Source organism: Pseudophryne corroboree, chromosome 4 (assembly GCF_028390025.1).
Source record: "Pseudophryne corroboree isolate aPseCor3 chromosome 4, aPseCor3.hap2, whole genome shotgun sequence".
NCBI lineage: Eukaryota > Metazoa > Chordata > Amphibia > Anura > Myobatrachidae > Pseudophryne > Pseudophryne corroboree.
Window position 1 is genome coordinate 715635034 of NC_086447.1, and position 144179 is coordinate 715779212.

At 48.0% G+C, this 144179-nt stretch overlaps 1 protein-coding gene across 1 annotated transcript; it reads right to left on the minus strand.

The window, feature by feature from the left end:
• Positions 1–13856: 13856 nt before the first annotated feature.
• On the minus strand, positions 13857–60994 carry LOC134910216 (mitotic-spindle organizing protein 2B-like). Its single transcript, XM_063917997.1, has 3 exons — positions 60234–60994; positions 50760–50908; positions 13857–17572 (listed from the first exon to the last, which is right to left on the minus strand). The coding sequence occupies exons 1-3, from the start codon at positions 60395–60397 to the stop codon at positions 17415–17417; spliced, it is 471 nt and encodes a 156-aa protein (XP_063774067.1). The 5' UTR covers positions 60398–60994; the 3' UTR covers positions 13857–17414.
• Positions 60995–144179: the final 83185 nt, after the last annotated feature.

A 144179-nucleotide genomic window follows, 5' to 3' on the forward strand; every position in this document is an offset into this window, starting at 1 on the left:
TTCTGCTTGCTTCAATACCAAACATGATGGGCACATCTGGTTCTGTTCAAATGATACGTATTCATGACATCAATTCATCAGCCAATTCTAAATCTCCATGATGTCTGGTGCTTGACATTATTATAACCATGTACTGTATGAAACAAGCGCCGAATCCATCTCCGTGCCATGTCCGAGCAAATGCGTGTGTTTCCATATATTGCTGTGCTCGCTGCGCATATTTGCAAGTATAGCGACTTAAATGTGTGTGTGGTTTGAATGTTCTCTCTATGTAATATTTTTGACTTTGACAGTCCACCCTTTGGCAGTCACCAATAACTGCCACTTCCTAAAACATTTCAAAAAGAGAAAAATATATGTCATATGTAAATACATTTCTATGATTGGGTAAGGGAGGAGAGAAGAAGGTGGGAAAAAGGTATGACCTAGTGAGATAGCAGAAGTATGTATGTATGTATGAATCCATGTTTGGGGGGTCATGTATCATCGTGCCGTACGTGTTGTACATCAAGCTTCGAGGTATTGCGAAGTATACATTTGAATTCCTTCTTATCCCGTACTAAGGGTCTGTGGATGGGCTGTCAAACTTTACCGAGCTCATTTCGGCTGTGGTTGTAACAAAATGGGGGAGCACATTTTAGTTGATGATACATGAATGGGGGAGGTATGTGATTGCTGATATCTGTGCCTGTATTCCCTATCGACTATGTGTGTCATTACCTGAGGGTTGTAGAGATGAAGATAAAGAACACTTATGGTAAATGCAGTGGTATTCTATGTCAGGTTAATGTACATCTGTCGGTTGAAGTTTTGTTCGGTATCAGTTGAAAGTCGTCTTCTTTGCGCTGTTTTGCCCATTAGGTGCGAGCAAAAAGCTTTGTCAATGCTCATAGATTTACATAAAATGTTGGGCTAGCGTAAGTTTAAGAATTCTAGGGAAACTGGGGATCCATGGCAAAGTTCATCAAGTGTCCGTATCTAAGGTTGTCAAAACTTCTTCTTTGGTCTATTCGTTGTCTGTATAGCGTCTCGTCAACTTCCTCGTCCAAGGAGGTCTTTTTATCTTGGAGAAAACGGAAAAACAGGTGAAAGAAACGGACCGTATAATCGCATTTTCATTACATCATTGTTTCTACCGTTGGGTCATAAATCAAATCCATTGGGATTACAGTTTCCTCACTCCTTAGACTCATTACCTCAGGTAGTACTTTTCCAATATAACACAATCCTTCAGAGTTTGGGGCAAGCCGCTCATACGCCTTTCTCCCGCATATGAAATATGCATCATCGGGGAGAACATATGGGACGGAATATGTCATTACCATGTTACACATTTTCCATGTGAACTCTCCTAACCCTAATTCTCCCATCTGTTTAGTACACGTATCAGTTTGTACGATATGTGCACAGTATCCTGGTGATACTTCTCCAACTCTCGTAATCCTATTTCCTAAGGTATACCTATACCGGAAAGATTTTCCTCTACTGGCTATGTGGCGTACAAGCTCTGTATCTGTAGGCATTCTATCTGCTCTATGCGAAAAGGTCATGGTTTGGTTGCTCCATGACACTTCCCAATTTCCCGGCTTTCGGGGATTGGAGATGTTAAAACATAATAGGGACCTATCCACATGGTATTGGTGGAGCTTCAAACTAGGAGGGCTGGAGATATTAAACCTCCTGTCCACCGGTCTCCCACCCTTTAGCTCAAGTACCTCCCTTACCGTTAAAGGAAATGGTACTAGCCCTGATTTGCTATGACCTTGAGGTACTTGAGAGCATACCCAACAATCTGTTTTATTTAACACGCTACCCACTAAGGAGTGATAGTCACTCAATGGATGCCGGTCCATATGGATATTAAAACTGGATTGGCATTTCTTTATGCATCCATCCTCAACCATTGTCACAGAGCCTACAGATACAGTTTTCTTTTTGAACTAACAATCCTTCACAATTGTTTACAAATAACATGGTTGTTAGATCGTGCCCGGTACTCGCCTTTGCTTGGTGATTGGGTTGCTATTGGAAATTTACACCTCCGTCTCAGTCATCAGGACCTTTCTGGATCCTTTCTCGACCTCCCTGGTACTCTCACCGAAACAGACTGTTCTGGTCAACATCATGGTCAACAGGAAAATCCATATCACAGTCTCTTGGGGCAAGTCCATCTTACAGGAGGAGAAAAGAAGAAATTTGTAAAGGGGGTATAAGAAATCAGTTTGAGGGGGAGAGAACTTGTTACGATAATAAGTTCTCTCGTCTTGTTGTTCTTCTTGTTCTGCTGTCCTCTCAAAGGTGCTGTCTCTCAGTCTTCCAAACGAACATTCTGGTGATGCAATATTCCTTCCTAACCGGCGATCTTTCTGTAAGGAGCAAAAATCTGGCATTACCATTGGTCCAACTGAGGGGTGACATACCATCTTTAAACCATGAAAACATGAGTGAGAAGAGAGAGAAAACAAAAAAAAAAAAACAAAAGAGATAGAGAACAATTCATATGCATATATACATTACATAACTCGACATTAACCATCAATAGGAAAAGAGAATCAAAGCATTTTTTTTAAACATTGTTCAGCATTAGGAAAACATTGTCAGATTATCAGGCTGTCATATCTACGTGTCTAATGGTCTCCTTGAGCAGTCCCTCCCCACCAGCACCTGCATTACTCCACTGTCTGTATCTGGCCAGAAATACATTGTGGCGGAGGTCATGCTGGGGTTTGGTAGACTTCTGCAAGGACCAAGTGGATATGCAATGTGTGAATTCTTACCAATACTCGTCAGAGATGGGGATAGAGAGAGAGAGAAAAAAAATAAGAATTTACTTACCGATAATTCTATTTCTCGGAGTCCGTAGTGGATGCTGGGGTTCCTGAAAGGACCATGGGGGATAGCGGCTCCGCAGGAGACAGGGCACAAAAAGTAAAGCTTTAGGATCAGGTGGTGTGCACTGGCTCCTCCCCCTATGACCCTCCTCCAAGCCTCAGTTAGGTACTGTGCCCGGACGAGCGTACACAATAAGGAAGGATTTATGAATCCCGGGTAAGACTCATACCAGCCACACCAATCACACTGTACAACCTGTGATCTGAACCCAGTTAACAGTATGATAACAGCGGAGCCTCTGAAAGGATGGCTCACAACAATAATAACCCGATTTTTGTAATTATGTACAAGTAATGCAGATAATCCGCACTTGGGATGGGCGCCCAGCATCCACTACGGACTCCGAGAAATAGAATTATCGGTAAGTAAATTCTTATTTTCTCTATCGTCCTAGTGGATGCTGGGGTTCCTGAAAGGACCATGGGGATTATACCAAAGCTCCCAAACGGGCGGGAGAGTGCGGATGACTCTGCAGCACCGAATGAGAGAACTCCAGGTCCTCCTTAGCCGGGGTATCAAATTTGTAGGATTTTACAAACGTGTTTGCCCCTGACTAAATAGCCGCTCGGCAAAGTTGTAAAGCCGAGACCCCTCGGGCAGCCGCCCAAGATGAGCCCACCTTCCTTGTGGAATGGGCATTTACATATTTTGGCTGTGGCAGGCCTGCCACAGAATGTGCAAGCTGAATTGTATTACACATCCAACTAGCAAAAGTCTGCTTAAAAGCAAGAGCACCCAGTTTGTTGGGTGCATACAGGATAACAGCAAGTCAGTTTTCCTGACTCCAGCCGTCCTGGAACCTATATTTTCAGGGCCCTGACCACATCTAGCAACTTGGAGTCCTCCAAGTCCCTAGTAGGCGCAAGACACCACAATAAGCTGGTTCAGGTGAAACACTGACACCACCTTAGGGAGAGAACTGGGGACGAGTCCGCAGCTCTGCCCTGTCCGAATGGACAAACAGATATGGGCTTTTTTGAGAAAAAAACCACCAATTTGACACTCGCCTGGTCCAGGCCAGGTCCAAGAGCATGTTCACTTTTCATGTGAGATGCTTCAAATCCACAGATTTGACTGGTTTCAAACCAATGTGTTTTGAGGAATCCCAGAACTACGTTGAGATCCCACAGTGCCACTGGAGGCACAAAAGGGGGTTGTATATGCAATACTCCCTTGACAAACTTCTGGACTTCAGGAACTGAAGCCAATTCTTTCTGGAAGAAAAATCGACAGGGCCGAAATTTGAACCTTAATGGACCCCAATTTGAGGCCCATAGACACTCCTGTTTGCAAGAAATGCAGGAATCGACCGAGTTGAAATTTCTTCGTGGGGCCTTCCTGGCCTCACACCACGCAACATATTTTCGCCACATGTGGTGATAATGTTGTGCGGTCACCTCCTTTCTGGCTTTGACCAGGGTAGGAATGACCTCTTCCTGAATGCCTTTTCCCTTAGGATCCGGCGTTCCACCGCCATGCCGTCAAACGCAGCTGCGGTAAGTCTTGGAACAGACATGGTACTTGCTGAAACAAGTCCCTTCTTAGCGGCAGAGGCCGTAAGTCCTCTGTGAGCATCTCTTGAAGTTCCGGGTACCAAGTCCTTCTTGGCCAATCCGGAGCCATGAGTATAGTTCTTACTCCTCTACGTCTTATAATTCTCAGTACCTTAGGTATGAAAAGCAGAGGATGGAACACATACACCGACTGGTACACCCACGGTGTTACCAGAATGTCCACAGCTATTGCCTGAGGGTCTCTTAACCTGGCGCAATACCTGTCCCGTTTTTTTTTTTTAGACGGGACGCCAGCATGTCCACCTTTGGTAATTCCCAACGGTTTACAATTATGTGGAAAACTTCCCCATGAAGTTCCCACTCTGCCGGGTGGAGGTCGTGCCTACTGAGGAAGTCTGCTTCCCAGTTTCCATTCCCGGAATGAAACACTGCTGACAGTGCTATCACATGATTTTCCGCCCAGCGAAAAGTCCTTGCAGTTTTTGCCACTGCCCTCCTGCTTCTTGTGCCGCCCTGTCTATTTACGTGGGCGACTGCCGTGATGTTTTATCCCACTGGATCAATACCGGCTGACCTTGAAGCAGAGGTCTTGCTAAGCTTAGAGCATTATAAATTTACCTTTAGCTATATTTATGTGGAGAAAAATCTCCAGACTTGATCACACTCCCTGGAAATTTTTTCCTTGTGTGACTGCTCCCCAGCCTCTCGGGCTGGCCTCCGTGGTCACCAACATCCAAAACTGAATGCCGAATCTGCGGCCCTCTAGAAGATGAGCACTCTGTAACCACCACAGGAGAGACACCCTTGTCCTTGGATATAGGGTTATCCGCTGATGCATCTGAAGATGCGATCCGGACCATTTGTCCAGCAGATCCCACTGAAAAGTTCTTGCATGAAATCTGCCGACTGGAATTGCTTCGAAGGAAGTCACCATTTTTTTTACCATGGCCCTTGTGCAATGATGCACTGATTTTAGGAGGTTCCTGACTAGCTCGGATAACTCCCTGGCTTTCTCTTCCGGGAGAAACACCTTTTTCTGGGCTGTGTCCAGAATCATCCCTAAGCACAGGAGACTTGTTGTCGGGATCAGCTGCGATTTTGGAATATTTAGAATCCACCCCTGCTGTTGTAACAGTATCCGAGATAGTGCTACTCCGACCTCCAACTGTTCCCTGGACTTTGCCCTTATCAGGAGATCGTCCAAGTAAGGGATAATTAAGACGCCTTTTCTTCGAAGAAGAACCATCATTTCGGCCATTACCTTGGTAAAGACCCGGGGTGCCGTAGACAATCCAATCGGCAGCGTCTGAAACTGATAGTGACAGTTCTGTACCACAAACCTGAGGTACCCTTAGTGATAAGGGCAAATTTGGGACATGGCCCGGTTCGTTATCACTGCTCTGAGTGACTCCATCTTGATTTGAACCTTTGTAAGTGTTCAAATTTTTTTAGATTTAGAATAGGTCTCACCTAGCCTTCTGGCTTCAGTACCACAATATAGTGTGGAATAATACCCCTTTTCTTGTTGTAGGAGGGGTAATTTAATTATCACCTGCTGGGAATACAGCTCGTGAATTTTTTCCCATACTGCCTCCTTGTCGGAGGGAGACCTTGGTAAAGCAGACTTCAGGAGCCTGCGCAGGGGAAACGTCTCGACATTCCAAACTGTACCCCTGGGATACTACTTGTAGGATCCAGGGGTCCTGTACGGTCTCAGCGTCATGCTGAGAGCTTGTCAGAAGCGGTGGAACGCTTCTGTTCCTGGGAATGGGCTGCCTGCTGCAGTCTTCTTCCCTTTCCTCTATCCCTGGGCAGATATGACTCTTATAGGGACGAAAGGACTGAAGCTGAAAAGACGGTGTCTTTTTCTGCAGAGATGTGACTTAGGGTAAAAACAGTGGATTTTCCAGCAGTTGCCGTGGCCACCAGGTCCGATGGACCGACCCCAAATAACTCCTCTTCCTTTATACGGCAATACACCTTTGTGCCGTTTGGAATCTGCATCACCTGACCACTGTCGTGTCCATAAACATCTTCTGGCAGATATGGACATCGCACTTACTCTTGATGCCAGAGTGCAAATATCCCTCTGTGCATCTCGCATATATAGAAATACATCCTTTAAATGCTCTATAGTCAATAAAATACTGTCCCTGTCAAGGGTATCAATATTTTTAGTCAGGGAATCCGACCAAGCCACCCCAGCTCTGCACATCCAGGCTGAGGCGATCGCTGGTCGCAGTATAACACCAGTATGTGTGTATATACTTTTTATGATATTTTTCCAGCCTCCTGTCAGCTGGCTCCTTGAGGACGGCCCTATCTATAGACGGTACCGCCACTTGTTCTGATAAGCGTGTGAGCGCCTTATCCACCCTAAGGGGTGTTTCCCAACGCGCCCTAACTTCTGGCGGGAAAGGGTATACCGCCCATATTTTCTATCGGGGGGAACCCACGCATCATCACACACTTCATTTAATTTATCTGATTCAGGAAAAACTACGGTAGTTTTTTCACATCCCACATAATACCCTCTTTTGTGGTACTTGTAGTATCAGAAATATGTAACACCTCCTTCATTGCCCTTAACGTGTGGCCCTAATAAGGAATACGTTTGTTTATTCACCGTCGACACTGGATTCAGTGTCCCTGTCTGTGTCTGTGTCGACCGACTAAAGTAAACGGGCGTTTTAAAACCCCTGACGGTGGTTTTGAGACGTCTGGACCGGTACTAATTGTTTGTCGGCCGTCTCATGTCGTCAACCGACCTTGGCGCGTGTTGACATTATCACGTAATTCCCTAAATAAGCCATCCATTCCGGTGTCGACTCCCTAGAGAGTGACATCACCATTACAGGCAATTGCTCCGCCTCCTCACCAACATCGTCCTCATACATGTCGACACACACGTACCGACACACAGCACACACACAGGGAATGCTCTGATAGAGGACAGGACCTACTAGCCCTTTGGAGAGACAGAGGGAGAGTTTGCCAGCACACACCAAAAACGCTATAATTATATAGGGACAACCTTATATAAGTGTTTTCCCTTATAGCATCTTTTTTATATATTTCTAACGCCAAATTAGTGCCCCCCCTCTCTGTTTTAACCCTGTTTCTGTAGTGCAGTGCAGGGGAGAGCCTGGGAGCCTTCCCTCCAGCCTTTCTGTGAGGGAAAATGGCGCTGTGTGCTGAGGAGATAGGCCCCGCCCCTTTTTCGGCGGCCTCGTCTCCCGCTCTTAACGGATTCTGGCAGGGGTTAAATATCTCCATATAGCCCCCGGAGGCTATATGTGAGGTATTTTTAGCCAAACAAGGTTTTCATTTGCCTCCCAGGGCGCCCCCCTCCCAGCGCCCTGCACCCTCAGTGACTGCCGTGTGAAGTGTGCTGAGAGGAAAATGGCGCACAGCTGCAGTGCTGTGCGCTACCTTAAGAAGACTGAGGAGTCTTCTGCCGCCGATTCTGGACCTCTTCTCGTTTCAGCATCTGCAAGGGGGCCGGCGGCGAGGCTCCGGTGACCATCCAGGCTGTACCTGTGATCGTCCCTCTGGAGCTAATGTCCAGTAGCCAAGAAGCCAATCCATCCTGCACGCAGGTGAGTTCACTTCTTCTCCCCTAAGTCCCTCGTTGCAGTGATCCTGTTGCCAGCAGGACTCACTGTAAAATAAAAAACCTAAGCTAAACTTTTCTAAGCAGCTCTTTAGGAGAGCCACCTAGATTGCACCCTTCTCGGCCGGGCACAAAAATCTAACTGAGGCTTGGAGGAGGGTCATAGGGGGAGGAGCCAGTGCACACCACCTGATCCTAAAGCTTTACTTTTTGTGCCCTGTCTCCTGCGGAGCCACTATCCCCCATGGTCCTTTCAGGAACCCCAGCATCCACTAGGACGATAGAGAAAAACATTTCACAGATACATTTACAACGTTTCACCTGGTCATTCCTGTGTCTTTCAGTGAATGACCTCCCAATTTATTAACCGTTACCTCAGGCTTACCATCAGTCCTAATGATCACCTTTCCTGACTATATATTATGGGTGTGGCCCAAAATCCTTCCTATATGATCCCTGATTATAATTTGGTGTGTCATAACTTTTGCTCATTTTCATGTCTAGGGGGTCTGATTTTATGTGGGCTGTTGCAGTTACTGGCATAATGCCCTTCTCTTTTGCACAGATCACAAATCCTTAAGTTCCTCCATGTGCCAATGGCCTGGGGTTTTGGTTGATTTGATGCCTCCTCAAACGCTTGGATGCTCATCACCATCAACCGCTTTCCCTGTACCTACCTGATTCCTTGGATGCCATGATTATGTCGTTGTCTAGGGAGTTGATATACCTTCTGTGAATCTTTGATCATACAGTTAGATCTTTCCTAGGATCTGGGTAATCAGACATGATTGATCTCAATTCTGTCCGGGACCAGGGACGGCGCATTGCACTGTCCTTGACGGGAATGGTTCCCTGATCGTCAGTCTTCCCATTGGGGACTGTGATCACCCTGACAGGACTAAACTCAATTACATCACCTTGTTTTGGTCTTACAATATGGGGTACATTTGTTTGTGCGTGATATAAAACATTGTACGTACCTGTGGACACGACCTCACCTGACCCTCCGTTAGGGGGTTTGATTATTGCCTTTACCAATTTGGTCGCGTCCACCTGGATGTCTTGTAGGATGGCTGCTGGAAGAGATGCCGACATCGTTCTGGGCTCACTTTCTTGCTGATAATTCTGAGGGAAGTTTGACATGGGGTGCGACTTGCACAGGTTAACATTTGTGATTTTTACACTTTCATTTTTATAAACATTATTACATTTGTTACTTTCGTTCTTAATACAGTTACTAAGTGCATTTTTATCATACAACATTGTGCCATTTCTCTGCAACCATAATCCTCTTCATTGCCATGTCTCTCCTCTCAAGATGAAAGTTAGATATGTAAGTTACATTTCTTTGCATTTCACTTTCCTGTTGCCATAACTGCAAACAATCATCATGTTTAACTCGTTGTTTCCAGGATTTTATGAGACTGATCCTTTGCCTTAAATTATGCAACACCTCTGAGTCAAAACTACCTATCCCGGGAAATGGTGCCTTATCCCCCGCAGTCATTCGTGTCCATTCATCACAAAAGGTCTCAGTGTGGGGACCATATTTCCCCCACATTACTAACCGAGCAGACCCTCGGGGTCTGCAAGCCTCTGGAGTCTGAATCCTGACCTCCGACCGTCTCTGTGTTGTGCACTTGGCTGCCATTGTGGACCTTTTTAACACAGAAAAACTTCCTAAAATGCACCAAACACAGAACTTCGTTGGAAATCCTTAAAGCTCTTCCACTGAACTTCTTCTGCTCCGGGTATCTCCGGTCCGCCTTCTAGCAGACACGTGTAGCCGTTGCAGGCCCTATCTCTAGAGATTTTCCTGAGAAAATTCCCTTCCTTTTTCTTTACACAAATCACGCTTGCATGTGCTCCCTACAACACGTATGAGGGCAAGATTTACGCATGGATATACGACCTCATATCACGTTGCGTTATTGGTCACACATACAACCGTGCGGTCCAATCGTACCACTTATAGACACTTGTTGCCCATAAATGGTAGGATCATTGGAGTCTCCCTACTGTGCTCCAAAACAGCCAGAGCGTAATACAACGAAAACTTTATCACACTCTGTTGCACGTTTTCACTCAGACCGTGCTCATCACGTTCCACTAAAGATCACACAGATCACAAAGTCCACAAAGCGGAATTCAATACCGTTTTATCACATAGATCACAAAGTCCACAAAGCGGGATTCAATACACTCATACCGTTTTCAACCCACTATCATTCTTATAGTTTTCTGATCAGAAAAATCATTTCCCGTAGTCTGATAGCTCTCCCCAGAGGCGTTACAGTAAAGTAAGGTATTTAAACTAAATTTTTGGAAACTGAACAAATGTGTGCTATTGTCTTGTGGCTTCTGTATCGCCTTACTATAAATGTAAGCGATATTTCACTATATAAACGCTTACCAAACACCACACAGTATCTTCTATGCTGTGTGCTTGTTTTTTTTCAATTACTCCCTTACCTTTTTTTTTTTTTTTAACTAGCAGCAAATTTTCTCAGCACGTTATCAATGCAAATGGCAAACAGGAAGGTGAGATATGTGAAAGTACACAGATGAAAATGCAATTCTAAATTAATCTAATAACATACATTGATGTAAGCACAGACATATAGACATTACATATATGTACTAATCACTTATTACATATATGAGACCTTATTCAGTGCTTCCAATTTGCATTTCAATGGCCCATCTCACAACTAGCAGAGAATCCTAGAATCTTGGAGGTGAGAGGGGAAAAAGAAAAAAAACAACAAAAAACAAAACAACAACTTTCATTAAGCCCTATCTGAACTATTTATAATTGACTATGACACTGGTTAAATAAATGCATTGGTAACTCATAAATGGTGATTTTTTATTTTTTTATTTTTATTTATTTTTTTATTTTTTTGACAATGGATGGCTGATTATTTCCTGAGTCAACTGAAAAGCAGCCGTTAAAAAAAAGAAAAGAAGATTTGACCTTCCCAAAATGGCCGCTGCTCCTCCCCCTTCCACCTCCATGAGGGTCACACAAAATGGTGGACAGACCATGCGGCCTCTCCTGCCATAAAGAAAATCACCATGCTAGCTCCCAAAGTAACTTTTAAATGTACTTTTAAACCTACTTAAACAGATAAACAATCTAATCTTAATCAAACACGATATGATCCATTTGAACCTGGTTTTGCGACAATAAAAATACATTTTAGCATCTTAAATATTATGAGAAACGCCTTGTCCCTTAAAATTTCCTATCAGCGTCTTACTGATACCACAATACATTAACGTGGGTGTTTTTTTTTTGTGTTTTTTTTCAGCATTTTGCGAGATGTCCATCATTAGCCGGTCAATTACAGCCGCGTTTGTAATGTACAGTGCATCATTAAGATCGTGATATCGCGGACCAGAGCCCCCATCTAACAAAGCTAAATATTTATCTTATTAAAAACACGTTAAAGGTTAAAGAACACAGTACGCAATTGGCGCAAAAAGTACCGCAAGGGTACTCCCTTAACTATACCTTAAGGAATGTACTTATACTGTAAACCTCTGTGTAGTGGTAGAGTGTAAATGCAACACAGTATAACCTTATTACCTCAAAAGCTGTTCGAGCGTCACCGACGCTCTGAGATTACTTAATACTATAAGAAATACACAGATACCGTGCTCAGGGTCCAACGCCTAAATATATATTATGAATGATATACTTGCAAAAGAATTTAACACAATACAAGCCATACACTACAATATAACATAGACTACCTAACCAGATAACTACACGGGAAATACAATACAATACAATTACGTTTAAGGGAAAATAAGAGGGGGAGGGGAGAAGAGAGAGAGAGAAAGAAATGGCTCACAATAACAAGAAGACAAATATGATTGCAGAGAAAGCTTACACATGTGAGGAACAATCGCTGCGCAGTCAGTCAATGCTGAGAATCTTTGTTTAGAAAGTACTTGAGCTTACCCATGCTGCCTGTCCCTATATACACGACACCCAGCAACACAATTGTCCCTACAATGCCGCATGGGGCAGAAGCTAGACTCCATTTTGGGAAAACTCCACTTGATTCCAAAGACTACACCACATGGCTGAAAGGGGGAGGGGAAAATACCCGGCAGCAGCCATTTTAGATTTGCAGGTCCAAACACATGGCACTCTCTACTACACCACAATCACATAGCAGAAAACACAAGACTCCATTTTATTCCAAAATGTCCAAGCCTCAAAACAATGCATATGTTCTGATTTTACAATTCCAAACAATCTAAATCACCTTTCACAATGTAATCCAACTTCCTAGAACCATCTTATAATTTCACATTCCAAACAACTTCAGTATCTCAATAACCAGAGCATATTCATCACAAGACCAGATCACAATGTAATTAACACAAACGTAACTGCATGGTGGTATTTATGATTAACAAGATATATAGTATAACTAACCAGCACAATCTATTTTAAATCTCCATTAGGCAAACAAATACCACAAATACTATGCTACAGATTGTATACTGTTCCAATTCATCACAGACTTCACAGAGTATCCACAAACACCCAACAATCACACAACTGCCCAAACCTCGTTAACCTTAAGCCATTTGTATTTCCAAACTAACTAATCTATGCCAACCATTCTACAACTACATTGCTACAAACACATATTTAAAACTATTCTATGCCAATCAGCCATGAGATATTGAGATGATACTTAGTCTTTTCTAAGGAGCCCGGTGATGATCCAGCCATGCTTGCTGTGTGCTTTGTTCTGAGTGTAGCTACATTACATCTGTTCTCTGAGGCCACACCTGACCACTACCTTCCTGTTTGACCAGTACCTGGGGGAGGGGTCTTTCTTTCTTTGTATATGCTGATCAGGTTCAGCCCTGAAAACTTAGTAAAAGGTTGTCTTGAGCATCCATTGTTCTAACAATGTGATCTTAGCTTTTATACATATAATCATATCTGCTGCAATGTCCCACAACTTCACAACCAGCATCAAACTAACCCACACATCATTCTGCTTGCTTCAATACCAAACATGATGGGCACATCTGGTTCTGTTCAAATGATACGTATTCATGACATCAATTCATCAGCCAATTCTAAATCTCCATGATGTCTGGTGCTTGACATTATTATAACCATGTACTGTATGAAACAAGCGCCGAATCCATCTCCGTGCCATGTCCGAGCAAATGCGTGTGTTTCCATATATTGCTGTGCTCGCTGCGCATATTTGCAAGTATAGCGACTTAAATGTGTGTGTGGTTTGAATGTTCTCTCTATGTAATATTTTTGACTTTGACAGCGGCCTAGGTGACAAATAAGTGACCATAAACATGCACAACAACATGACTCCATAGCATGCCATGTATTGCCTGTGTATTGGGGGTAATTCCAAGTTGATCGCAGCAGGATTTTTGATAGCAATTGGGCAAAACCATGTGCACTGCAGGGGGGGCAGATATAACATGTGCAGAGAGAGTTAGATTTGGGAGGGTTATTTTATTTCTGTGCAGGGTAAATACTGGCTGCTTTATTTTTACACTGCAAATTAGATTGCAGATTGAACACACCCCACCCAAATCTAACTCTCTCTGCACATGTTATATCTGCCTCCCCTGCAGTGCACATGGTTTTGCCCAATTGCTATCAAAAATCCTGCTGCGATCAACTTGGAATTACTCCCATTGTGTGGTCGTTTCCTCACAGATGTCTGAGCAATGTTATTTACTGCAATGGATGTTTGGGAGCTTTCCACAGTTGACACACATTTTCTTACATACAAAAATTATACGAGACCCAATGATGTTAGGGACACAGGAAATCTTAAAAAAAAAAATGTTTTATTCATCACTGAAGCAGACATTTTAGTGCACATATATTTGAGGTTTGCAAGTTACAATTTTTTCAGAAAACAGGGATCAATTGGTTTCTGTAGTTACTTGTTTGTAATTTAAAATAAAAAAAAATCTTTAAAAAAAAAAAAACTACTTCAAATGTGTCTATTTCCATGTGTAAGTGAACCAAGTGATTAATGAATACTCACCTATGTTTTAGAAATAAGGCTACAAAAAAAACTGCAATGAGGTCCTCTGATAATGATCTACTCCAATGGCAATTAATAGGCTAGCTCACTGCCATCATTTAGAAATAATTAGCTAGAAATCTCTGTGATATACTGTTCAGGCAGGTTCTAATGAAAAAACCCAAACAAACATAATCCAACAGTATTTAGGCGAGTATCCAAAAATGGGTGGTTCCTGTAATTAGATAGCTTGTGACCTTGCCTAACATGTGACAATGGTAAACTGTGTGCCTAGGATGGATAGAAAACACAGCTTATTTTTTCCTTGCTCGTAGAACACAAGCTGATTTATATTGGGTAAGTTTGAGTATCACATTGTAACAAATATTGGGCAAAATACCTACAGGTGTATAGTAATTTGTTGGTGATCCACTTAGTACATATAACTGTAAAATAAAGGATACAAATAGATCATGGCTGGCAGGGCACTCTTAAAAAAAAATAAAAAAATGCTTGCAGCGAAACATCTCTCTCTCTATATAGAGTAAAAAATTCGAACCCCAAAACAATATGGAGACGGAATATACTAAAAAACAAATGCTCAAGTGTCCAGTTAATAGGCTTACTACACCACAGTACAAGGTCACTTGTCTTTACATCAGTTCTCAATTGTCATTATGTACAGGGAAATTACATTTTATTATTTCTTTGCTTATGCTTTTTTTGGTATGGTGTATTATTTATCGTAATCGATGCGTTACCACATAAATCACTGAAGCTCTTGTTTTGCCTGCATTTATCCCATCACTCGTGCACCTTCTTTCCATACTATAATGGGGGGTAGCTTAATTACTGCTGCCAATAGCTTTGCCGGGGGTGTCCTATTGGACCCAATGCCTCAATTATCCCCCGATGCCCGCTGACATACTACTCCCACTAGTCAGTGTCACCAGCCCTGCTGCCCACCTTCCCTCGCCACTCCGGTGACTGTCCCCAGTCCACAACCCCAACAGCAGACTGCTGTGGTTATACCTGTGGCCAGAGTCCCTCGTCAGCCTGATCGGGAAATATGCTTCACATAATCCCTGAGCAGCAGCCAACGGATCCACGATAACACATGGGTCCGGGAAGTTATCCCAGATCACGTGTTATCACACATGGGGGCAAAAAAGCTTCGGGACTAATGGGATATCCCCAAAATGTGTGTTATTATTTGTTTTGAGTTCTACCTTTTTATATATAGATGCTAATAAATGTAAGTTTATTACAATAATTTCTGCAAAGGATTGCCCCCAAACGCAGTACTATTTATATCCTTCTTTTTGCATTTAAGTACTACTATTAGTACCATTTGCACATACACGTCTCCTTATTATGGCAGATTAAATCTGAAATTACAGCAAGGGTGGTACCTTGAAGATTACAACATATAATCTAGTCCGTGCTTTTGTCCATCGTGAATGAATACTATGGTAGAGTGGTAAGCAGAGAGCAATGTATGCCTGGCATTGTATGTACATTTGCTGTGCTACTATTCTTTGGCGTTTAAGCAAAGACTAAAACGGACAATGACATTTAACAAGCAAACCTGAAAGGCAGAAAGACTGGGTCAGTTACCCAGCAGCTAATCGGCAATGTTTCCATTTCACCATCAATAAATAAGATTTGATTTGTAGAACCTATATACACACACACATCTATTACAGTTTTTACAAGATATACAGATATGATATGATGGAGTTTGATCATAAGGATTTGGCTAAAAGCAACTCACAATATGAACAGACACCAGAATCATCAGGCGTATAATGTAGTATATCATTCAGAGAAACACTGGTGGCAGATAACCTTCAAGGGACCAAGCTTATATTATCCATCATCTTATATTAGAATATGGGCCTATACCTACACTGTTTAGTTTCATAGCAGTGTGGCTTCCACACAATCCTTTTCACATCAGCACCATCAAGTATGTCTACCTTAAACAGTCTTCTGCAGTGCAGATCTGGTACATGTACAGGATGCGGGCGGGATACAGACAGTCAAAATCCCGCCAGTAAGGACGGGGAAGGGGGGGTGTTAGGCTGCAGGAGATGGTTAGGCTGCGCGAGTGGACAATTAGGGGTCAGTCTGGATTGGCTTGTTAAACCATTTTAATCACTGACACGGGATTATCAGTCAACATCATGAGATTGAAATGAGGGACATAAGTGCTTAATTGGTACCATCAGAAAGAAGGTAAAATTGTAATCTGCATTAAAAAAAAAGCTTCTTCTCTTGGACCTTGATAAGGTTATTTATGTCCTTGTATAAGATTACGAGGAGGATGATACAGGAAGTTAATCTGATTGCTTATTACTGGGTAAGGAAAATACTTTTTCCTTCACAGCAATGATACATTGACATCTGCCTTGCTGGGCTTTGTTCCTTCCCCTGGATCAGCTCAGCAAGCCTACAGGTTGAAAACATTTCATCTGAGGACTTCTCACAAGCTCTAGGCCTGTACTAAGAAGGCTTGTTGATCAACCCAAATGAAAATGCATTGAAGTATAACATGCTGGGAAAGTTGGGTGAGGCACAGTATATAACAAGGAGGCCGAGGAAATATTTTAGGCTCACAGATCAGTAACACATGCTACGGTGGGAGGCACTGCACGGGTCACTGCCTCTTATTATACCTAAAGGCCCGTACACACTGGTCGATGTATCGGCCGTTCTCTTGAACGGCCGATACATCGCGGGACCGTCGGCCAGTGTGTACGGGCGATACGTCTGTGAACTCCGTCGTTCACAGACGTATCGCGTCGGCCGCGCAGCACAGCCGACAGCCAATATATCTAACGATATATTGGCCCGTCGCTGTGTGTGTACGGGGCGGTCGTCCGACCGCATGTACACATGCTGCGGCGCCTGGCGGTGATTGACAGGTGAACTGGGCGGGCGCTCGCGCCCGCCCGGTTCATGACGTCAGTCCCCCGACGGATCGGGCTGTGTGTATGCACAGCACACTGCCCGATCCGTACATAGATATATCTGCAGATCAATCTGCAGATATATCTAATAGTGTGTACCCACCTTAAGTCTACCTGCCTGTGCAGCTACCTGGAAGATGTGCAGGAAACAATTTGGCTAATTGACCTGCTAAAATAATAGTTACAGATTAAATTTATATGTTCAAAATTAACGAGTCACACTGAGCTGGCCTATTGGAGTCAGGGAGCTCACTAATGGAAGGGCTGGCTCTGGATATCTACAGGCAATTAACTGCGATGACTGATACAGAGATGTTGCAGTATTAGGAGATACAGGACAGAGGCCGTGCTGTGACCGATTGCTATGTTACAGATCATACACAAGCTATGTGCTGCTCCCTCCGCTGCTCTTCCCTGAGCTGCTGCTCTTCTGCATGCGACTAGCACTGGGCTGGCGTGGCACTCTCTGACTGGAACCTTCGCGGTTACTCCGCTCAGCTGCCCCTTGACTGGAGCTTGTTGGAGGATTCAGTTTGTTTCTCCCTGTGGCAAGAGAATGAGGCATTAACAATGAAATAGAAGTAACACAGACATAGTAAGCATTGTTAATGTTCCTTAAACAAGAAAATAAATAAAAAATAGGTTGGATAGAGTCATCAGTCTGAAATTTTGACAATTTGTTTCATGTGCCTTTGTAATACTAGAAATGTAGTTGTATGAAAAGACAATTAGATGAAGTCTGGGGGATTGGATTTCTAGGACTGTGCAAATAAGACTTTTATCCATTTAATAGTTAATAATTTCCCCTCTATGAGCAATATTAAATGGCCAAGTCTGATAATGGATGCAGCAAATTCCTTCAGGAATACTGGCCTCTTGCTCTTACTGCAGGCTTTGCAGTACGTGGTTGTGCAGAGTAAGGCCACAATACTGGCCCTGCCTTCTACAAGGTGTGTACTAGCTCTCTCACTTTACCGGTACAGAGACAGAAGCAGTGTCCACATACGCGCTTTTAAAATGTACGCTTGCCCCGTCTGCAGCGGCAGTGCAGCCATGCCTTTCTTGTGACCTTTATAAGAGTATTGAGCTCATCAATAAATTTATAATATCGTTAGTTTACAGTATAGGGTGCATGATTTAATCACTATCACTTTATATTGTGCATATATAATTTACAAAATTTATGGTTGAGGCGTATTTGAATTAGGGAACCCACAAAATATTAGTCTTCAGTCCCAGAAGACTAACATCCCCGCATTGCCTTTGGGGGAGAATTAACGCAACTGGCCTCAAGTTTTCTGCTTTCCAATTAGCCATGGAAATTAAGCAGCATTATCTTCCCATAGTATTTACTGTGGCTTTTTCTTGCAGTCCCTGAGCGGGTGAAGGTTTGGAAAATTCATAATTTTAAAAAAGGTAAAAATTTTGGGACTTGATTCGGATCACCTGGGACACCCCCATAATGATTAATTAGGCACTTAAAGTTTTAAGTAGCTTCATTTGGCCAATAATAATATTCTGCAAAATGCAGAATAATAGATTGATTAATGTGGGAGAGGTATGGGGGGGGGGGGGGGGGGGTATTTATGCTACAGGTCTTTTCAGGTGGGAGTTACAGGTGTTTTAAACAAATGCTTGAAAAGTGGCTAAAATAGACAGCCATTTGACACCTTTCAAGAGTCCCAATTACTTTGATTTTTTTGGCCACTAATATACTTATTTACTGTTATCCAATGTTAATGTGTACTTTTTGGGGGTACAGGCTGATTACCCCATTATTCCCACACTTAACGCCCCTAACATCATAGAAAATAACAGAACTTTTTATAATTGGATTGAGTGTTAATTGGGAGTGTGCATAGCCACACTGCGATATTACTGCCCAATAGCCTGGTTTATTCAAGCCACAGTAAACACATTTTATAGTGGACAATTGAATATGCCCCTAAATCACATTTTTTTGTGAAAACCAAAATAATGTTTTCTTCATTGAGAACAATACAGAATATCTTCATGATTTTCTTTTTCGTCTAAGGAACCCAGTCTCCTACAGCTGCAAACTAGAGAAAAAGATTTCTTTGGCTACAAATGCACGTTTATTAAATGAAACATAATTCCACCAATAGCTTTATTTGTAAATGATCTAGCTCAGAGGTTCCCAAACCCTTCCATTACAGTCCAGGTTTCAAGGATATCCATGCTTGAGCCCAGATGGTTAAATCAAAATAGACTGAGCTACTAATACCGCTTTCACATCGCAATGCCGGGTCGCACTCGGGAATTGAAAACGGGTCCTTCCCGGGTGAGACCCGGCATTGGACACTTTCAAACTGGCATCCCGACCCGGCAATATGCCAGGTCGGTTTGTCATCGGGGTGGGGACGGTGCCAACAACGGGGGCGGCGCTGGGAGATGAGATCATCTCCACCGCCTCTGTTTATGCTGTGAACGGGTCCCGGGTCGTCCTGGCAACCCGTTCATACTGCACCTGACCCGATAATAACCCGGGAACAACCCTTCTTTATTCCTGTGTTGAGTTACCAGGGCACGCGACCCGGGAATTTATCAGTGACCCCTTTCACACCGCACAGCGACTCGGCAATATACCGGGTTTTTTGTGCGGTGTGAAAAGGGTATTATTAAGTAAATGGTGCTCAATCCTGGATATCCTTAAAACCTGGACTTTAATGGCAAAGTTTGTGAACGCAGAATGAACGCAAGTATTGAGTAAAGGAACATTAGCAACACTAATTCACAAGAGTTGTCTTATATGCAGTGACTAGTAAGCCAGCCAATTTAATGAAGAGCCACAAAGCAAGCATTAGCCACCTCTGTCTAGCTGTACCCATTACCAAGCTCTGGTACTACTGCTGAGGAAAGCACGCAGATGGGAGATGTATACAAGCATACATGACTGACACTAAATGTATTACTGCAAACGTTTACTGGTGTGTACATACATTTTCATATTAAATAGGACTATTTGTTTTGAGTACGATTTATATGAATATATATCTACATTTACACGATTTTCCTCACCAGCCGTTTTTCTTAATAACAGTTCACGGTATCCATCTTTAGCTGCTGTAGATACCTCCAATGTATATACTTTCATAGGCATTTGATGTATAAATGTGGTAAAAGGGAAATAAAGCAGGGGGGCTTTTGAGATGTGACACACAAATGTTAAAATATTATAACTAAACCCAGGAAGTATGAATAAACACGTTACTTTGAAAAACGAAAGTAATTTAGCCAATAAGTTTATTTTACAAGATAAAACCATAAAAATACTGCATATCTGTGGTAGAAGTGCTTAAATACACTAGGGAAGCTAAGCTTTATCATGACACTGCACCACCTCGTGTGCACCGTGGTGCAGTGTAATGAAGGACGGAACGAGATGTCATTCCGTCCATTACGCTGAACAGTGTATACGGGTAATCCCGGATGGTCTGGGACAAAGGGAATTTGTACCGACCATTGGGCAGATTGTCCCTCGTTCTTATGTGTGCCTGGCCTTAGACAGCAGTAGTTATAACAGCGGACAATATGCAATCTTAATAATACAGATGAGCTAGGCTCATCCACTAGAAAATTAACGTGGCTAAATTAAACAGGAAACATTGAATATAATTTGCAAGGTAGCCTCAACTGTAAATGTAGGAAAACCGTGGAGAATAATCAGATCAGAAAAACCTCTGTAAAAAGCAAGACCACCAGGCTAAATATTATTTATTAATATGCCACCACCATATTCCATTGTGTTTTACAATTATACAGCAGGTCTGGGTAAAAACAGATAAGAGGTAAGAGGACCCTACTTCCCAGCTTACACTCTATAGACAAAACGATGCACTGATCCTTACAGTTTGACAATTTCCTATATTCTACAGCATTAGTCTGGAACCGTCAAAGTAGCCTACATTTCCCGTGTTCACCACCAATTGCTTTAATATGTTTTGTCACTTTCATTTACTTTAATAAACTTTTAGGGGTCTATTCAGTTAATAAGCCTCATTTATCGCAATGTCTATTTCTCTGTATTGAATTAAAACCTCTCGTTGGGACAGACCATGCAAAAAGAATCTGTTCCAGTGATAAGAAATCTGTTCCGACACTGTTTTCACAAATGCACGTCAGCAACATATACTTTTGTTCACATGCACCAACGCGAGCATATACAGAATGGGTCAGAGGCACTAGTGAGAGCCCTGCACTTCAGCAGACAGCCAGTGGTCTCTTCCTACAGTTCTCCATAACATGTAGAGATGAAGTAATGATTGCTTCTTTCAGCTATAATGTCAATGGGGGCTGCGTTTGTGCACATCCCCACTGAAACCCATGGGGACTATAGGGGATGCAGTAACAATGTCAGTTGTCGTGATCTCGGCATTCAGGATAACGACGTTGAAATCCGGACGGCCGACATCCGCCAGACGGAATCCCAGCACACCGTGTCCACAATACCCATAGAGTGGGAACAGATCCTGTGGCGACCACAAGGGGATTCCACTGCAGGCATTCTGGCAGGTGGGAAGCCGCTGTCGGGATATGGACTTCCGGCATCCCGTCCCCCGGTATTACGTATGCAATCCAGCTATAGGAATGTACATAAATAAATGAAAAATTGGAGAAACCAATTTCTCCAAACTTTACTATACTAAATAAAGAGAAACTATAGTTTAGGCTTTCTCCAGCTAAAATGCTGGACAAAATCCTTTTTAAATTGACTAAACAGACTCCTTAATCTGGTTTCCATCCTGCACATCTGTGTGTCTTTTTACACCCCTCACATTTCTGATACCGTGCATCTCAATTCCATCTGCGACTCTGTTCGTACATGCATGCACAATGAGACTCGGACACATGGCACAGATGAAAAACATCTCTCCACTACCTCCAGCTCAGAATCACTATTAAAAGAAAGCGCAACCATATTGCCCCAATATTCCTTTATCCAATGTTGGTAATATTGCAGGCAAGACTGAGCAACTGGCCGGATTTTGCATTAATAGGCACCTTGATAAATGCAGTCGGAAGATTATGACCTTTGGCCTATATGTCTGGGTACATATCAACTGCACTAACAGGCCCATGTAACAATGGAAGGAATAGAACTGCTCAAACTAACCTATATATCACCACAGCGTCATATCAATATACGTATAATATGAGTCTACAAAGAGTTGTTATATTAAACCCAATAGGTTTGCAGTGAAGATGACCTACTCCCTGTTAACATCCTGCAATCAGAGGTACCTTCAGTGTGCCAGGCCTGCTCCCCACTGACCATCAGATAGTGATACTGAGATGGGAATTCTACACTGACATTGCTTATTATGGGACATCGTCTGTCTGGAAGTCAGACTAAAACTCTACTTTCATTCTATAAAGGACATAAAGACCATCAATCTGCTTCTACTGTACAAGCAGTAAGATTGTGAAATGTAACAATACAATGGATCTGCAGAAAGAAGCCATAAATAACAGGGATATAAATACATGTTTTACCATAGTGAATGCAGAAGTCCTTAACCCATAGAACTAAATAATATGAATGTACATACCAAAGTGAGGAAGCCTGTAATAACTTAGCCCTGGCTGCAGAAGTCAGATCACACCAGGAACCAGAATACTGACAGAACATTTGAACATTTGAATTATCTACTAAAAAGGTTAAAAAAGGTGTTCATATGTCCTTTAATGCAAAAAATAAGAATTTACTCACCGGTAATTCTATTTCTCGTAGTCCGTAGTGGATGCTGGGAACTCCGTAAGGACCATGGGGAATAGCGGGCTCCGAAGGAGGCTGGGCACTCTAGAAAGATTTATGACTACCTGGTGTGCACTGGCCCCTCCCACTATGACCCTCCTCCAAGCCTCAGTTAGGACACTGTGCCCGGACGAGCAGACATAATAAGGAAGGATTTAGAATCCCGGGTAAGACTCATACCAGCCACACCAATCACACCGTATAACTCGTGATACTATATCCAGTTTGACAGTATGAAAACAACGGAGCCTCTCAACAGATGGCTCAACAATAACCCTTTAGTTAACAATAACTATTTACAAGTATTGCAGACAATCCGCACTTGGGATGGGCGCCCAGCATCCACTACGGACTACGAGAAATAGAATTACCGGTGAGTAAATTCTTATTTTCTCTAACGTCCTAGTGGATGCTGGGAACTCCGTAAGGACCATGGGGATTATACCAAAGCTCCCAAACGGGCGGGAGAGTGCGGATGACTCTGTAGCACCGAATGAGAGAACTCCAGGTCCTTCTCAGCCAGGGTATCAAATTTGTAGAATTTTGCAAACGTGTTTGCCCCTGACCAAGTAGCTGCTCGGCAAAGTTGTAAAGCCGAGACCCCTCGGGCAGCCGCCCAATATGAGCCCACCTTCCTTGTGGAATGGGCATTTACAGATTTTGGCTGTGGTATGCCTGCCACAGAATGTGCAAGCTGAATTGTACTAAAATCCAGCGAGCAATAGACTGCTTAGAAGCAGGAGCACCCAGCTTGTTGGGTGCATACAGGATAAACAGCGAGTCAGAGTTTCTGACTCCAGCCGTCCTGGAAACATATATTTTCAGGGCCCTGACAACGTCTAGCAACTTGGAGTCCTCCAATTCACTAGTAGCCGCCGGCACCACAATAGGCTGGTTCAGGTGAAACGCTGACACCACCTTAGGAAGAAATTGGGGACGAGTCCTCAATTCTGCCCTATCCATATGGAAAATCAGATAAGGGCTTTTACATGATAAAGCCGCCAATTCTGACACTCGCCTGGCTGAAGCCAAGGCCAATAACATGACCACTTTCCACGTGAGATATTTTAGATCCACGGTTTTTAGTGGCTCAAACCAATGTGATTTTAAGAAAACTCAACACCACGTTGAGATCCCAAGGTGCCACAGGGGGCACAAACGGGGGCTGAATATGCAGCACTCCTTTCACAATGCCTGAACTTCAGGTACTGAAGCTAATTCTTTTTGAAAGAAAATCGACAGAGCCGAGATTTGTACTTTAATGGAGCCTAGACTTAGGCCCATATTCACTCCTGCTTGCAGGAAATGTAGAAATCGACCTAGTGGAAATTCCTCTGTTGGGGCCTTTTTGGCCTCGCACCATGCAACATATTTCCGCCACATGCGGTGATAATGCTTTGCCGTAACATCTTTCCTGGCTTTAGTAAGCGCAGGAATGACTTCTTCCGGAATACCCTTTTCCTTCAGGATCCGGCGCTCAATCGCCATGCCGTCAAATGCAGCCGCGGTAAGTCTTGGAACAGACAGGGCCCCTGCTGAAGCAGGTCCTGTCTGAGCGGCAGAGGCCATGGGTCCTCTGATATCATTTCCTGAAGTTCCGGGTACCAAGCCCTTCTTGGCCAATCCGGAACCACGAGTATCGTTCTTACTCCTCGCCATCCTATTATTCTCAGTACCTTTGGTATGAGAGGCAGAGTAGGGAACACATAAACCGACTGGTACACCCACGGTGTCACTAGAGCGTCCACAGCTATCGCCTGAGGGTCCCTTGACCTGGCGCAATATCTCTTTAGCTTTTTGTTGAGGCGGGACGCCATCATGTCCACCTGTGGCCTTTCCCAACGGTTTACCAACAGCAGGAAGACTTCTGGATGAAGTCCCCACTCTCCCGGGTGTAGGTCGTGTCTGCTGAGGAAGTCTGCTTCCCAGTTGTCCACTCCCGGAATGAACACTGCTGACAGTGCTAGTACGTGATTTTCCGCCCATCGGAGAATCCTTGTGGCTTCTGCCATTGCCATCCTGCTTTTTGTGCCGCCCTGTCGGGTCACATGGGCGACTGCCGTGATGTTGTCTGAAGGTATCAGTACCGGCTGGTTTTGAAGCAGGGGTCTTGCCTGACTTAGGGCATTGTAAATGGCCCTCAGTTCCAGAATTTTTTTTTTTTGTGTAAACTGTTTTTATTAGTCAAAGCAGTATTCAAAAACCTTACAGAGACATTTTCAAAAGACAAAAGGAGGGCATACAAGAAAATCGCATAGCATATATCCATCAGTACATCACACTAAAGCGCCCTTAACCGAAAAATATCTGTCTGCATTACTGTCATCATTAAAGCTTATAAGGGAAGAGCATAACATCAAAACAGCATCAGTGAATGGGAAAGAGAGAAAGAGAGAAGAGAAGTGAAAAAAAAAAAAAAAAAAAAAAAAAAGGAGGGGGGGAAAAGAGAAGAGAAGAGGAAAAGAGGATAAGTAAGGAAAGGTTAGGATGGGTAGGGTCAGGTGTGTCGGTCTGCGTGGTATGGGCAGACTAATTGGGGAGCGTATGGGTGATCTCCACCAATCCTGAGTCTGGGCCACAGTACTGAAACAGCATTATCGGAATATGGGTATGGGTATAGATAATGATACAGATATGAATATGAATATGGGCCTGTTTTCCAACATGAGGGGGGGGGGGGGTTATGTCGCAATATAGGACCTATACTGCGATGTGTCTTTAAAGTCGTACCAGGGAAACCAAATAGCTATGAAATTGACTGTTTTCCCAGATGAGAAGGAAACCAAATCTTCCATGTCCAAGAAGAGATCAATCTTTGTGAACCACATTTTAATTGAGGGTGGTGTGGAAGATCTCCAAAGAATTGGGATCACCGCTTTAGCAGCGTTGCAAAGGTGTCTTAACAAGGAATGTTTGTAGGAGTGTGTTCCTGCGGGGGTGTGATTAAGGAGCCAGAAACCCGGGTCTCTCGGGATTTTGTCTCCTACTATCTGTTCGGTGCATTCAAATACTTCTGCCCAAAATGGAGTTATAAGAGGGCAATCCCACCAAATATGTATAAAACTCCCTGGGGCAGTTTTGCATCTCCAACACATTCGAAAGAGAGGGAAACATTCTGTTAAGAACACGCGGAGTCCTATACCACCTATATATAAGTTTATAAAGGGTCTCTAGTGTCGAGATGCATAAAGAACTCGCCTGAGCGTTTTTAAACCAGTTCCAGAATTTATATGTAGGGAAGTCTCCTGACTTGACCATAGGCCCTGGAAGTTTCTTCCCTGTGTGACTGCTCCCCAGCCTTGAAGGCTGGCATCCGTGGTCACCAGGACCCAGTCCTGTATGCCGAAACTGCGGCCCTCTAGAAGATGAGCACCCTGCATCCACCACAGTAGAGACACCCTGGTCCTTGGAGACAGGGTTATCATTTGATGCATTTGAAGATGCGATCCCGACCACTTATCTAAGAGGTCTCACGGGAAGGTCCTCGCATGGAACCTGCCGAATGGAATTGCTTCGTATGAAGCCACCATTTTTCCCAGGACTCGTGTGCAACGATGCACCGATACCCTTTTTGGTTTTAGGAGGTCTCTGACTAGAGATGACAGCTCCTTGGCTTTCTCCTGCGGGAGAAACACTTTTTTCAGTTCTGTGTCCAAAATCATCCCCAGGAACAGTAAGCGAGTGGAAGGAACCAGCTGTGACTTTGGAATGTTCAGAATCCAGCCATGCTGTTGTAGCACCTCCTGAGATAGTGCTACTCCGACCAGTAACTGCTCCCTGGACCTTGCCTTTATAAGGAGATCATCCAAGTATGGGATAATAAGAATTTACTTACCGATAATTCTATTTCTCGGAGTCCGTAGTGGATGCTGGGGTTCCTGAAAGGACCATGGGGAATAGCGGCTCCGCAGGAGACAGGGCACAAAAAAGTAAAGCTTTACTAGGTCAGGTGGTGTGCACTGGCTCCTCCCCCTATGACCCTCCTCCAGACTCCAGTTAGGTACTGTGCCCGGACGAGCATACACAATAAGGGAGGCATTTTGAATCCCGGGTAAGACTCATACCAGCCACACCAATCACACCGTACAACTTGTGATCTAAACCCAGTTAACAGTATGACAACAGAAAGGGCCTCTTAAGATGGCTCCTTAACAATAACCCGAATTAGTTAACAATAACTATGTACAAGTATTGCAGATAATCCGCACTTGGGATGGGCGCCCAGCATCCACTACGGACTCCGAGAAATAGAATTATCGGTAAGTAAATTCTTATTTTCTCTATCGTCCTAAGTGGATGCTGGGGTTCCTGAAAGGACCATGGGGATTATACCAAAGCTCCCAAACGGGCGGGAGAGTGCGGATGACTCTGCAGCACCGAATGAGAGAACTCCAGGTCCTCCTTTGCCAGGGTATCAAATTTGTAAAATTTTACAAACGTGTTCTCCCCCGACCACGTAGCTGCTCGGCAGAGTTGTAATGCCGAGACCCCTCGGGCAGCCGCCCAAGATGAGCCCACCTTCCTTGTGGAGTGGGCTTTTACAGTTTTAGGCTGTGGCAGGCCTGCCAGAGAATGTGCAAGTTGAATTGTGTTACAAATCCAACGAGCAATCGACTGCTTAGAAGCAGGTGCGCCCAACTTGTTGGGTGCATACAATATAAACAGCGAGTCAGATTTTCTGACTCCAGCCGTCCTTGCAATGTATATTTTTAAGGCTCTGACAACGTCCAACAACTTGGAGTCCTCCAAGTCGCTAGTGGCCGCAGGCACCACAATAGGTTGGTTCAGATGAAATGCTGATACCACTTTAGGGAGAAAATGCGGACGAGTCCGCAGTTCTGCCCTATCCGAATGGAAGATTAGATAAGGACTTTTATAAGATAAAGCCGCCAATTCAGATACTCTCCTGGCAGAGGCCAGGGCTAGTAACATAGTCACTTTCAATGTGAGATATTTCAAATCCACCTTTTTCAATGGTTCAAACCAATGGGATTTGAGGAAATCTAAAACTACATTTAGATCCCACGGTGCCACCGGAGGCACCACAGGAGGCTGTATATGCAGTACTCCCTTGACAAAAGTCTGGACCTCAGGGACAGAGGCCAATTCTTTTTGGAAGAATATTGACAGGGCCGAAATTTGAACCTTAATGGATCCCAATTTGAGACCCATAGATAATCCTGATTGCAGGAAATGTAGGAAACGACCCAGTTGGAATTCCTCCGTCGGAACCCTCCGATCCTCGCACCACGCTACATATTTTCGCCAAATGCGGTGATAATGTTTCACGGTGACTTCCTTCCGTGCCTTAATCAAGGTAGGAATGACTTCTTCTGGAATGCCTTTCCCTTTTAGGATCTGGCGTTCAACCGCCATGCCGTCAAACGCAGCCGCGGTAAGTCTTGAAAAAGACAGGGACCCTGCTGTAGCAGGTCCCTTCTCAGAGGTAGAGGCCACGGTTCGTCCGTGAGCATCTCTTGAAGTTCCGGATACCAAGTCCTTCTCGGCCAATCCGGAACCACTAGTATTGTTCTTACTCTTCTTTGCCGTATGATCTTCAATACCTTTGGTATGAGCGGCAGAGGAGGAAACACATACACTGACTGGTACACCCAAGGAGTTACCAGTGCGTCCACAGCTATTGCCTGTGGATCTCTTGACCTGGCGCAATATTTGTCCAGTTTCTTGTTGAGGCGAGACGCCATCATGTCTACAATTGGTCTTTCCCAACGGTCTATTAACATGTTGAAGACTTCTGGATGTAGACCCCACTCTCCCGGATGAAGATCGTGTCTGCTGAGGAAGTCTGCTTCCCAGTTGTCCACGCCCGGGATGAACACTGCTGACAGTGCTATCACGTGATTCTCCGCCCAGCGAAGAATCTTGGCAGCTTCTGCCATTGCACTCCTGCTTCTTGTGCCGCCCTGCCTGTTTACATGGGCGACCGCCGTGATGTTGTCCGACTGAATCAACACCGGCTTTCCTTGCAGGAGAAGTTCCGCCTGGCTTAGAGCATTGTAGATTGCTCTTAGTTCCAGAATGTTTATGTGAAGAGACTTTTCCAGACTCGTCCATACTCCCTGGAAGTTTCTTCCTTGTGTGACTGCTCCCCAGCCTCTCAGGCTGGCGTCCGTGGTCACCAGGATCCAATCCTGAATGCCGAATCTGCGGCCTTCTAATAGGTGAGCCTTCTGCAACCACCACAGAAGTGACACCCTTGTCTTTGGTGACAGGGTTATTCGCAGGTGCATCTGCAGATGCGACCCTGACCATTTGTCCAACAGATCCCTTTGGAATATTCTTGCATGGAATCTGCCGAATGGAATTGCTTCGTAAGAAGCCACCATTTTTCCCAGGACTCTTGTGCATTGATGTACTGACACTTTTCCTGGTTTTAGGAGGTTCCTGACCAGATCGGATAACTCCTTGGCTTTTTCCTCTGGAAGGAAAACCTTTTTCTGAACCGTGTCCAGAATCATTCCTAGGAACAGCAGACGAGTTGTCGGGATTAAATGGGATTTTGGAATATTCAGAATCCACCCGTGTTGTCTTAGCACCTCACCTAAACTAAACTTTCTCTAAGCAGCTCTTTAGGAGAGCCACCTAGATTGCACCCTTCTCGTTCGGGCACAAAATCTAACTGGAGTCTGGAGGAGGGTCATAGGGGGAGGAGCCAGTGCACACCACCTGACCTAGTAAAGCTTTACTTTTTTGTGCCCTGTCTCCTGCGGAGCCGCTATTCCCCATGGTCCTTTCAGGAACCCCAGCATCCACTTAGGACGATAGAGAAAAATAAAAACTCCCTTTTTTTTTGAAGGAGTATCATCATTTCTGCCATTACCTTGGTAAACACCCTCGGTGCCGTGGACAGTCCAAACCGTAGTGTCTGGAATTGGTAATGGCAATCCTGTACCACAATCTGAGGTACTCCTGGTGAGGAAGGTAAATAGGGACATGCAGGTAAGCATCCTTGATGTCCAGGGATACCATGTAATCCCCCTCGTCCAGGCTTGCAATAACCGCCCTGAGCGATTCCATCTTGAACTTTGTTATGTAAGTGTTCAAGGATTTCCATTTTAAAATGGGTCTCACCGAACCGGCTGGTTTCGGTACCACAAACAGTGTGGAATAGTAACCCCGTCCTTGTTGAAGTAGGGGCACCTTGACTATCACCTGCTGGGAATACAGCTTGTGAATTGCCTCTAGCACAGCCTCCCTGCCTGAGGGAGTTGTCGGCAAGGCAGATTTGAGTAAACGGCGGGGGGGAGACGCCTCGACTTCCAGCTTGTACCCCTGAGATACTACTTGAAGGATCCAGGGATCCACCTGTGAGCGAGCCCACTGATCGCTGAAATTTTTGAGGCGGCCCCCCACCGTACCTGGCTACGCCTGTGGAGCCCCCGCGTCATGCGGTGGACTCAGAGGAAGCAGGGGAAGAATTTTGATTCTGGGGACTGGCTGCTGGTGCAGCTTTTTCCCTCTTCCCTCGTTTGACCCGCCTGCTTTTTTGAAGCCGAAAGGACTGTACCTGATAATACAGTGCGTTTCTTAGGCTGTGAGGAAACCTGAGGTAAAATATTTTCATCCCAGCTGTTGCTGTGGATACGAGGTCCCAGAGACCATCCCCAACCAATTCCTCACCCTTATAAGGCTCTATGTGCCTTTTAAAGTCAGCATCACCTGTCCAGTGTCGGGTCTCCAATACCCTCCTTACAGAATGGGCATTGCAATAATTCAGGATGCCAGCCGGCAAAATATTCCTCTGTGCATCCCTCATATATAAGACGACGTCTTATGTTCGCAAAATAGTATCCCTATTTGAAAGGGGTACAGACCACGCTGCAGCAGTCTGCAGGTCTCAGTCTAGTACCTGAGTGTGTAATTACAGACTTCAGGATAGCCTCCTGCTATTTATCAGCAGGTACCTTCAAAGTGACCGTATCCTAAGACGGCAGTGCCACCTTGACAAACGTGTGAGCGCCTTATCCACCCTAGGGGATATCTCCCAGCGTAACTTATCCTCTGGCGGGAAAGGGTACGCCATCAGTAACTTGTTAGAAATTACCAGTTTCTTATCGGGGAAACCCACGCTTTTTCACACTTCATTCACTCATTTGATGGGGGAACAAAACACTGCCTGCTTTTTCTCCCCACACATAAAACCCTTTGTTTTTAGTGGTACTTGGGTTAATGTCAGAAATGTGTAACACATTTTATATTGCCGGGATCATGTAACGGATGTTCCTAGTGGATTGTGTATATGTCTCAACCTCGTCGACACTGGAGTCAGACTCCGTGTCGACATCTGTGTCTGCCATCTGAGGGAGCGTTGATGGCCTTTGAGACGTCTGGACAGGCGCGGGCTGAGAAGCCGGCTGTCCCATAGCTGTTACGATATCCAGCCTTTTATGTAAGGAGTTGACACTGTCGGTTAATACCTTCCACCTATCCATCCACTCTGGTGTCGGCCCACAGGGGCGACATCTCATTTATCGGCATCTGCTCCGCCTCCACATAAGTCTCCTCATCAAACATGTCGACACAGCCGTACCGACACACCGCACACACACAAGGAATGCTCCAATGAGGACAGGACCCACAAAAGCCCTTTGGGGGGACAGAGTGAGAGTATGCCAGCACACACCAGAGCGCCACATAATGCAGGGACTAACTGAGTTATGTCCCCTATAGCTGCTTTTATATAATTTATACTGCGCCTAAATTTAGTGCCCCCCCTCTCTGTTTTAACCCTGTTCTGTAGTGTAGACTGCAGGGGAGAGCCAGGGAGCTTCCCTCCAACGGAGCTGTGAGGGAAAAATGGCGCCAGTGTGCTGAGGCGATAGGCTCCGCCCCTTTTTCGCAGACTTTTCTCCCGCATTTTTATGGAATCTGGCAGGGGTTAATATACATCCATATAGCCCTGGGGGTTATATGTGATGTATTTTTGCCAGCCAAGGTGTTTATATTGCAGCTCAGGGCGCCCCCCCCAGCGCCCTGCACCCATCAGTGACCGGAGTGTGTGGTGTGCATGAGGAGCAATGGCGCACAGCTGCAGTGCTGTGCGCTACCTTGGTGAAGACTGATGTCTTCTGCCGCCGTTTTTCCGGACCTCTTCTGGCTCTGTAAGGGGGACGGCGGCGTGGCTCCGGGACCGAACACCAAGGACTGGGCCTGCGGTCGATCCCTCTGGAGCTAATGGTGTCCAGTAGCCTAAGAAGCCCAATCCGGCTGCAAGCAGGCGAGTTCGCTTCTTCTCCCCTTAGTCCCTCGCTGCAGTGAGCCTGTTGCCAGCAGGTCTCACTGAAAATAAAAAACCTAAATCTATACTTTCTTTCTAAGGGCTCAGGAGAGCCCCTAGTGTGCATCCAACCTCGGCCGGGCACAAGATCTAACTGAGGCTTGGAGGAGGGTCATAGTGGGAGGGGCCAGTGCACACCAGGTAGTCATAAATCTTTCTAGAGTGCCCAGCCTCCTTCGGAGCCCGCTATTCCCCATGGTCCTTACGGAGTTCCCAGCATCCACTAGGACGTTAGAGAAATAGAGGTACAATGGTGCCATTGTATTACTATTATAACTGCCAATAATTGCTTAAATACTATAAAGTGCACCTGTCTATGTAAATTATTACTTTTTTATACAATGGTTTATGTAATAGAACACACATAACACGTCCTGTCAATAAATAAGTTGTATAGTATGATTAGTATAATACTTTCTAAATCTGTCTCTTAACTGTTCTTCTGGAATCTCTGGTTTATGCCAGTAACCACTCTATGGGTCTTATTCAGGTCTGTTAGTAAACAAAAACAAAAAAAAAAAAAGCAAACTAATGGGCAAAACCATGTGCAGTGCAGTTGGGGGAAGATGTAACATGTGCAGAGAGAGTTAGATTTTGGTAGGCTGTGTTTAAACTGAAATCTAAATTGCAGTTAAAATAGGATTTTGGTTACCTACCTTTAAATCCTTTTCTCGTAGTCTGTAGAGGATGCTGGGGTCCACTTTAGTACCATGGGGTATAGAGGGATCCACTGGCACTTTAAGTGTTTGAGAGTGGGCTGGCTCCTCCCTCTATGCCCCTCCTACCAGACTCTATCTAGAAACTGTGCCCGAGGAGACGGACATCTTCGAGAGAAGGATTCAACACAGATAGTGGCGCAATTCACACCAGCTCACACATACAAGGCACATCAAGCTAACTTAGCTTGCAAACTCAGCAACCGCTGAAACATTACTTACCAAGTAACAATGCAGTACTCAACTAAAGCGAAGTTATACTGAACCAAATAATGGTAGCAGGAAAACGAAGCACTGGGCGGGAGCCAGCATTCTTTACGGACTACGAGAAAAGGATTTACCGGTAGGTAACCAAAATCCTATTTTCTCTTACGTCTTAGAGGATACTGGGGTCCACAATAGTACCATGGGGATGTACCAGAGCTCCCAGAACGGGAGGGAGAGCGCGGAGGCACCTGCAGAACTGCTTGACTGAACTTCAGATCATCAGAGGCCAAAGTATCGAACTTGTAGAACTTTGCAAACGTGTTCGACCCAGACCAAGTTGCAGCTCGGCAAAGTTGTAAAGCCGAGACACCCCGGGCAGCCGCCCAGGAAGAACCCACCTTACGAGTAGACTGGGCCTTGACAGTCGTAAGACATGGCAATACTGCCGTAGAATACGCATGCTGGATAGTGAACCTGATCCAGCGAGATCGTCTGCTTAGAAGCAGGACACCCAATTTTCTTGGGATCATACAGGACAAACAGAGAGTCCGATTTTCTGTGACGAGCAGTCCTCTTCACATAGATTTTCAGAGCCCTTACAACATCCAAGGACTTTGATGAAATGGAGGAGTCAGTAGCCACTGGCACCACAATAGTTTGGTTGATATGAAATGCAGGTACAACCTTCGGAAGAAACTGCCGACGTGTCCGGAGCTCAGCTCTATCTTCTTGGAAGATCAAGTAGGGGATTTACAGGACAAAGCCCCCAACTCCGACACACGTCTAGCAGAAGCTAAAGCCAACAACGCGACAGCCTTCCATGTAAGAAATTTGACCTCAACCTCCTGTAGAGGCTCGAACCAGTCCGATTGGAGGAACTGCAACACCACGTTAAGGTCCCAAGGCGCTGTAGGCGGTACAAAGGGAGGTTGGACGTGCAGAACTCCCTTCAAAAAGGTCCGAACCTCAGGGAGGGCAGCCAATTGTTTCTGGAAGAAAATAGATAGGGCCGAAATCTGGACCTTCACAGATCCGAACCTCAGGCTCATATCCACACCGGCTTGTAGGAAGAGAAACCGTCCCAGTTGAAACTCTACCGCAGGAAATTTCTTGGACTCACACGAAGAAACACATTATTTCCAAATTCGATGGTAATGTTTAGACGTTACTCCTTTCCTAGCCTGTATCAGGGTAGGAATAACCTTGTTCAGAATGCCCTTTAGAGCTAGTATCAGGCGTTCAACCTCCATGCCGTCAAACGTAGCTGTGGTAAGTCTTGAAAGGCGAACGGCCCCTGCTGCAGCAGGTCCTCCCGAAGAGGAAGAGGCCTCGGCTCTTCTTGCAGTAGATCCACGTACCAAGCCCTTCTTGGCCAGTCTGGAGCAATGAGGATCGCTTGAACCTTGTTCTCCTTATGAGCTTTAGAACTCTTGGGATGAGTGGAAGTGGAGGAAACACGTACACCAACTGGAACACCCACGGAGTCACTAGGGCGACCACCGCCACTGCTTGCGGGTCCCTCGACCTGGAACAATACCTCCAAAGCTTCTTGTTGAGAAGAGAGGTCATCATGTCGATCTGGGGTACGCCCCAAAGATCTGTCATCTCCTTGAACACTTCCGGATGGGGATCCCACTCCCATGGATGGAGATAAAGTCTGCTGAGGAAGTCCACTTCCCAGTTGTCTACTCCCGGAATGAAGATTGCTGACAGCGCCAATGCGTGTTTTTCTGCCCAGAGGATGATTCTTGTTACCTTTGACATTGTAGCTCTGCTCTTCGTTCCACCCTGTCGGTTTATGTAAGCCACTGTTGTCACATAGGAGACAAGCTTGATGCGGCAGCCAAATCGGAATGTGGAAGTACGCATCCTTAATATCCAAGGATACCAGGAATTCCCCCTCCTCCAGACCTGATATCACTGCCTTTAGAGACTCCATTTTGAACTTGAACTCCCTCACAAAGGGGTTTAGTGATTTTAAGTTCAGACTGGGCCTGACCGAACCATCCAGTTTCGGTACCACGAAAAGGTTCGAATAGTAACCTTTGTTTTGCATGAGGTGGTACTGGCACAATAACCTGTGCCTCCAACAACTTCTGGACGGCTTCTTGCAGGACAGTCCTGTCCGCCAGCAGAGCTGGCAAGCCTGGTTTGTAAAATCGGTGAGGAGGGAGATTTTGAAATTCCAGTCTGTACCCCTGAGACACAATATCTTGCACCCAGGGGTCCAGGCCGGATGACACCCAGACATGACTGAAATGCCCGAGTCTCACTCCCACTGTCCCCACCTCCGGGGCGTGCAGTCCACAGTCATGCAGAGGACTTTGGTGTACCTGAAGCAGGTTTCTGTTCCTGGGAACCTGCAGCTGCAGGTTTCTTGGACTTGGGCCAACCTCCCCGAAAGAAAGGGTTGGACGGCTTGGCCTTTCTGGGCTTGGTAGACCGAAAGGGCTGCGATGTAGCCGAAAAAAATAAGGATTTTAAACCTACCGGTAAATCTATTTCTCCTAGTCCGTAGAGGATGCTGGGGACTATGTAAGGACCATGGGGGTATAGACGGGCTCCGCAGGAGATAGGGCACCTAAAAAGAACTTTTACTATGGTTGTGCACTGGCTCCACCCTCTATGCCCCTCCTCCAGACCTCAGTTAGAGAACTGTGCCCAGAGGAGATGGACAATACAAAGCAGGATTTAGCAATCCAAGGGCAAGATCCATACCAGCCCACACCAATCATACCATGTAACCTGGAACATACATAACCAGTTAACAGTATGAACAAACAACAGTAACGGTCCAAGACCTATTCCAACTGTAACATAACCCTTATGTAAGCAACAACTATATACAAGTCTTGCAGAGTTTCCGCACTGGGACGGGCGCCCAGCATCCTCTACGGACTAGGAGAAATAGATTTACCGGTAGGTTTAAAATCTTATTTTCTCTTACGTCCTAGAGGATGCTGGGGACTCCGTAAGGACCATGGGGTTTATACCAAAGCATCCAATCGGGCGGGAGAGTGCGTATGACTCTGCAGCACCGACTGAGCAAACGCTAGGTCCTCATCAGCCAGGGCATCAAACTTGTAGAATTTAACAAAAGTGTTTGACCCCGACCAAGTCGCCGCTCGGCAAAGCTGTAATGCCGAGACGCCTCGGGCAGCCGCCCAAGAAGAGCCCACCTTCCTAGTGGAATGGGCTTTAACCGAATTTGGTACCGGCAATCCAGCCGTAGAATGAGCCTGCTGAATCGTATTACAGATCCAGCGAGCAATAGTCTGCTTCGAAGCAGGTGCGCCAATCTTATTAGCAGCATACAGGACAAACAGAGCCTCTGTTTTCCTAATTTTAGCCGTTCTGGCTACATAAATCTTTAAGGCCCTGACTACATCCAGGGATCTGGAATCCTCCAGGTCACTTGTAGCCACAGGCACCACAATAGGTTGATTCATATGGAATGAAGAAACCACTTTAGGCAAAAATTGCGGACGTGTCCTCAATTCAGCTCGATCCACATGAAAAACCAAGTAGGGGCTTTTGTGTGACAAAGCCGCCAATTCAGACACTCGCCTTGCTGATGCCAAGGCCAACAGCATGACCACCTTCCAGGTAAGAAATTTCAACTGAACCTTGTTAAGCAGTTCAAACCAGTGTGATTTTAGGAACTGCAACACCACGTTCAGGTCCCATGGTGCCACTGGAGGCACAAAAGGGGGCTGGATATGCAGCACTCCCTTTACAAACGTCTGGACTTCTGGAAGAGAAGCCAATTCCTTCTGAAAGAAAATCGAGAGGGCCGAAATCTGTACCTTAACAGAGCCTAATTTCAGGCCCATATCCACTCCTGTCTGTAGGAAGTGGAGAAGACGACCCAGATGAAAATCTTCCGTAGGTGCATTCTTGGTCTCACACCGACACACATACTTTCGCCAGATACGGTGATAATGCTTAACCGTCACCTCCTTCCTAGCCTTTATTAAAGTAGGGATGACCTCCTCCGGAATCCCCTTTTTCGCTAGGATTCGGCGTTCAACCGCCATGCCGTCAAACGTAACCGCGGTAAGTCTTGAAATACACAGGGCCCCTGTTGCAACAGGTCTTCCCTTAGAGGAAGAGGCCAGGGATCTCCTGTGAGCATCTCTTGTAGATCTGAGTACCAGGCCCTTCGAGGCCAGTCTGGGACAACGAGTATTGTCTGTACGTTTCTTTGCCTTATGATCCTCAACACTTTTGTGACGAGAGGAAGAGGAGGAAACACGTAGACCGATTTGAACAGCCACGGTGTTATCAGAGCATCTACTGCCACTGCCTGAGGGTCCCGAGACCTGGCACAATACCTCCGAAGCTTTTTGTTGAGGTATTGAGGTGTTGAGGTGACGCCATCATGTCTATTTGAGGAGTTCCCCAAAGACGTGTTATGTCTGCAAAGACTTCTTGATGAAGACCCCACTCTCCTGGATGGAGATCGTGTCTGCTGAGGAAGTCTGCTTCCCAGTTGTCCACTCCCGGAATGAAGACAGCCGACAGAGCACTTACATGATTTTCCGCCCAGCGAAGAATCCTTGTGGCTTCCGCCATCGCGACTCTGCTTCTTGTCCCGCCTTGGCGGTTCACATGAGCCACTGCTGTGACATTGTCTGAATGAATCAGAACCGGTAGGTTTCGAAGAAGACTCTCCGCTTGTCGAAGGCCGTTGTAAATGGCCCTGAGTTCCAACACATTAATGTGTAGACAGGACTCCTGGTCTGACCAAAGACCCTGAAATGTTTTTTTCCCTGTGTGACCGCTCCCCATCCTCGGAGGCTCGCGTCCGTGGTAACCAGGATCCAATCCTGAATTCCGAACCTGCGACCCTCCAGCAGGTGAGCACTTTGCAACCACCACAGGAGAGACACTCTGGCCCCTGGGGACAGCGTTATTTTCCGATGTAAGTGCAGATGGGACCCGGACCACTTGTCCAGAAGGTCCCATTGAAAAGTCCTTGCATGGAACCTTCCGAAGGGAATGGCCTCGTAGGCCGCCACCATTTTTCCCAGAACTCGAGTGCATTGGTGAACTGACACCCTTTTCGGTTTTAGCAGGTCTCTGACCATGTTCTGGATGTCCTGGGCTTTCTCTATTGGGAGGAATTTGTTCCGTATCCAGTATCATACCTAGGAACGGTAGTCGAGTTGTCGGAATCAACTGTGACTTCGGTAGATTTAGAATCCAACCGTGTTGCTGGAGCACTCTCAGAGAGAGCGCCACACTGCTCAGCAATTTCTCCCTTAATCTCGCTTTTATCAGGAGATTGTCCAAGTATGGGATAATTGTGACTCCATGCTTGCGCAGGACCACCATCATTTCCGCCATTATCTTGGGTGAAAATCCTCGGGGCCGTGGAAAGTCCAAACGGCAACGTCTGAAATTGGTAATGACAATCCTGTACAGCGAATCTCAGGTATTCCAGATGGGGGGCATATATGGGGACATGAAGGTACGCATCCTTTATGTCCAGAGACACCATAAACTCCCCCTCCTCCATGTTGGCTATTATCGCTCTGAGTGATTCCATTTTGAATTTGAATCTTTTTATGTACAGGTTTAGGGATTTCAGATTCAAAATAGGTCTGACCGAACCGTCCGGTTTCGGGACCACAAATAGGGTTGAGTAGTAACCTCTTCCCTGCTGGTGCAGGGGAACCTTGATTATCACTTGCTGTATACACAGCGTTTGAATTGCCGCTAACACTATATCCCTTTCCGATGTGGAAGCTGGTAGGGCCGATTTGAAAAATCGGCGCGGGGGCACCTCCTCGAATTCCAATTTGTAACCCTGGGAAACTATTTCCAACACCCAGGGATTCAGGTCTGAACTGACCCAGGCCTGACTGAAAAGTCGAAGACGTGCCCCCACCGGTGCGGACTCCCTCAGGGGAGCCCCAGCGTCATGCTGTGGGTTTTGGAGCAGCCGGGGAGGACTTTTGTTCCTGGGCACCTGCCGAAGCAGGTGCTCTTTTGCCTCTGCCCTTACCTCTGGCGAGGAAAGAGGATCCCCGACCTCTTCTGGACTTGTGCGACCGAAAGGACTGCATCTGATAGGGTGTTACTTTCTTTTGCTGTTGGGGAATATATGGTAAAAAATTTGATTTACCTGCTGTAGCTGTGGAAACCAGGTCTGTCAGCCCATCCCCAAACAATACATCACCCTTATAGGGTAGTACTTCCATATGTTTTTTGGAATCCGCATCACCCGTCCATTGGCGAGTCCATAAGGATCTTCTCGCTGAGATAGACATGGCATTGGCCCTAGAAGCTAGCAATCCAATGTCCCTTTGAGCATCCCTCATAAATAAGACTGCGTCTTTTATATGGGCTAGAGTTAAGAATATAGTATCCTTATCTATATTATCAAATTGATCTGTCAAGCTCATCTGTCCAAGCTGCAATTGCGCTACACACCCATGCCGACGCAATTGTCGGTCTTAGCACAGCACCCGTATGAGAATAAATACACTTTAAGGTAGTTTCTTGCCTGCGATCTGCAGGGTCCTTAAGGGCCGCTGTGTCAGGAGACGGTAGCGCCACTTTCTTGGACAAGCGCGTCAGGGCCTTGTCCACAGTGGGGGATGATTCCCAAATCTCCCTGTCCTGCTTAGGGAAGGGGTATGCCATATAAATTCTTTTGGGGATCTGCGGTCTCTTTTCCGGAGTCTCCCAAGCTTTTCCAAAGAAATCATTTAATTCATGAGATGCGAGAAAGTTAATAATCTGTTTCTTTCCCTTAAACATGTGTACCCTTGTGTCGGGGACCGAGGGTTCATCCTCAATATGCAACACATCCCTTATTGCCACAATCATACACTGAATGGTTTTAGTCACCCTAGGGTGCAATTTTACTTCGTCGTAGTCGACACTGGAATCAGAATCCGTGTCAGTAGTAGTGTCTTGTGTTAAGGGACGCTTTTGAGACCCCGACGGGCCCCGTGAGTCGGTCCAATCCGAGGATTGACCCCCTGATGTCCCCCCTAATTCAGCCTTATCAAGCCTCTTATGTAAAGATGCCACACTTGCATTCAACATATGCCACATGTCCATCCAATCCGGAGTCTGCACAACCGACGGGGACACACCACTCATTTGCTCCACCTCCTCCTTGGAGAAGCCTTCCGCCTCAGACATGTCGACACACACGTACCGACACCCCACACACACAGGGATTAACCTATAAGGGGACAAAACCCCAACCAGGCCCTTAGGAGAGACAGAGAGAGAGTATGCCAGCACACACCAGCGCTTACAAACACTGGAAAAAATATGACCAGATAGCGCTTTTTTATATATAATATACCAATTCCCACTCACTGCGTCGCTAATGTGCCCCCCTCCTCTTTTTTCCAGCCTGTGAAGTTCAGCAGGGGAGAGACCAGGGAGCCAGCGTTCATGCATGCAGCTTCTGTGGAGAAAATGGCGCTGGTTAGTGCTGAGGATCAAGCCCCGCCCACCCGACGGCGGGCTTCGGTCCCAGTGACTTCTCTATTAAAATGGCGGGGGATCTTAGATTTACTGCCTCCGCAGCCTAATCTATCTGAATTTGCCCAAAAGTGAGGAATATTGCTGCCCAGGGCGCCACCCCCTGCGCCCTGCACCCTTCAGTGCTGCTCTGTGTGTGTGACTGGGAGCAATGGCGCGCAGCGGTGGATCTGATGTCTTCTGCTGCCTAAGATGTCTTCTGCCTTCTCATACTCACCCGGCTTCTATCATCGGCATCTGTGAGGAGGACGGCGGCGCGGCTCCGGGACGAACCCCAGGTGAGACCTGTGTTCCGACTCCCTCTGGAGCTAATGGTGTCCAGTAGCCTTAGAAGCAGTGCCCAACTTGACAAGCCAGCTCTGCTTCTCTCTCCTCAGTCCCACGATGCAGGGAGCCTGTTGCCAACAGGACTCCCTGAAAATAAAAAACCTAACAAAATTCTTTTTCAACAGAAAACTCTGGAGAGCTCTCTGCAGTGCACCCATTCTCCTCTGGGCACAAGATCTAACTGAGGTCTGGAGGAGGGGCATAGAGGGAGGAGCCAGTGCACACCCATAGTAAAAGTTCTTTTTAGGTGCCCTATCTCCTGCGGAGCCCGTCTATACCCCCATGGTCCTTACGGAGTCCCCAGCATCCTCTAGGACGTAAGAGAAAAAAGGATTCTTCGGAGCAGGTGGAGCTGAGGGAAGAAAAGGTGACTAACCAGCCATAAAGATCGACGCATATAACGCTTCTCCAAAGAGAGCCTGACCTGTGTAGGGTAGTGTCTCCACACTTCTCCTGGATTCCGCGTCGGCAGACCACTGGCGCAACCACAGTCCTCGACGAGCTGATACAGACATGGAAGAAATTGCCACAGCCATAGAACCCAGGTCTTTCATGGATTCTACCAGAAATCCTGCCAAATCCTGAATGTTACGTAAAAACAATTCAACATCACATTTCTCCATAGTATCCAAGTCTTCAAGTAACGTGCCTGACCACTTTACTATAGCTTTGGCAATCCAAGCACTGGCAACAGTGGGACGTAGTATTGCCCCAGAAGCCGTGTACATGAATTTGAGTGTATTATCAATTTTACGATCAGCCGGCTCTTTCAAGGCGGTAGATCCTGGAACAGGTAAAACCACCTTTTTTGAGAGTCTGGATACTGGCACGTCAACAATAGGCGGGTTTTCCCATTTTTTCCTTTCCTCTACCGGGAAAGGAAATGCCACCAGAACCCTTTTAGGTATCTGGAATATTTTATCCGGGATTTCCCAAGCCTTTTCAAAAAATAAGAATTTACTCACCGGTAATTCTATTTCTCGTAGTCCGTAGTGGATGCTGGGACTCCGTAAGGACCATGGAGAATAGCGGCTCCGCAGGAGACTGGGCACAACTATAAAGAAAGCTTTAGGTCTAACTGGTGTGCACTGGCTCCTCCCACTATGACCCTCCTCCAGACTTCAGTTAGGATACTGTGCCCGGAAGAGCTGACACAATAAGGAAGGACTTTGAATCCCGGGTAAGACTCATACCAGCCACACCAATCACACCGTATAACTCGTGATACAATACCCAGTTAACAGTATGACAACAACTGAGCCTCTCAACAGATGGCTCAACAATAACCCTTTAGTTAAACAATAACTATATACAAGTATTGCAGACAATCCGCACTTGGGATGGGCGCCCAGCATCCACTACGGACTACGAGAAATAGAATTACCGGTGAGTAAATTCTTATTTTCTCTGACGTCCTAAGTAGAGATGAGCGGATTCGGTTTTACTCGGTTCTCAAAACGGCATCTTATTGGCTCACGGATGTCACGTGTTTTGGATAGCCAATAAGATGCCGTTTTGAGAACCGAGTAAAACCGAATCCGCTCATCTCTAGTCCTAAGTGGATGCTGGGACTCCGTAAGGACCATGGGGATTATACCAAAGCTCCCAAACGGGCGGGAGAGTGCGGATGACTCTGCAGCACCGAATGGGCAAACTCTAGGTCCTCCTCAGCCAGGGTGTCAAACTTGTAGAATTTAGCAAATGTGCTCGGCAAAGTTGTAAAGCCGAGACCCCTCGGGCAGCCGCCCAAGAAGAGCCCACCTTCCTCGTGGAATGGGCTTTTACTGATTTAGGATGCGGCAGTCCAGCCGCAGAATGTGCAAGTTGAATCGTGCTACAGATCCAGCGAGCAATAGTCTGCTTAGAAGCAGGAGCACCCAGCTTGTTGGGTGCATGCAGGATAAACAGCGAGTCGGTTTTCCCGACTCTAGCCGTCCTGGAAACATAGATTTTCAGGGCCCGGACTACGTCCAGCAACTTGGAATCCTCCAAGTCCCGAGTAGCCGCAGGCACCACAATAGGTTGGTTCAAATGAAACGCTGATACCACCTTTTGGAGAAATTGGGGACGAGTCCTCAATTCTGCCCTGTCCATATGGAAAATCAGATATGGGCTTTTACAGGACAAAGCCGCCAATTCTGACACACGCCTAGCCGAAGCTAAGGCCAATAACATGACCACTTTCCACGTGAGATACTTTAGCTCCACGGTCTTAAGTGGCTCAAACCAGTGGGATTTCAGGAAATCCAACACAACGTTAAGATCCCAAGGTGCCACTGGAGGCACAAAAGGGGGCTGAATATGCAGCACTCCCTTAACAAACGTCAACTTCAGGCAGTGAAGCCAGTTCTTTTTGAAAGAAAATAGACAGGGCCGAAATCTGGACTTTAATGGATCCCAATTTTAGGCCCATAGTCACTCTTGACTGTAGGAAGTGCAGAAATCGACCCAGCTGAAATTCCTCTGTTGGGGCCTTCCTGGCCTCACACCAAGCAACATATTTTCGCCATATGCGGTGATAATGTTTTGCTGTCACATCCTTCCTAGCTTTAATCAGCGTAGGAATGACTTCATCTGGAATGCCCTTTTCCATTAGGATCCGGCGTTCAACCGCCATGCCGTCAAACGCAGCCGCGATAAGTCTTGGAACAGACAGGGCCCCTGCTGTAGCAGGTCCTGTCGGAGCGGCAGAGGCCAAGGGTCCTCCGAGATCATTTCTTGTAGTTCCGGGTACCAAGTTCTTCTTGGCCAATCCGGAACGATGAGTATAGTTCTTACTCCTCTCTTTCTTATAATCCTCAGTACCTTTGGTATGAGAGGAAGAGGAGGGAACACATAAACCGACTGGTACACCCACGGTGTCACTAGAGCGTCCACAGCTATCGCCTGAGGGTCCCTTGACCTGGCGCAATATCTTTTTAGCTTTTTGTTGAGGCGGGACGCCATCATGTCCACCTGTGGCCTTTCCCAACGATTTACAATCAGCTTGAAGACTTCTGGATGAAGTCCCCACTCTCCCGGGTGGAGGTCGTGCCTGCTGAGGAAGTCTGCTTCCCAGTTGTCCACTCCCGGAATGAACACCGCTGAGAGTGCTAGCACGTGATTCTCCGCCCATCGAAGAATCCTTGTGGCTTCTGCCATCGCCATCCTGCTTCTTGTGCCGCCCTGTCTGTTTACATGGGCGACCGCCGTGATGTCGTCTGACTGAATCAGCACCGGTTGGTTTTGAAGCAGGGGTTCTGCTTGACTCAGGGCATTGTAAATGGCCCTTAGTTCCAGAATATTTATGTGTAGGGAAGTCTCCTGACTCGACCACTGTCCTTGGAAGTTTCTTCCCTGAGTGACTGCCCCCCAACCTTGGAGGCTTGCATCCGTGGTCACCAGGACCCAGTCCTGAATGCCGAATCTGCGGCCCTCGAGAAGATGAGCACTCTGCAGCCACCACAGCAGAGACACCCTGGCCCTCGGGGACAGGGTGATAACCGATGCATCTGAAGATGCGATCCGGACCACTTGTCTAACAGATACCACTGAAAGATCCTTGCATGGAACCTGCCGAAGGGAATTGCTTCGTAAGAAGCTACCATCTTTCCCAGGACTCGCGTGCAGTGATGCACCGACACCTGTTTTGGTTTCAGGAGGTCCCTGACCAGAGATGACAATTCCTGGGCCTTCTCCTCCGGGAGAAACACCTTCTTCTGTTCTGTGTCCAGAATCATACCCAAGAACAGCAGACGCGTCGTAGGAATCAGCTGCGACTTTGGGATATTCAGAATCCAGCCGTGCTGTTGTAGCACTTCCCGAGATAGTGCTACTCCGACTAACAACTGCTCCTTGGACCTTGCCTTTATAAGGAGATCGTCCAAGTACGGGATAATTATAACTCCCTTCTTCCGAAGGAGTATCATCATTTCGGCCATTACCTTGGTAAATACCCTCGGTGCCGTGGACAGACCAAACGGCAACGTCTGGAATTGATAATGACAGTCCTGTACCACAAACCTGAGGTACTCCTGGTGAGGTGGGTAAATGGGGACATGTAGGTAAGCATCCTTGATGTCCAGTGACACCATAAAATCCCCCTCTTCCAGGCTTGCAATAACCGCCCTGAGCGATTCCATTTTGAACTTGAACTTCCTTATATAAGTGTTCAAGGATTTCAAATTTAGAATGGGTCTCACCAAACCGTCTGGTTTCGGTACCACAAACATTGTGGAATAGTAACCCCGTCCCTGTTGAAGGAGGGGAACTTTGATTATCACCTGCTGAAGGTACAGCTTGTGAATTGCCGCCAGTACTACCTCCCTTTCCTTGGGAGCAGCTGGCAAGGCTGATTTGAGGTAACGGCGAGGGGGAGACGCCTCAAACTCCAGCTTGTATTCCTGAGATACCACCTGTAGAACCCAGAGATCCACCTGTGAGCGAACCCACTGGTCGCTGAAGTTCCGGAGACGCGCCCCCACCACACCTGGCTCCACCTGTGGAGCCCCAGCGTCATGCGGTGGACTTAGTGGAAGCAGGGGATGATTTTTGTTCCTGGGAACTGGTTGTCTGGTGCAGCTTTTTCCCTCTACCCCTGCCTCTGGGCAGAAAGGACGCGCCTCTGACCCGCTTGCCTTTCTGAGGCCGAAAGGACTGTACTTGATAATACGGTGCTTTCTTAGGCTGTGAGGGAACCTGAGGAAAAAAAGTCGACTTCCCAGCTGTTGCTGTGGATACGAGGTCCGAGAGACCGTCCCCAAACAATTCCTCACCCTTATAAGGCAAAACCTCCATGTGCCTTTTAGAATCAGCATCACCTGTCCACTGCTGAGTCCATAATACTCTCCTGGCAGAAATGGACATTGCATTAATTCTAGATGCCAGCCGGCAAATGTCCCTCTGTGCATCCCTCATATATAAGACGACGTCTTTAATATGCTCTATGGTTAGCAAAATAGTAACCCTGTCAAGGGAATCAATGTTATCTGACAGGGTATCAGACCAAGCAGCTGCAGCATTACACATCCATGCTGAAGCAATTGCAGGTCTCAGTATAGTACCTGAGTGTGTATACACAGACTTCAGGATAGCCTCCTGCTTTCTATCTGCAGGCTCCTTTAAGGCGGCCGTGTCCTGAGACGGCAGTGCCACCTTTTTTGATAAGCGTGTGAGCGCCTTGTCCACCCTAGGGGATGTTTCCCAACGTAACCTGTCCGTTGGCGGGAAAGGGTACGCCATTAGTAACCTCTTAGAAATCACTAATTTCTTATCTGGGGAACACCACGCTTCTTCACACAATTCATTTAACTCATCAGATGGGGGAAAAGTCACTGGCTGCTTTTTCTCCCCAAACATAATACCCTTTTTAGTGGTAACCGGGTTAATGTCAGAAATGTGCAACACATTTTTCATTGCCGTAATCATGCATCGGATGGCCCTTGTGGACTGTACATTTGTCTCATCCTCGTCTACACTGGAGTCAGACTCCGTGTCGACATCTGTGTCTGCCATCTGAGGTAGCGGGCATTTTTGAGCCCCTGATGGTCTCTGAGATGCCTGGGCAGACGCGGGCTGAGATGCCGGCTGTCCCAAAGCTGCGTCATCGAACCTTTTATGCAAGGAGTTGACACTGTCGGTTAATACCTTCCACATATCCATCCACTCTGGTGTCGGCCCCGCAGGGGGCGACATCACACTTATCGGCACCTGCTCCGCCTCCACGTAAGCGTCCTCCTCAAACATGTCGACACAGCCGTACCGACACACCGCACACACACAGGGAATGCTCTGACTGAGGACAGGACCCCACAAAGTCCTTTGGGGAGACAGAGAGAGAGTATGCCAGCACACACCAGAGCGCTATATAACAAAGGGATTTACACTAACACAAAGTGAATTTTCCCCCAATAGCTGCTTAGATCACCTTTTGCGCCTAAATTTATGTGCCCCCCTCTTTTTTACCCTTCTTGTAGTGTATACTGCAGGGGAGAGCCTGGGGAGCGTCCTTCCAGCGGAGCTGTGAAGAAAAAATGGCGCCGGTGTGCTGAGGGAGATAGCCCCGCCCCTCCGCGGCGGGCTTCTCCCGCTTTTTTAATAATGTGTATGGCGGGGGATTAGGCACATATACAGTTTATAACTGTATTATGTGCACATTTGCCAAAAAGGTATACTTATTGCAGCCCAGGGCGCCCCCCCCCCAGCGCCCTGCACCCACCAGTGACCGGAGCGTGTGGTGTGCTGTGGGAGCAATGGCGCACAGCTGCAGTGCTGTGCGCTACCTTATTGAAGACCGGAGTCTTCAGCCGCCGATTTTCTCCTGGTTCTTCAGTCTTCTGGCTCTGCAAGGGGGACGGCGGCGCGGCTCCGGGAACGGACGATCGAGGTCGGGCCCTGTGTTCGATCCCTCTGGAGCTAATGGTGTCCAGTAGCCTTAGAAGCACAAGCTAGCTGCAAGCAGGTAGGTTTGCTTCTCTCCACTCAGTCCCTCGTAGCAGTGAGTCTGTTGCCAGCAGATCTCACTGAAAATAAAAAACCTAACAAATACTTTCTTTTCTAGTAAGCTCAGGAGAGCCCACTAGGAGCACCCAGCTCTGGCCGGGCACAGATTCTAACTGAGGTCTGGAGGAGGGGCATAGAAGGAGGAGCCAGTGCACACCAGATATAGTACCTAATCTTTCTTTTAAGAGTGCCCAGCCTCCTGCGGAGCCAGTCTATTCCCCATGGTCCTTACGGAGTACCCAGCATCCACTAGGACGTCAGAGAAAGATAAACAGCCTGTATGTACCATGCACAGAAACAATACAACCTACCAAAATCTAACTCTCTCTGCACGTTACATCAGCCCAACCTGCAGTGCACATGGTTTTGCCCAGCTGCTAACTTTTTTGGTTTGCCAACCTCGCCGGGTCGCACCCAGGAATTGGAAACGGGTCCTTTCCGGGTGTGACCCGGTATTGGACCCTTTTCAACTGGCTACCCGACCTGGCAATATGCCGGGTTGGGTTGCCATTGGGTGCAGGGACCGCGGCAGCATCGGAGGCAGGTGCGCAGGAAGATGAGATCATCTCCGCGCTGCCTCTGTCTTTGCTGTGAACGGGTCCCAGGTCGCATCGACCCGGCAACCTGTTCACACTGCACCTGACCCGGTAATAACACTTCTTTATTCCCGGGTTGAATTACAGTGTCAGGCGACCCGGGAGTGACCCTTTCACACCGCACAGCGACTCGCGTTGACCCGGCAATATACAGGGTCGATACCGGGTTATTTGTGCGGTGTGAAAAGGGTATAACAAACCTGAATAACCCCCTATGCCAGTCATCAGCTGCACTCAGTTACCTGGAACTGCTGTTTGTTCACCATTTTAATCTAGTGCCTAAAGGGGAGTGTGGCTGCACTGACCAATAGGAGGCTGCCAGTGCATGTAGTGTAGCCTCACATAATCCCTTCATGAACTGGGACTACCAGACAAAACAGAGAGAGCCAGAGGCACTAGCTGCATGGGTTTATTCATTCCCAGGAAGCAGCAGTCTAATACTGGGGCAGATGTATTAAGCCTGGAGAAGTGATACAGCAGTGATAAGTGCAAGGTGATAACGCACCAACCAATCAGCTCCTATACGTTTTCAAAACCGTAACGACTGGCTGGTGTGTTATCATCTTCCACTTATCCAGGCTTAATACATCTGTCCCACTGTAAGAGTTTTTACACCTCTGCAGTGCAGGTAGCACTGTAATTTGGATTAAACAAATGACTGTAAAAAAAATAAAAATAAAATAAAAATTATATATATATATTTATATATATATATATATATATATATATATATATCTATCTATCTATCTCTATCCAAACAAGTCATTACTTGATTTTTAAACATATTGGTATTTTAAGAAGGAATACAGACAGGTTCACTTTATCTATAAGAAATTATTTGCACATCTGTATGAGTGGGATAAGTATTTTGTTTCTTATACATATTAACACCACTGCGCTTCGACAAGATTCATGATTCCTGGTGTGATAGACTATGAAGGACATTTTATGCAAAAAAACATGATGCACAAAAATAGAAAGTAAAGAAAAATGTGGGTTAGAAAGTAATCAGTGTGTCACTAATTCTAGTGCAGTTTATAAAATTAAAGAAAAAATGTGTTGTTGTTTTTTGCTGTTTATTATTCCTGTGCACCAGGTTTTATAAACTGTCCCCCAATGCCACCCAAGTAATATACACTTATAAATGCAACCTGTGAATGGTGAGAAAAGGCAGCAAGAAAGCTGGAAGGAACCAGGGGGACCTTGAGAAAGAGATGAACAAGCATCGACAGGACTGAAGACCACAATCTTAGAGCCTTTAATTCTTGGCACTCGAATGGCAGAAGAGGAAAAGGAGAGTGGTGCAGGGATTATACTTGTCTTGCCTGAGATACATGGGCGATTTAAAAGAGATAAACATCAAAAAGAAGGACATGCCAAACAGGAACCACTTTACCTACAGGTCAGACATTTTATCCAAAGTTATACACTCCATGGAGGCAGTGGAGAGGCTGGCACACAATGTGCAAGAATAGAAATAATCTTGTATATAATATATATCATACATCAATCACGTATAACATTACAGTAAGATCACTTTTCCGGTCTATAGGGCTAGGTCATATGACTGTGCGTCAGCTCTTCCCTTCCCAGCCAGAGAAGTACAGCATGTATGAGTAATACATCACCGGCAGGAATGAAACCGATGCATGCAGCATCTTTCGAAGGTGTGTACACACGGTGAGATATTTTCTTACGATTTTGACTATATAGTCAAAATAGTAAGAAAAGTTAGTGCAGATCGCAAGGTGAAAGTCACCTTGCGATCCCGATTCGATGCCGATGCGCGGTCGGCATTGCACGACTAGACAGACTGTGCAGGCAAGTCAATTTTGACTATCTCTATAGAAGAGAGATAGTCAAAATTGACACTTAGCCAAAATCGCACATAGTATCGCAAGCACACGCATTATGTGCTTGCGATGCAGACCTAGCACGTCGCATAGTGAGAATCGGGCATAGCCTGAATCTCACCGTGTGTATGGGCCTTAAAGTCAATCGCTCACAGTTTAGTGAGAAGAGTGATCCAGCTATAATGTACTGCATGCTGTACTTTTCTAGCTGGAAAATCATAGCATTCAAAATGCGCTTTGTGCCATTACTTGTATTGTAACCAAACCCATACAAATGTTTTATTAATAACTCTTTACCCACACCAATTATTTTCCCATAATGCCAAGAAGGGAGAACTGCACTTCCTTTCCCATTAGAAAAGATCAAGTTTCTGCAATTACATGTTCGATCACCAACATGGATGAATAATTCACCACGCTAGCACAAATTACAATACTGTACAGTTTTGTAAATAGACAATTGTTTCTAGTAACACAAAATATTTTATTTTAAACACATACAGCAGAGAACCCCCAACATTCAGACACATTATTATGCAGCTCTCCATATACCTATTTCTCCCTCAGCTATGTTAGGCTCAGCTAGACTAGTTGCAGCCCTGCAACACCTTTATGCTGGCCATACGCTAGGTCGATATAGTGTACGAATACACAATATCGAGCTATCATTCGCCCCATTGCATGCACATTGTGCATGATAATGGGTGCAAATACGATGCAATGCGCGGGCCCGCAGGTCGCATCAGCTGATCATATGTGCTGTACATATGATCAGCCGATCCCAGCAATTGCGGAGGTACGACAGATTGTACAGTGCAAAAGCACCGTACATTCTATCGCATGCTCGGCGGCTGGCGGGGAGGATCATTAGTACGACTCGCATTAGCTAATGTATGGTCAGCATTAGATGACAGGAAGTATACACAGAAATAATAAGAACACCACACTGTGATAGATCTGTCCCATACCTCTCGTATCTGAATGACTAGCCAGTAAGGACGTAGAGTTTGCGTCAGCAGAAATAGGATCTATTAGTCTGTGTCCAGCACACATCGATTTCAGCATCTGGAACACTGCCAAAGGAGCCACGTTCATTTTTAATAGATCAACAAGAATTCTGTTAATAAAAGAGAATGATTACAAAAATGTGATGATAAAAAAAAAAAAAAAAAAAAAAAAAAATAATAATAATTAAAAAAAAGACAGGCTAATGTATAATTGGTTTGGGGCTAAAATACTGGCAGGCGGGATGCCAGCGGTCAGAATACTGACCGCTGCATCCCGCTGGTTAGAATCGGGAAGCATGCTACCCCCTCACACCCTTACTGCAGCCTAAACATAAACCCTGCCCCCAGTAGCTTAACTTTAACCCTGACCGGTGGTGTCTAACCCTAACACCCCACCCTGCAGCCTAAACCTAACCCCCCCCCCCCCCCCCCCCCCTCCCCCCCTCTCCCACAACCTAACCCTCCTCTGGGGTGCCTAAACCTAACATCCCCTCCACAGAGCCTAAAACTAACCCACTTTCCAACTGGGCATATAGCCGCATACACACGGTGCGATATAACTACCAATATGGACTACATAGTCATATAGCACTGTGTGTTTACAGCTTGCGATGCCAACGTGCGCTCCCGCGGGGTCGGTATCGCAAGAAAATAAGAATTTACTTACCGATAATTCTATTTCTCGGAGTCCGTAGTGGATGCTGGGGTTCCTGAAAGGACCATGGGGAATAGCGGCTCCGCAGGAGACAGGGCACAAAAAGTAAAGCTTTAGGATCAGGTGGTGTGCACTGGCTCCTCCCCCTATGACCCTCCTCCAAGCCTCAGTTAGGATACTGTGCCCGGACGAGCGTACACAATAAGGAAGGATTTTGAATCCCGGGTAAGACTCATACCAGCCACACCAATCACACTGTACAACCTGTGATCTGAACCCAGTTAACAGTATGATAACAGCTGAGCCTCTGAAAGATGGCTCACAACAATAATAACCCGATTTTTTGTAACTATGTACAAGTAATGCAGATAATCCGCACTTGGGATGGGCGCCCAGCATCCACTACGGACTCCGAGAAATAGAATTATCGGTAAGTAAATTCTTATTTTCTCTATCGTCCTAGTGGATGCTGGGGTTCCTGAAAGGACCATGGGGATTATACCAAAGCTCCCAAACGGGCGGGAGAGTGCGGATGACTCTGCAGCACCGAATGAGAGAACTCCAGGTCCTCCTCAGCCAGGGTATCAAATTTGTAGAATTTTGCAAACGTGTTTGCCCCTGACCAAGTAGCAGCTCGGCAAAGTTGTAATGCCGAGACCCCTCGGGCAGCCGCCCAAGATGAGCCCACCTTCCTTGTGGAATGGGCATTTACATATTTTGGCTGTGGCAGGCCTGCCACAGAATGTGCAAGCTGAATTGTATTACACATCCAACTAGCAATAGTCTGCTTAGAAGCAAGAGCACCCAGTTTGTTGGGTGCATACAGGATAACAGCAAGTCAGTTTTCCTGACTCCAGCCGTCCTGGAACCTATACTTTCAGGGCCCTGACAACATCCAGCAACTTGGAGTCCTCCAAGTCCCTAGTAGGCGCAAGGCACCACAATAAGCTGGTTCAGGTGAAACACTGACACCAACTTAGGGAGAGAACTGGGGACGAGTCCGCAGCTCTGCCCTGTCCGAATGGACAAACAGATATGGGCTTTTTTGAGAAAAAAACCCACCAATTTGACACTCGCCTGGCCCAGGCCAGGGCCAAGAGCATGGTCACTTTTCATGTGAGATGCTTCAAATCCACAGATTTGACTGGTTTTAAACCAATGTGATTTGAGGAATCCCAGAACTACGTTGAGATCCCACAGTGCCACTGGAGGCACAAAAGGGGGTTGTATATGCAATACTCCCTTGACAAACTTCTGGACTTCAGGAACTGAAGCCAATTCTTTCTGGAAGAAAATCGACAGGGCCGAAATTTGAACCTTAATGGGCCCCAATTTGAGGCCCATAGACACTCCTGTTTGCAGGAAATGCAGGAATCGACCGAGTTGAAATTTCTTCGTGGGGCCTTCCTGGCCTCACACCACGCAACATATTTTCGCCACATGTGGTGATAATGTTGTGCGGTCACCTCCTTCCTGGCTTTGACCAGGGTAGGAATGACCTCTTCCGGAATGCCTTTTTCCCTTAGGATCCGGCGTTCCACCGCCATGCCGTCAAACGCAGCTGCGGTAAGTCTTGGAACAGACATGGTACTTGCTGAAGCAAGTCCCTTCTTAGCGGCAGAGGCCATAAGTCCTCTGTGAGCATCTCTTGAAGTTCCGGGTACCAAGTCCTTCTTGGCCAATCCGGAGCCATGAGTATAGTTCTTACTCCTCTACGTCTTATAATTCTCAGTACCTTAGGTATGAGAAGCAGAGTAGGGAACACATACACCGACTGGTACACCCACGGTGTTACCAGAACGTCCACCGCTATTGCCTGAGGGTCTCTTGACCTGGCGCAATACCTGTCACGTTTTTTGTTCAGACGGGACGCCATCATGTCCACCTTGGTATTTCCCAGCGGTTCACAATCATGTGGAAAAACTTCCCGATGAATTTTCCACTCTCCCGGGTGGAGGTCGTGCCTGCTGAGGAAGTCTGCTTCCCAGTTTCCACTCCCGGAATGAAACACTGCTGACAGTGCTATCACATGATTTTCCGCCCAGCGAAAAGTCCTTGCAGTTTTTGCCATTGCCCTCCTGCTTCTTGTGCCGCCCTGTCTGTTTACGTGGGCGACTGCCGTGATGTTTTTCCCACTGGATCAATACCGGCTGACCTTGAAGCAGAGGTCTTGCTAAGCTTAGAGCATTATAAATTTACCCTTAGCTCCAGTATATTTATGTGAGAAAGGTCTCCAGACTTGATCACACTCCCTGGAAATTTTTTCCTTGTGTGACTGCTCCCCAGCCTCTCGGGCTGGCCTCCGTGGTCACCAGCATCCAATCCTGAATGCCGAATCTGCGGCCCTCTAGAAGATGAGCACTCTGTAACCACCACAGGAGAGACACCCTTGTCCTTGGATATAGGGTTATCCGCTGATGCATCTGAAGATGCGATCCGGACCATTTGTCCAGCAGATCCCACTGAAAAGTTCTTGCGTGAAATCTGCCGAATGGAATTGCTTCGTAGGAAGCCACCATTTTTACCAGGACCACTGACACTTTTCCTGGTTTTAGGAGGTTCTTGACTAGCTCGGATAACTCCCTGGCTTTCTCTTCCGGGAGAAACACCTTTTTCTGGACTGTGTCCAGAATCATCCCTAGGCACAGCAGACGTGTCGTCAGGATCAGCTGCGATTTTGGAATATTTAGAATCCACCCGTGCTGTTGTAGCAGTATCCGAGATAGTGCTACTCCGACCTCCAACTGTTCCCTGGACTTTGCCCTTATCAGGAGATCGTCCAAGTAAGGGGTAATTTAAGACGCCTTTTCTTCGAAGAAGAATCATCATTTCGGCCATTACCTTGGTAAAGACCCGGGGTGCCGTGGACAATCCAAACGGCAGCGTCTGAAACGGATAGTGACAGTTCTATACCACGAACCTGAGGTACCCTTAGTGAGAAGGGCAAATTTGGGACATGGAGGTAAGCATCCCTGATGTCCCGGGACACTATATAGTCCCCTTCTTCCTGGTTCGTTATCACTGCTCTGAGTGACTCCCTCTTGCTTTGAACCTTTGTAAGTGTTCAAATTTTTTTAGATTTAGAATAGGTCTCACCTAGCCTTCTGGCTTCAGTACCACAATATAGTGTGGAATAATACCCCTTTCCTTGTTGTAGGAGGGGTAATTTGATTATCACCTGCTGGGAATACAGCTTGTGAATTTTTTTTTTTTTTTTTTATACTGCCTCCTTGTCGGAGGGAGACCTTGGTAAAGCAGACTTCAGGAGCCTGCGAGGGGGAAACGTTTCGACATTCCAATCTGTACCCCTGGGATACTACTTGTAGGATCCAAGGGTCCTGTACGGTCCCAGCGTCATGCTGAGAGCTTGGCAGAAGCGGTGGAAGGCTTCTGTTCCTGGGAATGGGCTGCCTGCTGCAGTCTTCTTCCCTTTCCTCTATCCCTGGGCAAATATGACTCTTATAGGGACGAAAGGACTGAGGCTGAAAAGACGGTGTCTTTTTCTGCAGAGATGTGACTTAGGGTAAAAACGGTGGATTTTCCAGCAGTTGCCGTGGCCACCAGGTCCGATGGACCGACCCCAAATAACTCCTCTTCCTTTATACGGCAATACACCTTTGTGCCGTTTGGAATCTGCATCACCTGACCACTGTCGTGTCCATAAACATCTTCTGGCAGATATGGACATCGCACTTACTCTTGATGCCAGAGTGCAAATATCCCTCTGTGCATCTCGCATATATAGAAATGCATCCTTTAAATGCTCTATAGTCAATAAAATACTGTCCCTGTCAAGGGTATCAATATTTTTAGTCAGGGAATCCGACCAAGCCACCCCAGCTCTGCACATCCAGGCTGAGGCGATCGCTGGTCGCAGTATAACACCAGTATGTGTGTATATACTTTTATATGATATTTTCCAGCCTCCTGTCAGCTGGTTCCTTGAGGACGGCCCTATCTATAGACGGTACCGCCACTTGTTTTGATAAGCGTGTGAGCGCCTTATCCACCCTAAGGGGTGTTTCCCAACGCGCCCTAACTTCTGGCGGGGAAGGGTATACCGCCAATAATTTTCTATCGGGGGGAACCCACGCATCATCACACACTTCATTTAATTTATCTGATTCAGGAAAAACTACAGGTAGTTTTTTCACATCCCACATAATACCCTCTTTTGTGGTACTTGTAGTATCAGAAATATGTAACCCCTCCTTCATTTACTTAACGTGTGGCCCTAATAAGGAATACGTTTGTTTATTCACCGTCGACACTGGATTCAGTGTCCGTGTCTGTGTCGACCGACTAAGGTAAACGGGCGTTTTAAAACCCCTGACGGTGTTTTTGAGACGTCTGGACCGGTACTAATTGTTTGTCGGCCGTCTCATGTCGTCAACCGACCTTGCAGCGTGTTGACATTATCACGTAATTCCCTAAATAAGCCATCCATTCCGGTGTCGACTCCCTAGAGAGTGACATCACCATTACAGGCAATTGCTCCGCCTCCTCACCAACATCGTCCTCATACATGTCGACACACACGTACCGACACACAGCACACACACAGGGAATGCTCTGATAGAGGACAGGACCCACTAGCCCTTTGGAGAGACAGAGGGAGAGTTTGCCAGCACACACCAAAAAACGCTATAATTATATAGGGACAACCTTATATAAGTGTTTTCCCTTATAGCATCTTTTTATATATTTCTAACGCCAAATTAGTGCCCCCCCTCTCTGTTTTAACCCTGTTTCTGTAGTGCAGTGCAGGGGAGAGCCTGGGAGCCTTCCCTCCAGCCTTTCTGTGAGGGAAAATGGCGCTGTGTGCTGAGGAGATAGGCCCCGCCCCTTTTTCGGCGGGCTCGTCTCCCGCTCTTCAACGGATTCTGGCAGGGGTTAAATATCTCCATATAGCCCCCGGAGGCTATATGTGAGGTATTTTTTGCCAAAAAATAGGTTTACATTGCCTCCCAGGGCGCCCCCCTCCCAGCGCCCTGCACCCTCAGTGACTGCCGTGTGAAGTGTGCTGAGAGCAATGGCGCACAGCTGCAGTGCTGTGCGCTACCTTAAGAAGACTGAGGAGTCTTCTGCCGCCGATTCTGGACCTTCTTCTCTTTTCAGCATCTGCAAGGGGGCCGGCGGCGAGGCTCCGGTGACCATCCAGGCTGTACCTGTGATCGTCCCTCTGGAGCTAATGTCCAGTAGCCAAAGAAGCCAATCCATCCTGCACGCAGGTGAGTTCACTTCTTCTCCCCTAAGTCCCTCGTTGCAGTGATCCTGTTGCCAGCAGGACTCACTGTAAAATAAAAAACCTAAGCTAAACTTTTCTAAGCAGCTCTTTAGGAGAGCCACCTAGATTGCACCCTTCTCGGCCGGGCACAAAAATCTAACTGAGGCTTGGAGGAGGGTCATAGGGGGAGGAGCCAGTGCACACCACCTGATCCTAAAGCTTTACTTTTTGTGCCCTGTCTCCTGCGGAGCCGCTATTCCCCATGGTCCTTTCAGGAACCCCAGCATCCACTAGGACGATAGAGAAAAAAAAATAGACTGTGCAGGAAGGTCAATTTTGACTAGAAAGTGTACAATAGTACAGTCAAAAAATGTGCATAGCCAAAATCGTACCATGTGTTTAGTCAATATCAGTGTTTCTGGTCTCAGGGAGTTCAAGGAAAATCGCATAGTGCAAGTTGGCCACATAGGCAGAATCACACCATGTGTAGGCCCTTTAAGTCTTCGCCCTTTGTGTGCTGTAGTGCACAGCAGTGCGCACATTACATAAGCACAGTTTTATTTTGCAGCACATGATCTTCAAGCTGCCAGACCAACCATTATGTAAATTGCAACCCCTCCCCTCCCAACTCAAAACAGCAATTACAAATAGAAGAGTTCAGGAATTAATCTGGTTTACAGGCCAATCCCAAAAGAGGGAGAGAATGAGGAAAGAAAGGGAAAAACTGAGTTGTAGAGTATCATATTATAGAGACACAAAAGCAGTGGCGGAACTGTGGGAGGCAGTGGAGTCGGCTGCCGCCGGGCTCCTGACCTCAAGGGGGCACATCTCCTCCGCTGTCTCCCGCTGCCTTACTATCCGCTCGCTGCTGTTTTTTTAATCACGGAGGAGCTGTGTCAGTGACACGGAAGCTGCCTCCTGTATACACAGAGAGCTGGCACTGGCTGCAGCTAGGGGGAGCTCCAGAGCGCAGTTCCTTCCAGTTAAGCAAGTCAGCCGAGTGAAGAAGCTCTCTGATCTTCCGTCAGGCTGATGATAGCCAAAGGTAGGCACTGGCAGCACTTGCCTCAAGCTGGGGGAGGAAGGAATGGGGGGTGCATGTTTGTGTGTTCAAGTAAAAGAGGCATTTGTGTGAGAGGCGTGTGTGTGTGTGTGTGTGTGTGTGTGTAAGTGAGAGGTGTGTGTGTGTGTGTGTGTGTGTAAGTGAGAGGTGTGTGTGTGTGTGTGTGTAAGTGAGAGGTGTGTGTGTGTGTGTGTGTGTAAGTGAGAGGCGTGTGTGTGTGTGTGTGTAAGTGAGAGGCATGTGTGCGTGTGAGAGGCGTGTGTGCGTGTAAGTGAGAGGCGTGTGTGCGTGTAAGTGAGAGGCGTGTGTGTGCGTGTAAGCGAGAGGCGTGTGTGTGTAAGCGAGGTGTGTGTGTGTGTGTGTGTGTGTGTAAGTGAGAGGTGTGTGTGTGTGTGTGTGTGTGTGTGTAAGTGAGAGGTGTGTGTGTGTGTGTAAGTGAGAGGTGTGTGTGTGTGTGTAAGTGAGAGGTGTGTGTGTGTGTGTAAGTGAGAGGTGTGTGTGTGTGTGTGTAAGTGAGAGGTGTGTGTGTGTGTGTGTGTGTGTAAGTGAGAGGCGTGTGTGTGTGTGTAAGTGAGAGGCGTGTGTGTGTGTGTGTGTGTGTGTGTGTGTGTGTGTAAGTGAGAGGCGTGTGTGCGTGTGTGTAAGTGAGAGGCGTGTGTGCGTGTGTGTAAGTGAGAGGCGTGTGTGCGTGTGTGTAAGTGAGAGGCGTGTGTGCGTGTAAGTGAGGCGTGTGTGCGTGTAAGTGAGGCGTGTGTGCGTGTAAGTGAGGCGTGTGTGCGTGTAAGTGAGAGGCATGTGTGCGTGTAAGTGAGAGGCGTGTGTGCGTGTAAGTGAGAGGCGTGTGTGTAAGCGAGAGGCGTGTGTGTAAGCGAGAGGCGTGTGTGTGTGAGAGGCGTGTGTGTGTGTAAGTGAGAGGCGTGTGTGTGTGTGTAAGTGAGAGGTGCGTGTGTGTGTGTGTGTGTGTAAGTGAGATGCGTGTGTGTGTGTAAGTGAGAGGCGTGTGTGTGTGTGTAAGTGAGAGGCGTGTGTGTGCGTGTAAGTGAGAGGCGTGTGTGTGCGTAAGTGAGGCGTGTGTGTGCGTAAGTGAGGCGTATGTGTGCGTAAGTGAGAGGCGTGTGTGTGTGCGTAAGTGAGAGGCGTGTGTAAGTGAGAGGCGTGTTTGTGTGTAAGCGAGAGGCGTGTGTGTGTAAATGAGAGGCGTGTGCGTAAGTGAGAGGCGTGTGTGAGGCGTGTGCGTGTAAGTGAGAGGCATGTGTGTGTGCGTGTAAGTGAGAGGCGTGTGTGTGTGTTTCAGTGAAAGCGGCGTGTGTCTTTAAGTGAAGGAGGCATCTTTGTGAGTGAGTGAGTGAAAGAGACATGTGTAAGTGAGAGGCATGTGTGTGTTTAAGTGAATGGCGTTTGTGTGTTAAAGTAAAAGCGGTGTGTGTGTGTGTGTTTAAGTGAAAGCAGCGTGTGTGTTTAAGTGAAAGAGGCGTATGTGTATGTTTAAGTGAAAGAGGCGTGTGTGTGTTTTTAAGTGAAAGAGGCGTGTGTGTGTTTTTAAGTGAAAGAGGCGTGTGTGTGTTTTTAAGTGAAAGAGGCGTGTGTGTTTTTAAGTGAAAGAGGCGTGTGTGTTTTTAAGTGAAAGAGGCGTGTGTGTTTTTAAGTGAAAGAGGCGTGTGTGTTTTTAAGTGAAAGAGGCGTGTGTGTGATATAGATATATAGGCAGATCGCTGAGCCAAAGCATCTCCATGGAGACCTGCTGGCAGGTGAGGAAGCACTGTAGGTGTACTATAAAGGTATTCTGATGTCTGTTTTATTTTAATGACTGACTTGGAGTGCGTCCACTGTGTATGTGTATTTATATTACTAGTGGGAAAGGTACCTGAGCAAGCTGCTACTGTTCACCCTGAGTGCCGGATAGTTACATATGGTATGTGTGTGTGTATATGTAGGGGGGCACCAACATTTATCATGCCTCCGGGTGACTGGGACGAACTTACGCCACTGCACAGAAGTGACAATGTGTCCCGCTACAGTAACTGCAGGACAGAGGTAACACCATGGATTTATCCAGTACAAGTTTGATGGTGCTGTCCCAGGTCTCGGCAATGGGCACTGGAGTCATCTTTTCTTACCGACTGCAGTTGGATGGTAAATGGCTTGCATGACCATGGATAGCAGGGGTGGCACACATACAGAGGACAGCACACAGAGAGCTGGCCATGGGTAGTGGTGGCACACATACTGAGGACAGAGCTTACCATGGGACAGAGTTGACCATGGGTAGCGGTGGCACACACACTGAGAACAGCAGCCACATAACAAAGCATGGGTAGTAGAGGTGGCACACATACGGAGGACAGCACCTACGAAACTAGGCATGGGTAGTAGTGGTGGCATACATACTGGGGACAGCACCCGCAGAGCTGGCAGCGATCACTAGAAGTCACTACTAAGCCGAGACCCTCCCAGCCGCATACAGCCCCCACACACAGACCTGGCACTGACCTGAACACCTCCTGGTCCATGGCAATGCCCGCCGCCTGCGCCAGCTCGTACAGCTCCGTCTCCTCTGCGCTCAGCACCTTCTTCTTCTTGGTGACATATTTCTGTACAGAGCCGCTCACCGTCACCACAGCATCCAGGCCGAGGCCGGGCTGAGGGGCAGCCATGGCTGGAGACGACGTGCCTCCCCTCCCCCGGTAACCAGACGCTGCCAGAACTGAAGTTACCGCACACAAGACACCGAGATTCCGTGACCAAGGAAACCGGTACTAGACCCGGAAGAATATTTTCGACGTCAGTCACTGGGCGGTGCTGGGGGAGGGGCCAAAGGCAGCGGCGGGAGTTTTGGACCGGACCGATGTTGGGCTGTTGGCTGAAATGGAGCCGGTACTGGGCGGCGTCCGTGCTTTACGGGTGGCAGCGGGACTCCACTGCAGGCGAGGTGCGGCCGGTTGATGCATTGCTGACAGTAAAGGGAGCTTAGTGGCGCTAAGCAACAGGCTCTGTCTGACAGTAGTAAGAAGAGAGTAGGTGCCGTAAAAGATAGCGCCGGAGTGTCTTAAGGGGGAGGGTCGTCAGGCGAGCCGACAGCATGGTGAAAGGGTTGGTTCTAAATCGGAGTGGGAGAAGGGACCTTCTGACGTCACTAGGTGAGGAGACACGTCACCAGGTGGAGGAGTTACTGCCGAACGGGGTACCCGAAAAGTACGGTTGGTTCTATATCGGAGGGGCTGAAGGGACCTTGTGACGTATTGAGGGGAGGAGCTACGTCACCAGGGGGAGGAGCTACGGGCGAACAGGGTACCCGAAAAGTTCGCTCGCCACGCATCGGGCACGGTGGCTCGCTTCGCTCACCACCTAATTACTAAAGGTAATAGTTGGTGGCGTGGATAGTAGAGGAACTATCCCGCTGGCCTAGCTCCTCCCCCTTGCGTCGTAACTCCTCCCTCTTACGGAAAAGGTCCCTTAGCCCACTTGATTCTAGCATCTACCCGAAAAGTACCCTCGCCATGCTTTAGTTGGTGGCGTGGATAGCAGAGAAACTATCCCGCAGGCTTAGCCCCTCCCCCTTGTGTCGTGGCTCCTCCCCCTAACGTAAATGGTCCCTTAGGCCACTTGAATCTAGCATCAACTGTGGTCAGATCGGTGCAGCTGGTCGCTGCGCAAGATACACGTCACACCGAGGATAAGTCAGAATGCTCACTCGGTATGATAGGACTGAGAGTCCCAAAATAGTCATGGGCAAAGAGATACAGTGAAGTGAGTTTTGACACATGACTCAACTCAGTGGAGTGTCTCCAGTCGAGACAGTGGGGTAAATTTACTAAGGTGGGAGATTTTTAGAACTGGTGATGTTGCCCATAGCAACCAATCAGATTATATCTTTTATCTGCTAGAAGCAGCTAGATAAATGGTAAGTAGAATCTGATTGGTTGCCATGAGCAACATCACCAGTTCTAAAAATCTCCCACATTAGTAAATTTACCCCAGTGTCTCTACATGGCTCTTTTGTAATGCATTGCAGACCATATCAGACTGCACAGTGCAGAGACTGCTGGCAGTGCCGGGACTCGTGGAGAGAGTGACTCAGACGGTATCCGGTCATTAGGTTGACCACTGAAAGTTGACAGCAGGTTGACACATGCATAGGTCGACATGGTCATTAGATCGACACAGTTGTTTGGGGGGGGTCAGGACTTTTTCATACCTCTATCAAAGTGAGCATAGAGTTGGTGAGAAACCTTGTGGCGAGCGTAGGGAGACACTATGCCCGAAGCTAATACGTTTCAATTGTTGGGGGTCCCAGATGGAAATTCAGGTCAAACCCCCCCCCCCCCCAAAAAAAAACAACAACTGTTGTCTCTTTGTATGTTGACCTTGCCCATGCCGACCTTCCATACATGTCGACCTAGTCATGTGTCGGCTTTCAGTAAGTGTTGACCTACTCACTATCGACCTGGACAGGGTGGAACCATATGATCCACACCTGACTCAGACTTATGGGAGTGGGTCAGCTATTCAGCTGCACTGAATGAATCAATGAATCTGATCCATCTCCACTGAGTCCGCATCAGACTCACAGGCAGTCAGTGCTCAGTGACTCAGACCTCTGGTAGTCTGTCAGCTATTCAGCTGCACTGAATGAATCAGTAATGAATCTAATCCATCTCCACTGAGTGAGCACTGTCTCACAGTCAGTCAGTGACTCATACCTCTACTATTCAGCTGCACTGGATGAATCCGTAATTAATCCTATGGGCGGTATTCAAATGATCTATCATGCCCAATCTTTCTAAAGTGATCACCGTTATCATGCATATCGCGCCCGTAGTAATCAGGTTTAGCTGCATAAAGGGTTGAGCGCCCTCACTACCCCAGGTTTAGCAAGCTGAAATTATTATACCACGCCCGACAGCAGAAACAGAACAGGTGTGGAAGGGGGTGAAAAGAATTGAATACCGCCCTATGAGTCTCCACTGAGTTGTTCACTGTCTCAACTCAGTGTCACAAGAAGTCAGGCACAGCAGCAGCAGCCCTGACACTGAGCAGCATCACACTGCTCCCTCCCAGGGGGTGTTACCCAGGAGTGCTGCCACCCAATCACTGTGACTGACTGAGAGAGGCTATTGGGGGCACACCAAACTGTGAGTGACTTGAATCATTCCAACTTCTAAATGATTCGACTCACTGTGTTGAGACAGCAACTCAGTAGCCATCTCTATCCCAAAAGGGTTAAAGCTCTGAGAAGGAACATTAGAAAGTACTGCGTGCAGGGCCGGTGCTAGGGTGTTCGGCGCCTCCCTGCAAACTGTTAATTTGCGCCCTCCCTCCCATGTGTTTGATGTTGCAGCGGTGGCAGGTCCGTGAGGCTACTGCCAGTGGCTCTGTGCCCACAGTGCATATGCACTGTGCCAGGCACCACTGGCACAGTGTTAGTTACGGCCCTGTGCAGGGTATCTAGGGGAGGGCGGCACAGTGGCTGTGAGAGAACACGTGGGGGTCGACACAGCAACTGAGTGACACAGTGACTGGGACTGAACACAGAGGGGGGGATTGTGACACAATGACATAACACAAACTGGGGGAGGGGAGTGACAGAGTGACGTGACAGAGTGACGTGACAGGGCACAGAGGGGGGGTGTGACACAGTGACAGAACACGGGGGGGCACAGTGACAGAACGTTGGGGGTGACAGTGACAGAACACGGGGGGGGGGGTCGTGACACAGTGACAACACGGGGGATGGTGACACAGTGACAGAACACGGGGGAAGGGACGCAGTGACAGAACACGAGGGGGGGTGATGCAGTGACAGAACATGGGGGGAAAACAAAGTGACAGAACACGGGGGGGGGACTGACAGAACACGGGGGGGGGGGTAGCACAGTGACAGAACACGGAGGGGGGCGACACAGTGACGGAACACAGAGGAGGGGGGGTACAGCGTGACATTAGGGTGTCTGTAATATCACGAGATCCTGGAGTCTCAGTGGGTATGTTACCCTAGGAGCTTGCAGCCCGGGCCGTACCCTCCCCCTGCCGAATGACCTGACCTGCTGTGCATCGCTCAGAGCCGCCCACTCGGGTTACCAGATATCTGCCTCAGCGCTGCCTGTCTCTCTCTGCCCACAGCGGTCACCACACTGCTGGTCTACTTACTTGGGGCCAGGCGAGCGCGTTTCCCCTTGTGCGCCGATCACCGCAGCTGTAAAGACTCTGGGGGGGTGCTTGATGGCGGCAGAGGAGGAGCACAGCGTGGCTGATTGCAGCAGCAGCAATATGAGGTGCTTGAGGGGGCGGTGCTTGCTGCAATCACACTGGGTGAGCTGGAGGGGTGGGGTTTGCTGAATGCTGACCTGGCCCACTCTGGACTCCGTAGAGGACATGGTTTGTTGTTAAAGAAAAAAAAATACATATCACACATAGCTGCCGCTCCCCCCTCACACACCCCCCCCTCCCCCCACATACACAAGCACACCCTCCCCCCCACACACACACACACTTTTTCAATCACTCTCCCCCAACTTACCATTCTGTTTGTCCTCCTCTGCAGCCTGGTCCCATGTAGCCCCGCCCCCCAGCGTCATGTAGGTCCGCCCCTTCTCGGGCTGGGCCGTGGAGTGTGACATAACGCTGTCATAGGAAGGAGGAGGCTTCATCATGCTGCCGGCGCCGCTGCCTGTCAGTGTGACGGTCGCAGCAGCCGGCAGCAGCAGGGTCCCAGGCGCAGCACAGGGATGCAAAGCAGGTAGAGTGCCTCTCCTACCCGGCGCCTACCTGCTTTGCTTCCCTTTGCTAAACGGGTAGCGCCGGGCCTGACTGCGAGAAACCGTAGTGAATCGTTGCGGCAGAGAAGTTGGATAGCATAGGTATGGAGTGAGGCGACCAGAGCAGATGCAAGCAGGGGAGGCGAGGTAGATATTCACGGGTGGGAGCATAAGGAAAATCGCGGCCGCAGGAGGAATTCCTCCGGCTTCTCAGGGGCAGCAAATCTAGCCCAAAACAGCGTTGGTAATGCACTTTTCTCTAACGTCCTAAGTGGATGCTGGGGACTCCGTAAGGACCATGGGGAATAGCGGCTCCGCAGGAGACTGGGCACATCTAAAGAAAGCTTTAGGACTAACTGGTGTGCACTGGCTCCTCCCCCTATGACCCTCCTCCAAGCCCCAGTTAGATTTCTGTGCCCGACGAGAAGGGTGCACACTAGGGGCTCTCCTGAGCTTCTTAGTGAAAGTTTTAGTTTAGGTTTGTTATTTTCAGTGAGACCTGCTGGCAACAGGCTCACTGCATCGAGGGACTAAGGGGAGAAGAAGCGAACTCACCTGCGTGCAGAGTGGATTGGGCTTCTTGGCTACTGGACATTAGCTCCAGAGGGACGATCACAGGTCCAGCCTGGATGGGTCCCGGAGCCGCGCCGCCGGCCCCCTTACAGAGCCAGAAGAGCGAAGAGGTCCGGAAAAATCGGCGGCAGAAGACGTTCCTGTCTTCAATAAGGTAGCGCACAGCACTGCAGCTGTGCGCCATTGCTCTCAGCACACTTCATACTCCGGTCACTGAGGGTGCAGGGCGCTGGGGGGGGGCGCCCTGAGACGCAATAAAACATGACAGAAATACCTTACATGGCAAAAAATACATCACATATAGCTCCTGGGCTATATGGATGCATTTAACCCCTGCCAGAATATACAAAAAACCGGGAGATAAGGCCGCCGAAAAGGGGGCGGAGCCTATCTCCTCAGCACACTGGCGCCATTTTCCCTCACAGCTCAGTTGGAGGGAAGCTCCCTCGCTCTTCCCTGCAGTCACTACACTACAGAAAGGGTTAAAAAAAAGAGAGGGGGGCACTAATTAGGCGCAGTATTAAAACATACAGCAGCTATAAGGGGAAAAACACTTATATAAGGTTATCCCTGTGTATATATATATAGCGCTCTGGTGTGTGCTGGCATACTCTCCCTCTGTCTCCCCAAAGGGCTAGTGGGGTCCTGTCCTCTATCAGAGCATTCCCTGTGTGTGTGCTGTGTGTCGGTACGTTTGTGTCGACATGTATGAGGAGAAAAATGATGTGGAGACGGAGCAGAGTGTCTGTAACAGTGATGTCACCCCCTAGGGGGTCGACACCTGAGTGGATGTACTGTTGAAAATTACGTGACAGTGTCAGCTCTATATAAAAAAACAGTGGTTGACATGAGACAGCCGGCTACTCAGCTTGTGCCTGTCCAGACGTCTCATAGGCCGTCAGGGGCTCTAAAGCGGCCGTTACCTCAGATGGCAGATACAGACGCCGACACGGATACTGACTCCTGTGTCGACGGTGAAGAGACAACCGTGATTTCCAGTAGGGCCACACGTTACATGATTGAGACAATGGAAAATGTTTTTATACATTTCTGATAATACGAGTACCACCAAAAAGGGGTATTATGTTCGGTGAGGGAAAAACTACCTGTAGTTTTCCTGAATCTGAGAAATAAAATGAGGTGTGTGATGATGCGTGGGTTTCCCCCCGATAACAATTGATAATTTCTTAAAAAGTATTGGCTGCATACCCTTTCCCGCCAGAGGTTAGGGTGCGTTGGGAAACACCCCCTAGGGGGGATAAGGCGCTCACACGCTTGTAAGAACAAGGGCTCTACCCTCTCATGAGATGGCCGCCCTTAAGGATCCTGCTGATAGAAAGCAGGAGGGTATCCAAAAAGGTATTTACACACATACTGGTGTTATACTGCGACCAGCTATCGCCTCAGCCTGGAGGTGCAGTGCTGGGTTGGCATGGTCGGATTCCCTGACTGGAAATATTGATATCCTAGATAAGGATAGTATATTATTGCCTATAGAGCATTTAAAAGATGCATTTCTATATATGCATGATGCACAGCGGAATAATTGCCGACTGGCATCAAGTATAAGTGCGTTGTCCAATTCTACCAGTAAAATGGTCAGGTGATGCGGATTCCAAACGGCATTTGGAAGTATTGCCTTTGAAAGGGGACATTTGGGGTCGGTCTTTTAGACCTGGTGGCCACGGCAACAGCTGGGAAATCCACGTTTGTACCCCAGGTCGCCTCTCAAAATAAGACGCCGTGTTATCAGGCGCAGTCCTTTGTTGGCAAGCGGACAAAAGGTTCCTCTTTTCTGCTCGTGACAGAGGGAGAGGAAAAAGGCTGCAGAGATCAGCCAGTTCCCAGGAACAGAAACCCTTTCCCGCCTCTGCCAAGCCCTCAGTATGACGCTAGGGCTTTACAAGCTCAGGCACGGTGGGGGCCCGTTCTCAATGAATTTCAGTGCGCAGTGGGCTCACTCACAAGTAGACCCCTGGATCCTTCAGGTAATATCTCAGGGATACATATTGGAATTCGAGACGTCTCCCCCTCGCCGTTTCCAAAAGTCGGCTTTACCGACGTCTCCCTCTGACAGGGAGGCCGTTTTGGAAGCCATTCACAAGCTGTATTCCCAGCAGGTGATAATCAAGGTACCCCTCCTGCAACAGGGAACGGGGTATTATTCCACACTATTGTGGTACCGAAGCCAGACGGCTCGGTGAGACCGATTCTAAATCTAAAATCTTTGAACACTTACATACAGAGGTTCAAATTCAAGATTGAGTCACTCAGAGCAGTGATTGCGAACCTGGAAGAAGGGGACTAGATGATGTCTCGGGACATCAAGGATGCTTACCTTCATGTCAAAATTTACCCTTCTCACCAAGGGTACCTCAGGTTATGGTACAGAACTGTCACTATCAGTTCAGACGCTGCCGTAGGGATGGTCCACGGCACCCCGGGTCTTTACCAAGGTAATGGAAGTTATCCCTTACTTGGACGATTCCCTGATAAGGGTAAGATCCAGGGAACAGTTGGAGGTCGGTGTAGCACTATCTCAGGTAGTGTTGCGGCAGCACGATTGGATTCTCAATATTCCAAAATCGCAGCTGGTTCCGACGACTTGTCTTCTGTTTCCTAGGGATGATCCTGGACACAGTCCAGAAAAAAAGTGTTTCTTCCGGATGAGAAAGCCAGGGAGTTATCCGAGCTAATCAGGAACCTCCTAAAACCGAACCAAGTCTCAGTGCATCAATGCACAAGGGTTCTGGGTAAAAATGGTGGCTTCCTACGAAGCAATCCCATTCGTTAGATTCCACGCAAGAACTTTCCAGTGGAACCTACTGGACAAATGGTCCGGGTCGCATTTTCAGATGCATCAGCGGATAACCCTGTCACCAAGGACAAGGGTATCCATCCTGTGGTGGTTGCAGAGTGCTCATCTTCTAGAGGGCCGCAGATTCGGCATTCAGGACTGGGTCCTGGTGACCACGGATGCCAGCCTGCGAGGCTGGGGAGCAGTCACACAGGGAAGGAATATCCAGGGCTTAGGGTCAAGCCTGGATACATCACTTCACATAAATATCCTGAAGCTAAGGGCCATTTACAATGCTCTAAGCTTAGCGAGACCTCTGCTTCAAGGTCAGCCGGTGTTGATCCAGTCGGACAACATCATGGCAGTCACCCACGTAAACAGACAGGGTGGCACAAGAAGCAGGAGGGCAATGGCAGAAGCTGCAAGGATTCTTCGCTGGGCGGAAAATCATGTGATAGCACTGTCAACAGTATTCATTCCGGGAGTGGACAACTGGGAAGCAGACTTCCTCAGCACGACCTCCACCCGGGAGAGTGGGGACTTCACCCAGAAGTCGTCCACATGATTAAAAAACTCGACAGGTATTGCGCCAGGTCAAGAGACCCTCAGACAATAGTTGTAGACGCTCTGGTAACACCGTGGGTGTACCAGTCAGTGTATGTGTTCCCTCCTCTGCCTCTCATACCCAAGGTACTGAGATTGATAAGATGGAGAGGAGAAAGCACTATATTCGTGGCTCCGGATTGGCCAAGAAGAACTTGGTAACCGGAACTTCAAGAGAGGCTCACGGAGGATCCGTGGCCTCTACCTCCTAAGAAGGGACCTGCTCCAGCAAGGACCCTGTCTGTTCCTAGACTTACCGCGGCTGCGTTTGACGGCATGGCGGTTGAACACCGGATCCTGAAGGAAAAAAGGCATTCCGGATGAAGTCATCCCTATCCTGATCAAAAGCCAGGAAGGATGTAACCGCAAAAACATTATCACCACAATTGGCGAAAATATGTTGCGTAGTGCGAGGCCAGTAAGGCCCGACGGAGGAAATTCAACTGGGTCGATTCCTACATTTCCTGAAAACAGGAGTGTCTATGGGCCTGAAATTGGGGTCCATTAAGGTTCAGATTTCGGCCCTGTCAATTTTCTTCCAAAAAAGAACTAGCTTCAGTCCCTGAAGTTTAGACGTTTGTAAAAGGGGTACTGCATATACAGCCTCCTTTTGTGCCTCCAGTGGCAATTTGGGATCTCAATGTAGTTTGGGTTCCAAAAGTCACATTGGTTTGAACCACTTAAATCTGTGGAGTTAAAATATCTCACATGGAAAGTGGTCATGCTGTTGGCCCTGGCCTGGGCCAGGCGCGTGTCAGAATTGGCGGCTTTATCCTGTAAAAGCCCTTATCTGATTTTCCATTCGGACAGGGCGGAATTGAGGACTCGTCCTCAGTTTCTCCCTAAGGTGGTTCCAGCGTTTTCACCTGAACCAACCTATTGTGGGGCCTGCGGCTACTAGGGACTTGGAGGAATCCAAGTTGCTGGATGTTGTCAGGGCCCTGAAAATATGTTTCCAGGACGGCTGGAGTCAGGAAATCTGACTCGCTGTTTATCCTGTATGCACCCAACATGCTGGGTGCTCCTGCTTCTAAGCAGACTATTGCTCGTTGGATTTGTAGTACAATTCAGCTTGCACATTCTGTGGCAGGCCTGCCACAGCTAAAATCTGTAAAAGCCCGTTCCACAAGGAAAGTGGGCTCATCTTGGGCGGCTGCCCGAGGGGTCTCGGCTTTACAACTTTGCCGAGCAGCTACTTGGTCAGGGGCAAACACGTTTGCTAAATTCTACAAATTTGATACCCTGGCTGAGGAGGACCTGGAGTTCTCTCATTCGGTGCTGCAGAGTCATCCGCACTCTCCCGCCCGTTTGGGAGCTTTGGTATAATCCCCATGGTCCTTACGGAGTCCCCAGCATCCACTTAGGACGTTAGAGAAAATAAGAATTTACTTACCGATAATTCTATTTCTCATAGTCCGTAGTGGATGCTGGGCGCCCATCCCAAGTGCGGATTGTCTGCAATACTTGTACATAGTTATTGTTACAAAAATCGGGTTATTATTGTTGGGAGCCATCTTTTCAGAGGCTCCTCTGTTATCATACTGTTAACTGGGTTCAGATCACAAGTTATACGGTGTGATTGGTGTGGCTGGTATGAGTCTTACCCGGGATTCAAAATCCTTCCTTATTGTGTACGCTCGTCCGGGCACAGTATCCTAACTGAGGCTTGGAGGAGGGTCATAGGGGGAGGAGCCAGTGCACACCAGTTAGTCCTAAAGCTTTCTTTAGATGTGCCCAGTCTCCTGCGGAGCCGCTATTCCCCATGGTCCTTACGGAGTCCCCAGCATCCACTACGGACTATGAGAAATAGAATTATCGGTAAGTAAATTCTTATTTTTCACAGCGATTCGCTGATGCAACAGGTGGAGGGGTTCAGGAGCATGCTCGCAGGCTGGTTGGTGTGCCCAACAGTGGCCAAGCGAGATGGTGGTCAATGGCCTAACCAGAAGCCAGGTAACACTGCATTTGTCCCAAATGGTAGGGATTATGCGTAGATGGGGGCCCTCAGGATGGCCAACAGGAATATCCAATTCTGGGTACTTAAGGTGCAGGTGAGGCATGCAGGCTGTAAACAATCTGCGTGGTTCACCCCCAACAGTTGGCAAGCTACTTAGAAGACTCAATTATGCACGTGGGTACAGTTATAACGGGCAGGAGCTTGAGAGAGATCGGCAGCCGCGGGAGGAATCCCTCTGATTTTCAAGGGCATGCAAAGCTAGCCCAAAAGCAGTGATGCCAGAGAAACGCTTCACAGCTATCCACAGATGCAGCAGGGGCAAGGGAGCAGGCCGACAGGGCAAATGGTGCGCTCAGCGTGACCAAAGCAGACTGACAGTCAATGGGCCAAACAAGAGTTTGGCAAGGCTAACTGTGTTAAAACAGAAAACACACAGGAAATATTTAGCGCTAGAAGGAAAACCACATTCACCCTGTGCAATAGTGTACACCTCCACTTCACAAATTCTGTGAGTTGCGTTACCACTTAATTTATATAAGTTCAATCTCGTCCGTCTTTAAGATACCACCAATTCTCTAAAAAAATAGGGAACACATAATAGTGCAGATAGTCTAAATGTTAGGCGCCGGGGTCCGCTCGTCGGTGCGGCCCGGCGCCTAGCAACCAGGGACGCCGTGCGCGTTCAGCCGCCGGCTCCCTGGCAACGCTAGACGCCGGGCGCACAGAGCCGCTCTGACCTTAGCAACAGGGACGCCACGTTCAGCCGCGTTCCCCGTTGCTGGGTCTGTCCTAAATTACCTGATTATGTGCTGGCCGTGCAGCATGCAAGCTGCACGGCATTTCCATTGATTACCCTGTCTGGATCTTGATTGGAGGGTTCCTGAATAAAGGCACCCTCAGGACTTCTTACAGACGCCGGTGATAGCTTCCTGTTTGCCTGTGTCTGCTACAGAGAGTGTCCAGTCCTGCTCAATCCGGTTGTTCCTGTCCTCAGAGATCCTGTACTCGGAAGTTTGCCATCTATTCCTGGAGTCTGACCGAGCACCTTTAACATCCTGTGGTGTTCGTGAGTCGCGGCTCAGCCGTGTGTTGCGGCTTGTCCGCTTACTGTTTATTATTTAGTTAATTTGTGTTCTGGAGCTTTTGCGGAGGATTCCGCTCCCACAGATCCACTCTGGTATCCAGCGGTGCTGGATAGGAGTAACGGATCAGTGGTTCTTTGGTTGTCCTTTTCCCTGGCGGCTAGTCCGCACATACCTTTGGTTAAAGTTAGTTAGCTTGTAACCCCTGGCCTGGTTGCTTAGTCAGAGGGCCCCTTGTTATCACCCTGTCTCGGATTTCCCTTTGTCTCCCATTAAGACCTGCGGGGGCATCGGGGTTGGGCAGACATAATCCGCCCTTCGAACGCGGCTGCCATGGGCTCAAGCAACCATAGTCTCGCAAGGGATCTCTGATAACACGGGCGAGACAACGGAGTTAGGGCGCCAGGGGTTACTAGGCTCTCCTGCTCCCACAACCAGCATATCTTCCCAGTGCTCAGACCTCTGCCATAAGATCTCTTCTGGTCTGGAGTACGGGAATCCTAACATTATCACCGGCCAGACAAAAGAAAAAATTTAAATTAACAGGAGTTAATTTTTTCACTTATTCAGTTGGGAGATTTTGTCGGCCTCATGAATCCCGCCGGTATTGGGCCAAATCCTGGCCAGCTTCTAGTTAGTCAGATTCAAGAACTTACTCAGATGGTTCAGGATCTGTCCCTCCGGGTAAGGTCACAGGAAGATCTGTTACGGACTTCCCCGAGGGTCATCCCTGAACCAAAAATGCATCTGCCTGACCGTTTTTCTGGGGATAGAAAACAGTTTTTTAATTTTAAAGAGTCTTGTAAACTTTATTTTCGTTTAAGACCAGTCTCCTCAGGTACGGAGGCTCAGCGGGTTGGAATTATTATTTCTCTGCTTCAGGGGGATCCTCAGACCTGGGCTTTTGGTTTAAAGACAGACGATCCGGCCTTATCGTCTGTAGACGCCTTTTTAAAATCTTTAGGGCTATTGTATGACGACCCTGATAGAGAGGCGTCCGCTGAGAGTCAGTTGCGTGCTCTTAGACAGGGTAGGAATCCCGCAGAGAATTATTGTACGGAGTTTCGCCGTTGGTCGAACGACTGTGGATGGAATGACCCAGCCCTGCGCAGTCAGTTTCGCCTCGGCTTATCTGAATCTATAAAAGACAGTCTCCTTCAGTATCCCGCTCCTGAGACTCTCGATAAACTCATGGAGCTCTCTATTAAGATAGATCGTCGGCTCAGAGAGCGGAGGGCTGAAAAAGGGGCATCTGTCGGGTCTTCTCCTTGTGTGCTTTCCATTCCTGTAGACATGGAGGAGCCTATGCAGATAGGTCTCTCCAAATTGTCTCCTGAAGAAAGAACCAGGAGGCAAAATTCTGGTCTTTGTTTATACTGTGGAGGTAAGGGACATTTTGCCCGTAGTTGTCCGAACAAATCGGGAAACTTCCTGACCAAGTGAGTTGTGAGGGGGTTCACTTTGGTCTGCAGCTCATCTCCTCAAATAATTCACTGTTAGTTCCTGCTAAAGTTTCCTTTGGCAGCCTCTGTTCCTCGGTCTCTGCTTTTGTGGACAGTGGAGCTGCAGGGAACTTTATGGATTTAACATGGGCCAAGGCCTTAGGTATTCCTCAGTTAACCTTGGGTAGGTGTGTCACCATGCATGGTTTAGATGGGAGTCCCTTGTCCAATGGGGTTATTTCTCTAGGTACACCTCCTGTTTTACTCTCGGTGGGTGCCCTGCATTCTGAAAAGATTGAGTTTTTCCTTACTCATTGTCCAGCAGTTCCTGTGGTTCTGGGTCACCCTTGGCTGGCCTTTCATAATCCCATCATTGATTGGCAGTCGGGGAGATCTTACAATGGGGTACCATCTGTAGTAAAGAATGTATTACGCTTCCTATCCGAGTAGCTGCCGCCGTTCCTGCACCCATTCCTGAGGAATATCAGGATTTTGTCGACGTGTTTTCCAAGGGCAATGCGGATATTCTGCCTCCCCATAGGCCTTACGATTGTGCCATTGAGCTAATTCCTGGTGCCACGTTGCCTAAAGGAAGGTTATATGCATTGTCTGGTCCTGAAACTGTGGCCATGAATGAGTATGTGAAAGAAAGCCTTGGGAAAGGTTTTATCAGGCCATCTAAATCCCCATTAAGTGCAGGTTTCTTCTTCGTAGAGAAGAAGGATGGTTCACTCAGACCCTGCATTGACTTTAGAGCTTTGAATAAAATCTCAGTAAAGAATACTTACCCTCTGCCGCTGATCTCTGTCCTCTTTGATCAGCTACGTTCGGCTGTGATTTTTTCCAAAATTGACCTTAGAGGAGCATATAACCTCATCAGAATCAAGTCAGGGGATGAGTGGAAAACGGCATTCAGTACTCAATCAGGCCACTATGAGTATCTGGTTATGCCATTCGGCCTGTCAAACGCTCCGGCAGTTTTCCAGGATCTCATTAATGATGTGCTCCGTGAATTTCTTGGAAGATTCGTTGTAGTCTACTTAGACGATATTTTGATATATTCTGACTCTGAAGAACAACATGTTACCCAGGTGCGTCAGGTGCTAAAGAAATTACGTGAAAATCACCTATATGCCAAACTGGAGAAGTGTGAATTTCATGTCACGGAGGTATCCTTTTTAGGGTACATTATTTCCCCTCGGGGATTCTGTATGGAACCGAAGAAGCTCCAAGCCATCCTTAGTTGGGCGCAACCCACCAATTTAAAAGCAATTCAGCGCTTTTTAGGGTTTGCAAACTACTATAGAAGATTTATTCACTCTTTCTCTGACCTAGTTGCTCCCATTGTGGCACTTACTAAGAAGGGAGCAGATCCTACCAATTGGTCATGTGAAGCTGAGTTATCTTTTCAGGCCTTGAAACAAGCCTTTGTCTCAGCCCCTGTCCTTAGACATCCCAACCCAGAATTGCCTTTCATTGTTGAGGTTGATGCCTCGGAGGTTGGAGTAGGGGCTATCCTTTCTCAGAAGGATCCAGATTCCCTTGAATTACATCCTTGTGCCTTTATGTCCAGGAAATTCTCATCTGCAGAATCCAACTACGATGTTGGTAACCGGGAATTGCTGGCTATTAAATGGGCTTTCGAGGAGTGGAGGCATTGGCTTGAAGGAGCGACCCATACCATTTCAGTTTTGACTGATCACAAAAATCTTCAATACATTGAATCTGCCAAACGACTGAATGCCCGGCAGGCTCGTTGGGCTTTATTTTTTACTCGTTTCAAATTCATGATCACCTTCAGGCCAGGTTCCAAGAATACTAAGGCAGATGCCCTGTCACGCAATTTTCTTCCAGTTCAAGACAACAGTCCTGTTACTCCCATACTTCCGTCTTCAGTCATTCGGGCAGGCCTCACACAGGATGTATTTACCCAGTTAAAGCTGCTTCAACATCAAGCTCCTGGAAATACTCCTGCTGGTCGTCTTTTTGTCCCTGAGTTTTTGAGAGCTACTGTTTTGGCGGAGTTTCATGATAGCAAGGTTGCCGGGCATCCGGGAATCGCTAAGACTTTGGAATTAGTCTCCCGCTCAGTATGGTGGCCTGGTCTTTCCAAAGACATTAAAGAGTTTGTTTTTTCTTGTCAGGTCTGTGCACAGCATAAAGTTCCCCGTTCTTTGCCTATAGGTCAACTTATGCCCTTGAATGTTCCCCTTAGGCCATGGTCGCATATCTCCATGGATTTTGTGGTGGACCTCCCTCTGTCAGCCGGATGCCGAGTCATATGGGTGGTAGTGGACCGTTTTAGCAAGATGGCCCATTTCATTGCTCTTCCCCGATTGCCATCTGCCCAGGGATTGGCAGTCTTGTTCCTCCGCCATGTTTTCAGACTCCATGGCTTACCCACTGATATTGTCTCTGACAGGGGTCCACAATTCATTGCACAATTTTGGAAGTCCTTTTGTGCTTCGTTGAAGATGAAATTATCATTAACCTCCGGCTATCATCCCCAATCCAATGGACAGACTGAGCGAGTTAACCAATCTCTTAAACAATATTTGCGTTTGTACTCGGCCAAACTCCAAAATGACTGGTCTGAGTTTCTTCCATTGGCGGAGTTTGCTTATAATAATGCCTGTCATTCCTCCACCAATGTGTCTCCATTTTTTGCAGTTTTTGGTTTTCACCCCAGAGCTAATTCATTTTTTCAACATTCCTCTGTCTCCTCTCTGGCCCTGACCTCTCATCTTAAACTTATTTGGAAAAAAGTGCACCTGGCTCTCAGAAAAGCAGCATTCCGGGAAAAAAGATTTTCTGACAGACTCCGGCGGCCGTGCACTTTTAAAGTAGGAGACAGGGTGTGGTTGTCGACTCGCAACATTAAACTCCGACAAACCTCAGCTAGATTGGGTCCTAGATTTATTGGACCATTTCTCATTATCAAAAAAGTCAATCCAGTTGCTTTCCGGTTACGCTTACCAAAAACTTTACGGATCGGAAATACCTTCCATTGCTCATTGCTTAAACCTTATGTTTCGTCCAGTAGATTTCCTCGTAGAATATCTCAGGGGAGATCTCCAGTAAATGTACAGGGTCAGCAGGAGTTCTTGGTGGAGAAGGTTCTCGATTCCAAGTTGTCCCGGGGTCGGCTTTATTTTTTGGTACATTGGAGAGGTTATGGGCCAGAGGAAAGGTCTTGGGTCCTGGATGAGGACCTTCATGCCCCAAGGCTCAAAAGGGCATTTTTTCGAGAATTTCCTCAGAAACCTGGCTTTAGGGGTTCCTTGACCCCTCCTCAAGGGGGGGGTACTGTTAGGCGCCGGGGTCCGCTCGTCGGTGCGGCCCGGCGCCTAGCAACCAGGGACGCCGTGCGCGTTCAGCCGCCGGCTCCCTGGCAACGCTAGACGCCGGGCGCACAGAGCCGCTCTGACCTTAGCAACAGGGACGCCACGTTCAGCCGCGTTCCCCGTTGCTGGGTCTGTCCTAAATTACCTGATTATGTGCTGGCCGTGCAGCATGCAAGCTGCACGGCATTTCCATTGATTACCCTGTCTGGATCTTGATTGGAGGGTTCCTGAATAAAGGCACCCTCAGGACTTCTTACAGACGCCGGTGATAGCTTCCTGTTTGCCTGTGTCTGCTACAGAGAGTGTCCAGTCCTGCTCAATCCGGTTGTTCCTGTCCTCAGAGATCCTGTACTCGGAAGTTTGCCATCTATTCCTGGAGTCTGACCGAGCACCTTTAACATCCTGTGGTGTTCGTGAGTCGCGGCTCAGCCGTGTGTTGCGGCTTGTCCGCTTACTGTTTATTATTTAGTTAATTTGTGTTCTGGAGCTTTTGCGGAGGATTCCGCTCCCACAGATCCACTCTGGTATCCAGCGGTGCTGGATAGGAGTAACGGATCAGTGGTTCTTTGGTTGTCCTTTTCCCTGGCGGCTAGTCCGCACATACCTTTGGTTAAAGTTAGTTAGCTTGTAACCCCTGGCCTGGTTGCTTAGTCAGAGGGCCCCTTGTTATCACCCTGTCTCGGATTTCCCTTTGTCTCCCATTAAGACCTGCGGGGGCATCGGGGTTGGGCAGACATAATCCGCCCTTCGAACGCGGCTGCCATGGGCTCAAGCAACCATAGTCTCGCAAGGGATCTCTGATAACACGGGCGAGACAACGGAGTTAGGGCGCCAGGGGTTACTAGGCTCTCCTGCTCCCACAACCAGCATATCTTCCCAGTACTCAGACCTCTGCCATAAGATCTCTTCTGGTCTGGAGTACGGGAATCCTAACACTAAATAATTCAAAGAGATCTTTATTTGCACGATGTCCACTTACAAACGAATCCTTTTAAAAGCGTGCTAGATTATCCACACAGGCAATGCAGCAAAAATAAGATTTTACTCACCGGTAAATCTATTTCTCTAACGTCCTAGTGGATGCTGGGACTCCGTCAGGACCATGGGGAATAGCGGGCTCCGCAGGAGACAGGGCACATCTAAATAAAGCTTTTAGGATCACATGGTGCGTACTGGCTTCTCCCCCTATGACCCTCCTCCAAGCCTCAGTTAGGTTTTTGTGCCCGTCCGAGAAGGGTGCAATCTAGGTGGCTCTCCTAAAGAGCTGCTTAGACAAAGTTTTTTTAGGTTTAAATCTCAGTGAGTCCTGCTGGCAACAGGATCACTGCATCGAGGGACTTAGGGGAGAGATTTCCAACTCACCTGCGTGCAGGATGGATTGGAGTCTTAGGCTACTGGACACTTAGCTCCAGAGGGAGTCGGAACACAGGTCCTCCTGGGGTTCGTCCCGGAGCCGCGCCGCCGATCCCCCTTACAGACGCTGAAGACGGAGGTCCGGAAAGCAGGCGGCAGAAGACTCCTCAGTCTTCATGAAGGTAGCGCACAGCACTGCAGCTGTGCGCCATTGTTGCTACACGTCTCACTGATTCAGTCACGGAGGGTGCAGGGCGCTGCTGGGGGCGCCCTGGGCAGCAATATTAAATACCTTTAGTGGCAAAATAAATACATCACATATAGCCATTAAGGCTATATGTATGTATTTAACCCAGGCCAGTTTTCTTAAAACCCGGGAGAAAAGCCCGCCGAAAAAGGGGCGGAGCTTATTCTCCTCAGCACTCAGCGCCATTTTCCTGCTCAGCTCCGCTGGTGAGGAAGGCTCCCAGGACTCTCCCCTGCACTGCACTACAGAAACAGGGTAACAAAGAGAAGGGGGGCATAATTTGGCGATATTGATATATTAAAAGCGCTTATATCAAAAACAACACCTTCTAGGGTTGTTTATATACATTTATAGCGTTTTTGGTGTGTGCTGGCAAACTCTCCCTCTGTCTCCCCAAAGGGCTAAGAGGGTCCTGTCTTCGATTAGAGCATTCCCTGTGTGGCTGCTGTGTGTCGGTACGTGTGTGTCGACATGTATGAGGACGATGTTGGTGTGGAGGCAGAGCAATTGCCGGTAATGGTGATGTCACCCCCTAGGGAGTCGACACCGGAATGGATGGCTTTAGTTATGGAATTACGTGATAATGTTAGCACATTACAAAAGTCAGTTGACGAAATGAGACGGCCGGAAAACCAGTTAGTACCGGCTCAGGCGTCTCAGACACCGTCAGGGGCTGTAAAACGTCCCTTACCTCAGTCAGTCGACACGGGTACCGACACAGATGAATCTAGTGTCGACGGTGAAGAAACAAACGTATTTTCCAATAGGGCCACACGTTATATGATCACGGCAATGAAGGAGGCTTTGCAGATCTCTGATACTGCTGGTACCTCAAAAAGGGGTATTATGTGGGGGGTGAAAAAACTACCTGTAGCTTTTCCAGAATCAGAGGAATTGAATGACGTGTGTGACGAAGCCTGGGTTAACCCAGATAGAAAACTGCTAATTTCCAAGAAGTTATTGGCATTATACCCTTTCCCACCAGAGGTTAGGGCGCGCTGGGAAACACCCCCTAGGGTGGATAAGGCGCTCACACGTTTATCAAAGCAAGTGGCGTTGCCGTCTCCTGATACGGCCGCCCTCAAGGATCCAGCAGATAGGAGGCTGGAAACTACACTGAAGAGTATATACACACATACTGGTGTTATACTGCGACCGGCAATAGCCTCAGCCTGGATGTGCAGTGCTGGGGTAGTGTGGTTGGATTCTCTGACTGAAAATATTGATACCCTGGATAGGGACAGTATTTTATTGACTCTAGAGCAATTAAAGGATGCTTTTCTTTATATGCGAGATGCTCAGAGGGATATTTGTACTCTAGCATCAAGAGTAAGCGCGATGTCCATATCTGCCAGAAGAAGTTTATGGACGCGACAGTGGTCAGGTGATGCGGATTCCAAAAGGCATATGGAAGTATTGCCATATAAAGGAGAGGAATTATTTGGGGTCGGTCTTTCGGACCTGGTGGCCACGGCAACTGCCGGCAAATCCACTTTTTTACCTCAGACCCCCTCCCAACAGAAAAAGACACCGTCTTTTCAGCCGCAGTCCTTTCGCTCCTATAAAAACAAGCGACCAAAAGGACAGTCTTATCTGCCGCGAGGCAGAGGAAAGGGTAAGAGAGGGCAGCAAGCAGCCCCTGCCCAGGACCAGAAGCCCGCCCCGGGTTCTACAAAGCCATCAGCATGACGCTGGGGCTTTACAAGCGGACTCAGGAGCGGTGGGGGGTCGACTCAAGATTTTCAGCAATCAGTGGGCTCGCTCACAAGTGGACCCGTGGATCCTGCAGATAATATCTCAGGGTTACATGTTGGAGTTCGAAAGGTCTCCCCCTCGCCGGTTCCTAAAGTCTGCTTTACCAACGTCTCCCTCAGAAAGGACGTCGGTTTTGGAAGCCATTCACAAGCTGTATTCTCAGCAGGTGATAGTCAAGGTACCCCTCCTACAACAGGGAAAGGGGTATTATTCCACACTATTTGTGGTACCGAAGCCGGACGGTTCGGTAAGACCTATTCTAAACCTGAAATCCTTGAACCTGTACATACAGAAATTCAAGTTCAAGATGGAGTCACTCAGAGCAGTGATAGCGAATCTGGAAGAAGGGGACTTCATGGTGTCCCTGGACATAAAAGATGCTTATCTGCATGTCCCAATTTACCCCTCACACCAAGGGTATCTCAGGTTCGTGATACAAGACTGTCATTATCAGTTTCAAACGCTGCCGTTTGGTTTGTCCACGGCCCCTCGGGTCTTTACCAAGGTAATGACCGAAATGATGGTTCTTCTACGAAGAAAAGGCGTATTAATTATCCCTTACTTGGACGATCTCCTGATAAGGGCAAAGTCCAGAGAACAGCTGGAAGTCGGTGTAGCACTAACCCAGGTAGTGCTTCAGCAACACGGGTGGATTCTGAATCTTCCAAAATCTCAATTGACCCCGACAACTCGTCTGCTGTTCCTGGGAATGATTCTGGACACGGTTCAGAAAAAGGTGTTTCTCCCGGAGGAGAAAGCAAGGGAGTTATCCGAACTTGTCAGGAACCTCCTAAAACCAGGAACTGTGTCAGTACATCAATGCACAAGAGTCCTGGGAAAGATGGTGGCTTCTTACGAAGCGATTCCATTCGGCAGATTCCATGCACGGACATTTCAGTGGGATCTGCTGGACAAATGGTCCGGATCGCATCTGCACATGCATCAGCGGATAACACTGTCACCAAGAACAAGGTTGTCTCTCCTGTGGTGGTTGCAGAGTGCCCATCTGTTAGAGGGCCGCAGATTCGGCATACAGGACTGGGTCCTGGTGACTACGGATGCCAGCCTACGAGGCTGGGGAGCAGTCACACAGGGAAGAAACTTCCAGGGCGTGTGGTCAAACCTGGAGACGTCCCTTCACATAAATATACTGGAGCTAAGAGCGATCTACAATGCTCTAAGCCTGGCAAAATCGCTGCTTCAGGGTCAGCCGGTGTTGATCCAGTCGGACAACATCACGGCAGTCGCCCACGTAAACCGACAAGGCGGCACGAGAAGCAGAAGAGCAATGACAGAAGCTGCAAGGATTCTGCGCTGGGCGGAGAATCATGTCATAGCACTGTCAGCAGTGTTCATCCCGGGAGTGGACAACTGGGAAGCAGACTTCCTCAGCAGACACGACCTTCACCCGGGAGAGTGGGGACTTCATCCAGAAGTCTTCCACATGATTGTGAACCGTTGGGAAAAACCAAAGGTGGACATGATGGCGTCTCGCCTCAACAAAAAATTGGACAGATATTGCGCCAGGTCAAGAGACCCTCAGGCAATAGCTGTGGACGCTCTGGTAACACCGTGGGTGTACCAGTCAGTGTATGTGTTCCCTCCTCTGCCTCTCATACCAAAGGTACTGAGAATTATACGGAAAAGAGGAGTAAGAACAATACTGGTGGCTCCGGACTGGCCAAGAAGAACTTGGTATCCGGAACTTCAAGAGATGCTCACGGAGGATCCGTGGCTTCTACCTCTAAGAAGGGATCTGCTTCAGCAGGGACCTTGTATGTTCCAAGACTTACCGCGTCTGCGTTTGACGGCATGGCGGTTGAACGCCGGATTCTAAAAGAAAAGGGCATTCCAGAGGAAGTTATTCCTACCTTGATTAAGGCTAGGAAGGAAGTGACTGTACAACATTATCACCGCATTTGGCGGAAATATGTTGCGTGGTGTGAGGCCAAGAAGGCTCCAACGGAAGAATTTCAATTGGGTCGATTCTTACATTTCCTGCAAGCAGGATTGTCTATGGGCCTAAAATTGGGGTCCATTAAAGTTCAAATTTCGGCCTTATCAATCTTCTTCCAGAAGGAATTGGCATCAGTGCCTGAAGTACAAACTTTTGTCAAAGGTGTACTACATATACAACCCCCAATAGTGCCTCCAGTGGCACCGTGGGATTTGAACGTAGTTTTGAATTTTCTCAAATCTCATTGGTTTGAGCCTCTAAAATCGGTAGATTTAAAATACCTTACATGGAAGGTAACCATGCTATTGGCCCTGGCTTCAGCCAGGAGAGTTTCAGAGTTGGCGGCTTTATCATACAAAAGCCCATATCTGATTTTCCATTCGGACAGGGCAGAACTGCGGACACGTCCTCATTTTCTCCCTAAGGTGGTTTCGGCTTTTCACTTGAACCAGCCTATTGTGGTGCCTGCGGCTACTAGCGACTTGGAGGACTCCAAGTTACTGGACGTTGTCAGAGCATTAAAAATATATATTTCAAGGACAGCTGGAGTCAGAAAATCTGACTCGTTGTTTATATTGTATGCACCCAACAAGATGGGTGCTCCTGCGTCTAAACAGACGATTGCACGTTGGATCTGTAGCACAATCCAACTTGCACATTCTGTGGCAGGCCTGCCACAGCCTAAATCTGTAAAGGCCCACTCCACAAGGAAAGTGGGCTCATCTTGGGCGGCTGCCCGAGGGGTCTCGGCATTACAACTTTGCCGAGCAGCTACGTGGTCAGGGGAGAACACGTTTGTAAAATTTTACAAATTTGATACTCTGGCTAAGGAGGACCTGGAGTTCTCTCATTCGGTGCTGCAGAGTCATCCGCACTCTCCCGCCCGTTTGGGAGCTTTGGTATAATCCCCATGGTCCTGACGGAGTCCCAGCATCCACTAGGACGTTAGAGAAAATAAGAATTTACTTACCGATAATTCTATTTCTCATAGTCCGTAGTGGATGCTGGGCGCCCATCCCAAGTGCGGATTGTCTGCAATACTTGTACATAGTTATTGTTACAAAGATCGGGTTATTACTATTGTTGTGAGCCATCTTTTCAGAGGCTACTTCGTTTTTTGTTATCATACTGTTAACTGGGTTCAGATCACAAGTTGTACGGTGTGATTGGTGTGGCTGGTATGAGTCTTACCCGGGATTCAAGATCCTTCCTTATTGTGTACGCTCGTCCGGGCACAGTACCTAACTGAGGCTTGGAGGAGGGTCATAGGGGGAGGAGCCAGTACGCACCATGTGATCCTAAAAGCTTTATTTAGATGTGCCCTGTCTCCTGCGGAGCCCGCTATTCCCCATGGTCCTGACGGAGTCCCAGCATCCACTACGGACTATGAGAAATAGAATTATCGGTAAGTAAATTCTTATTTTCTCGTAGTCCGTAGTGGATGCTGGGACTCCGTAAGGACCATGGGGAATAGCGGCTCCGCAGGAGACTGGGCACAACTAAAGAAAGCTTTAGGACTACCTGGTGTGCACTGGCTCCTCCCACTATGACCCTCCTCCAGACCTCAGGATACTGTGCCCGGAAGAGCTGACACAATAAGGAAGGATTTTGAATCCCGGGTAAGACTCATACCAGCCACACCAATCACACCGTATAACTCGTGATACTATACCCAGTTAACAGTATGAAATATAACTGAGCCTCTCAACAGATGGCTCAACAATACCCTTTAGTTAAACAATAACTATATACAAGTATTGCAGACAATCCGCACTTGGGATGGGCGCCCAGCATCCACTACGGACTACGAGAAATAGATTTACCGGTGAGTAAAATCTTATTTTCTCTGACGTCCTAAGTGGATGCTGGGACTCCGTAAGGACCATGGGGATTATACCAAAGCTCCCAAACGGGCGGGAGAGTGCGGATGACTCTGCAGCACCGAATGAGCAAACTCTAGGTCCTCCTCAGCCAGGGTATCAAACTTGTAGAATTTTGCAAATGTGTTTGACCCCGACCAAGTAGCTGCTCGGCAAAGTTGTAAAGCCGAGACCCCTCGGGCAGCCGCCCAAGAAGAGCCCACCTTCCTCGTGGAATGGGTTTTCACTGATCTAGGATGCGGCAGTCCAGCCGCAGAATGTGCAAGCTGAATCGTACTACAGATCCAGCGAGCAATAGTCTGCTTTGAAGCAGGAGCACCCAGCTTGTTGGGTGCATACAGGATAAATAGCGAGTCAGTTTTCCTGACACTAGCTGTCCTGGAACATAATTTTTCAGGGCCCTGACTACGTCCAACAACTTGGAATCCTCCAAGTCTTTAGTAGCCGCAGGCACTACAATAGGTTGGTTCAAATGAAAAGCTGATACCACCTTAGGGAGAAACTGGGAACGAGTCCTCAATTCTGCCCTATCCATATGGAAAATCAGATAAGGGCTTTTACATGACAAAGCCGCCAATTCTGACACACGCCTGGCCGAAGCCAAGGCCAACAGCATGACCACTTTCCACGTGAGATATTTCAAATCCACGGTTTTAAGTGGCTCAAACCAATGCGACTTTAGGAAATCCAACACCACGTTGAGATCCCAAGGTGCCACTGGAGGCACAACAGGGGGCTGAATATGCAGCACTCCCTTAACAAATGTCTGAACTTCAGGCAGTGAAGCCAGTTCTTTCTGGAAGAAAATCGACAGAGCCGAAATCTGGACCTTAATGGAACCCAATTTTAGGCCCATAGTCACCCCTGACTGTAGGAAGTGCAGAAAACGGCCCAGCTGAAATTCCTCCGTTGGGCCTTCCTGGCCTCACACCACGCAACATATTTTCGCCATATGCGGTGATAATGGTTTGCGGTCACTTCTTTCCTAGCTTTAATCAGCGTAGGGATGACTTCCTCCGGAATGCCCTTTTCCTTCAGGATCCGGCGTTCAACCGCCATGCCGTCAAACGCAGCCGCGGTAAGTCTTGGAACAGACAGGGCCCCTGCTGCAGCAGGTGCTGTCTGAGCGGCAGAGGCCATGGGTCCTCTGAGATCAGTTCTTGAAGTTCCGGGTACCAAGCTCTTCTTGGCCAATCCGGAACAATGAGTATAGTTCTTACTCCTCTTTTTCTTATTATCCTCAGTACCTTGGGTATGAGAGGAAGAGGAGGGAACACATAAACCGACTGGTACACCCACGGTGTCACCAGAGCGTCCACAGCTATCGCCTGAGGGTCCCTTGACCTGGCGCAATATCTTTTTAGCTTTTTGTTGAGGCGGGACGCCATCATGTCCACCTGTGGCCTCTCCCAATGGTGTACAATCATTTGGAAGACTTCTGGATGAAATCCCCACTCTCCCGGGTGGAAGTCGTGCCAGCTGAGAAAGTCTGCTTCCCAGTTGTCCACTCTGGAAATGAACACTGCTGACAGTGCTAACACATGATTTTCCGCCCATCGGAAAATCCTTGTGGCTTCTGCCATCGCCATCCTGCTTCTTGTGCCTCTCTGTTGGTATACATGGGCGACCGCCGTGATGTTGTCTGACTGGATCAGCACCGGCTGGTGTTGAAGCAGGGGTCTAGCCTAACTTAGGGCATTGTAAATGGCCCTTAGTTCCAGAATATTTATGTGTAGGGAAGTCTCCTGACTCGACCATAGTCCTTGGAAGTTTCTTCCCTGTGTGACTGCCCCCCAGCCTCGAAGGCTGGCATCCGTGGTCACCAGGACCCAGTCCTGTATGCCGAATCTGCGGCCCTCTAGAAGATGAGCACTCTGCAGCCACCACAACAGCGACACCCTGGCCCTTGGAGACAGGGTTATCAGCCGATGCATCTGAAGATGCGACCCGGACCACTTGTCCATCAGATCCCCCTGGAAGATCCTTGCATGGAACCTGCCGAATGGAATTTCTTCGTAAGAAGCTACCATCTTTCCCAGGACTCGCGTGCATTGATGCACCGACACCTGTATTTGTTTTAGGAGGCCTCTGGCTAGAGATGACAACTCCTTGGCCTTCTCCTCCGGGAGAAACACTTTTTCCTGTTCTGTGTCCAGAACCATACCCAGGAACAGTAGACGCGTCGTAGGAACCAGCTGCGACTTTGGAATATTCAGAATCCAGCCGTGCTGTTGTAGCACTTCCCGAGATAGTGCTACTCCGACCAACAACTGCTCCCTGGACCTCGCCTTTATAAGGAGATCGTCCAAGTAGGGATAATTATAACTCCCTTTTTTTTGAAGGAGTATCATCATTTCGGCCATTACCTTGGTAAATACACTCGGTGCCAGGGACAGACCAACGGCAACGTGTGGAATTGGTAATGACAGTCCTGTACCACAATTTTGAGGTACTCCTGGTGAGGAGGGTAAATGGGGACTTGATGTCCAGTGATACCATGTAATCCCCTTCGTCCAGGCTTGCAATAACCGCCCTGAGCGATTCCATTTTGAACTTGAACCTTCGTATATAAGTGTTCAAGGATTTCACTTTTAGAATGGGTCTCACCGAACCGTCTGGTTTCAGTACCACAAACATTGTGGAATAGTAACCCCGGCCTTGTTGAAGGAGGGGTACCCTGATTATCACCTGCTGGAAGTACAGCTTGTGAATTGCCGCCAGTACTACCTCCCTTTTCTCCGAGGGCAGCAGGCAAGGCTGATTTGAGGTAACGGCGAGGGGGAGTCGCCTCGAACTCCAGCTTGTATCCCTGTGATACTACTTGCAGAACCCAGGGATCCACCTGTGAGCGAGCCCACTGGTCGCTGAAATTCCCGAGACGCGCCCCCACCGCACCTGGCTCCACCTGTGGAGCCCCAGCGTCATGCGGTGGACTCAGAGGAAGCGGGGGAAGATTTTTGATCCTGGGAACTGGCTGTCTGGTGCAGCTTTTTCCCTCTTCCCTTGTCTCTGTGCAGAAAGGAAGCGCCTTTGACCCGCTTGCTTTTCTGAAGCCGAAAGGACTGTACCTGATAATACCGTGCTTTCTTAGGCTGTGAGGAAACCTGAGGTAAAATATTTACTTCCCAGCTGTTGCTGTGGATACGAGGTCCCAGAGACCATCCCCAACAATTCCTCACCCTTATAAGGCAGATGTGCCTTTTAAAGTCAGCATCACCTGTCCACTGCCGGGTCCCCAATACCCTCCTGGCAGAATGGACATTGCATTAATTCTGGATGCCAGCCGGCAAATATCCCTCTGTGCATCCCTCATATATAAGACTACGTCTTTAATATGCTCTATGGTTAGCAAAATCGTATCCCTGTCCTGACAGGGTAACAGTGCAGCAGCACTATCCATGCTGAGGCAATTGCAGGTCTCAGTATAGTACCTGAGTGTGTATATATAGACTTCAGGATAGCCTCCTGCTTTTTATCAGCAGGCTCCTTCAAAGTGGCCGTATCCTAAGACGGCAGTGCCACCTTTTTTGACAAACGTGTGAGCGCCTTATCCACCCTAGGGGATATCTCCCAACGTGACCTATCCTCTGGCGGGAAAGGGTACGCCATCAGTAACTTTTTTTTAGAAATTACCAGTTTCTTATCGGGGGAACCCACGCTTCTTCACACACTTCATTCACTCATCTGATGGGGGAACAAAACACTGGCTGCTTTTTCTCCCCAAACATAAAACCCCTTTTTTGTGGTACTTGGGTTAATGTCAGAAATGTGTAACACATTTTTCATTGCCGAGATCATGCAACGGATGTTCCTAGTGGATTGTGTATATGTCTCAACCTCGTCGACACTGGAGTCAGACTCCGTGTCGACATCTGTGTCTGCCATCTGAGGTAGCGGGCGTTTTTTGAGCCCCTGATGGCCTTTGAGACGCCTGGGCAGGCGCGGGCTGAGAAGCCGGCTGTCCCACAGCTGTTACGTCATCCAGCCTTTTATGTAATGAGTTGACACTGTCGGTTAATACCTTCCACCTATCCATCAATTCTGGTGTCGGCCCCACAGGGGGCGACATCACATTTATCGGCATCTGCTCCGCCTTCCACGTAACCTTCCTCATCAACATGTCGACACAGCCGTACCGACACACCGCACACACACAGGGAATGCTCTGACTGAGGACAGGACCCCACAAAGTCCTTTGGGGAGACAGAGAGAGAGTATGCCAGCACACACCAAAGCGCTATATAATACAGGGATTCACACTACCCACAGTGATTTTTCCATTATAGCTGCTATAATACACAATTCTGCGCCTAAATTTAGTGCCCCCCCTCTCTTTTTAACCCTTTGAGCCTGAAAACTACAGGGGAGAGCCTGGGGAGCTGTCTTCCAGCTGCACTGTGAAGAGAAAACGGCGCCAGTGTGCTGAGGGAGATAGCCCGCCCCTTTTTCGGCGGACTTTCTCCCGCTTTTTTATGGATCTATGGCAGGGGTATTTTTCACATATATAGCCTCTAGGACTATATATTGTGATTTTTTTGCCAGCCAAGGTGTTAATATTGCTGCTCAGGGCGCCCCCCCCCCCCCCCCCCAGCGCCCTGCACCCATCAGTGACCGGAGTGTAAGGTGTGCATGAGGAGCAATGGCGCACAGCTGCAGTGCTGTGCGCTACCTTGTTGAAGACCGAAGTCTTCTGCCGCCGATTTTCAGGACCATCTTCTTGCTTCTGGCTCTGTAAGGGGGACGGCGGCGCGGCTCCGGGACCGGACGATCGAGGTCGGGCCCTGTGTTCGATTCCTCTGGAGCTAATGGTGTCCAGTAGCCTAAGAAGCCCAAGCTAGCTGCAAGCAGGTAGGTTCGCTTCTTCTCCCCTTAGTCCCTCGTAGCAGTGAGTCTGTTGCCAGCAGATCTCACTGAAAATAAAAAACCTAAAAGTATACTTTCTTTTCTAGGAGCTCAGGAGAGCCCCTAGTGTGCATCCAGCTCAGCCGGGCACAAGATTCTAACTGAGGTCTGGAGGAGGGTCATAGTGGGAGGAGCCAGTGCACACCAGGTAGTCCTAAAGCTTTCTTTAGTTGTGCCCAGTCTCCTGCGGAGCCGCTATTCCCCATGGTCCTTACGGAGTCCCAGCATCCACTTAGGACGTCAGAGAAAGGACCTTTTCAGGATGTTCAAATCATTGTAGGATTTACCATAAAAGATAAAAAAGTGCAAAATAGTGCAGATGGATAAAAACAATAACAGCTTTAATACAAAAGTGCACTTACAAACATAAGTTAATGTATTGCATTAACAGAATCCACAAGGCAGAAACAGCTGGTCCCGGCTCCTGATAGTCCCCAGATCGTCCAAGGGTAAAGCAGAGACACACTTCCGGATATTGTGCTCAGTCCAGCAGGATCGGCACCAAAGTTCAGCAGCAGTGGACAGAAACGGTCATACCATCGCTAGACACGTTTCAGACTGACGTCCTTCTTCAGTAGCATGGTCTGTGCTTTTAAAAGCAATTGATTAACATAACAGGTGTCCAAAATTAGATGACGCCATACTCCCGGTCATTTCCACATACACCGGAAATGACGTGACCTATGCGTTCCAGGTGACGTCATTATGCGTTCCAAAAGTCCGTTTTTCATATTCTAATTCCGGACAAGTTATATTTCCAAGCCCACGGTGTTTCCAATATAAGTGGGCAAGAATTCAAACATCCCTTTATTTTAAGGTGGAGTTCATCCATTGTATAGACACATGAAAAGCATAACAATAATATAATATAATTAATAAATATGCAATAGATAAAAAATACATATATAATATAATAATCAGAAAGAGGAGAGATACAAAGACACCAAAGACATGGATCAAGGGAATAACTAATATGCTTCGCAAGAAAGAGAAGCTAAATTTCAAGGAAAGATTATGTTAAAAAACTCTTCAATTCAAAATCGACATTGAGGCCCTTAGGTATAAGGGTCCCCAATTGATAGATCCATCGCATCTCTGATTGAGAAAGCCTTTTCTCAATATCATTGCTTCTCCATTTTGGGAGAATTTGTTGAATTCCCCAAAAGTTTTTTATACAACAATCCCTTGATCCATGTACACTTTTGAAATGGGCAGAAACATTGTGTGTTACCAAAGATTTCCGGATATTATAGACGTGTACAGCAGCTCTCACTTTAAGTTGCCTAGTAGTTTTTCCTACGTAAAATAACCCGCATTTGCACTCTAATAAGTACACCACGTTTTTAGAGTGACAGGTTATAAACTCATTAATTGGATAAGAAGTACTCCCTACATTAAAATTTACAAATTTTCTATCTTTCATTTTTACAGTCTTACACATAAGGCAAGCCCCGCACCTATGAAAACCCTTGGTTCTATTACTATGTCTTACTTCACTTTCTATACTGCTCTTGACTAAATGGTCTTTTAAAGAGGGGGCCTTTCTATATACAAACATCGTTTTTTGTGGAATCACATCGCCTATAATTGGATCCTGTTTTAGAAGTTTCCAATTTTTTTGGAAAACCTCTTCAATCTCTCTATGACAGTTATTATATTGACTGATGAATGCCCACTGATATTTAGTATCCGATTCCTCCTTTTTACTTTTTGCTCCCATAAGCTCTTTTCTATCAATTTTTTCAACCCTTTCTCTAGCTTTATTTAGTAAATCATCCGAATAGCCTCTGGCACTTAATCTTTGTGAGACCTCTTTCAATTGCACTTCACAGACGGATTCATCCGTGCAATTCCGTTTTACTCTAGAGAATTGACCAAAAGGGATGGCATCCAGCCAATTACTGTGTTGTTGGCTCGATTTATCAATATAACTGTTAGAATCCGTGATTTTTCTATAAGTTTTGGTTTTAAGAAAACCATTGTCAATATAGATACTCAAATCCAAAAATGTCACCTCTTTTGGGCTATGGGAGAATACTAAGTTGATAAAAAAATGTATTCAAATTTAAATCAATACAAAACTGATGGAGGGACTCCTCAGTGCCCCTCTGATCAGGCTTTTTTTAAATGGGACTCCAGGCCTCCCTGGAGAAACAAATACTAATTAACGCAAACAGGAAAACAAAGAGAGGTAAAAGAGCAGGAAAAAGATCTAAACTTAAGTTAAAAAACAAAAAAAAGAAATCTACTAAACTGTCTGAGGTAAAGGTAGATGATGTGGAGGACTTCTCTAAAGGGAAAATATTTAATCTAACCGATAGAGAACTAACGGCTGAAGAAGTTACTATCCTCCAAAAGGGACTTAAATTCGCCCCTTCATTTCATCCTAACTCTTTTAATCTGTATCTGGATGTGCAAAAGTATATAAGGAAACTTACCATTAAACGTTTTTTTATAAATAAGGAGGTAGCAGTTGATGTTGATCAACAGACGGAATCTTCCACCAATTTTAAACCTCCATCTACATATTACCCTACCCACTGAAAAGGTAGTTTCTTAGAGTGTTTTAATAAGGTTGTATGTGAAGAGATTGGTAAAATAACTCAAAGGAACAAAAAAAAAGTAGTAAAAGGAAATAAACGTAGAAGTTTGAATCTCTCTAAAAAATAATTTGATGCTCTAAAAACTCTAAAGAATGATAAATCCTTGATTATAAAACCTGCCGATAAGGGTGGAGGGGTCGTCCTAATGAAAAAGGAAGCATACACAGGGGATATTTATAAGCAATTGGGCAATGGTATCACCTATAAGAAACTTAAAAGTGATCCCACAAATAAAATAATTAAAGCTCTTTCTGAGTTAATTGTGGAAGCACATAACTCAGGTGTGATCACTAAAAAGGAAATGGAATTTTTAATAATAAGTAATCCTTCAATCCCCACTATGTATGTTCTCCCTAAGATACACAAGGACCCCCTCCACCTTCCAGGTAGACCAATCATTTCCGGTTGCAATAGTATCACAAGCAATCTGTCTGCTATGATAGATTTTCACTTGCAACCAATAGTCACGCAAACTAAGGCATATTTAAAGGACACAAGTGATGTCTTAAGGAAAATATCTACTTATAATTGGCAAGAAGGTGATCTACTTTGCAGTGCGGATGTTAGCACGTTATACACTATTATTGATAAAAATAAGGGACTAACAGCAGTATCCTATTTTTTGGATAGGAGTACTTTAGGGGCAAAATTAAAAAGTTCATACTTGACAGTATTGATTTTATTTTAACTAATAATTATTTTTGTTTTGAGGGAGTTTTCTACTTACAGTGTGTCGGCACTGCCATGGGCACCAGGTTCGCCCCCAGTTACGCCAATTTGTACATGGCGTACTGGGAGGATATTGTCATCTGGCCAGAAGGTAATCTGGTGGCGGGCCTGGTGTCCTGGCAGCGCTTTATAGATGACATACTTTTTATTTGGAGGGGCACTGAGGAGTCCCTCCATCAGTTTTGTATTGATTTAAATTTGAATACATTTTTTATCAATTTAGTAATCTCCCATAGCCCAAAAGAAGTGACATTTTTGGATTTGAGTGTCTATATTGACAATGGTTTTCTTAAAACCAAAACTTATAGAAAAATCACGGATTCTAACAGTTATATTGATAAATCGAGCCAACACCACAGTAATTGGCTGGATACCATCCCTTTTGGAAAATTCTCTAGAGTAAAACGGAATTGCACGGATGAATCAGTCTGTGAAGTGCAATTGAAAGAGGTCTCACAAAGATTAAGTGCCAGAGGCTATTCGGATGATTTACTAAATAAAGCTAGAGAAAGGGTTGAAAAAATTGACAGAAAAGAGCTTATGGAAGCAAAAAGTAAAAAGGAGGAATCGGATACTAAATATCAGTGGGCATTCATCAGTCAATATAATAACTGTCATAGAGAGATTGAAGAGGTTTTCCAAAAAAATTGGAAACTTCTAAAACAGGATCCAATTATAGGCGATGTGATTCCACAAAAAACGGTGTTTGTATATAGAAAGGCCCCCTCTTTAAAAGACCATTTAGTCAAGAGCAGTATAGAAAGTGAAGTAAGACATAGTAATAGAACCAAGGGTTTTCATAGGTGCGGGGCTTGCCTTATGTGTAAGACTGTAAAAATGAAAGATAGAAAATTTGTAAATTTTAATGTAGGGAGTACTACTTATCCAATTAATGAGTTTATAACCTGTCACTCTAAAAACGTGGTGTACTTATTAGAGTGCAAATGCGGGTTATTTTACGTAGGAAAAACTACTAGGCAACTTAAAGTGAGAGCTGCTGAACACGTCTATAATATCCGGAAATCTTTAGTAACACACAATGTTTCTGCCCATTTCAAAAGTGTACATGGATCAAGGGATTGTTGTATAAAAACTTTTGGGGAATTCAACAAATTCTCCCAAAATGGAGAAGCAATGATATTGAGAAAAGGCTTTCTCAATCAGAGATGCGATGGATCTATCAATTGGGGACCCTTATACCTAAGGGCCTCAATGTCGATTTTGAATTGAAGAGTTTTTTAACATAATCTTTCCTTGAAATTTAGCTTCTCTTTCTTGCGAAGCATATTAGTTATTCCCTTGATCCATGTCTTTGGTGTCTTTGTATCTCTCCTCTTTCTGATTGTTATATTATATATGTATTTTTTATCTATTGCATATTTATTAATTATATTATATTATTGTTATGTTTTCCATGTGTCTATACAATGGATGAACTCCATCTTAAAATAAAGGGATGTTTGAATTCTTGCCCACTTATATTGGAAACACTGTGGGCTTGGAAATATAACTTGTCCGGAATTAGAATATGAAAAACGGACTTTTGGAACGCATAATGACGTCACCTGGAACGCATAGGTCACGTCATTTCCGGTGTATGCGGAAATGACCGGGAGTACGGCGTCATCTAATTTTGGACACCTGTTGTTATGTTAATCAATTGCTTTTAAAAGCACGGACCAGCTAATTCATACCATGCTACTGAAGAAGGACGTCAGTCTGAAACGCGTTTAGCGATGGTATGACCGTTTCTGTCCACTGCTGCTGAACTTTGGTGCCGATCCTGCTGGACTGAGCACACTATCCGGAAGTGTGTGTCTGCTTTACCCTTGGACGATCTGGGGACTATCAGGAGCCGGGACCAGCTGTTTCTGCCTTGTGGGTTCTGTTAATGCAATACATTAACTTATGGTTGTAAGTGCACTTTTGTATTAAAGCTGTTATTGTTTTTATCCATCTGCACTATTTTGCACTTTTTTATCTTTTATGGTAAATCCTACAACGATTTGAACATCCTGAAAAGGTCCTTTTGCTGCATTGCCTGTGTGGATAATCTAACACACTTTTAAAAGGATTCGTTTGTAAGTGGACATCGTGCAAATAAAGATCTCTTTGAATTATTTAGACTATCTGCACTATTATATGTTCCCTATTTTTTTAGAGAATTGGTGGTATCTTAAAAGACGGACGAGATAGTTAATTTATATAAATTCAAAGTGGTAACGCACTCACAGAATTTGTGAAGTGGATGTGTACACTATTGCACAGGGTGAATGTGGTTTTCCTTCTAGCGCTAAATAGTTCCTGTGTGTTTTCTGTTTCATTCTCTGTATTTCGAGTAATTTGGTTGCTTACTCTTACACAGAAATTACAGCTGCATTGTGGGGGATATTGTTGCGCACCATTGCTATAATCTTTGTGTAAAGGCTAACTGTGTTCCCAATAGTAGGGGCCATGGGCATACGGGCCCACAGGATGGCCAACAGGACTATACAATTATGGTACAACAACAGGAGGAGTGCAGGTGGTGAACAATCAGCACGCATCACCCCTACCAGTTGGCAAGTGACTGAGAAGGCTAGCATTGGCGCACCCGTGCCACAGGGTCACATTCATGCAGAAGGCAATGCTGGAGGACAGAAGTATATAAGATAGGTATATGATTCTGCCTGGGATTTGCAGCAATTCCAAACTAGAGGGAGGGTGAGCCCTGCTCCCCTAAACAGCATAGAGCAGACTGGCAACCGGCGAAGCCGGCATTCATGTCGGCGGTTGGACACATTCAGCTCCTCAGGGACAGCTGGCAGGTCATAAGTCGGCACTCGGTTACTTGGGTCAGGTGCGGCAACATCTGCGGCTCGCTAAGTAGAGGATATTAAAGCATTAGGGTGGGGTGCAGTAGTTACACAGTGGGTGCCAGGACCGCACCGAAGGTTTAGTGGCATGAGCAAAAAGGGCTTTATTGCGCGCGGTAAAGGTACCGGCAGGGCAAAGGTTATAGTGCAACACCTAGAGGTAGCGACCTTAGAAGAGTCTCTGGACCTAATCGGTGTTTAAGGGAGGACCAGGGATGGGATAATAATTTAAATTATCCTAATTTTAGGTCCGGTTGTCTGTGTTTTTTACACCCAAACCTTGAGATGCTTATGTTACCTAATTGTACGTGTTAATAATTTTGAGCGTGGGTGAGAGCAGAAGCTCACCCAGAAACCCCCCAGAAGTCGTTTAGCATGGCTGGCACAGCTTCCGTGGCTCATGAGGTTGCGTCCCTTACGTTGTGTGTTGGAGACCAAGGTTCAATTCCCATGAATGGGAAAAGACAATCACGTCAGCAAAAAAGCATAGGGTATGTGCAAGGGTTTTAGGAGGCATTTTGTCAAATATTGGCACCGACAGGTATAACAAATCGGTGCAGGAAGTGCTGGAAGGCCGAGGGGTATGGTAGGTTGCAAGGTGGGGGCTTTGGTGCTCAGGCATTCCTGAGAACCTTGTGTGGCAGGAAGAGGCGGTGCGCAAGGCATGGTGAATTGGGGGAGTCAGCTGAGGTATGCAGATTCACCCTCTGTGAATGGACGCGCGCCCGCCTCCAGCTGTGGACGGTTGGGCCAGTGGGTTGCACGCCAGACGAGTGTGATATGCGCCACATGGGCTGGTTCCCTAGGTTGGTGTTTCCGCGGTGCCTACTGGGTAGGCAGGGCATGCCCCAGGAAAATGGAATGGTTTGGTAACACGTTTTGCCTTGCCCAGCACTTCTCTATCCGTGCCCTGCAACCTTGTAAGGTGGTATGTTAATAAAACTGTGGCCAGTGATTTTACCCAAAGCTCTGCCTACGTGTCTGAGTTATTTTAGTGTGAAGTTCAAATTATTTCTGAATAAACATTTCAATGCCAGCGTTAATATATACTGCGGGCGCAAGGCGCATCTTATAACCATATACGATAAGAGTGCGCTGAACGTCGCAACACTATATCCCTTGAAAGAAAGAAAGCAGTCGCACACATTGTAAGCTGAGGTCCAACGCTCAGAGAGATATATATTTGATATTAAAAGGGGTATGCATACAAAATAACATATGTACAGTATATCAGTTAGTTATAATATATATAGTTACAGAGTTACAGTTATAAAAGAAGCAGTTGTAGTTACATATGAATCCAGCCAATATACATATGCTTAGTTTCACTGGTCCCTGGCAGCCAGTCATCAGGTAGGAGACTTCTGATAAGGGTGTGTGAGTGAGTGGGAATGTGTGAGTGTGTGTCTGAGAGTGAATGAAAATGTATGAGAGAGAGCTCCCTGTTTCTGGGTCCCTATGTTTATACTGTAAAATAATGGGTGTATACAACAGTGGGTTTCATCTTCTTCCATTGGTCCAGAGGCTAGACCTCTCAAGAACTCGACGGCTCATAGGTCAGTGTGAGGGCTTATGTCCTTTGTTGCTGGCACGTGTCTGCCCCCAGGGCCATGCTGTGGAGCTAGTTTCAAGTCTCAGAAAGTTCTTTGTATTCATACTTGGTCATAACTAATTGTTGCAATGTACTACAATCTACCCATAGCTATCAAATTAATACACACATTCTCCTGATCATTTTGACACTAAGCATGATATATTTAACTTGTTCCGTTCCAATAATACATATATATCTGATGTTACACTCTATTATATAAATACATTATAATGTCTGTTGCTTGACATGTTTTGTCTATGTGTAATTTATCTGTTGTATGAAATATTGTTAGGGTCTCCTGCCCTGTGCTGCCACGTCGTCATGGCAACCGGGAGACAAGTGCTAGCGGAGTAACCTGAGCGCAGCTGATACTCCGGTTCGGGTCTTTTGCTGTGCAGTGGTTACAGGCAGGGGATCCGGTGCTGGTTTTTGTGCTCACAGTCTGTGAGGTCTGAGGGGGGCGTGGACAGCACCTGCTTTATAAGGCCTCTTCTCAGGTTAAGCAGATGCTGCTGAATCTTTGTTGGTTAGTCAGTTCCTGAAAGTTAGCCAGTACTGTGTAGCTTTGTATTTGTTGTTGCTTACTGCAAATAGGCCTGGGGATTTGGTACTACACTCTGCCAATCCAGACCTAGCAGTAAGACTGGAGTCAGTCGTTTAGCCTGCTGAGGTTCTTTTGATATTCTGTGAACCCAGCAGGTTTGTGGCTGTACTTTCAGACCTGCCTGCTTAATCCTCTCTCACTGTGCAGGGTGTCCATGTGTCAGTTTAGTGGCAGTAAGCTGAACCTGGGCCCTGCAAGTGAGAATTAGGATTGTGGAGACTCTCCTTGTGTCTATTATTCCATCTCTGACCAAGGAGTTTACTGCCACACCCGTTGGTAACCCTTTAGGGTTTTGCTGTTACCCTTAGCAACAGCATTTCGGGTTCTCTACGTATTAAAACACAACATCTTGCTTTTTCCATCTGAGCATTTCTAATACTAGGGAGACACCCAGTTTCTTAGCCTCTGGGCTTCTCTATTCACTCTGTGTTGGTTTTGTTACCCTATCACCTTCTGTGTACGTTATGTCATATTTCCCAGTCTGTCTGTGAGTTCATTTGTTTTGCATCCCTCTGTTCAGACACCAGTACATTCCTGCAGGCACTGGTGTGCATAACAGTTCAAACACCAGTACATTCCTGCAGGCACTGGTGTGCATAACATATTCAGCAGCCCAATACTCCTGTTGAAATTTTGTGGGAATATGGAGCATACCCCTCAAAATACGTTGCAACAGGTGGTCGATCAGGTGCAGGTCCTGACTCGTCAATTGAATGATTTGTCCATTAAAATGCACACCTCCCAGGCCGCTGGCGGAGCTCCCGCAGCAGCAGCACCTTCAGGGGTTAAGGAGCCGAAAGTAAATCTTCCGGATCGTTTTTCTGGAGATCGCTCGCAGTTCTTTTGTTTCAAGGAGAGCTGCAAGTTATATTTCCAGCTTAGGCCTCAGTCTTCTGGGTCAGAGATTCAGCGGGTGGGCATAGTGATTTCCTTGCTACAAGGAGACCCACAGGTCTGGGCATATGGGTTGCAGCCTGACTGTCCGTCGCTTAAAAGTGTTGATGCTTTTTTTACGGCACTGGGCATGTTGTATGATGACCCTGACAAGACGGCCTCAGCCGATGCTCAGATTTCGATCCTTAAGCAAGGGCGAAGGCCAGTTGAGGTTTACTGTACGGAGTTTCGGAGGTTGGCCGATGATACCCAGTGGAATGACCCAGCCCTGAGACACCAGTACCGAAGAGGTCTTTCTAACCAGATAAAAGACCAACTGGTACAATATCCCTTGCCTGATAGCTTGGATCAGCTCATGCAGTTATCCATCCGGGTGGATAGACGGCTGAGAGAGCGTAGGCTTGAAAGGGAGACCGAGGTTTCCTTCTTTCCCAAGGGAACCTCAGACTCTGAGGAATTTTCCGAGGAGCCTATGCAGATTGGGGCTACCCGCCTCTCCTCGCGTGAGAAGACGCGGAGGAGACAGCAGGGGTTGTGTTTGTACTGTGGGAATAAGGGTCATGTGGTAGTATCATGCCCAGAAAAGCCGGAAAACTTCAGGGCCTGAGGGTGATGGGAAATATCCTGTCAGGCCAGAAGTCAGAATTTCCCAAGAAGACTTTTATCATTCCGGTGACCTTGAAGATCCTCGGTCAAACTGTCAAGACTGGGGCCTTTGTGGACAGTGGGGCCGACGGGGTTTTTATGGACCGCCAATTCGCCCTGAAACACTCTGTTCCCTTAGTACCCTTGGCGTCGGAAATTGAGATTTGTGGGTTAAACGGGGAACCATTATCCCAGGGTAAAATTACCTCTTGCACTAGCCAGATTTCTTTGTTTATTGGAGCCACACACTCTGAAAAATTGTCCTTTTATGTGACTGTCTGTACTTTTGCCCCATTGGTGTTGGGGTTACCCTGGTTAAGGGCCCACAATCCTCAATTTGACTGGGTCTCTGGGGAGATTCTTAGTTGGGGTACTGATTGTTTCAGGAGTTGCTTGAGCCTTCCAGTCAGGCTCTCGCAGCTAAGTTTGCCAGGATTGCCAGGGTGTTATGCAGATTTTGCGGACGTGTTCTCCAAAAAAGTTGCAGAGGTACTACCTCCCCATCGCCCCTATGACTGTGCCATTGATTTGTTGCCGAATGCTAAGCTTCCCAAGAGCAGGTTGTACTCCCTGTCACGTCCTGAGACTCAGGCTATGGCAGAGTACATTCAGGAGAACTTGGCTAAAGGATTTATCAGACCTTCACAGTCTCCAGTTGGGTCGGGGTTCTTCTTCGTGGGTAAAAAGGACGGTTCATTGCGACCCTGCATCGACTTCAGGGAATTGAACCGTATCACGATTAAAAACTCATACCCACTGCCTCTCATTTCGGTCTTGTTTGACCAGCTTCGTACTGCCACCATTTTTTCTAAGATTGACCTACGCGGTGCGTACAATCTAATCCGAATAAGAGAGGGGGATGAATGGAAGACTGCCTTTAATACCCACTCAGGGCATTATGAATATTTGGTGATGCCTTTTGGGCTCTGTAATGCCCCGGCAGTCTTCCAGGATTTCATGAACGATGTGCTCAGGGAATATTTGGATAGATTCTTAGTTGTATACTTAGATGACATCCTAATCTTCTCCCATTCCCTGGAGGAACATCGGAAGCATGTACGCTTAGTCCTCCAGAAACTCAGAGACCACCGGCTTGGGGCGAAGCTGGAGAAGTGCGAATTTGAAGTTCAGCAAATCGCATTTCTAGGATATATTATCTCCCCAGAAGGTTTCCAAATGGAGGGTTCCAAGGTACAGGCAGTCCTGGATTGGGTGCAGCCCACTAGTTTGAAGGCGCTTCAGCGTTTCCTGGGCTTTGCAAATTTTTATAGACGATTTATCGCTGGATTTTCGTCTATAGTGGCGCCCTTGGTGGCACTCACTAAGAAAGGGGCGGATGTTGCTCACTGGTCTCGTGAGGCCAAAGCGGCTTTTGCCCGTCTCAAAAGGGCATTTGTCTCGGCCAAGGTGCTGCGACACCCAGATCCAGAGCGTCCTTTTGTGGTGGAGGTGGATGCCTCTGAGATGGGTATTGGGGCAGTGCTCTCTCAGATGGGAGTGTCTGATAATCGCCTTCATCCCTGTGCTTACTTTTCCCGTAAATTTTCGCCTGCCGAGATGAATTATGACGTGGGTAACCGGGAATTGTTGGCTATTAAGGATGCACTCGAGGAGTGGAGACACTGGCTTGAGGGGGCTAAGTTTGTGGTCTCAATTCTCACCGACCATAAGAATTTGGCATATTTAGAGTCAGCGAAGCGTCTCAATGCCAGGCAGGCACGATGGGCTTTGTTTTTTGCTCGCTTTAATTTTTTGATAACATATCGCCCTGGGTCAAAAAACATCAAGGCTGATGCGCTCTCGCGGAGTTTTGCTCCAATCCAGGAGACCACCGAGGAGCCGTTGCCCATTGTGTCCCCATCATGTATTAAAGTGGGCATTACCCAGGACCTCTTGTCATTAGTCCTTAGAGCACAGGAGCAGGCTCCTCCAGACCTTCCGGTAGGTCTTTTGTTTGTGCCTCCTAGGTTAAGACAGCGAGTGTTCCTGGAATTCCATGCCAAGAAGTCGGCAGGTCACCCGGGTATTGCCAGAACTCGGGAGTTGCTATCTAGGGCGGTGTGGTGGCCCTCGGTGGCTAAGGATGTGGATCAGTGGGTTCGGGCATGTGACATCTGTGCCCGAAATAAGACTCCTAGAGGGGTTCCTGTTGGCCCATTACATCCACTCTCTATTCCATCTAAGCCATGGACCCACATTTCAATGGATTTTGTTGTGGACTTGCCCAAATCCTCGGGGATGACAGCCATCTGGGTTGTCGTTGACAGGTTTTCGAAGATGGCGCACTTCGTTCCACTGGTTGGGCTGCCATCGGCCAGACGCCTGTCTGAATTATTTATGCTGCATGTTGTGCGTCTCCACGGGTTGCCACTTGATGTGGTCTCTGACCGCGGATCCCAGTTTGTGGCCAAATTCTGGAGGGCATTTTGTTCCGATCTCCAGATTTCTGTCAGCTTGTCGTCAGGCTACCATCCGCAGTCTAATGGGCAGACTGAAAGGGTTAACCAGTCCTTGGAGCAGTTCCTCAGGTGTTATGTCTCCAAGTGTCAGACTGACTGGGTTGCTCATCTGTCAATGGCGGAGTTTGCCTATAACAACGCGGCTCACTCTGCTACAGGGATCTCTCCCTTCCTTTGTGTGTATGGGCATCATCCTAAGGCCAATTCTTTTGACCCCCTGGACTCCACGCCTGGTGGTTCCTCTGTCGTTTCGGTCCTTAGAGGTATTTGGAGGAAAGTGAAGAAAGCCCTTCTGTCTGTGTCATTAGTGACCAAAAGGGTTTTTGATAAGCGGAAAAGACCCTGCAGCTTCAAATTAGGAGACTTCGTCTGGTTGTCTACCAAGAATTTGAAGTTGAGACAGCCATCTCATAAGTTAGGCCCCCGGTTCATCGGCCCTTATAAGATCACCAGGGTTATCAATCCGGTGGCATTTCAGTTAGATCTGCCCCGTTCTTTGGGTATCAATAAAACATTTCATTGTTCCCTTTTAAAACGGGCGATTAGTAATCCTTCTTCCAGAGGAAGACCTTCCCCTCTTCTGATACGTGGCCAGAGGGAGTTTGTTGTTGAAAGGATTCTTGACTCCAAGATGGTTCGGGGTCGGCTGTCATTTTTGGTGCACTGGAAGGGGTATGGCCCGGAGGAGCGGTCGTGGGTGCGCAGTTGTGATCTTCATGCCCCCAGACTAATACGCTCTTTCTTCTCGCAGTTCCCCGATAAACCCGGTGGTAGGGGTTCTTTGACCCCTCGTCAGAGGGGGGGTACTGTTAGGGTCTCCTGCCCTGTGCTGCCACGTCGTCATGGCAACCGGGAGACAAGTGCTAGCGGAGTAACCTGAGCGCAGCTGATACTCCGGTTCGGGTCTTTTGCTGTGCAGTGGTTACAGGCAGGGGATCCGGTGCTGGTTTTTGTGCTCACAGTCTGTGAGGTCTGAGGGGGGCGTGGACAGCACCTGCTTTATAAGGCCTCTTCTCAGGTTAAGCAGATGCTGCTGAATCTTTGTTGGTTAGTCAGTTCCTGAAAGTTAGCCAGTACTGTGTAGCTTTGTATTTGTTGTTGCTTACTGCAAATAGGCCTGGGGATTTGGTACTACACTCTGCCAATCCAGACCTAGCAGTAAGACTGGAGTCAGTCGTTTAGCCTGCTGAGGTTCTTTTGATATTCTGTGAACCCAGCAGGTTTGTGGCTGTACTTTCAGACCTGCCTGCTTAATCCTCTCTCACTGTGCAGGGTGTCCATGTGTCAGTTTAGTGGCAGTAAGCTGAACCTGGGCCCTGCAAGTGAGAATTAGGATTGTGGAGACTCTCCTTGTGTCTATTATTCCATCTCTGACCAAGGAGTTTACTGCCACACCCGTTGGTAACCCTTTAGGGTTTTGCTGTTGCCCTTAGCAACAGCATTTCGGGTTCTCTACGTATTAAAACACAACATCTTGCTTTTTCCATCTGAGCATTTCTAATACTAGGGAGACACCCAGTTTCTTAGCCTCTGGGCTTCTCTGTTCACTCTGTGTTGGTTTTGTTACCCTATCACCTTCTGTGTACGTTATGTCATATTTCCCAGTCTGTCTGTGAGTTCATTTGTTTTGCATCCCTCTCTGTTCAGACACCAGTATATTCCTGCAGGCACTGGTGTGCATAACAGTTCAAACACCAGTACATTCCTGCAGGCACTGGTGTGCATAACAAATATGTGTTGAATATATCTTTGTGGCTTGTCTGTGAATGCGTATGTTACTGTATATCCTGTGCAGGCTGTGTGTATGTGCACTAACAGAGACCTCTCCGTTTGGAGTTTGTATGTTGTCTGTATGTAATATTTCTCTTACGTCCTAGAGGATGCTGGGGACTTAGTTAAATTAGAAGCATGGGCAGCCAAATGGAGAATGCGCTTCAACACAGACAAGTGTAAGGTAATGCACTGTGGTAACAAGAACAAAAATTACACCTACCTACTAAATGGGGTAAAATTAGGGGATTCTGTACTGGAAAAGGACTTAGGTGTCCTCATAGATAGCAAACTAAGCAGTAGTACCCAAAGTAGGACTGCAGCAAAGAAGGCTAATAAGATATTAGCATGCATAAAACGGGATATTAATGCTAGGGACGAGAGTATTATACTCCCGTTATATAAATCACTAGTGAGGCCACACCTCAAAAAGGATATCCTGGAGCTCGAAAAGGTTCAGAGGAGGGCGACCAAACTAATTAAGGGCATGGAGACGATGGAATACAAGGAAAGGCTTGAAAGACTAGGCATGTTTACATTGGAAAAGCGGAGACTAAGATGGGATATGATCAACATCTACAAATATATAAGGGGACAATACACAGAGCTTGCGCGGGACCTGTTTTTGGTTAAATCAACACAGGACTCGTGGACACTCGCTCAGGTTAGAGGAGAGAAGATTCCGCGCAATACGGCGTAAAGGCTTTTTCACGGTAAGGACAATACGTGTTTGGAATTCCCTGCCTGAGGGAGTTGTAATGGCGGAATCTGTCAACACCTTTAAGTATGGGTTAGATAAATTCCTAATGGATAAGGATAATCAGGGGTATGGTGCATAGTCATGCATTATAGATACTATAGGGATAAAAAGCAACGGCTGACAGCAGCATCAGTCAGAAATTTTAGTCAAATCATCATGCATAGGAGACCACAAATAGGTTGAACTCGATGGACAATTGTCTTTTTTCAACATCAGATACTATGTACTATGACCATGGGGAATAGACGGGCTCCGCAGGAGACATGGGCACTAAAAAGAACTTTAGATATGGGTGTGCACTGGCTCCTCCCTCTATGCCCCTCCTCCTGACCTCAGTTTGATACTATGCCAAGAGGAGACTGGGTGCATTACAGGGAGCTCTCCTGAGTTTCCTGAAAGAAAGAAATTTTGTTAGGTTTTTTATTTTCAGGGAGCTTGCTGGCAACAGGCTCCCTGCATCAAGGGACTGAGGAGAGAGAAGCAGACCTACTTAACTGCTAGGCCCTGCTTCTTAGGCTACTGGACACCATTAGCTCCAGAGGGAGTTGGAACGCAGGTCTCTCCTAGCTGTTCGTCCCGGAGCCGCGCCGCCGTCCTCCTCACAGAGCCGGAAGATAGAAGCCGGGTGAGTATGAGAAGAAAGAAGACTTCAGAGGCGGCAAAAGACTTCGGATCTTCACTGAGGTAACGCGCAGCGTTACCGCTGCGCGCCATTGCTCCCGCACAACACACACACGGCAGGCACTGTAAGGGTGCAGGGCGCAGGGGGGGGGCGCCCTGGGCAGCAATTAAACCTCTGGTCTGGCAAAATCAGGACATATATGGGCTCTGCACTATATATAAGAGATCCCCCGCCAGTTTTTGAAAGAAATCAAGCGGGACCGAAGCCCGCCGCTGAGGGGGCGGAGCTTGATCCTCAGCACTAACCAGCGCCATTTTTCTCCACAGCACACGCTGAGAAGCTGGCTCCCCGGACTCTCCCCTGCTGAACACGGTGACAGAGGGTTTGAAAGAAGGGGGGGGGGCACATAATTTGGCGCAGTGTTATAATAAGATTTCTCTAACGTCCTAGTGGATGCTGGGGACTCCGTAAGGACCATGGGGAATAGACGGGCTCCGCAGGAGACTGGGCACTCTAAGAAAGATTTAGTACTACTGGTGTGCACTGGCTCCTCCCACTATGCCCCTCCTCCAGACCTCAGTTAGAATCTGTGCCCGGAAGGAGCTGGGTGCATTTTAGTGAACTCTCCTGAGCTTGCTAATAAGAAAGTATTTTAGTTAGGTTTTTTATTTTCAGAGAGCTTCTGCTGGCAACAGACTCTCTGCTACGTGGGACTGAGGGGAGAGAAGCAAACCTACTAACTGCGGCTAGGTTGCGCTTCTTAGGCTACTGGACACCATTAGCTCCAGAGGGATCGAACACAGGAACCTTCCTTGGTCGTCCGTTCCCGGAGCCGCGCCGCCGTCCCCCTCGCAGAGCCAGAAGACAGAAGCCGGCGGGTTGAAGCAAGAAGACGTCAAAATCGGCGGCAGAAGACTCCTGTCTTCATATGAGGTAGCGCACAGCACTGCAGCTGTGCGCCATTGCGCCCACACTAACCCACACACTCCGGTCACTGTAGGGCGCAGGGGGGGGGCGCCCTGGGCAGCAATTGATTACCTCCTGGCAAAAAAGCAGCATATATACAGCTGGACACTGTAATATGCATGAGCCCCCGCCATTACTTTTACACAAAATCGCGGGACAGAAGCCCGCCGCTGAGGGGGCGGGGCCTTCTTCCTCAGCACTCACCAGCACCATTTTCTCTCCACAGCTCCGCTGAGAGGAAGCTCCCCAGGCTCTCCCCTGCAGACTCACGGTAGAAAGAGGGTAAAAAGAGAGGGGGGGGGGGGCACATAAATTTAGCGCATTAATCATATATACAGCAGCTACTGGGTAAACACTAAGTTACTGTGTGATCCTGGGTCATATAGCGCTGGGGTGTGTGCTGGCATACTCTCTCTCTGTCTCTCCAAAAGGCCTTGTGGGGGTCCTGTCCTCATATAGAGCATCCCCTGTGTGTGTGGTGTGTCGGTACGCGTGTGTCGACATGTTTGACGAGGAGGGCTATGTGGAGGCAGAGCAAGTGCAGATGAATGACGTGTCTCCGCCGACGGCGCCGACACCTGATTGGATGGATATGTGGAAGGTGTTAAATGATAATGTAAACTCCTTGCATAAAAGGTTGGATAAAACTGATGCATTGGGACAGTCGGGGTCTCAGCCCATGCCTGATCCTACAGCGCAGAGGCCGTCAGGGTCTCAGAAGCGCCCACTATCCAAAATTGTTGACACAGATATCGACACGGATTCTGACTCCAGTGTCGATGACGATGATGCAAAATTGCAGCCTAAAATGGCTAAAGCCATCCGCTACATGATTATAGCAATGAAGGATGTATTGCACATATCAGAGGTAAACCCTGTCCCTGACAAGAGGTTTTATATGTAAGGGGAGAAAAAGCAAGAGGTGACTTTTCCCCCTTCACATGAGTTAAATGAGTTATGTGAAAAAGCGTGGGATTCCCCCGAAAGGAAAGTGCTGTTTTCCAAAAGGTTACTTATGGCGTACCCTTTCCCGCCAACGGACAGGATGCGCTGGGAATCCTCCCCTAGGGTAGACAAAGCTCTGACGCGCTTATCTAAGAGGGTGGCCCTGCCGTCACAGGATACGGCCTCCCTAAAGGATCCTGCCGATAGGAAGCAGGAAAGTATCCTGAAGTCTGTTTATACACATTCAGGTACTCTACTGAGGCCGGCAATTGCGTCGGCCTGGATGTGTAGTGCTGTAGCAGCATGGACAGATAATCTGTCTGAGGAACTGGATACCTTGGACAAGGATTCTATTTTACTGACCCTGGGGCATATAAAAGACGCTGTCCTATATATGAGGGATGCCCAGAGGGACATTTGCCTACTGGGCTCTAGAATGAATGCAATGTCAATTTCTCTGACGTCCTAGTGGATGCTGGGAACTCCGTAAGGACCATGGGGAATAGACGGCTCCGCAGGAGACTGGGCACAATTAAAGAAAGATTCAGGACTATCTGGTGTGCACTGGCTCCTCCCCCTATGACCCTCCTCCAGACCTCAGTTAGATTTCTGTGCCCGGCCGAGCTGGATGCACACTAGGAGGCTCTCCTGAGCTCCTAGAAAGAAAGTATATTTTAGGTTTTTTATTTTACAGTGAGACTTGCTGGCAACAGGCTCACTGCAACGAGGGACTAAGGGGAGAAGAAGCGAACCTACCTAACTGGTGGTAGCTTGGGCTTCTTAGGCTACTGGACACCATTAGCTCCAGAGGGATCGCACACAGGACCCGACCTCGTCGTCCGTTCCCGGAGCCGCGCCGCCGTCCCCCTTACAGAGCCAGAAGCAAGAAGTGTCCGGAAAATCGGCGGCTGAAGACTTCTGTCTTCTCCAAGGTAGCGCACAGCACTGCAGCTGTGCGCCATTGCTCCTCATGCACACCACACACTCCGGTCACTGATGGGTGCAGGGCGCTGGGGGGGGGCGCCCTGAGCAGCAATATTAACACCTTGGCTGGCAAAACTGACACCATATATAGCCCTAGAGGTTATATAGGTGTAAATTACCCCTGCCAGATTTACACAAACAGCGGGAGAAAGCCCGCCGAAAAAGGGGCGGAGCCATCTTCCTCAGCACACTGGCGCCATTTTCCCTCACAGCTCCGCTGGAGGGATCGCTCCCTGGCTCTCCCCTGCAGTCCTGCACTACAGAAAGAGAGGGGGGGGGCAATAAATTTTTGGCGCAGTGTATATATAATACAAGCAGCTATAGGGGAAAACACTCTGTATATTGATATCCCTGTGTTATATAGCGCTCTGGTGTGTGCTGGCATACTCTCCCTCTGTCTCCTCAAAGGGCTTTGTGGGGTCCTGTCCTCTGTCAGAGCATTCCCTGTGCGTGTGCTGTGTGTCGGTACTGCTGTGTCGACATGTATGATGAGGATAATGATGTGGAGGCAAAGCAAATGCCTGTGAATGTGATGTCACCCCCTGCGGGGTCGACACCTGTGTGGATGGACTTATGGAAGGAATTACGTGACAGTGTCAGCTCCTTACATAAAAGGTTTGGCGACATAGGACAGCCGGCTACTCAGCTTGTGCCTGTCCAAGCGTCTCAAATGTCATCAGGGGCTTTAAAACGCCCGCTACCTCAGATGGCAGACACATATGTTGACACGGATACCGACTCCAGTGTCGACGACGATGAGACTAGTGTACCTTCCAATAGGGCCACCCGTTACATGATTGAGGCAATGAAAAATGTATTACACATTTCTGATAGTACCCCAGGTACCACAAAAAAGGGTATTATGTTTGGTGAGAAAAAACTACCAGTAGTTTTTTCTGCATCTTCGGAATTAAATGAGGTGTGTGAGGAAGCGGGGACTTCCCCCGATAAGAAATTGATAATTTCTAAACGGTTATGGGCAGCGTACCCTTTCCCGCCAGAGAATAGGTCACGTTGGGAAACACCTCCTAGGGTAGATAAAGCGCTTACACGTTTATCAAAAAAGGTGGCACTATCGTCTCCGGATACGGCCGCCCTAAAGGAACCTGCTGAGAGAAAGCAGGAGGCTTCCCTAAAAGCTATATATACACACACGGGCATTATATTGCGACCAGCGATTGCATCGGCATGGATGTGCAGTGCTGCTGCTGCGTGGTCAGATTCCCTGTCGGATAATATTGATACTCTGGATAGGGACAATATTTTGCTGACAATAGAGCATATAAAAGACGCTGTCTTATACATGCGTGATGCACAGAGGGATATTTGCCGGCTGGCATCAAAAATAAGTGCAATGTCTATTGCCGCCAGAAAAAAGGCACATGGAAGTTTTGCCTTATAAGGGGAAAGCACCGTATTATCAAGTACAGTCCTTTTGGCCCCATAAAAACAAGAGGGCTAGAGGCGCATCCTTTCTGCCGAGAGGCAAAGGTAGAGGGAAAAAACTGCAGCATACAGCCAGTTCCCAAGAGCAGAAGTCCTCCCCCGCGTCCGGTAAGTCCACAGCATGACGCTGGGGCTTCACAGGCGGACCCGGGTACGGTGGGGGCCCGTCTCAGAAATTTCAGCGCACAGTGGGCTCTCTCACAGGTGGATCCCTGGATCCTTCAAGTAGTATCTCAGGGGTACAGGCTGGAATTCGAGGCGTCTCCCCCCCGCCGTTTCCTAAAATCTGCCTTACCAGCAAGTGTTGGTGGCTATCCAAAAAACTGTATTCACAGCAAGTGATTGGCAAGGTACCCCTCCTTCAACAAGGAAAGGGTTACTCTTCCACAATGTTGGTGGTACCGAAACCGGACGGTTCGGTGAGACCCATCTTAAATTTATAATCCTTGAACACATACATCAAAAGATTCAAGTTCAAGATGGAATCGCTCAGGGCGGTTATTGCGAGCCGGACGAGGGGGATTACATGGTCTCCCTGGACATCAAGGATGCCTACCTGCATGTCCCCATTTACCCTCCTCACCAGGTGTACCTCAGGTTTGTGGTACAGGACTGTCACTATCAGTTCCAGACGCTGCCGTTTGGGTTATCCACGGCACCGAGGGTCTTTACCAAGGTAATGGCCGAAATGATGATACTCCTTCGGAAGAAGGGGGTTTTACTTATCCCGTACTTGGACGATCTCCTGATAAAGGCGAGGTCCAAGGAACAGTTGTTAGTGGGGGTAGCACTTTCTCGGGAGGTGCTGCAGCAGCACGGCTGGATTCTCAATATCCCAAAGTCACAGCTGGTCCCGACGACACGTCTTCTGTTCCTGGGAATGATTCTGGACACAGACCAGAAAAGAGTGTTTCTTCCAGTGGAAAAAGCCGAGGAGTTGTCATCTCTAGTCAGAAACCTCCTAAAACCAGGACAGGTGTCGGTACATCAATGCACGCGAGTCCTGGGAAAAATGGTAGCTTCGTACGAAGCAATTCCATGCGGAAGGTTCCACGCAAGGATTTTCCAGTGGGACCTGTTGGACCAATGGTCCGGGTCGCATCTCCAGATGCAGCAGCGGATAACCCTGTCGGCAAGGACCAGGGTGTCACTAATGTGGTGGCTGCAGAGGGCTCATCTACTAGAGGGCCGCAGATTCGGAATACAGGACTGGGTCCTGGTGACCACGGATGCCAGTCTTCGGGGCTGGGGAGCAGTCACACAGGGAAGAAATTTCCAAGGGCTGTGGTCAAATCAGGAGATTTCACTACACATAAATATCCTGGAGCTAAGAGCCATTTACAATGCTTTATGCCAAGCAAGTCCCCTGCTTCAAAACAAACCGGTTCTGATCCAATCAGACAACATCACGGCGGTCGCCCATGTAAACAGACAGGGCGGCACAAGAAGCAGGAGGGCAATGGCAGAAGCCACAAGGATTCTCCGATGGGCGGAAAATCACGTGCTAGCATTGTCAGCAGTGTTCATTCCGGGTGTGGACAACTGGGAAGCAGACTTCCTCAGCAGACACGACCTTCACCCGGGAGAGTGGGGGCTTCATCCAGAAGTCTTCCGATTGATTGTAAACCGTTGGGAAAGACCACAGGTGGATATGATGGCGTCCCGCCTCAACAAAAAGCTAAAGAGATATTGCGCCAGGTCAAGGGACCCTCAGGCGATAGCTGTGGACGCTCTAGTGACACCGTGGGTGTACCAGTTGGTTTATGTGTTCCCTCCTCTGCCTCCCATACCAAAGGTACTGAGAATAATAAGAAGGCGAGGAGTAAGAACGATACTCGTGGTTCCGGATTGGCCAAGAAGAGCTTGGTACCCAGAACTTCAAGAAATTATATCAGAGGACCCATGGCCTCTACTGCTCAGACAGGATCTGCTACAGCAGGGGCCCTGTCTGTTCCAAGACTTACCGCGGCTGCGTTTGACGGCATGGCCGTTGAATTCCGGATCCTAAAGGAAAAAGGGCATTCTGGAGGAAGTCATTCCTACGCTGATAAAAGCCAGGAAAGAAGTAACCGCAAACCATTATCACCGTATTTGGCGAAAATATGTTGCGTGGTGTGAGGCCAGGAAGGCCCCTACTGAGGAATTTCAGCTGGGTCGTTTTCTGCACTTCCTACAGTCGGGAGTGACTATGGGCCTAAAATTGGGTTCCATTAAGGTCCAGATTTCGGCTCTGTCGATTTTCTTCCAGAAAGAACTGGCTTCACTGCCTGAAGTTCAGACATTTGTAAAGGGAGTGCTACATGTTCAGCCCCCCTTTTGTGCCTCCTGTGGCACCTTGGGATCTCAACGTGGTGTTGAGTTTCCTGAGATCACATTGGTTTGAGCCACTTAAAACTGTGGATCTGAAATATATCACGTGGAAAGTGGTCATGTTATTGGCCTTGGCTTCGGCCAGGCGTGTGTCAGAATTGGCGGCTTTGTCATGTAAAAGCCCTTATCTGATTTTCCATATGGATAGGGCAGAATTGAGGACTCGTCCCCAGTTTCTCCCTAAGGTGGTATCAGCTTTTCACTTGAACCAACCTATTGTAGTGCCTGCGGCTACTAGGGACTTGGAAGATTCCAAGTTACGGGACGTAGTCAGGGCCCTGAAAATTTATGTTTCCAGGACGGCTGGAGTCAGGAAAACTGACTCGCTTCTTATCCTGTATGCACCCAATAAACTAGGTGCTCCTGCTTCTAAGCAGACTATTGCTCGCTGGATTTGTAGCACAATTCAGCTGGCGCATTCTGCGGCTGGATTTCCGCATCCTAAATCAGTAAAAGCCCATTCCACAAGGAAAGTGGGCTCATCTTGGGCGGCTGCCCGAGGGGTCTCGGCTTTACAACTTTGCCGAGCTGCAACTTGGTCAGGGGCAAACACGTTTGCTAAATTCTACAAATTTGATACCCTGGCTGAGGAGGACCTTGAGTTCTCTCATTCGGTGCTGCAGTCATCCGCACTCTCCCGCCCGTTTGGGAGCTTTGGTATAATCCCCATGGTCCTTACGGAGTTCCCAGCATCCACTAGGACGTCAGAGAAAATAAGATTTTACTCACCGGTAAATCTATTTCTCGTAGTCCGTAGTGGATGCTGGGCGCCCATCCCAAGTGCGGATTGTCTGCAATACTTGTAAATAGTTATTGTTCCACAAATCGGGTTGTTATAGCGAGCCATCTGTTCAGAGGCTCCGTTGTTATCATACTGTTAACCGGGGTTCATATCACGAGTTGTACGGTGTGATTGGTGTGGCTGGTATGAGTCTTACCCGGGATTCAAAATCCTTCCTTATTGTGTCAGCTCTTCCGGGCACAGTATCTTAACTGAGGTCTGGAGGAGGGTCATAGGGGGAGGAGCCAGTGCACACCAGATAGTCCTGAATCTTTCTTTAATTGTGCCCAGTCTCCTGCGGAGCCGTCTATTCCCCATGGTCCTTACGGAGTTCCCAGCATCCACTACGGACTACGAGAAATAGATTTACCGGTGAGTAAAATCTTATTTCTCTGACGTCCTAAGTGGATGCTGGGGACTCCGTCAGGACCATGGGGAATAGCGGCTCCGCAGGAGACAGGGCACAAAATTAAAAGTTTGACCACTAGGTGGTGTGTACTGGCTCCTCCCCCTATGACCCTCCTCCAAGCCTCAGTTAGGTTTTTGTGCCCGTCCGAGCAGGGTGCAATCTAGGTGGCTCTCCTAAAGAGCTGCTTAGAAAAAGTTTGTTAGGTTTTTTATTTTCAGTGAGTCCTGCTGGCAACAGGCTCACTGCAACGAGGGACTTAGGGGTGAAGAAGTGAACTCACCTGCGTGCAGGATGGATTGGCTTCTTAGGCTACTGGACACTAGCTCCAGAGGGACGATCACAGGTACAGCCTGGATGGGTCACCGGAGCCGCGCCGCCGACCCCCTTGCAGATGCCGAAGAGAGAAGAGGTCCAGAAACCGGCCGCTGAAGACTTCTCAGTCTTCATGAGGTAGCGCACAGCACTGCAGCTGTGCGCCATTGCTCTCGGCACACTTCACACCAACGGTCACTGAGGGTGCAGGGCGCTGGGGGGGGCGCCCTGGGCAGCAATGAAAGTACCTATTCTGGCTAAAAATACATCACATATAGCCCCTGGGGCTATATGGATGTATTTAACCCCTGCCAGGTTCTGATCCAATCAGACAACATCACGGCGGTCGCCCATGTAAACAGACAGGGCGGCACAAGAAGCAGGAGGGCAATGGCAGAAGCCACAAGGATTCTCCGATGGGCGGAAAATCACGTGCTAGCATTGTCAGCAGTGTTCATTCCGGGTGTGGACAACTGGGAAGCAGACTTCCTCAGCAGACACGACCTTCACCCGGGAGAGTGGGGGCTTCATCCAGAAGTCTTCCGATTGATTGTAAACCGTTGGGAAAGACCACAGGTGGATATGATGGCGTCCCGCCTCAACAAAAAGCTAAAGAGATATTGCGCCAGGTCAAGGGACCCTCAGGCGATAGCTGTGGACGCTCTAGTGACACCGTGGGTGTACCAGTTGGTTTATGTGTTCCCTCCTCTGCCTCTCATACCAAAGGTACTGAGAATAATAAGAAGGCGAGGAGTAAGAACGATACTCGTGGTTCCGGATTGGCCAAGAAGAGCTTGGTACCCAGAACTTCAAGAAATTATATCAGAGGACCCATGGCCTCTACTGCTCAGACAGGATCTGCTACAGCAGGGGCCCTGTCTGTTCCAAGACTTACCGCGGCTGCGTTTGACGGCATGGCCGTTGAATTCCGGATCCTAAAGGAAAAAGGGCATTCTGGAGGAAGTCATTCCTACGCTGATAAAAGCCAGGAAAGAAGTAACCGCAAACCATTATCACCGTATTTGGCGAAAATATGTTGCGTGGTGTGAGGCCAGGAAGGCCCCTACTGAGGAATTTCAGCTGGGTCGTTTTCTGCACTTCCTACAGTCGGGAGTGACTATGGGCCTAAAATTGGGTTCCATTAAGGTCCAGATTTCGGCTCTGTCGATTTTCTTCCAGAAAGAACTGGCTTCACTGCCTGAAGTTCAGACATTTGTAAAGGGAGTGCTACATGTTCAGCCCCCCTTTTGTGCCTCCTGTGGCACCTTGGGATCTCAACGTGGTGTTGAGTTTCCTGAGATCACATTGGTTTGAGCCACTTAAAACTGTGGATCTGAAATATATCACGTGGAAAGTGGTCATGTTATTGGCCTTGGCTTCGGCCAGGCGTGTGTCAGAATTGGCGGCTTTGTCATGTAAAAGCCCTTATCTGATTTTCCATATGGATAGGGCAGAATTGAGGACTCGTCCCCAGTTTCTCCCTAAGGTGGTATCCGCTTTTCACTTGAACCAACCTATTGTAGTGCCTGCGGCTACTAGGGACTTGGAAGATTCCAAGTTACGGGACGTAGTCAGGGCCCTGAAAATTTATGTTTCCAGGACGGCTGGAGTCAGGAAAACTGACTCGCTTCTTATCCTGTATGCACCCAATAAACTAGGTGCTCCTGCTTCTAAGCAGACTATTGCTCGCTGGATTTGTAGCACAATTCAGCTGGCGCATTCTGCGGCTGGATTTCCGCATCCTAAATCAGTAAAAGCCCATTCCACAAGGAAAGTGGGCTCATCTTGGGCGGCTGCCCGAGGGGTCTCGGCTTTACAACTTTGCCGAGCTGCAACTTGGTCAGGGGCAAACACGTTTGCTAAATTCTACAAATTTGATACCCTGGCTGAGGAGGACCTTGAGTTCTCTCATTCGGTGCTGCAGTCATCCGCACTCTCCCGCCCGTTTGGGAGCTTTGGTATAATCCCCATGGTCCTTACGGAGTTCCCAGCATCCACTAGGACGTCAGAGAAAATAAGATTTTACTCACCGGTAAATCTATTTCTCGTAGTCCGTAGTGGATGCTGGGCGCCCATCCCAAGTGCGGATTGTCTGCAATACTTGTAAATAGTTATTGTTCCACAAATCGGGTTGTTATAGCGAGCCATCTGTTCAGAGGCTCCGTTGTTATCATACTGTTAACCGGGGTTCATATCACGAGTTGTACGGTGTGATTGGTGTGGCTGGTATGAGTCTTACCCGGGATTCAAAATCCTTCCTTATTGTGTCAGCTCTTCCGGGCACAGTATCTTAACTGAGGTCTGGAGGAGGGTCATAGGGGGAGGAGCCAGTGCACACCAGATAGTCCTGAATCTTTCTTTAATTGTGCCCAGTCTCCTGCGGAGCCGTCTATTCCCCATGGTCCTTACGGAGTTCCCAGCATCCACTACGGACTACGAGAAATAGATTTACCGGTGAGTAAAATCTTATTTCTCTGACGTCCTAAGTGGATGCTGGGGACTCCGTCAGGACCATGGGGAATAGCGGCTCCGCAGGAGACAGGGCACAAAATTAAAAGTTTGACCACTAGGTGGTGTGTACTGGCTCCTCCCCCTATGACCCTCCTCCAAGCCTCAGTTAGGTTTTTGTGCCCGTCCGAGCAGGGTGCAATCTAGGTGGCTCTCCTAAAGAGCTGCTTAGAAAAAGTTTGTTAGGTTTTTTATTTTCAGTGAGTCCTGCTGGCAACAGGCTCACTGCAACGAGGGACTTAGGGGAGAAGAAGTGAACTCACCTGCGTGCAGGATGGATTGGCTTCTTAGGCTACTGGACACTAGCTCCAGAGGGACGATCACAGGTACAGCCTGGATGGGTCACCGGAGCCGCGCCGCCGACCCCCTTGCAGATGCCGAAGAGAGAAGAGGTCCAGAAACCGGCCGCTGAAGACTTCTCAGTCTTCATGAGGTAGCGCACAGCACTGCAGCTGTGCGCCATTGCTCTCGGCACACTTCACACCAACGGTCACTGAGGGTGCAGGGCGCTGGGGGGGGCGCCCTGGGCAGCAATGAAAGTACCTATTCTGGCTAAAAATACATCACATATAGCCCCTGGGGCTATATGGATGTATTTAACCCCTGCCAGGTTGTCAGAAAAACGGGAGAAGAAGCCCACCGAAAAGGGGGCGGGGCCTATTCTCCTCAGCACACAGCGCCATTTTCCTACACAGCTCCGCTGCTAGGAAGGCTCCCAGGCTCTCCCCTACACTGCACTACAGAAACAGGGTAAAAACAGAGAGGGGGGGCACTTATTTGGCGATATTAATAATTTCTCTATCGTCCTAGTGGATGCTGGGGTTCCTGAAAGGACCATGGGGAATAGCGGCTCCGCAGGAGACAGGGCACAAAAAGTAAAGCTTTAGGATCAGGTGGTGTGCACTGGCTCCTCCCCCTATGACCCTCCTCCAAGCCTCAGTTAGATTTTTGTGCCCGGCCGAGAAGGGTGCAATCTAGGTGGCTCTCCTAAAGAGCTGCTTAGAAAAGTTTAGCTTAGGTTTTTTATTTTACAGTGAGTCCTGCTGGCAACAGGATCACTGCAACGAGGGACTTAGGGGAGAAGAAGTGAACTCACCTGCGTGCAGGATGGATTGGCTTCTTGGCTACTGGACATTAGCTCCAGAGGGACGATCACAGGTACAGCCTGGATGGTCACCGGAGCCTCGCCGCCGGCCCCCTTGCAGATGCTGAAACGAGAAGAGGTCCAGAATCGGCGGCAGAAGACTCCTCAGTCTTCTTAAGGTAGCGCACAGCACTGCAGCTGTGCGCCATTTTCCTCTCAGCACACTTCACACGGCAGTCACTGAGGGTGCAGGGCGCTGGGAGGGGGGCGCCCTGGGAGGCAAATGAAAACCTTTTTTGGCTAAAAATACCTCACATATAGCCTCCGGGGGCTATATGGAGATATTTAACCCCTGCCAGAATCCGTTAAGAGCGGGAGACGAGGCCGCCGAAAAAGGGGCGGGGCCTATCTCCTCAGCACACAGCGCCATTTTCCCTCACAGAAAGGCTGGAGGGAAGGCTCCCAGGCTCTCCCCTGCACTGCACTACAGAAACAGGGTTAAAACAGAGAGGGGGGGCACTAATTTGGCGTTAGAAATATATAAAAAAGATGCTATAAGGGAAAACACTTATATAAGGTTGTCCCTATATAATTATAGCGTTTTTGGTGTGTGCTGGCAAACTCTCCCTCTGTCTCTCCAAAGGGCTAGTAGGTCCTGTCCTCTATCAGAGCATTCCCTGTGTGTGTGCTGTGTGTCGGTACGTGTGTGTCGACATGTATGAGGACGATGTTGGTGAGGAGGCGGAGCAATTGCCTGTAATGGTGATGTCACTCTCTAGGGAGTCGACACCGGAATGGATGGCTTATTTAGGGAATTACGTGATAATGTCAACACGCGCCAAGGTCGGTTGACGACATGAGACGGCCGACAAACAATTAGTACCGGTCCAGACGTCTCAAAAACACCGTCAGGGGTTTTAAAACGCCCGTTTACTTTAGTCGGTCGACACAGACACAGACAGGGACACTGAATCCAGTGTCGACGGTGAATAAACAAACGTATTCCTTATTAGGGCCACACGTTAAGGGCAATGAAGGAGGTGTTACATATTTCTGATACTACAAGTACCACAAAAGAGGGTATTATGTGGGATGTGAAAAAACTACCGTAGTTTTTCCTGAATCAGATAAATTAAATGAAGTGTGTGATGATGCGTGGGTTCCCCCCGATAGAAAATATGGGCGGTATACCCTTTCCCGCCAGAAGTTAGGGCGCGTTGGGAAACACCCCTTAGGGTGGATAAGGCGCTCACACGCTTATCAGAACAAGTGGCGGTACCGTCTATAGATAGGGCCGTCCTCAAGGAGCCAGCTGACAGGAGGCTGGAAAAATATCATAAAAAGTATATACACACATACTGGTGTTATACTGCGACCAGCGATCGCCTCAGCCTGGATGTGCAGAGCTGGGGTGGCTTGGTCGGATTCCCTGACTAAAAATATTGATACCCTTGACAGGGACAGTATTTTATTGACTATAGAGCATTTAAAGGATGTATTTCTATATATGCGAGATGCACAGAGGGATATTTGCACTCTGGCATCAAGAGTAAGTGCGATGTCCATATCTGCCAGAAGATGTTTATGGACACGACAGTGGTCAGGTGATGCAGATTCCAAACGGCACAAAGGTGTATTGCCGTATAAAGGAAGAGGAGTTATTTGGGGTCGGTCCATCGGACCTGGTGGCCACGGCAACTGCTGGAAAATCCACCGTTTTTACCCTAAGTCACATCTCTGCAGAAAAAGACACCGTCTTTTCAGCTTCAGTCCTTTCGTCCCTATAAGAGTCATATCTGCCCAGGGATAGAGGAAAGGGAAGAAGACTGCAGCAGGCAGCCCATTCCCAGGAACAGAAGCGTTCCAACCCTCCTGACAAGCTCTCAGCATGACGCTGAGACCGTACAGGACCCCTGGATCCTACAAGTAGTATCCCAGGGGTACAGTTTGGAATGTCGAGACGTTTCCCCTGCGCAGGCTCCTGAAGGCTGCTTTACCAAGGTCTCCCTCCGACAAGGAGGCAGTATGGGAAAAAATTCACGAGCTGTATTCCCAGCAGGTGATAATTAAATTACCCCTCCTACAACAAGAAAAGGGGTATTATTCCACACTATATTGTGGTACTGAAGCCAGAAGGCTAGGTGAGACCTATTCTAAATCTAAAAAAATTTGAACACTTACAAAGGTTCAAATCAAGATGGAGTCACTCAGAGCAGTGATAACGAACCGGGAAGAAGGGGACTATCTGGTGTCCCGAGACATCAGGGATGCTTACCTCCATGTCCCAAATTTGCCCTTATCACTAAGGGTACCTCAGGTTCGTGGTACAGAACTGTCACTATCAGTTTCAGACGCTGCCGTTTGGATTGTCTACGGCACCCCGGGTCTTTACCAAGGTAATGGCCGAAATGATGGTTCTTCTTCGAAGAAAAGGCGTCTTAATTATCCCTTACTTGGACGATCTCCTGATAAGGGCAAAGTCCAGGGAACAGTTGGAGGTCGGAGTAGCACTATCTCGGATACTGTTACAACAGCAGGGGTGGATTCTAAAGATTCCAAAATCGCAGCTGATCCCGACAACAAGTCTCCTGTGCTTAGGGATGATTCTGGACACAGTCCAGAAAAAGGTGTTTCTCCCGGAAGAGAAAGCCAGGGAGTTATCCGAGCTAGTCAGGAACCTCCTAAAATCAGTGCATCATTGCACAAGGGCCATGGTAAAAAAATGGTGACTTCCTTCGAAGCAATTCCAGTCGGCAGATTTCATGCAAGAACTTTTCAGTGGGATCTGCTGGACAAATGGTCCGGATCGCATCTTCAGATGCATCAGCGGATAACCCTATATCCAAGGACAAGGGTGTCTCTCCTGTGGTGGTTACAGAGTGCTCATCTTCTAGAGGGCCGCAGATTCGGCATTCAGTTTTGGATGTTGGTGACCACGGAGGCCAGCCCGAGAGGCTGGGGAGCAGTCACACAAGGAAAAAATTTCCAGGGAGTGTGATCAAGTCTGGAGATTTTTCTCCACATAAATATAGCTAAGGGTAAATTTATAATGCTCTAAGCTTAGCAAGACCTCTGCTTCAAGGTCAGCCGGTATTGATCCAGTGGGATAAAACATCACGGCAGTCGCCCACGTAAATAGACAGGGCGGCACAAGAAGCAGGAGGGCAGTGGCAAAAACTGCAAGGACTTTTCGCTGGGCGGAAAATCATGTGATAGCACTGTCAGCAGTGTTTCATTCCGGGAATGGAAACTGGGAAGCAGACTTCCTCAGTAGGCACGACCTCCACCCGGCAGAGTGGGAACTTCATGGGGAAGTTTTCCACATAATTGTAAACCGTTGGGAATTACCAAAGGTGGACATGATGGCGTCCCGTCTGAACAAAAAACGGGACAGGTATTGCGCCAGGTTAAGAGACCCTCAGGCAATAGCTGTGGACGTTCTGGTAACACCGTGGGTGTACCAGTCGGTGTATGTGTTCCATCCTCTGCTTTTCATACCTAAGGTACTGAGAATTATAAGACGTAGAGGAGTAAGAACTATACTCATGGCTCCGGATTGGCCAAGAAGGACTTGGTACCCGGAACTTCAAGAGATGCTCACAGAGGACTTATGGCCTCTGCCGCTAAGAAGGGACTTGTTTCAGCAAGTACCATGTCTGTTCCAAGACTTACCGCAGCTGCGTTTGACGGCATGGCGGTGGAACGCCGGATCCTAAGGGAAAAGGCATTCAGGAAGAGGTCATTCCTACCCTGGTCAAAGCCAGAAAGGAGGTGACCGCACAACATTATCACCACATGTGGCGAAAATATGTTGCGTGGTGTGAGGCCAGGAAGGCCCCACGAAGAAATTTCAACTCGGTCGATTCCTGCATTTCTTGCAAACAGGAGTGTCTATGGGCCTCAAATTGGGGTCCATTAAGGTTCAAATTTCGGCCCTGTCGATTTTTCTTCCAGAAAGAAGTGGCTTCAGTTCCTGAAGTCCAGAAGTTTGTCAAGGGAGTATTGCATATACAACCCCCTTTTGTGCCTCCAGTGGCACTGTGGGATCTCAACGTAGTTCTGGGATTCCTCAAAACACATTGGTTTAAAACCAGTCAAATCTGTGGATTTGAAGCATCTCACATGAAAAGTGAACATGCTCTTGGACCTGGCCTGGACCAGGCGAGTGTCAAATTGGTGGTTTTTTTCTCAAAAAAGCCCATATCTGTTTGTCCATTCGGACAGGGCAGAGCTGCGGACTCGTCCCCAGTTCTCTCCCTAAGGTGGTGTCAGTGTTTCACCTGAACCAGCTTATTGTGGTGTCTTGCGCCTACTAGGGACTTGGAGGACTCCAAGTTGCTAGATGTGGTCAGGGCCCTGAAAATATAGGTTCCAGGACGGCTGGAGTCAGGAAAACTGACTTGCTGTTATCCTGTATGCACCCAACAAACTGGGTGCTCTTGCTTTTAAGCAGACTTTTGCTAGTTGGATGTGTAATACAATTCAGCTTGCACATTCTGTGGCAGGCCTGCCACAGCCAAAATATGTAAATGCCCATTCCACAAGGAAGGTGGGCTCATCTTGGGCGGCTGCCCGAGGGGTCTCGGCTTTACAACTTTGCCGAGCGGCTATTTAGTAAGGGGCAAACACGTTTGTAAAATCCTACAAATTTGATACCCTGGCTAAGGAGGACCTGGAGTTCTCTCATTCGGTGCTGCAGAGTCATCCGCACTCTCCCGCCCGTTTGGGAGCTTTGGTATAATCCCCATGGTCCTTTCAGGAACCCCAGCATCCACTAGGACGATAGAGAAAATAAGAATTTACTTACCGATAATTCTATTTCTCGGAGTCCGTAGTGGATGCTGGGCGCCCATCCCAAGTGCGGATTATCTGCATTACTTGTACATAGTTACAAAAATCGGGTTATTATTGTTGTGAGCCATCTTTTCAGAGGCTCCGCTGTTATCATACTGTTAACTGGGTTCAGATCACAGGTTGTACAGTGTGATTGGTGTGGCTGGTATGAGTCTTACCCGGGATTCATAAATCCTTCCTTATTGTGTACGCTCGTCCGGGCACAGTACCTAACTGAGGCTTGGAGGAGGGTCATAGGGGGAGGAGCCAGTGCACACCACCTGATCCTAAAGCTTTACTTTTTGTGCCCTGTCTCCTGCGGAGCCGCTATTCCCCATGGTCCTTTCAGGAACCCCAGCATCCACTACGGACTCCGAGAAATAGAATTATCGGTAAGTAAATTCTTATTATTTAAGCTGCTATAGGGGAACACACTTATTTAAGGTTGTCCCTATATATTTATAGCGCTTGGGTGTGTGCTGGCAAACTCTCCCTCTGTCTCCCCAAAGGGCTAGTGGGGTCCTGTCTTCTATCAGAGCATTCCCTGTGTGTCTGCTGTGTGTCGGTACGTGTGTGTCGACATGTATGAGGACGATGTTGGCGTGGAGGCGGAGCAATTGCCTGTAATGGTGATGTCACCCCCTAGGGAGTCGACACCGGAATGGATGGCTTTGTTTATGGAATTACGTGATAGTGTCAGCACGCTGCAAAAGTCGGTTGACGACATGAGACGGCCGGCAAACCAGTTAGTACCTGTCCAGGCGTCTCAAACACCGTCAGGGGCTGTAAAACGCCCTTTACCTCAGTCGGTCGACACAGACACCGACACCGAATCTAGTGTCGACGGTGAAGAAACAAACGTATTTTCCAGTAGGGCCACACGTTATATGATCACGGCAATGAAGGAGGCTTTGCATATCTCTGATACTGCAAGTACCACAAAAAGGGGTATTATGTGGGGTGTGAAAAAACTACCTGTAGTTTTTCCTGAATCAGAGGAATTGAATGAAGTGTGTGATGAAGCGTGGGTTACCCCCGATAGAAAACTGCTAATTTCAAAGAAGTTATTGGCGTTATACCCTTTCCCGCCAGAGGTTAGGGCGCGCTGGGAAACACCCCCTAGGGTAGATAAGGCGCTCACACGCTTATCAAAACAAGTGGCGTTACCGTCTCCAGAAACGGCCGCCCTCAAGGACCCAGCTGATAGGAGGCTGGAGAATACACTAAAAAGTATATACACACATACTGGTGTTATACTGCGACCAGCAATCGCCTCAGCCTGGATGTGCAGTGCTGGGGTGGCTTGGTCGGAATCACTGACTGAAAATATTGATACCCTGGATAGGGACAATATTTTATTGACTATAGAGCATTTAAAGGATGCATTTCTTTATATGCGTGATGCACAGAGGGATATTTGCACTCTGGCATCAAGAGTAAGTGCGATGTCCATATCTGCCAGAAGAAGTTTATGGACGCGACAGTGGTCAGGTGATGCGGATTCCAAACGGCATATGGAAGTATTGCCGTATAAAGGGGAGGAATTATTTGGGGTCGGTTTATCGGATTTGGTGGCCACGGCAACAGCCGGGAAATCCACCTTTTTACCTCAGGTCACCTCCCAGCAGAAAAAGACGCAGTCTTTTCAGCCGCAGTCCTTTCGTTCCTATAAGAACAAGCGGGCAAAAGGACATTCATATCTGCCCCGAGGCAAAGGAAAGGGTAAGAGACTGCAGCAAGCAGCTCCCTCCCAGGAGCAGAAGCCCTCCCCGGCTTCTGCAAAGGCCTCAGCATGACGCTGGGACCTTACAAGCGGACTCAGGGGCGGTGGGGGGTCGCCTCAAGAATTTCAGCGCACAGTGGGCTCACTCGCAGGTGGACCCCTGGATCCTGCAGGTAGTATCTCAGGGTTACATGTTGGAATTCGAGACGTCTCCCCCTCGCCGGTTCCTAAAGTCTGCTTTGCCAACGTCTCCCTCCGACAGGGCGACGGTATTGGAAGCCATTCACAAGCTGTATTCTCAGCAGGTGATAGTCAAGGTACCCCTTTTACAACAGGGAAAGGGGTATTACTCCACGCTATTTGTGGTACCGAAGCCGGACGGCTCGGTAAGACCTATTCTAAATCTGAAATCTCTGAACCTGTACATACAAAAATTCAAGTTCAAGATGGAGTCACTCAGAGCAGTGATAGCGAATCTGGAAGAAGGGGACTTTATGGTGTCCTTGGACATCAAGGATGCTTACCTCCATGTCCCAATTTGCCCTTCACACCAAGGGTACCTCAGGTTCGTGGTACAAAACTGTCATTATCAGTTTCAGACGCTGCCGTTTGGATTGTCCACGGCACCCCAGGTCTTTACCAAGGTAATGGCCGAAATGATGATCCTTCTTCGAAGAAAAGGCGTATTAATTATCCCTTACTTGGACGATCTCCTGATAAGGGCAAGGTCCAGAGAACAACTGGAGGTCGGAGTAGCACTAACTCAAGTAGTGCTCCAACAGCACGGGTGGATTCTGAATTTTCCAAAATCCCAACTGATCCCGACGACACGTTTGCTGTTCCTAGGGATGATTCTGGACACTGTTCAGAAAAAGGTGTTTCTTCCGGAGGAGAAAGCCAGGGAGTTATCCGAACTCGTCAGGAACCTCCTAAAACCAGGAAAAGTGTCTGTGCATCAATGCACAAGAGTCCTGGGAAAAATGGTGGCTTCTTACGAAGCGATTCCATTCGGCAGATTCCATGCACGAATTTTTCAGTGGGATCTGCTGGACAAGTGGTCCGGATCGCATCTGCAGATGCATCAGCGGATAAACCTGTCGCCAAGGACAAGGGTGTCTCTGCTATGGTGGTTGCAGAGTGCTCATCTGTTAGAGGGCCGCAGATTCGGCATACAGAACTGGGTCCTAGTGACCACGGATGCCAGCCTGAGAGGCTGGGGAGCGGTCACACAGGGAAGAAACTTCCAGGGCGTGTGGTCAAGCCTGGAGACGTCTCTTCACATAAATATACTGGAACTAAGAGCAATCTACAATGCTCTAAGCCTGGCAAAACCTCTGCTTCAGGGTCAGCCGGTGTTGATCCAGTCGGACAACATCACGGCAGTCGCCCACGTAAACAGACAGGGCGGCACAAGAAGCAGGAGGGCAATGGCAGAAGCTGCAAGGATTCTTCGCTGGGCGGAAAATCATGTGATAGCACTGTCAGCAGTGTTCATCCCGGGAGTGGACAACTGGGAAGCAGATTTCCTCAGCAGACACGATCTTCACCCGGGAGAGTGGGGACTTCATCCAGAAGTCTTCCACATGATTGTGGTCCGTTGGAAAAGACCAATGGTGGACATGATGGCGTCCCGCCTCAACAAAAAACTGGACAGGTATTGCGCCAGGTCAAGAGACCCTCAGGCAATAGCTGTGGACGCTCTGGTAACACCATGGGTGTACCAGTCAGTGTATGTGTTCCCTCCTCTGCCTCTCATACCCAAGGTACTGAGAATTATACGGCAAAGGGGAGTAAGAACGATACTCGTGGCTCCGGATTGGCCAAGAAGGACTTGGTACCCGGAACTTCAGGAGATGCTCACGGAAGATCCGTGGCCTCTACCTCTAAGAAGGGACCTGCTTCAGCAGGGACCTTGTCTATTCCAAGACTTACCGCGGCTGCGTTTGACGGCATGGCGGTTGAACGCCGGATTCTAAAGGAAAAAGGCATTCCAGAGGAAGTCATCCCTACCCTGATTAAAGCCAGGAAGGAAGTGACTGCACAACATTATCACCGCATTTGGAGAAAATATGTTGCGTGGTGTGAGGCCAGGAAGGCCCCCACGGAGGAATTTCAACTGGGTCGATTCCTACATTTCCTGCAAACAGGATTGTCTATGGGCCTCAAATTGGGGTCCATTAAGGTTCAAATTTCGGCCCTGTCGATTTTCTTCCAGAAAGAATTGGCTTCAGTTCCTGAAGTCCAAACTTTTGTCAAAGGAGTACTACATATACAGCCCCCGGTTGTGCCTCCAGTGGCACCGTGGGATCTCAATGTAGTTTTGGATTTTCTCAAATCCCATTGGTTTGAGCCACTCAAATCGGTGGATTTGAAATATCTTACATGGAAAGTAACCATGCTACTGGCCCTGGCTTCGGCCAGGAGAGTGTCAGAATTGGCGGCTTTATCGTACAAAAGCCCATATCTGATTTTCCATTCGGACAGGGCAGAACGGCGGACGCGTCCTCAGTTTCTCCCTAAGGTGGTGTCAGCGTTTCACCTGAACCAGCCTATTGTGGTGCCTGCGGCTACTAGCGATTTGGAGGACTCCAAGTTGCTGGATGTTGTCAGAGCATTAAAAATATATATTTCAAGGACGGCTGGAGTCAGGAAGTCTGACTCGCTGTTTATACTGTATGCACCCAACAAGCTGGGTGCTCCTGCGTCTAAGCAGACGATTGCTCGTTGGATTTGTAGCACAATTCAACTTGCGCATTCTGTGGCAGGCCTGCCACAGCCTAAATCTGTCAATGCCCACTCTACAAGGAAGGTGGGCTCCTCTTGGGCGGCTGCCCGAGGGGTCTCGGCATTACAACTCTGCCGAGCAGCTACGTGGTCAGGGGAGAACACGTTTGTAAAATTCTACAAATTTGATACCCTGGCTAAGGAGGACCTGGAGTTCTCTCATTCGGTGCTGCAGAGTCATCCGCACTCTCCCGGCCGTTTGGGAGCTTTGGTATAATCCCCATGGTCCTGACGGAGTCCCCAGCATCCACTTAGGACGTCAGAGAAAATAAGAATTTACTCACCGGTAATTCTATTTCTCGTAGTCCGTAGTGGATGCTGGGCGCCCATCCCAAGTGCGGATTGTCTGCAATAATTGTACATAGTTATTGTTACAAAAATCGGGTTATTATTGTTGGGAGCCATCGTTTCAGAGGCTCTTTTCGGTTATCATACTGTTAACTGGGTTCAGATCACAGGTTGTACGGTGTGATTGGTGTGGCTGGTATGAGTCTTACCCGGGATTCAAAATCCTTCCTTATTGTATACGCTCGTCCGGGCACAGTATCCTAACTGAGGCTTGGAGGAGGGTCATAGGGGGAGGAGCCAGTACACACCACCTAGTGGTCAAACTTTTAATTTTGTGCCCTGTCTCCTGCGGAGCCGCTATTCCCCATGGTCCTGACGGAGTCCCCAGCATCCACTACGGACTACGAGAAATAGAATTACCGGTGAGTAAATTCTTATTTTTCTGCCAGAAGGGTCCTGTGGACTCGGCAATGGACAGGTGATGCCGACTCCAAAAAGCAAATGGAGGTTTTACCTTACAAGGGTGAGGAATTGTTTGGGGACGGTCTCTCGGACCTAGTTTCCACAGTTACGGCTGGGAAGTCAAATTTTTTGCCATATATTCCCTCACAGCCTAAGAAAGCACCGTATTATCAAATGCAGCCCTTTCGTTCACAAAGAAGCAAGAAAGTCAGAGGTGCATCCTTTCTTGCCAGAGGCAGGGGTAGAGTGTCACAACTGAGGGCCTGAGCTGACGGGAGGCAGCCTCAGTTGTAGGGGCTGAGATGTACCGGAACCTGGGAGGTTGTATCAGACCCCTGGACATGTAAGTAACATGAATAATAACTGCCCGAAGGCGTGACCACGACAACTTAGATAAAAGTCAATGATGTTTATTATGACAACTCCGCAACACAGCAGCAGTAAAAGAAAACGTAAAAGTCAGCAAATAATAAATACAGTTCCTGGGTACTACAGGATGGCAGGAGCCACAGGGCACTGGTAGTGTGAGAGTTCTTATGATCTTCTAGATGGAAAGTCCTTACCAGGCCCGACTGTAGCAATGGAGATAACCCAGGATTGTGCCAGCTGGTGTTCCAGGAAAAGCTGGGTTGCTGAAGGTAAAACAGCTGCTGTGGATACTGGCTGGAACCAGACTGTAGTTAGCACGGAGTGGATACTGGCTGGAACCAGTTAAATAATAAATGAACTTGGGAGCGATGAAATATGAACTGAAATGTAGAACTTGAGAGCGGAGAAATAATAATACCGGTGGAGAGTGGTAAAGTGTAGAAAGGACACCGGCCCTTTAAGGGAAGCTGTACTCTGCTGAAAGCTGAGCTGGAAGCAGGTAATGTTGTAGCTGGAAACAGATGAATCCACAATGGATTGGAGAGTCAGGCTACACCGCAGGTGGAATGCTGGTGCGGGTCTCTATGGTGGAAGTCTTGAGACAGGAGCTGGAACCTGGAAGACAATCACAGGAGAGAGACAAACAGGAACTAGGTTTGACAACCAAAGCACTGACGCCTTCCTTGCTCAGGCACAGTGTATTTATACCTGCAGCAAGGAAGGGATTGGCTAGGCAATTATGCAGATTAACAATACTGACAACAGATTGGAGGAAATGATCAGCTGACAGAATCCAAGATGGCTGCGCCCATGCAGACACTTGGAGGGAAGTTTGGTTTGTAATCCATGTGGTAATGAAAACAGTAATGGCGGCGCCGGCCACTGGAGACAGGAGACGCCAGGCTGACAAGTGCACATCCAACCACGCGGACACAGCGGAGGCCGCGGCTGACGTAATCGCCACTCTGACACTCTGCATGCAGAAGCTCAGGGACGGCGGCGGAGGCCGCGGGAGACGCCATGCCAGATGTAATAAGGCGTTACTGTGACAGCGTCTCAGAGAGACAGGAGAGGATGCAGGAATGTGAACATTAGGATAACAGATGGGATCCGGTCCTGGAGCGCTGAGCCAGCCTTAGGAGGCATCTGATGGGTAAGAAATGGCGTCCAGATACCCGGATCGTGACAGCACCCCCCCCTTTAGGAGTGGCCCCAGGACACTTCTTTGGCTTTTGAGGAAACTTGGAATGGAATCTCCGGACCAAGGCAGGAGCATGGACATCAGAAGCATTGGTCCATGAACGTTCCTCAGGACCATAACCCTTCCAGTCAATAAGATATTGTAGTTGACCGTAACGGTGACGTGAGTCCAGGATCTTGGCCACTTTATACTCAACGCCTCGTTGAGTTTGGACTTTCGGAGTTGGAGGAAGTGAGGAATGAAACCGATTCAAGATCAGCGGTTTCAACAGGGAAACATGGAATGTCCTGGGTATTTTTAAGAAGGGAGGCAACTGGAGTCTGTAAGCAACAGGATTGATGACTTGTTCAATCTTGAAAGGACCGATATAGCGAGGTGCAAACTTCATACTGGGAACTCATAACCTCAAATTCTTCGTGGATAACCATACCCGATCACCCACCTTGAGAGCAGGAACTGCTCGACGCTTCTTATCCGCAAACTTCTTGTACCTGAACGATGCCTTGAGCAGAGCTGATCGTACGCTCTTCCAGATATTGGCAAACTGATGCAAGGTGATATCCACTGCGGGAACAGAAGTTGCTGGAAGCGGTTGGAACTCAGGAACTTTAGGGTGGAATCCAAAGTTAGTGAAGAATGGTGTTGAAGCAGATGAAGAATGATACTGGTTGTTATGACAGAACTCGGCCCAGGGAAGTAATTGAACCCAGTCATCTTGAGAGGAGGACACATAGATGCGGAGAAAGGCCTCCAAGTCCTGATTCACCCTCTCGGTTTGACCATTGGTCTGAGGATGGTAAGCCGTGGAAAACTTTAGCTTGACTTGGAGGACTTGACATAAACTTCGCCAGAATTTGGCTGTGAATTGAACTCCTCGATCTGAGATAATTTCTTCAGGAAGACCGTGGAGTGGGAAGATCTCTTGTATGAATACTTGAGCCAACTTGGAAGCTGACGGAAGACCGGTGAGAGGAATGAAGTGTGCCATCTTGGTGAACCGGTCAACTACCACCCAGATGGTATTGAACTTGTTGCACATGGGTAAGTCTGTAATGAAATCCATCGACAAGTGGGTCCATGGTCGACGGGGAACGGATAGTGGAACCAGTTGCCCCGCAGGCGACTGGCGGGATACTTTATGTTGGGCACACTTTGGGCAAGATGCAATAAACTCCAAGACGTCCTTTTTCAGAGTTGGCCACCAATAGGACCTAGAGATAAACTCCAGGGTTTTTTGGATACCTGTATGTCCGGCAAAACGGGAAGCATGGGCCCAATGCATGAGCTTCTTCCTTAGCATCGGCTTCACAAAACTTTTCCCTGATGGGGGCGTAGAGTCCATCCCTACCGTGGAGAATGCCAACGGATTTATAATAGGATGCTTGTCTGAAGACTCTGACTCATTTTCTTGCTCCCATGAGCGGGAAAGGGCATCGGCCTTGCGATTCTGAGAGCCCGGACAGAACTGGAGTTTAAAGTCGAACCTGGAAAAGAAAAGTGCCCATCTGGCCTGACGAGGGTTGAGACATTGTGCGCCCTTCAGGTATAAAAGGTTCTTGTGGTCTGTAAGTATGGTGATTAAATGAGAAGCTCCCTCCAACAGATACCTCCACTCTTCTAGAGCGAGCTTGATGGCTAGCAACTCCTGGTCGCCAATGGCATAGTTGCGCTCAGCTGGGGAGAACTTCCGGGAGAAGAAACTGCAAGGATGTAAATGGCCATCTTTAGCCCTCTGAGATAACACCGCTCCTACTCCAACGGAGGAGGCATCCACCTCTAGGATGAAAGGAGAGTCGATGTCAGGCTGTTTCAGGACAGGCGCAGAGATGAACCTCTGTTTTAAAAGATGAAAAGCTTGCATGGCTTCTTCAGACCACTTGGACGGGTTAGCACCCTTCTTGGTGAAAGCAGTAATAGGCGCCACAATGGTGGAAAAGTCTTGTATAAACTTTCGGTAATAATTGGCGAACCCTAAGAACCTCTGGACCCCTTTGAGGGTTAAGGGTACCGGCCAATTCTGAATTGCTTGTAGTTTCTCAGGATCCATCTCTAGTCCGGAACCGGACACAATGTACCCTAGAAACGGAATGGACTTGACTTCAAAGACGCATTTTTCTAATTTGCAATAGAGATGATTGACACGGAGACGGGACAGAACCTCTTTAACCCAAAAACGATGTTCCTCTAAATCGTTGGCAAAAATGAGGATATCGTCTAGATAGACCACGACATGACGGTATAGAATGTCTCTGAAAATCTCATTGACAAAATGCTGGAAGACAGCTGGAGCATTGCTCAATCCGAAGGGCATGACGAGGTACTCATAATGTCCGTCACGGGTGTTAAAGGCGGTCTTCCACTCGTCACCCTCACGGATCCGGATGAGATTGTATGCACCTCGCAAGTCCAGCTTTGTAAAGATGGTAGCTCCGCTAACTCTGTCAAAGAGCTCAGTAATCAGGGGTAAAGGATAACGGTTCTTGATGGTAATGTCGTTCAAACCTCTGTAGTCGATGCACGGCCGCAGACCACCATCTTTCTTTTTTACAAAAAAGAAGCCTGCGCCGGCTGGGGAAGAAGAAGGTCGAATGAACCCCTTTGCTAGGTTCTCTTTAATGTATTCCTCCATAGAATGCGTCTCAGGCAGAGACAACGGATAAGTTCGGCCTCGAGGTGGAACCTTCCCTGGAACGAGATCAATCGGGCAGTCCCATTCTCTATGAGGAGGAAGGATATCAGCAGAAGCTTTACTGAACACATCCGTGAAATCTTGATATGGAGGAGGTGGAACATCAGACGACCTGGGGGAGGAAGAACAGACAGGCAATACTTTAAACAAACATGTCTCTGCACAGGAGGAACCCTATGCCAGGATTTGCGTAGTCGTCCAATCAATTGTAGGATTGTGAAGACGGAGCCATGGAAGGCCCAGGACCACAGGATGTGTGGCTCTTGGAATCACTAAATGTGAAATAAGTTCGGAATGAAGAACTCCCACTCTCAGACGAACTGGTAGAGTCCTTAGAGCAATAACAGTATCAAAAATTTTACTGCCATCCACGGCAGTTAAGGAAAAGGAGGAAGGAAGTCTCTCGGTGGGTAGGGACCACCGTTTAACATAGGCTTCAGTAATAAAGTTCCCAGCTGCTCCGGAATCAAGGAGAGCAATGACGTTCCGATAACGTTGAGCAACTTGAAGCGAGACTGGGAGATTACAATCATGAGGAGATGGAGAGGAGATCATTACTCCTAGCCGGCCCTCTCCTGGGCGAGCTAGGGTTTGGAGTTTTCCCGGACGTTCGGGACAGGCATTGATGGTGTGAGACGGAGCTGCACAGTAAAGACAAAGAGACTCAGAGAGACGTCTTCGGCGCTCAGCAGGAGTTAAACGGGAACGGCCAATTTGCATGGGCTCATCTTTAGATGGTGACAGTTGACGAGGAGGAGGAGCAGAAGATTTTGGAGCAGATGATCTTCCACGCTCAGTTGCTCTCTCTCTGAAACGTAAATCAACTTTCGTGCAGAGTGAGATTAACTCATCTAACTTAGAAGGTAAGTCTCTGGTAGCTAACTCATCTTTAATAAGCTCAGATAAGCCATGCCAGAATGCAGCATACAGGGCCTCGTCGTTCCATGCCAGTTCGGATGCCAGGATCTGGAACTGTATCAGATATTGTCCTACAGTACGTGACCCCTGGCGTAAACGGAGAATCTCGGATGAAGCTGAGGTTACCCGGCCTGGCTCGTCGAAGATGCGCCTGAATGTTGACACGAATGCAGTGTAAGAAGATAGCAGGGTGTCGGACCTCTCCCATAACGGTGATGCCCAGTCAAGGGCGGAGCCACTGAGAAGAGAGATGATGTAGGCAATTTTTGTACGGTCACTGGGAAAATTGCCAGGTTGTAGCTCAAACTGAATCTCACACTGGTTGAGAAATCCCCTGCAGAATCTTGGAGATCCGTCAAATTTTGCTGGCGTTGGAAGATGAAGACGTGGAGCAGAAATGGGTAAGGTGGGTGGGGTTATAGCTGGAGTCACTGTGGTTGACGCACCAGATGCGCCTGATCCACGGAGAGTTGTCTGAATCCCATCCAGCCGAGTAGAGAGATCCTGGAGACAGCGGATGATGTGGCCCTGTGCAGCCTCCTGATGTTCTAGTCGGGCTGCCAGTTCTTGCATCGGCCTGGCTGCTTGATCCTGGTCTCCAGCTGGATTCATTAGGTCAGTGCTTACTGTCACAACTGAGGGCCTGAGCTGACGGGAGGCAGCCTCAGTTGTAGGGGCTGAGATGTACCGGAACCTGGGAGGTTGTATCAGACCCCTGGACATGTAAGTAACATGAATAATAACTGCCCGAAGGCGTGACCACGACAACTTAGATAAAAGTCAATGATGTTTATTATGACAACTCCGCAACACAGCAGCAGTAAAAGAAAACGTAAAAGTCAGCAAATAATAAATACAGTTCCTGGGTACTACAGGATGGCAGGAGCCACAGGGCACTGGTAGTGTGAGATAGTTCTTATGATCTTCTAGATGGAAAGTCCTTACCAGGCCCGACTGTAGCAATGGAGATAACCCAGGATTGTGCCAGCTGGTGTTCCAGGAAAAGCTGGGTTGCTGAAGGTAAAACAGCTGCTGTGGATACTGGCTGGAACCAGACTGTAGTTAGCACGGAGTGGATACTGGCTGGAACCAGTTAAATAATAAATGAACTTGGGAGCGATGAAATATGAACTGAAATGTAGAACTTGAGAGCGGAGAAATAATAATACCGGTGGAGAGTGGTAAAGTGTAGAAAGGACACCGGCCCTTTAAGGGAAGCTGTACTCTGCTGAAAGCTGAGCTGGAAGCAGGTAATGTTGTAGCTGGAAACAGATGAATCCACAATGGATTGGAGAGTCAGGCTACACCGCAGGTGGAATGCTGGTGCGGGTCTCTATGGTGGAAGTCTTGAGACAGGAGCTGGAACCTGGAAGACAATCACAGGAGAGAGACAAACAGGAACTAGGTTTGACAACCAAAGCACTGACGCCTTCCTTGCTCAGGCACAGTGTATTTATACCTGCAGCAAGGAAGGGATTGGCTAGGCAATTATGCAGATTAACAATACTGACAACAGATTGGAGGAAATGATCAGCTGACAGAATCCAAGATGGCTGCGCCCATGCAGACACTTGGAGGGAAGTTTGGTTTGTAATCCATGTGGTAATGAAAACAGTAATGGCGGCGCCGGCCACTGGAGACAGGAGACGCCAGGCTGATAAGTGCACATCCAACCACGCAGACACAGCGGAGGCCGCGGCTGACGTAATCGCCACTCTGACACTCTGCATGCAGAAGCTCAGGGACGGCGGCGGAGGCCGCGGGAGACGCCATGCCAGATGTAATAAGGCGTTACTGTGACAGCGTCTCAGAGAGACAGGAGAGGATGCAGGAATGTGAACATTAGGATAACAGATGGGATCCGGTCCTGGAGCGCTGAGCCAGCCTTAGGAGGCATCTGATGGGTAAGAAATGGCGTCCAGATACCCGGATCGTGACATAGAGGAAAAAAGCTGCACCATACAGCTAGTTCCCAGGAACAGAAGTCCTCCCCGGCTTCCGCTAAATTCACCGCATGACGCTGGGGCTTCACAGGTGGAGCCAGGAGCGGTGGGGGCGCGTCTCCGAAATTTCAGCCACCAGTGGGTTCGCTCACAGGTGGATCCCTGGGCTATACAGATTGTGTCTCAGGGATACAAGCTGGAATTCAAAGTGATGCCCCCTCACCGTTACCTCAAATCGGCCCTGCCAGCTTCCCCCATGGAAAGGGAAGTAGTATTAGCGGCAATTCACAAGTTATATCTCCAGCAGGTGGTGGTAAAGGTTCCCCTCCTTCAACAGGGAAGGGGATACTATTCCACAAAGTTTGTGGTACCGAAACCGGACGGTTCGGTCAGACCCATATTGAATTTAAAGTCCCTGAACATTTATCTGAAAAGATTCAAGTTCAAAATGGAATCGCTCACAGCGGTCATTGCAAGCCTGGAAGAGGGGGATTTTATGGTGTCTCTGGACATCAAGGATGCTTACTTGCATGTCCCCATTTATCCACCTTATCTGGAGTACCTCAGATTTGTGGTACAGGACTGTCATTACCAATTCCAGACGTTGCCGTTTGGGCTCTCCACGGCACCGAGAATATTTCCCAAGGTAATGGCGGAAATGATGGTGATCCTGAGAAAGCAAGGAGTCACGATTATCCCATACTTGGACGATCTCCTCATAAAGGCGAGGTCCAGAGAGCAGTTGCTGATCAGCGTAGCATACTCTCAGGAAGTGTTGCAGCAGCACGGCTGGATTCTGAATATCCCAAAGTCGCAGCTGATTCCTACGACGCGTCTGCCCTTTCTGGGCATGATTCTGGACACAGACCAGAAGAAGGTGTTTCTCCCGGCGGAGAAGGCTCAGGAGCTCGTGACTCTAGTCAGAGACCTCTTAAAACCAAAACAGGTGTCGGTGCATCACTGCACGCGAGTCCTGGGAAAGATGGTGGCATCATACGAAGCCATCCCCTTCGGCAGGTTCCATGCGAGGATCTTTCAGTGGGATCTGTTAGACAAGTGGTCCGGATCGCATCTTCAGATGCATCGGCTGATCACCCTGTCCCCGAGGGCCAGGGTGTCTCTTCTGTGGTGGCTGCAGAGTGCTCACCTTCTCGAGGGCCGCAGGTTCGGCATACAGGACTGGGTCCTGGTGACCACGGATGCGAGCCTCCGAGGATGGGGGGCAGTCACTCAGGGAAGAAACTTCCAAGGGTTGTGGTCAAGTCAGGAGGCTTGTCTGCACATAAATATCCTGGAACTAAGGGCCATATACAACGCCCTGAGTCAAGCGGAGCCTCTGCTTCGCAACCAACCGGTGCTGATTCAGTCAGACAACATCACCGCAGTGGCTCATGTAAACCGACAGGGCGGCACAAGAAGCAGAGTGGCGATGGAGGAAGCCACCAGGATTCTTCGTTGGGCGGAGAATCACGTGCAAGCACTGTCAGCAGTGTTCATTCCGGGAGTGGACAACTGGGAGGCAGACTTCCTCAGCAGGCACGACCTCCACCCGGGAGAGTGGGGACTTCATCACGAAGTCTTCACTCAGATTACAAATCGATGGGAACTGCCACAGGTGGACATGATGGCATCCCGTCTCAACAAAAAGCTACAAAGGTATTGCGCCAGGTCAAGAGACCCTCAGGCGATAGCTGTGGACGCACTAGTAACACCGTGGGTGTCCCAGTCAGTCTATGTGTTTCCTCCTCTTCCTCTCATACCCAAGGTGCTGAGAATCGTAAGAAAAAGAGGAGTGAGAACAATTCTCATTGTTCCGGATTGGCCAAGAAGGACTTGGTTCCCGGAACTGCAAGAAATGCTCACAGAGGACCCTTGGCCTCTGCCTCTCAGACAGGACCTGTTGCAACAGGGGCCCTGTCTGTTCCAAGACTTACCGCGGCTGCGTTTGACGGCATGGCAGTTGAACGCAGGATCCTAGCGGAAAAAGGCATTCCGGATGAAGTTATTCCTACGCTGATAAAGGCTAGGAAGGAGGTGACAGCAAAACACTATCACCGTATATGGCGAAAATATGTTTTGCCTGGTGTGAGGCCAGGAAGGCCCCTACAGAGGAATTCCAGCTAGGCCGGTTCCTGCACTTCCTACAGTCTGGAGTGACTATGGGCTTGAAGTTGGGGTCCATAAAGGTCCAGATTTCAGCCCTATCCATTTTCTTTCAAAAAGAACTGGCTTCTCTTCCTGAGGTTCAGACGTTTGTTAAGGGAGTGCTGCATATTCAGCCCCCTTTTGTGCCACCAGTGGCACCTTGGGATCTCAACGTGGTGTTGGGTTTCCTGAAATCCCACTGGTTTGAGCCACTGAAGACCGTGGAGCTAAAGTATCTCACGTGGAAGGTGGTCATGTTATTGGCCTTAGCTTCGGCTAGGCGTGTGTCAGAATTGGCGGCTTTGTCATGTAAAAGCCCCTATCTGGTTTTCCATGTGGACAGGGCAGAATTACGGACTCGTCCGCAATTTCTGCCGAAGGTGGTGTCATCTTTTCATTTGAACCAACCTATTGTGGTGCCTGCGGCTATGTTATGCACACCAGTGCCTGCAGGAAAGTACTGGTGTCAGAACTGTTATGCACTCCAGTGTCTGCAGGAATGCACTGGTGTTTGAACTGTTATGCAAAACAAATGGACTCACAGACAAACTGGGGAATATGACATAACGTACACAGAAGGTGATAGGGTAACAAAATACACACAAAGTGAACAGAGAAGCCCAGAGGCTAAGGAACTGGGTATCTCCCTTGTATTAGAACTGCTCAGATGTAAAAAGCAAGATGTTGTGTTTTAATACGTAGAGAACCTGAAATGCTGTTGCTAAGGGCAACAGCAAAACCCTAAAGGGTTACCAACGGGTGTGGCAGTAAACTCCTTGGTCAGAGATGGAATGATAGACACAAGGAGAGTCTCCACAATCCTATTTCTCACTTGCAGTGCACAGGTTTTAGCTTACTGCCACTAAACTGACCCCTGACACCTAGCACAGTGAGACAGGATTAGACAGGCAAGTCTTAGAATACAGCCGCAAACTTGCTAGGTTCACAGAGTAGTAACAGAACCCCAGCAAGCTAAACGACTGACTCCAGTCTTACTGCTAGGTCTGGATTGGCAGAGTGTAATACCAAATCCCCAGGCCTATTTGCAGTAAGCAACAAACAAATACAAAGCTACACAGTACTGGCTAACTTTCATGAACTGACTAACCAACAAAGATTCAGCAGCATCTGCTTACCCTGCAAAGAGGCCTTATAAAGCAGGTGCTGTCCACGCCCCACTCAGACCTCACAGACTGTGAGCACAAAAACCAGCACCGGATCCCCTGCCGTGCACAGAGCCTATAACCACTGCACAGCAAAAGACCCGAACCGGAGTATCAGCTGCGCTCAGGTTACTCCACTAGCACTTGTCTCCCGGTTGCCATGACGACGTGGCAGCACAGGGCAGGAGACCCTAACAGTACCCCCCCTCTGACGAGGGGTCAAAGAACCCCTACCACCGGGTTTATCGGGGAACTGCGAGAAGAAAGAGCGTATCAGTCTGGGGGCATGAAGATCACAACTGCGCACCCACGACCGCTCCTCCGGGCCATACCCCTTCCAGTGCACCAAAAATGACAGCCGACCCCGAACCACCTTGGAGTCAAGAATCCTTTCAACAACAAACTCCCTCTGGCCACGTATCAGAAGAGGGGAAGGTCTTCCACTGGAAGAAGGATTACTAATCGCCCGTTTTAAAAGGGAACAATGAAATGTTTTATTGATACCCAAAGAACGGGGCAGATCTAACTGAAATGCCACCGGATTGATAACCCTGGTGATCTTATAAGGGCCGATGAACCGGGGCCCTAACTTATGAGATGGCTGTCTCAACTTCAAATTCTTGGTAGACAACCAGACGAAGTCTCCTAATTTGAAGCTGCAGGGTCTTTTCCGCTTATCAAAAACCCTTTTGGTCACTAATGACACAGACACAAGGGCTTTCTTCACTTTCCGCCAAATACCTCTAAGGACCGAAACCACAGAGGAACCACCAGGCGTGGAGTCCAGGGGGTCAAAAGAATTGGCCTTAGGATGATGCCCATACACACAAAGGAAGGGAGAGATCCCTGTAGCAGAGTGAGCCGCGTTGTTATAGGCAAACTCCGCCATGGACAGATGAGCAACCCAGTCAGTCTGACACTTGGAGACATAACACCTGAGGAACTGCTCCAAGGACTGGTTCACCCTTTCAGTCTGCCCATTAGACTGTGGATGGTAGCCTGACGACAAGCTGACAGAAATCTGGAGATCGGAACAAAATGCCCTCCAGAATTTGGCCACAAACTGGGATCCGCGGTCAGAGACCACATCAAGTGGCAACCCGTGGAGACGCACAACATGCAGCATAAATAATTCAGACAGGCGTCTGGCTGATGGCAGCCCAACCAGTGGAACGAAGTGCGCCATCTTCGAAAACCTGTCAACGACAACCCAGATGGCTGTCATCCCCGAGGATTTGGGCAAGTCCACCACAAAATCCATTGAAATGTGGGTCCATGGCTTAGATGGGATAGAGAGTGGATGTAATGGGCCAACAGGAACCCCTCTAGGAGTCTTATTTCGGGCACAGATGTCACATGCCCAAACCCACTGATCCACATCCTTAGCCACCGAGGGCCACCACACCGCCCTAGATAGCAACTCCCGAGTTCTGGCAATACCCGGGTGACCTGCCGACTTCTTGGCATGGAATTCCAGGAACACTCGCTGTCTTAACCTAGGAGGCACAAACAAAAGACCTACCGGAAGGTCTGGAGGAGCCTGCTCCTGTGCTCTAAGGACTAATGATAAGAGGTCCTGGGTAATGCCCACTTTAATACATGATGGGGAAACAATGGGCAACGGCTCCTCGGTGGTCTCCTGGATTGGAGCAAAACTCCGCGAGAGCGCATCAGCCTTGATGTTTTTTGACCCAGGGCGATATGTTATCAAAAAATTAAAGCGAGCAAAAAACAAAGCCCATCGTGCCTGCCTGGCATTGAGACGCTTCGCTGACTCTAAATATGCCAGATTCTTATGGTCAGTGAGAATTGAGACCACAAACTTAGCCCCCTCAAGCCAGTGTCTCCACTCCTCCAGTGCATCCTTAATAGCCAACAATTCCCGGTTACCCACGTCATAATTCATCTCGGCAGGCGAAAATTTACGGGAAAAGTAAGCACAGGGATGAAGGCGATTATCAGACACTCCCATCTGAGAAAGCACTGCCCCAATACCCATCTCAGAGGCATCCACCTCCACCACAAAAGGACGCTCTGGATCTGGGTGTCGCAGCACCTTGGCCGAAACAAATGCCCTTTTGAGACGGGCAAAAGCCGCTTTAGCCTCACAAGACCAGTGAGCAACATCCGCCCCTTTCTTAGTGAGTGCCACCAAGGGCGCCACTATAGACGAAAATCCAGCGATAAATCGTCTATAAAAATTCGCAAAGCCCAGGAAACGCTGAAGCGCCTTCAAACTAGTGGGCTGCACCCAATCCAGGACTGCCTGTACCTTGGAACCCTCCATTTGGAAACCTTCTGGGGAGATAATATATCCTAGAAATGCGATTTGCTGAACTTCAAATTCGCACTTCTCCAGCTTCGCCCCAAGCCGGTGGTCTCTGAGTTTCTGGAGGACTAAGCGTACATGCTTCCGATGTTCCTCCAGGGAATGGGAGAAGATTAGGATGTCATCTAAGTATACAACTAAGAATCTATCCAAATATTCCCTGAGCACATCATTCATGAAATCCTGGAAGACTGCCGGGGCATTACAGAGCCCAAAAGGCATCACCAAATATTCATAATGCCCTGAGTGGGTATTAAAGGCAGTCTTCCATTCATCCCCCTCTCTTATTCGGATTAGATTGTACGCACCGCGTAGGTCAATCTTAGAAAAAATGGTGGCAGTACGAAGCTGGTCAAACAAGACCGAAATGAGAGGCAGTGGGTATGAGTTTTTAATCGTGATACGGTTCAATTCCCTGAAGTCGATGCAGGGTCGCAACGAACCGTCCTTTTTACCCACGAAGAAGAACCCCGACCCAACTGGAGACTGTGAAGGTCTGATAAATCCCTTAGCCAAGTTCTCCTGAATGTACTCTGCCATAGCCTGAGTCTCAGGACGTGACAGGGAGTACAACCTGCTCTTGGGAAGCTTAGCATTTGGCAACAAATCAATGGCACAGTCATAGGGGCGATGGGGAGGTAGTACCTCTGCAACTTTTTTGGAGAACACGTCCGCAAAATCTGCATAACACCCTGGCAATCCTGGCAAACTTAGCTGCGAGAGCCTGACTGGAAGGCTCAAGCAACTCCTGAAACAATCAGTACCCCAACTAAGAATCTCCCCAGAGACCCAGTCAAATTGAGGATTGTGGGCCCTTAACCAGGGTAACCCCAACACCAATGGGGCAAAAGTACAGACAGTCACATAAAAGGACAATTTTTCAGAGTGTGTGGCTCCAATAAACAAAGAAATCTGGCTAGTGCAAGAGGTAATTTTACCTTGGGATAATGGTTCCCCGTTTAACCCACAAATCTCAATTTCCGATGCCAAGGGTACTAAGGGAACAGAGTGTTTCAGGGCGAATTGGCGGTCCATAAAAACCCCGTCGGCCCCACTGTCCACAAAGGCCTCAGTCTTGACAGTTTGACCGAGGATCTTCAAGGTCACCGGAATGATAAAAGTCTTCTTGGGAAATTCTGACTTCTGGCCTGACAGGATATTTCCCATCACCCTCAGGCCCTGAAGTTTTCCGGCTTTTCTGGGCATGATACTACCACATGACCTTTATTCCCACAGTACAAACACAACCCCTGCTGTCTCCTCCGCGTCTTCTCACGCGAGGAGAGGCGGGTAGCCCCAATCTGCATAGGCTCCTCAGAAAATTCCTCAGAGTCTGAGGTTCCCTTGGGAAGGAAGGAAATCTCAGTCTCCCTTTCAAGCCTACGCTCTCTCAGCCGTCTATCCACCCGGATGGATAACTGCATGAGCTGATCCAAGCTATCAGGCAAGGGATATTGTACCAGTTGGTCCTTTATCTGGTTAGAAAGACCTCTTCGGTACTGGTGTCTCAGGGCTGGGTCATTCCACTGGGTATCATGGGCCAACCTCCGAAACTCCGTACAGTAAACCTCAACTGGCCTTCGCCCTTGCTTAAGGATCGAAATCTGAGCCTCGGCTGAGGCCGTCTTGTCAGGGTCATCATACAACATGCCCAGTGCCGTAAAAAAAGCATCAACACTTTTAAGCGACTGACAGTCAGGCTGCAACCCATATGCCCAGACCTGTGGGTCTCCTTGTAGCAAGGAAATCACTATGCCCACCCGCTGAATCTCCGACCCAGAAGACTGAGGCCTAAGCCGGAAGTATAGCTTGCAGCTCTCCTTGAAACAAAAGAACTGCGAGCGATCTCCAGAAAAACGATCCGGGAGATTTACTTTCGGCTCCTTAACCCCTGCAGGTGCTGCTGCTGCGGGAGATCCGCCAGCAGCCTGGGAGGTGTGCATTTTAATGGACAAATCATTAAATTGTCGAGTCAGGACCTGCACCTGATCGACCACCTGTTGCAACGTATTTTGAGGGGTATGCTCCATATTCCCACAAAATTTCAACAGGAGTATTTGGCTGCTGAATATGTTATGCACACCAGTGCCTGCAGGAAAGTACTGGTGTCAGAACTGTTATGCACTCCAGTGTCTGCAGGAATGCACTGGTGTTTGAACTGTTATGCAAAACAAATGGACTCACAGACAAACTGGGGAATATGACATAACGTACACAGAAAGTGATAGGGTAACAAAATACACACAAAGTGAACAGAGAAGCCCAGAGGCTAAGGAACTGGGTATCTCCCTTGTATTAGAACTGCTCAGATGTAAAAAGCAAGATGTTGTGTTTTAATACGTAGAGAACCTGAAATGCTGTTGCTAAGGGCAACAGCAAAACCCTAAAGGGTTACCAACGGGTGTGGCAGTAAACTCCTTGGTCAGAGATGGAATGATAGACACAAGGAGAGTCTCCACAATCCTATTTCTCACTTGCAGTGCACAGGTTTTAGCTTACTGCCACTAAACTGACCCCTGACACCTAGCACAGTGAGACAGGATTAGACAGGCAAGTCTTAGAATACAGCCGCAAACTTGCTAGGTTCACAGAGTAGTAACAGAACCCCAGCAAGCTAAACGACTGACTCCAGTCTTACTGCTAGGTCTGGATTGGCAGAGTGTAATACCAAATCCCCAGGCCTATTTGCAGTAAGCAACAAACAAATACAAAGCTACACAGTACTGGCTAACTTTCATGAACTGACTAACCAACAAAGATTCAGCAGCATCTGCTTACCCTGCAAAGAGGCCTTATAAAGCAGGTGCTGTCCACGCCCCACTCAGACCTCACAGACTGTGAGCACAAAAACCAGCACCGGATCCCCTGCCGTGCACAGAGCCTATAACCACTGCACAGCAAAAGACCCGAACCGGAGTATCAGCTGCGCTCAGGTTACTCCACTAGCACTTGTCTCCCGGTTGCCATGACGACGTGGCAGCACAGGGCAGGAGACCCTAACAGGCTACTCGTGACTTGGAGGATTCCAAGTTGCTTGATGTAGTCAGGGCTTTGAAGATCTATGTAGCCAGGACGGCTGGAGTCAGGAAAACTGACTCGCTGTTTATCCTGTATGCATCCAACAAGCTGGGTGCTCCTGCTTCAAAGCAAACCATTGCTCGCTGGATCTGTAACACGATTCAGCAGGCTCATTCTGCGGCTGGATTGCCGCATCCAAAATCAGTGAAAGCCCATTCCACAAGGAAAGTGGGCTCTTCTTGGGCGGCTGCCCGAGGGGTCTCGGCATTACAGCTTTGCCGAGCAGCTACTTGGTCGGGTTCAAACACATTTGCTAAGTTCTACAAGTTTGATACCCTGGCTAAGGAGGACCTGGTGTTTGCCCATTCGGTGCTGCAGAGTCATCCGCACTCTCCCGCCCGTTTGGGAGCTTTGGTATAATCCCCATGGTCCTTACGGAGTCCCCAGCATCCACTAGGACGTTAGAGAAAATAAGATTTTACTCACCGGTAAATCTATTTCTCGTAGTCCGTAGTGGATGCTGGGCGCCCGTCCCAAGTGCGGACTTTCTGCAATACGTGTATATAGTTATTGCTTAATAAAGGGTTATGTTGTGTTGGCATCCATTGTTGATGCTCTGTTGTTGTTCATACTGTTGACGGGGTAAGTTATCACAAGTTATACGGTGTGATTGGTGTGGCTGGTATGGGTCTTACCCTGGATTCCAAAATCCTTTCCTTGTAATGTCAGCTCTTCCGGGCACAGTTTCCTTAACTGAGGTCTGGAGGGGCATAGAGGGAGGAGCCAGTGCACACCAGTAGTACTAAATCTTTCTTAGAGTGCCCAGTCTCCTGCGGAGCCCGTCTATTCCCCATGGTCCTTACGGAGTCCCCAGCATCCACTACGGACTACGAGAAATAGATTTACTGGTGAGTAAAATCTTATTTTTACTTAAACTTGTGACTGCTCCCCACCCTCGGAGGCTTGCATCCGTGGTCACCATGACCCAGTCCTGAATGCCGAATCTGCGGCCCTCAAGAAGGTGAGCACTCTGCAGCCACCACAGGAGAGACAACCTGGCCCTGGGGGATAGGGTGATTAACCGATGCATCTGAAGATGTGATCCGGACCATTTGTCCAGTAAGTCCCATTGAAAGGTCCTCGCATGGAACCTGCCGAAGGGAATGGCCTCGTATGATGCCACCATCTTTCCCAGGACTCGAGTGCAGTGATGCACTGACACCTGTTTTGGTTTTAATAGGTCCCTGACCAGTGTCATGAGTTCCTGAACTTTCTCTATCGGGAGATTAACCCTTTTCTGGTCTGTGTCCAGAATCATGCCCAGGAAAGGCAGACGAGTCGTAGGAACCAACTGCGACTTTGGAATATTTAGAATCCAGCTGTGTTGCCGTAACACTTCCAGAGAACGTGCTACGCTGATCAGCAACTGCTCTCTTGACCTCGCTTTTATGAGGAGATCGTCCAAGTATGGGATAATTGTGACCCCTTGCTTCCGCAGGAGTACCATCATTTCCGCCATTACCTTGGTAAATATTCTCGGAGCCGTGGAGAAATTGGTAATGACAATCCTGTACCACAAATCTGAGGTACGCCTGATGAGGTGGATAAATGGGGACATGAAGGTATGCATCCTTTATGTCCAGAGACACCATAAAATCCCCCCCTTCCAAGCTTGCAATGACCGCTCTCAGCGATTCCATCTTGAACTGGAACCTTTTTAGGTACATGTTCAGGGATTTTAAATTCAATATGGGTCTGACCGAACCGTCCGGTTTCGGTACCACAAACATGGTCGAATAATAACCCTTTCCTTGTTGAAGGAGGGGAACCTTGACCACCACCTGTTGAAGATACAGTTTGTGAATTGCAGTTAACACTATTTCCCTCTCTAAGGGGGAAGCTGGCAGGGCCGATTTGAGGTATCGGTGAGGGGGCATCTCTTCGAATTCCAGCTTGTATCCCTGAGACACAATGGTCCTCATTCTGAGTTGTTCGCTCATTCTTTTCCTTCGCATCGTTGCGATTTTCCGCTAACTGCGCATGCGCAATGTTCGCACTGCGGCTGCGCCAAGTAAATTTGCTAAGAAGTTTGGTATTTTACTCACGGCATTACGAGATTTTTTCTTCGTTCTGCTGATCGGAGTGTGATTGACAGGAAGTGGGTGTTTCTGGGCGGAAACTGTCCATTTTATGGGTGTGTGTGAAAAAACGCTGCCGTTTCTGGGAAAAACGCGGGAGTGGCTGGAGAAACGGGTGAGTGTCTGGGCGAACGCTGGGTGTGTTTGTGACGTCAAACCAGGAACAACAAGCACTGAACTGATCTCACTGGAAAAGTAAGTCTCGAGCTACTCAGAAACTGCAAAGAAAAATCTTTTTGCAATATTGCGAATACTTCGTTCGCAATTCAGCTAAGCTAAGATTCACTCCCAGAGAGCGGCGGCTTAGCGTGTGCACTGCTGCTAAAAGCGGCTAGCGAGCGAACAACTCGGAATGAGGGCCAATATCTATTGCCCAGGGATCCAACTGGGAGTGAACCCACTTGTGGCTGAAATTTCGGAGACGCGCCCCCACCGGGCCCAGCTCC

What these genes read in the sequence shown, in the direction of transcription:
- LOC134910216 (XM_063917997.1), bottom strand. Translation starts at nt 60,397, where the DNA reads ATGGCTGCCCCTCAGCCCGGCCTCGGCCTGGATGCTGTGGTGACGGTG. An exon ending in ATGGACCAGGAGGTGTTCAG is followed by an intron (nt 50,909 to 60,233) that starts GTCAGTGCCAGG and finishes TTTTATTAACAG; the next exon opens with AATTCTTGTTGATCTATTAA. An exon ending in TAGTCATTCAGATACGAGAG is followed by an intron (nt 17,573 to 50,759) that starts GTATGGGACAGA and finishes CTCTTGCCACAG; the next exon opens with GGAGAAACAAACTGAATCCT.